The sequence below is a fragment of the Schistocerca serialis genome, chromosome 11, assembly GCF_023864345.2.
Source record: "Schistocerca serialis cubense isolate TAMUIC-IGC-003099 chromosome 11, iqSchSeri2.2, whole genome shotgun sequence".
NCBI lineage: Eukaryota > Metazoa > Arthropoda > Insecta > Orthoptera > Acrididae > Schistocerca > Schistocerca serialis.
Window position 1 is genome coordinate 21,750,995 of NC_064648.1, and position 144,179 is coordinate 21,895,173.

The window sequence follows — 144,179 nt, forward strand, 5'->3', positions numbered from 1 at the left end:
AGGAGAGGTTCAAATCATAGAAAGTTAGTGTGTCAGTCCTCTTGTACTTAAGTCGGCATTGTGCCTTTTATATTAAATTCGGATGCAATTTCTGTGTTTCATCGTCAATAAGAAGGTCCAAGGGATACAGTAAACCTGAAGTGAAGCATCGGAATCTAAAACTGGACCCACAGGAGATGTTCAAATCATAGAAAGTTAGAGTGTCAATCCTCTTGCACTTAAGTCGGCATTGTGCCTTTTGTATTAAATTCGGATGCAATGTCAGTGTTTCATTGTCAATAAGAAGGTCCAAGGGAAACAGTAAACCTGAAGTAAAGCATCGGAATCTAAAACTGGACTCACAGGAGAGGTTGAAATCATAGAAAGTTAGAGTGTCAGTCCCTTTGTACTTAAGTCGGCATTGTAACTTTTGTATTAAATTAGATGCAATTACTGTGTTTCATCGTCAATAAGAAGGTCCAAGCGATACAGTAAACCAGTAGTGAAGCATCGGAATCTGAAACTGGACTCACAGGATAGGTTCAAATCATAGAATGTTAGAGTGTCAGTCCTCTTGTACTTAAGTCGGCATTGGGCCTTTTGTATTAAATTCGGATACCATTTCTGTGTTTCATCGTCAATAGGAAGGTCCAAGGGATACAGTAAACCTGAAGTGAAGCATCGGAATCTAAAACTGGAATCACAGGAGATTTTCAATTCATTGAAAGTTGGAGAGTCTGTCCACTTGTACTTATGTCGGGAATGTGCCTTTTGTATTAAATTAGGATGCAATTTCTGTGTTTCATCGTCAATAAGAAGCTCCAAGGGATACAGTAAACCTGAAGTGAAGCATCGGAATCTAAAACAGGACTCACAGGAGAGGTTCAAATCAAAGAACCTTAGAATGTCAGTCCTCTTGTATTTAAGTCGGCATTGTGCCTTTTGTATTAAATTCGGATGCAATTTCTGTGTTTCATCGTCAATAAGAGGGTCCAAGGGATAGAGTAAACCTGACGTGGAGCATCGGAATCCAAAACTGGACTAACAGGAGAGGTTCAAATCATAGAAAGTTAGAGTGTCAGTCCTCTTGTACTTAAGTCGGCGTTGTGCCTTTTGTATTAAATTTGGATGCAATTCAGTGTTTCACAGTCAATAAGAAGGTCCAAGGGAAACAGTAAACCTGAAGTGAAGCATCGGAATCTAAAACTGGACTCACAGGAGAGGTTCAAATCATAGAAAGTTAGAGTGTCAGTCCTCTTGTGCTTAAGTCGGCATTGTGCCTTTTGTATTGAATTCGGGTGCTATTTCTGTGTTTCATCGTCAATAAGAAGGTCCAAGGGATACAGTAGACCTGAAGTGAAGCATCGGAATCTAAAACAGGACTCACAGGAGAGGTTCAAATCATAGAAAGTTAGAGTGTCATTCCTCTTGTACTTAAGCTGTCAGTGTGCCTTTTGTATTAAATTAGATTCAATTTCTGTGTTTCATCGTCACTAAGAAGGTCCAAGGGATACAGTAAACCAGTAGTGAAGCATCGGAATCTGAAACTGGACTCACAGGAGAGGTTCAAATCATAGAAAGTTAGAGTGTCAGTCCTCTTGTACTTAAGTCGGCATTGTGCCTTTTGTATTTAATTCGTATGCAATTTCTGTGTTTCATCGTCAATAAGAGGGTCCAAGGGATACAGTTAACCTGACGTGGAGCATCGGAATCTAAAACTGGACGAACAGGAGAGGTTCAAATCATAGAAAGTTAGAGTGCCAATCCTCTTGTACTTAAGTCGGCATTGTGCCTTTTGTATTAAATTCAGATGCAATGTCTGTGTTTCATTGTCAATAAGAAGGTCCAAGGGAAACAGTAAACCTGAAGTGAAGCATCGGAATCTAAAACTGGACTCACAGGAGAGGTTCAAATCATAGAAAGTTAGAGAGTCAGTCCTCTTGTGCTTAAGTCGGCATTGTGCCTTTTGTACTGAATTCGGGTGCAATTGCTGTGTTTCATCGTCAAGAAGAAGGTCCAAGGGATACAGTAAACCTGAAGTGAAGCATCGGAATATAAAACTGCACTCACAGGAGAGGTACAAATCATAGAAAGTTAGAGTGTCAGTCCTCTTGTACTTAAGTCGTCATTGTGCCTTTTGTATTAAACTCGATTCAATTTCTGAGTTTCATCGTCAATAAGAAGGTCCACGGGATACAGTAAATCTGAAGTGAAGTATCGGAAACTAAAACTGGACTCACAGGAGAGGTTCAAATCATAGAAAGTTAGAGTGTCAGTCCTCTTGTATTTAAGTCGGAATTGTGCCAATTTTATTAAATTCGGATCCAATTTCTGGGATTCATCGTCAATAAGACCGTCCAAGGGATACAGTAAATCTGAAGTGAAGTATCGGAAACTAAAACTGGACTCACAGGAGAGGTTCAAAGCATAGAAAGTTAGAGTGTCAGTCCTCTTGTACGTTAGTCGGCATTGTGCCTTTTCAATTAAATTCGCTGCAATTTCTGTGTTTCATCGTCAATAAGAAGGTCCAAGGGATACAGTAAACCTGAAGTAAAGCATCGGAATCTAAAACTGGACTCACAGGAGATTTTCAAATCATAGAAAGTTGGAGTGTCAGTCCTCTTGTACTTAAGTCGGCATTGTGCCTTTTGTATTAAATTCGGATGCAATTTCTGTGTTTCGTTGTCAGTTAGAAGGTCCAAGGGATACAGTAAACCTGAAGTGAACCATCGGAATCCAAAACTGGAGTCACAGAAGAGGTTCAAATCATAGAAAGTTAGAGTATCAGTCCTCTTGTACTTAAGTCGGCATTGTGCCCTTTGTATTAAATTTGGAAGCAATTTGTGTGCTTCATCGTTAATAAGAAGGTCCAAGGGATACAGTAAACCTGTAGTGAAGCATCGGAGTCTTAAACTAGACTCACACGAGAGGTTCAGATCACAGAAAGTTAGAGTGTCAGGTCTCTTGTACTTAAGTCGGCATTGGGCCTTTTGTATTATATTCGGATGCAATTTCTGCGTTTCTTCGTCAATAAGAAGGTCCAAGGGATACAGTAAACATGAAGTGAAGCATCGGAATATAAAACGGGACTCACGGTTAGGTTCAAATCATAGAAAGTTAGACTGTCAATCCTCTTATACTTAAGTCGTCATTGTGCCTTTTGTATTAAATTAGGATGCAATTTCTGTGTTTCATTGTCAATAAGAAGGTCCAAGGGATACAGTAAACCTGACGTGGAGCATCGGAATCTAAAACTGGACTAACAGGAGAGGTTCGAATCATAGAGAGTTAGAGTGTCAGTCCACTTGCACTTAAGTCAGCATTGTGAATTTTTATTAAATTCGGATGCAATTTCTGTGTTTCATCGACAATAAGAAGGTCTAAGGGATACAGTAAACCTGAAGTGAAGCATCGGAATCTAAAACAGGACTCACAGGGAAGGTCAAATCATAGAAAGTTAGAGTGTCAGTCCTCTTGTACTTAAGTCGGCATTGTGCCTTTTCTATTAAATTCGGATGTAATTTCTGTGTTTCATCGTCAATAAGAAGGTCCAAGGGAGACAGTAAACCTGAAGTGAAGTATCGGAATCTAAAACTGGATTCACAGGAGAGGTTCAAAGCATAGAAAGTTAGGGTGTCAGTCCTCTTGTACTTAAGTCGGGATTGTGCCTTTTGTATTAAATTCGGATGCAATTTCTGTGTTTCATCGTCAATAAGAAGGTCCAATGGATACAGTAAACATTAAGGGAAGCATCTGAATCTAAAACTGGACTCACAGGAGAGGTTCAAATCATAGAAAGTTAGAGTGTCAATCCTCTTGTACTTAAGACGGCATTGTGCCTTTTGTATTAAATTCGGATGCAATGTCTGTGTTTCATTGTCAATAAGAAGGTCCAAGGGAAACAGTAAACCTGAAATGAAGCATCGGAATGTAAAACTGGACTCACAGGGGAGGTTCAAATCATAGAAAGTTGGAGTGTCAGTCCTCTTGTGCTTAAGTCGGCATTGTGCCTTTTGAAATGAATTCGGGTACAATTTCTGTGTTTCATCGTCAATAAGAAGGTCCAAGGGACACAGTAAACTTGAAGTGAAGCATTGGAAGCTAAAACTGGACTCACAGGAGGGGTCAAATCATAGAAAGTTAGAGTGTCAGTCCTCTTGTACTGAAGTCGGCATTTTGCCTTTTGTATTAAATTCGGATTCAATCTCTGTGTTTCATCGTCAATAAGAAGGTCAAAGGGATACAGTAAACCTGAAGTGAGGCATCGGAATCTAGAACTGGACTCACAGGAGAGGTTAAAATCATAGAAACTTAGAGTGTCAGTCCTCTTGTACTTAAGTCGGCATTGTGCCTTTTGTATTAAATTCGGATGCAATTTCTGTGTTTCATCGTCAATAAGAGGGTCCAAGGGATACAGTAAACCAGTAGTCAAGCATCGGAATCTATACCTGGACTCACAGGAGAGGTTCAAATCGTAGAAAGTTAGAGTGTCAGTCCTCTTGTACTTAAGTCGGCATTGAGTCGTTTGTATTAAATTCGGATGCAATTTCTGTGTTTCATCGTCAATAAGAAGGTGCAAGGAATACAGTAAACCTGAAGTGAAGCATCGGAATCTAAAACTGGACTCACAGGAGAGGTTAAAATCATAGAATCTTAGGGTCTCAGTCCTCTTGTACTTAAGTCGGCATTGTGCCTTTTGTATTAAATTCGGATGCAACTTCTGTGTTTCATCGTCAATAAGAGGGTCCAAGGGATACAGTAAACCTGACGTGGAGCATCGGAATCTAAAACTGGACTAACTGAAGAGGTTCGAATCATAGAGAGTTAGAGTGTCAGTCCACTTGTACTTATGTCAGCATTGTGAATTTTTATTAAATTCGGATGCAATTTCTGTGTTTCATCGACAATAAGAAGGTCTAAGGGATACAGTAAACCTGAAGTGAAGCATCGGAATCTAAAACAGGACTCACAGGAGAGGCCAAATCATAGAAAGTTACAGTGTCAGTCCTCTTGTACTTATGTCGGAATTGTGCCTTTTGTATTAACTTCGGATGCAATTTCTGTGTTTCATCGTCAATTAGAAGGTCCAAGGTATACAGTAAACCTGAAGTGAAGCATCGGAATCTAAAACTGGACTCACAGGAGAGGTTCAAATCATAGAAAGTTAGAGTGTCAGTCCTCTTGTGCTTAAGTCGGCATTGTGCCTTTTGTATTGAATTCGGGTGCAATTGCTGTGTTTTATCGTCAAGAAGAAGGTCCAAGGGATACTGTAAACCTGAAGTGAAGCATCGGAATATAAAACTGGACTCACAGGAGAGGTTCAAATCATAGAAAGTTAGAGTGTCAGTCCTCTTGTACTTAAGTCGTCATTGTGCCTTTTTTTTAAACTCGATTCAATTTCTGAGTTTCATCGTCAATAAGAAGGTCCACGGGATACAGTAAATCTGAAGTGAAGTATCGGAAACTAAAACTGGACTCACAGGAGAGGTTCAAATCATAGAAAGTTAGAGTGTCAGTCCTCTTGTATTTAAGTCGGAATTGTGCCAATTTTATTAAATTCAGATCCAATTTCTGGGATTCATCGTCAATAAGACGGTTCAAGGGATACAGTAAACCTGAAGTGAAGCAACGGAATCTAAAGCAGGACTCACAGGAGAGGTTCAAATCATAGAAAGTTAGAGTGTTAGTCCTCTTGTACTTAAGTCGGCATTGTGCCCTTTGTATTAAATTCGGATGCAATATCTGTGCTTCATCGTTGATAAGAAGGTCCGAGGGATACAGTAAACCTGTAGTGAAGCATCGGAATCTAAATCTGGAGTCACAGGAGAGGTTCAAAGCATAGAAAGTTAGAGTGTCAGTCCTCTTGTACGTTAGTCGGCATTGTGCCTTTTCAATTAAATTCGCTGCAATTTCTGTGTTTCATCGTCAATAAGAAGGTCCAAGGGATACAGTAAACCTGAAGTGAAGCATCGGAATCCAAAACTGGAGTCACAGAAGAGGTTCAAATCATAGAAAGTTAGAGTATCAGTCCTCTTGTACTTAAGTCGGCATTGTGCCCTTTGTATTAAATTCGGATGCTATTTGTGTGCTTCATCGTTAATAAGAAGGTCCAAGGGATACAGTAAACCTGAAGTGAAGCATCGGAATCTAAAACTGGACTCGCAGGAGAGGTTCAAATCATAGAAAGTTAGAGTGTCAGTCCTCTTGTACTTATGTCGGCATTGTGCCTTTAGTATTATATTCGGATGTAATTGCTGTGTTCCACCGTCAATAAGAAGGTCCAAGGGAAACAGTAAACCTGAAGTGAAGCATCGGAATCTAAAACTGGACTCACAGGAGAGGTTCAAATCATAGAAAGTTAGAGTGTCAGTCTTCTTATACTTAAGTCGGCATTGTGCCTGTTGTATTAAATTCGGATGCAAATTCTGCGTTTCTTCGTCAATAAGAAGGTCCAAGGGATACAGTAAACATGAAGTGAAGCATCGGAATCTAAAACGGGACTCACAGGATAGGTTCAAATCATAGAAAGTTAGACTGTCAATCCTCTTATACTTAAGTCGGCATTGTGCCTTTTGTATTAAATTCGGATGCAATTTCTGTGTTTCATTGTCAATAAGAAGGTCCAAGGGATACAGTAAACCTGAAGTGAAGCATCGGAATCTAAAACTGGACTCGCAGGAGAGGTTCAAATCATAGAAAGTTAGAGTGTCAGTCCTCTTGTACTTATGTCGGCATTGTGCCTTTTGTATTATATACGGATGTAATTGCTGTGTTCCACCGTCAATAAGAAGGTCCAAGGGAAACAGTAAACCTGAAGTGAAGCATCGGAATCTAAAACTGGACTCACAGGAGAGGTTCAAATCATAGAAAGTTAGAGTGTCAGTCTTCTTATACTTAAGTCGGCATTGTGCCTGTTGTATTAAATTCGGATGCAATTTCTGTGTTTCATCGTCAATAAGAAGGTCCAAGGGATACAGTAAACCTGAAGTGAACCATCGTAATCCAAAACTGGACTCACAGGAGAGGTTCAAATCATAGAAAGTTAGAGTATCAGTCCTCTTGTACTTAAGTCGGCATTGTGCCCTTTGTATTAAATTCGGATGCAATTTGTGTGCTTCATCGTTAATAAGAAGGTCCAAGGGATGCAGTAAACCTGTAGTGAAGCATCGGAATCTAAAACTAGACTCACACGAGAGGTTCAATTCACAGAAAGTTAGAGTGTCAGTCCTCTTGTAATTAAGTCGGCATTGGGCCTTTTGTATTAAATTCGGATGCAATTTGTGTGTTTCATCGTCAATAAGAAGGTCCAAGGGATACAGTAAACCTGAAGTGAAGCACTGGAATCTAAAACTGAACTCACAGGAGATTTTCAAATCATAGAAAGTTGGAGTGTCAGTCCTCTTGTACTTAAGTCGGCATTGTGCCTTTTGTATTAAATCGGATGCAATTTCTGTGTTTCATTGTCAGTTAGAAGGTCCAAGGTATACTGTAAACCTGAAGTGAAATATCTGAATCTAAAACTGGACTCACAGGAGAGGTTCAAATAATAGATAATTAGAGTGTCAATCCTCTTGTACTTAAGTCGGCATTGTGCCTTTTGTATTAAATTCGGATGCAATGTCTGTGTTACATTGTCAATAAGAAGGTCCAAGGGAAACAGTAAACCTGAAGTGATGCATCGGAATCTAAATCTGGACTCACAGGAGTGGTTCAAATCATAGAAAGTTAGATTGTCAGTCCCCTTGTGTTTAAGTCGGCAACGTGCCTTTTGTATTGAATTCGGGTGCAATTGCTGTGTTTCATCGTCAAGAAGAAGGTCCAAGGGATACAGTAAACCTGAAGTGAAGCATCGGAATCTAGAACTGGACTCACAGGAGAGGTTCAAGTAATAGAAAATTAGAGTGTCAATCCACTAGTACTTAGGTCGGCATTGTGCCTTTTGTATTAAATTCGGATCCAATGTCTGAGTTTCATTGTCAATAAGAAGGTCCAAGGGAAACCGTAAACCTGAAGTGAAGAATCGGAATCTAAAACTGGACTCACAGGAGAGGTTCAAATCATAGAAAGTTATAGTGTCAGTCCTCTTGTACTTAAGTCGGCATTGTTCCTTTTGTACTAAATTCGGTTCCAATATCTGTGTATCATCGTCAATAAGCAGATCCAAGGGATACAGTAAACCTGAAGTGAAGCATCGAAATCTAAAACTGGACTCACAGGAGATGTTCAAATCATAGAAATTTAGAGTGTCTGTCCTCTTGCACTTAAGTCGTCATTGTGCCATTTGTATTAAATTCGGATGCAATTTCTGCGTTTCTTCGTCAATATGAAGGTCCAAGGGATACAGTAAACATGAAGTGAAGCATCGGAATCTAAAACGGGACTCACAGGATAGGTTCAAATCATGGAAAGTTAGAGTGTCAATCCTCTTATACTTAAGTCGTCATTGTGCCTTTTGTATTAAATTCGGATGCAATTTCTGTGTATCATTGTCAATAAGAAGGTCCAAGGGATACAGTAAACCTGAAGTGAAGCATCGGAATGTAAAACTGGACTCACAGGAGAGGTTCAAATCATAAAAAGTTAGAGTGTCAGTCCTCTTGTACTTAAGTCGGCATTGTGCATTTTCTATTATATTCGGATTCAATTTCTGTGTTTCATCGTAAATACGAAGGTCCAAGGGAGACAGTAAACCTGAAGTGAAGTTTCGGAATCTAAAACTGGACTCACAGGAGAGGTTCAAATCATAGAAACTTAGAGTGTCAGTCTTCTTGTACTTAAGTCGGCATTGTGCCTGTTGTATTAAATTCGGATGCAAATTCTGTGTTTCATCGTCAATAAGAAGGTCCAAGGGATACAGTAAACCTGAAGTGAAGCATCGGAATCTAAACTGAACTCACAGGAGGTTTTCAAATCATAGAAAGTTGGAGTGTCAGTCCTCTTGTACTTAAGTCGGCATTGGGCCTTTTGTATTAAATTCGGATGCAATTTCTGTGTTTCATCGTCAATAACAAGGTCCAAGGGATACAGTAAACCTGAAGTGAAGCATCGGAATCTAAAACTGAACTCACAGGAGATTTTCAAATCATAGAAAGTTAGAGTGTCAGTCCTCTTGTACTTAAGTCGGCATTCGGCATTTTGTATTAAATTCGGATGCAATTTCTGTGTTTCATCGACAATAAGAAGGTCTAAGGGATACAGTAAACCTGAAGTGAAGCATTGGAATCTAAAACAGGACTCACAGGAGAGGTCAAATCATAGAAAGTTACAGTGTCAGTCCTCTTGTACTAAAGTCGGCATTGTGCCTTTTGTATTAAATTCGGATGCAATTTCTGTGTTTCATCGTCAATAAGAAGGTCCAAGGGATACAGTAAACCTGAAGTGAAGCATCGGAATCTAGAACTGGACTCACCGGAGAGGTTCAAGTAATAGAAAATTAGAGTGTCAATCCACTAGTACTTAGGTCGGCATTGTGCCTTTTGTATTAAATTCGGATCCAATGTCGGAGTTTCATTGTCAATAAGAAGGTCCAAGGGAAACCGTAAACCTGAAGTGAAGAATCGGAATCTAAAACTGGACTCACAGGAGAGGTTCAAATCATAGAAAGTTAGAGTGTCAGTCCTCTTGTGCTTAAGTCGGCATTGTGCCTTTTGTATTGAATTCGGGTGCAATTTCTGTGTTTCATCGTCAATAAGAAGGTCCAAGGGATACAGAAAACCTGAAGTGAAGCATCGGAATATAAAACTAGACTCACAGGAGAGGTTTAAATCATAGAAAGTTAGAGTGGCAGTCCTCTTGTACATAAATCGTCATTGTGCCTTTTGTATTAAATTCGATTCAATTTCTGAGTTTCATCGTCAATAAGACGGTCCAATGGATGCAGTAAACCTGAAGTGAAGCATCGGAAACTAAAGCAGGACTCACAGGAGAGGTTCAAATCATAGAAAGTTAGAGTGTTAGTCCTCTTGTACTTAAGTCGTCATTGTGCCGTTGGTATTAAATTCGATGCAATTTCTGTGTTACATCGTCATTAAGAAGGTCCACGGGATACAGTAAACCTGAAGTGAAGTATCGGAAACTAAAACTGGTCTCACAGGAGAGGTTCAAATCATAGAAAGTTAGAGTGTTAGCCCTCTTGTACTTAAGTCGGCATTGTGCCAATTTTATTAAATTCGGATGCAATTTCTGGGTTTCATCGTCAATGAGACGGTCCAAGGGATACAGTAAACCTGAAGTGAAGCATCGGAATCTAAAACTGGACTCACAGGAGGGATTCAAATCATACAAAGTTAGAGTGTCAGTCCTCTTGTACTTAAGTCGGCATTGTTCCTTTTGTACTAAATTCGGTTGCAATATCTGTGTATCATCGTCAATAAGCAGGTCCAAGGGATACAGCAAACCTGAAGTGAAGCATCGGAATCTAAAGCTGGACTCACAGGAGATGTTCAAATCATAGTAATATAGAGTGTCTGTCCTCTTGCACTTAAGTCGTCATTGTGCCATTTGTATTAAATTCGGATGCAATTTCTGCGTTTCTTCGTCAATATGAAGGTCCAAGGGATACAGTAAACATGAAGTGAAGCATCGGAATCTAAAACGGGACTCACAGGATAGGTTCAAATCATAGAAAGTTAGAGTGTCAATCCTCTTATACTTAAGTCGGCATTGTGCCTGTTGTATTAAATTCGGATGCAATTTCTGTGTTTCATCGTCAATAAGAAGGTCCAAGGGATACAGTAAACCTGAAGTGAACCATCGGAATCCAAAACTTGACTCACAGGAGAGGTTCAAATCATAGAAAGTTAGAGTATCAGTCCTCTTTTACTTAAGTCGGCATTGTGCCCTTTGTATTAAATTCGGATGCAATTTGTGTGCTTCATCGTTAATAAGAAGGTCCAAGGGATACAGTAAAACTGAAGTGAAGCATCGGAATCTAAAACTGAACTCACAGGAGATTTTCAAATCATAGAAAGTTGGAGTGTCAGTCCTCTTGTACTTAAGTCGGCATTGTGCCTTTTGTATTAAATCGGATGCAATTTCTGTGTTGCATTGTCAGTTAGAAGGTCCAAGCTATACAGTAAACCTGAAGTGAAATATCTGAATCTAAAACTGGACTCACAGGAGAGGTTCAAATAATAGAAAATTAGAGTGTCAATCCTCTTGTACTTAAGTCGGCATTGTGCCTTTTGTATTAATTTCGGATGCAATGTCTGTGTTTCATTGTCAATAAGAAGGTCCAAGGGAAACAGTAAACCTGAAGTGAAGCATCGGAATCTAAAACTGGACTCACAGGAGAGGTTCAAATCATAGAAAGTTAGATTGTCAGTCCCCTTGTGTTTAAGTCGGCATTGTGCCTTTTGTATTGAATTCGGGTGCAATTGCTGTGTTTCATCGTCAAGAAGAAGGTCCAAGAGATACAGTAAACCTGAAGTGAAGCATCGGAATCTAAAACTGGACTCACAGGAGAGGTTCAAATCATAGAAAGTTAGAGTGTCAGTCCTCTTGTACTTAAGTCGTCATTGTGCCTTTGGTATTAAATTCGATGCAATTTCTGTGTTTCATCGTCAATAAGAAAGTCCACGGGATACAGTAAACCTGAAGTGAAGTATCGGAAACTAAAACTGGACTCACAGGAGAGGTGTAAATCATAGAAAGTTAGAATGTCAGCCCTCTTGTACTTAAGTCGGCATTGTGCCAATTTTATTAAATTCGGATGCAATTTCTGGGTTTCATCGTCAATGAGACGGTCCAAGGGATACAGTAAACCTGAAGTGAAGCATCGGAATCTAAAATTGGACTCACAGGAGGGATTCAAATCATACAAAGTTAGAGTGTCAGTCCTCTTGTACTTAAGTCGGCATTGTTCCTTTTGTACTAAATTCGGTTGCAATATCTGTGTATCATCGTCAATAAGCAGGTCCAAGGGATACAGTAAACCTGAAGTGAAGCATCGAAATCTAAAACTGGACTCCCAGGAGATGTTCAAATCATAGAAATTTAGAGTGTCTGTCCTCTTGCACTTAATTCGTCATTGTTCCATTTGTATTAAATTCGGATGCAATTTCTGCGTTTCTTCGTCAATATGAAGGTCCAAGGGATACAGTAAACATGAAGTGAAGCATCGGAATCTAAAACGGGACTCACAGGATAGGTTCAAATCATAGAAAGTTAGAGTGTCAATCATCTTATACTTAAGTCGGCATTGTGCATTTTCTATTAAATTCGGATTCAATTTCTGTGTTTCATCGTAAATACGAAGGTCCAAGGGAGACAGTAAACCTGAAGTGAAGTTTCGGAATCTAAAAGTGGACTCACAGAAGAGGTTCAAATCATAGAAACTTAGAGTGTCAGTCTTCTTATACTTAAGTCGGCATTGTGCCTGTTGTATTAAATTCGGATGTAATTGCTGTGTTCCACCGTCAATAAGAATGACCAAGGGAAACAGTAAACCTGAAGTGAAGCATCGGAATCTAAAACTAGACTCACCGGAAAGGTTCAAATCATAGTAAGTTAGAGTGTCAGTCTTCTTATACTAAAGTCGGCATTGTGCCTGTTGTATTAAATTCGGATGCAATTTGTGTGCTTCATCGTTAATACGAAGGTCCAAGGGATACAGTAAACCTGTAGTGAAGCTTCAGAAACTAAAACTAGACTTACACGAGAGGTTCAAATCACAGAAAGTTAGAGTGTCAGTCCTCTTGTACTTAAGTCGGCTTTGTGCCTGTTGTATTAAATTCGGATGCAAATTCTGTGTTTCATTGTCAATAAGAAGGTCCAAGGGATACAGTAAACCTGAAGTGAAGCATCGGAATCTAAACTGAACTCACAGGAGGTTTTCAAATCATAGAAGGTTGGAGTGTCAGTCCTCTTGTACTTAAGTCGGCATTGGGCCTTTTGTATTAAATTCGGATGCAATTTCTGTGTTTCATCGTCAATAACAAGGTCCAAGGGATACAGTAAACCTGAAGTGAAGCATCGGAATCTAAAACTGAACTCACAGGAGATTTTCAAATCATAGAAAGTTAGAGTGTCAGTCCTCTTGTACTTAAGTCGGCATTGGGCCTTTTGTATTAACTTCGGATGCAATTTCTGTGTTTCAGCGACAATAAGAAGGTCTAAGGGATACAGTAAACCTGAAGTGAAGCATCGGAATCTAAAACAGGACTCACAGGAGAGGTCAAATCATAGAAAGTTACAGTGTCAGTCCTCTTGTACTTAAGTCGGCATTGTGCCTTTTGTATTAAATTCGGATGCAATTTCTGTGTTTCATCGACAATAAGAAGGTCTAAGGCATACAGTAAACCTAAAGTGAAGCATCGGAATCTAAAACAGGACTCACAGGAGAGGTCAAATCTTAGAAAGTTACAGTGTCAGTCCTCTTGTACTTAAGTCGGCATTGTGCCTTTTCTATTAAATTCGAATGCAATTTCTGTGTTTCATCGTCAATAAGAAGGTCCAAGGGAGACAGTAAACCTGAAGTGAAGTATCGGAATCTAGAACTGGACTCACAGGAGAGGTTCAAATAATAGAAAATTAGAGTGTCAATCCACTAGTACTTAGGTCGGCATTGTGCCTTTTGTATTAAATTCGGATCCAATGTCTGAGTTTCATTGTCAATAAGAAGGTCCAAGGCAAACCGTAAACCTGAAGTGAAGCATCGGAATCTAAAACTGGACTCACAGGAGAGGTTCAAATCATAGAAAGTTAGAGTGTCAGTCCCCTTGTGCTTAAGTCGGCATTGTGCCTTTTGTATTGAATCCGGGTGCAAATTCTGTGTTTCATCGTCAATAAGAAGGTCCAAGGGATACAGTAAACCTGAAGTGAAGCATCGGAATCTAAAACTAGACTCACAGGAGAGGTTTAAATCATAGAAAGTTAGAGTGTCAGTCCTCTTGTACATAAATCGTCATTGTGCCTTTTGTATTAAATTCGATTCAATTTCTGAGTTTCATCGTCAATAAGAAGGTCCACGGGATACAGTAAACCTGAAGTGAAGTATCGGAAACTAAAACTGGACTCACCGGAGAGGTTCAAATCATAGAAAGTTAGAGTGTCCGCCGTCTTGTACTTAAGTCGGCATTGTGCCAATTTTATTAAATTCGGATGCAATTTCTGGGTTTCATCGTCAATAACACGGTCCACGGGATACAGTAAACCTGAAGTGCAGCATCGGAATCTAAAACTGCACTCACAGGAGGGGTTCAAATCATAGAAAGTTAGAGTGTCAGTCCTCTTATACTTAAGTCGTCTTTGTTCCTTTTGTACTAAATTCGGATGCAATATCTGTGTCTCATCGTCAATAAGCAGGTCCAAGGGATACAGTAAATCTGAAGTGAAGCATCGGAATCTAAAACAGGACTCACAGGAGAGGTTCAAACCATAGGAAGTTAGGGTGTCAGTCCTCTTGTACTTAAGTCGGCATTGGGCCTTTTGTATTAAATTCGGATGCAATTTCTGTGTTTCATCGACAATAAGAAGGTCTAAGGGATACAGTAAACCTAAAGTGAAGCATCGGAATCTAAAACAGGACTCACAGGAGAGGTCAAAACTTAGAAAGTTACAGTGTCAGTCCTCTTGTACTTAAGTCGACATTGTGCCTTTTCTATTAAATTCGAATGCAATTTCTGTGTTTCATCGTCAATAAGAAGGTCCAAGGGAGACAGTAAACCTGAAGTGAAGTATCGGAATCTAAAACTGGACTCACAGGAGAGGTTCAAACCATAGGAAGTTAGGGTTTCAGTCCTCTTGTACTTAAGTCGGCATTGTGCCTTTTGTATTAAATTCGGATGCAATTTCTGTGTTTCATCGTCAATAAGAAGGTCCAAGGGATACAGTAAACCTGAAGTGAAGCATCGGAATCTGGAACTGGACTCACAGGAGAGGTTCAAATAATAGAAAATTAGAGTGTCAATCCACTAGTACTTAGGTCGGCATTGTGCCTTTTGTATTAAATTCGGATCCAATGTCTGAGTTTCATTGTCAATAACAAGGTCCAAGGGAAACCGTAAACCTGAAGTGAAGCAACGGAATCTAAAACTGGACTCACAGGAGAGGTTCAAATCATAGAAAGTTAGAGTGTCAGTCCTCTTGTGCTTAAGTCGGCATTGTGCCTTTTGTATTGAATTCGGGTGCAAATTCTGTGTTTCATCGTCAATAAGAAGGTCCAAGGGATACAGTAAACCTGAAGTGAAGCATCGGAATCTAAAACTAGACTCACAGGAGAGGTTTAAATCATAGAAAGTTAGAGTGTCAGTCCTCTTGTACATAAATCGTCATTGTGCCTTTTGTATTAAATTCGATTCAATTTCTGAGTTTCATCGTCAATAAGACGGTCCAAGGGATACAGTAAACCTGAAGTGAAGCATCGGAAACTAAAGCAGGACTCACAGGAGAGGTTCAAATCATAGAAAAAGAGTGTTAGTCCTCTTGTACTTAAGTCGGCATTGTGCCCTTTGTATTAAATTCGGATGCAATATCGGTGCTTCATCGTTAATAAGAAGGTCCAAGGGATACAGTAAACCTGTAGTGAAGCATTGGAATCTAAATCTGGACTCACAGGAGAGGTTCAAAGCATAGAAAGTTAGAGTGTCAGTCCTCTTGCACTTATGTCAGCATTGGGTCTTTTGTATTAAATTCGGATGCAATTTCTGTGTTTCATCGTCAATAAGAAGGTCCGAGGGATACAGTAAACCTGAAGTGAAGCATCGGAAGCTAAAACTGGTCTCTCAGGAGATTTACAAATTATAGAAATTTGAAGTGTCTGTCCTCTTGTACTGAAGTCGGCATTGTGCCTTTTGTATTAAATTCGGATTCAATTTCTGTGTTTCATCGTCAATAAGAAGGTCAAAGGGATACAGTAAACCTGAGGTGAAGCATCGGAATCTAAAACTGGAGATGTTCAAATCATAGAATGTTAGAGCGTCAGTCCTCTTGTACGTTAGTCGGCATTGTGCCTTTTGAATTAAATTCGATGCAATTTCTGTGTTTCATCGTCAATAAGAAGCTCCAAGGGATACAGTAAACCTGAAGTGAAGTATTGGAATCTAAAACTGGACTCACAGTTGATTTTCAAATCATAGAAAATTGGAGTGTCTGTCCTCTTGTACTTAAGTCGGCATGTGCCTTTTGTATTAAATTAGGATGCAATTTCTGTGTTTCATCGTCAATAAAAAGCTCCAAGGGATACAGTAAACCTGAAGTGAGGCATCGGAATCTAAAACTGGACTCACAGGAGAGGTTTAAATCATAGAAAGTTAGAGTGTCAGTCCACTTGTACTTAAGTCGGCATTGTGCCTTTTGTATTAAATTCGGATGCAATTTCTGTGTTTCATCGACAATAAGAAGGCACAAGGGATACAGTAAACCTGAAGTGAAGCATCGGAATCTAAAACAGGACTCACAGGAGAGGTTCAAAACATAGAAAGTTACAGTGTCAGTCCTCTTGTACTTAAGTCGTCATTGTGCCTTTTGTATTAAATTCGGATGCAATTTCTGTGTTTCATCGTCAGTTAGAAGGTCCAAGGTTTACAGTAAACCTGAAGTGAAGCATCGGAATCTAAAACTGGACTCACAGGAGAGGTTCAAATCATAGAAAGTTAGAGTGTCAGTCCTCTTGTACTTAAGTCGGCATTGTGCATTTTCTATTAAATTCGGATGCAATTTCTGTGTATCATCGTCAATACGAAGGTCCAAGGGAGACAGTAAACCTGAAGTGAAGTATCGGAATCTAAAAGTGGACTCACAGGAGAGGTCAAACGTTAGACAGTTAAGGTGTCAGTCCTCTTGTACTTAAGTCGGCATTGTGCCCTTTGTATTAAATTCGGATGCAATTTCTGTGTTTCATCGTCAATAAGAAGGTCCAAGGGATACAGTAAACATGAAGTGAAGCATCGGAATCTAAAACTGGACTCACAGGAGAGGTTCAAATCATAAAAAGTTAGAGTGTCAATCATCTTGTACTTAAGTCGGCATTGTGCCTTTTGTATTAAATTCGGATGCAATGTCAGTGTTTCATTGTCAATAAGAAGGTCCAAGGGAAAAGGTAAACCTGAAGTGAAGCATCGGAATCTAAAACTGGACTCACAGGAGAGGTTCACATCATAGAAAGTTAGAATGCCAGTCCTCTTGTGCTTAAGTCGGCATTGTTCCTTTTTTATTGAATTCGGGTGCAATTTCTGTGTTTCATCGTCAATAAGACGGTCCAAGGGATACAGTAAACCTGCAGTGAAGCATCGGAAACTAAAGCAGGACTCACAGGAGAGGTTCAAATCATAGAAAATTAGAGTGTTAGTCCTCTTGTACTTAAGTCGGCATTGTGCCCTTTGTATTAAATTCGGATGCAATATCTGTGCTTCATCGTTAATAAGAAGGTCCAAGGGATACAGTAAACCTGTAGTGAAGCATTGGAATCTAAAACAGGACTCACAGGAGAGGTTCAAACAATAGGAAGTTAGGGTGTCAGTCCTCTTGTACTTAAGTCGGCATTGTGCCTTTTGTATTAAATTCGGATGCAATTTCTGTGTTTCATCGTCAATAAGAAGGTCCAAGGGATACAGTAAACCTGAAGTGAAGCATCGGAATCTGAAACAGGACTCACAGGAGAGGTCAAATCATAGAAAGTTAGAGTGTCAGTCCTCTTGTACTTAAGTCGGCATTGTGCCTGTTGTATTAAATTCGGATGCAATTTCTGTGTTTCATCGTCAATAAGAAGGTCCAAGTGATACAGTAAACCTGAAGTGAAGCATCGGAATATAACTGAACTCACAGGAGATTTTCAAATCATAGAAAGTTGGAGTGTCAGTCCTCTTGTACTTAATTCGGCATTGGGCCTTTTGTATTAAATTCGGATGCAATTTCTGTGTTTCATCGTCAATAACAAGGTCCAAGGGATACAGTAAACCTGAAGTGAAGCATCGGAATCTAAAACTGAAATCACAGGAGATTTTCAAATCATAGAAATTTAGAGTGTCAGTCCTCCTGTACTTAAGTCAGCATTGGGCCTTTTGTATTAAATTCGGATGCAATTTCTGTGTTTCATCGAAAATAAGAAGGTCTAAGGGATACAGTAAACCTGAAGTGAAGCATCGGAATCTAAAACAGGACTCACAGGAGAGGTCAAATCATAAAAAGTTACAGTGTCAGTCCTCTTGTACTTATGTCGGCATTGTGCCTTTTCTATTAAATTCGAATGCAATTTCTGTGTTTCATCGTCAATAAGAAGGTCCAAGAGAGACAGTAAACCTGAAGTGAAGTATCGGAATCTAAAACTGGACTCACAGGAGAGGTTCAAACCATAGGAAGTTAGGGTGTCAGTCCTCTTGTACTTAAGTCGGCATTGTGCCTGTTGTATTAAATTCGGATGCAATTTCTGTGTTTCATCGTCAATAAGAAGGTCCATGGGATACAGTAAACCGGAAGTGAAGCATCGGAATCCAAACTGAACTCACAGGAGATTTTCAAATCATAGAAAGTTGGAGTGTCAGTCCTCTTTTACTTAAGTCGGCATTGGGCCTTTTGTATTAAATTCGGATGCAATTTCTGTGTTTCATCGTCAATAACAAGGTCCAAGGGATACAGTAAACATGAAGTGAAGCATCTGAATCTAAAACGGGACTCACAGGATAGGTTCAAATCATAGAGAGTGAGAGTGTCAATCCTCTTATACTTAAGTCGGCATTGTGCCTGTTGTATTAAATTCGGATGCAATTTCTGTGTTTCATCGTCAATAAGAAGGTCCAAGGGATACAGTAAACCTGAAGTGAACCATCGGAATCCAAAACTTGACTCACAGGAGAGGTTCAAATCATAGAAAGTTAGAGTATCGGTCCTCTTGTACTTAAGTCGGCATTGTGCCCTTTGTATTAAATTCGGATGCAATTTGTGTGCTTCATCGTTAATAAGAAGGTCCAAGGGATACAGTAAAACTGAAGTGAAGCATCGGAATCTAAAACTGAACTCACAGGAGATTTTCAAATCATAGAAAGTTGGAGTGTCAGTCCTCTTGTACTTAAGTCGGCATTGTGCCTTTTGTATTAAATCGGATGCAATTTCTGTGTTGCATTGTCAGTTAGAAGGTCCAAGCTATACAGTAAACCTGAAGTGAAATATCTGAATCTAAAACTGGACTCACAGGAGAGGTTCAAATAATAGAAAATTAGAGTGTCAATCCTCTTGTACTTAAGTCGGCATTGTGCCTTTTGTATTAAATTCGGATGCAATGTCTGTGTTTCATTGTCAATAAGAAGGTCCAAGGGAAACAGTAAACCTGAAGTGAAGCATCGGAATCTAAAACTGGACTCACAGGAGAGGTTCAAATCATAGAAAGTTAGATTGTCAGTCCCCTTGTGTTTAAGTCGGCATTGTGCCTTTTGTATTGAATTCGGGTGCAATTGCTGTGTTTCATCGTCAAGAAGAAGGTCCAAGAGATACAGTAAACCTGAAGTGAAGCATCGGAATCTAAAACTGGACTAACAGGAGAGGTTCAAATCATAGAAAGTTAGAGTGTCAGTCCTCTTGTACTTAAGTCGTCATTGTGCCTTTGGTATTAAATTCGATGCAATTTCTGTGTTTCATCGTCAATAAGAAAGTCCACGGGATACAGTAAACCTGAAGTGAAGTATCGGAAACTAAAACTGGACTCACAGGAGAGGTGTAAATCATAGAAAGTTAGAATGTCAGCCCTCTTGTACTTAAGTCGGCATTGTGCCAATTTTATTAAATTCGGATGCAATTTCTGGGTTTCATCGTCAATGAGACGGTCCAAGGGATACAGTAAACCTGAAGTGAAGCATCGGAATCTAAAATTGGACTCACAGGAGGGATTCAAATCATACAAAGTTAGAGTGTCAGTCCTCTTGTACTTAAGTCGGCATTGTTCCTTTTGTACTAAATTCGGTTGCAATATCTGTGTATCATCGTCAATAAGCAGGTCCAAGGGATACAGTAAACCTGAAGTGAAGCATCGAAATCTAAAACTGGACTCACAGGAGATGTTCAAATCATAGAAATTTAGAGTGTCTGTCCTCTTGCACTTAATTCGTCATTGTTCCATTTGTATTAAATTCGGATGCAATTTCTGCGTTTCTTCGTCAATATGAAGGCCCAAGGGATACAGTAATCATGAAGTGAAGCATCGGAATCTAAAACGGGACTCACAGGATAGGTTCAAATCATAGAAAGTTAGAGTGTCAATCCTCTTATACTTAAGTCGGCATTGTGCATTTTCTATTTAATTCGGATTCAATTTCTGTGTTTCATCGTAAATACGAAGGTCCAAGGGAGACAGTAAACCTGAAGTGAAGTTTCGGAATCTAAAAGTGGACTCACAGAAGAGGTTCAAATCATAGAAACTTAGAGTGTCAGTCTTCTTATACTTAAGTCGGCATTGTGCCTGTTGTATTAAATTCGGATGTAATTGCTGTGTTCCACCGTCAATAAGAATGTCCAAGGGAAAGAGTAAACCTGAAGTGAAGCATCGGAATCTAAAACTGCATTCACAGGAAAGGTTCAAATCATAGAAAGTTAGAGTGTCAGTCTTCTTATACTTAAGTCGGCATTGTGCCTGTTGTATTAAATTCGGATGCAATTTCTGTGTTTCATCGTCAATAATAAGGTCCAAGGGATACAGTAAACCTGAAGTGAAGCATCGGAATCCAAAACTGGACTCACAGGAGAGGTTCAAAGCATAGAAAGTTAGAGTATCAGTCCTCTTGTACTTAAGTCGGCATTGTGCCCTTTGTATTAAATTCGGATGCAATTTGTGTGCTTCATCGTTAATAAGAAGGTCCAAGGGATACAGTAAACCTGTAGTGAAGCTTCGGAAACTAAAACTAGACTCACACGAGAGGTTCAAATCACAGAAAGTTAGAGTGTCAGTCCTCTTGTACTTAAGTCGGCATTGTGCCTGTTGTATTAAATTCGGATGCAAATTCTGTGTTTCATTGTCAATAAGAAGGTCCAAGGGATACAGTAAACCAGAAGTGAAGCATCGGAATCTAAACTGAACTCACAGGAGGTTTTCAAATCATAGAAGGTTGGAGTGTCAGTCCTCTTGTACTTAAGTCGGCATTGGGCCTTTTGTATTAAATTCGGATGCAATTTCTGTGTTTCATCGTCAATTACAAGGTCCAAGGGATACAGCAAACCTGAAGTGAAGCATCGGAATCTAAAACTGAACTCACAGGAGATTTTCAAATCATAGAAAGTTAGAGTGTCAGTCCTCTTGTACTTAAGTCGGCATTGGGCCTTTTGTATTAAATTCGGATGCAATTTCTGTGTTTCAGCGACAATAAGAAGGTCTAAGGGATACTGTAAACCTGAAGTGAAGCATCGGAATCTAAAACAGGACTCACAGGAGAGGTCAAATCATAGAAAGTTAGAGTGTCAGTCCTCTTGTACTTAAGTCGGCATTGGGCCTTTTGTATTAAATTCGGATGCAATTTCTGTGTTTCAGCGACAATAAGAAGGTCTAAGGGATACTGTAAACCTGAAGTGAAGCATCGGAATCTAAAACTGGACTCACAGGAGAGGTTCAAATCATAGAAAGTTAGAGTGTCAGTCACCTTGTGCTTAAGTCGGCATTGTGCCTTTTGTATTAATTCGGGTGCAAATTCTGTGTTTCATCGTCAATAAGAAGGTCCAAGGGATACAGTAAACCTGAAGTGAAGCATCGGAATCTAAAACTAGACTCACAGGAGAGGTTTAAATCATAGAAAGTTAGAGTGTCAGTCCTCTTGTACATAAATCGTCATTGTGCCTTTTGTATTAAATTCGATTCAATTTCTGAGTTTCATCGTCAATAAGACGGTCCACGGGATACAGTAAACCTGAAGAGAAGTATCGGAAACTAAAACTGGACTCAACGGAGAGGTCAAATCTTAGAAAGTTACAGTGTCAGTCCTCTTGTACTTAAGTCGACATTGTGCCTTTTCTATTAAATTCGAATGCAATTTCTGTGTTTCATCGTCAATAAGAAGGTCCAAGGGAGACAGTAAACCTGAAGTGAAGTATCGGAATCTAAAACTGGACTCACAGGAGAGGTTCAAACCATAGGAAGTTAGGGTGTCAGTCCTCTTGTACTTAAGTCGGCATTGTGCCTTTTGTATTAAATTCGGATGCAATTTCTGTGTTTCATCGTCAATAAGAAGGTCCAAGGGATACAGTAAACCTGAAGTGAAGCATCGGAATCTAAAACTAGACTCACAGGAGAGGTTTAAATCATAGAAAGTTAGAGTGTCAGTCCTCTTGTACATAAATCGTCTTTGTGCCTTTTGTATTAAATTCGATTCAATTTCTGAGTTTCATCGTCAATAAGACGGTCCAAGGGATACAGTAAACCTGAAGTGAAGCATCGGAAACTAAAGCAGGACTCACAGGAGAGGTTCAAATCATAGAAAAAGAGTGTTAGTCCTCTTGTATTTAAGTCGGCATTGTGCCCTTTGTATTAAATTCGGATGCAATATCGGTGCTTCATCGTTAATAAGAAGGTCCAAGGGATACAGTAAACCTGTAGTGAAGCATTGGAATCTAAATCTGGACTCACAGGAGAGGTTCAAAGCATAGAAAGTTAGAGTGTCAGTCCTCTTGCACTTATGTCAGCATTGGGCCTTTTGTATTAAATTCGGATGCAATTTCTGTGTTTCATCGTCAATAAGAAGGTCCGAGGGATACAGTAAACCTGAAGGGAAGCATCGGAAGCTAAAACTGGTCTCTCAGGAGATATACAAATTATAGAAATTTCAAGTGTCTGTCCTCTTGTACTGAAGTCGGCATTGTGCCTTTTGTATTAAATTCGGATTCAATTTCTGTGTTTCATCGTCAATAAGAAGGTCAAAGGGATACAGTAAACCTGAGGTGAAGCATCGGAATCTAAAACTGGAGATGTTCAAATCATAGAATGTTAGAGCGTCAGTCCTCTTGTACGTTAGTCGGCATTGTGCCTTTTGAATTAAATTCGATGCAATTTCTGTGTTTCATCGTCAATAAGAAGCTCCAAGGGATACAGTAAACCTGAAGTGAAGTATTGGATTCTAAAACTGGACTCACAGTTGATTTTCAAATCATAGAAAATTGGAGTGTCTGTCCTCTTGTACTTAAGTCGGTATGTGCCTTTTGTATTAAATTAGGATGCAATTTCTGTGTTTCATCGTCAATAAAAAGCTCCAAGGGATACAGTAAACCTGAAGTGAGGCATCGGAATCTAAAACTGGACTCACAGGAGAGGTTTAAATCATAGAAAGTTAGAGTGTCAGTCCACTTGTACTTAAGTCGGCATTGTGCCTTTTGTATTAAATTCGGATGCAATTTCTGTGTTTCATCGACAATAAGAAGGCACAAGGGATACAGTAAACCTGAAGTGAAGCATCGGAATCTAAAACAGGACTCACAGGAGAGGTTCAAAACATAGAAAGTTACAGTGTCAGTCCTCTTGTACTTAAGTCGTCATTGTGCCTTTTGTATTAAATTCGGATGCAATTTCTGTGTTTCATCGTCAGTTAGAAGGTCCAAGGTTTACAGTAAACCTGAAGTGAAGCATCGGAATCTAAAACTGGACTCACAGGAGAGGTTCAAATCATAGAAAGTTAGAGTGTCAGTCCTCTTGTACTTAAGTCGGCATTGTGCATTTTCTATTAAATTCGGATGCAATTTCTGTGTATCATCGTCAATACGAAGGTCCAAGGGAGACAGTAACCCTGAAGTGAAGTATCGGAATCTAAAAGTGGACTCACAGGAGAGGTTCAAACGTTAGAAAGTTAAGGTGTCAGTCCTCTTGTACTTAAGTCGGCATTGTGCCCTTTGTATTAAATTCGGATGCAATTTCTGTGTTTCATCGTCAATAAGAAGGTCCAAGGGATACAGTAAACATGAAGTGAAGCATCGGAATCTAAAACTGGACTCACAGGAGAGGTTCAAATCATAAAAAGTTAGAGTGTAAATCATCTTGTACTTAAGTCGGCATTGTGCCTTTTGTATTAAATTCGGATGCAATGTCAGTGTTTCATTGTCAATAAGAAGGTCCAAGGGAAAAGGTAAACCTGAAGTGAAGCATCGGAATCTAAAACTGGACTCACAGGAGAGGTTCACATCATAGAAAGTTAGAATGTCAGTCCTCTTGTGCTTAAGTCGGCATTGTTCCTTTTGTATTGAATTCGGGTGCAATTTCTGTGTTTCATCGTCAATAAGACGGTCCAAGGGATACAGTAAACCTGCAGTGAAGCATCGGAAACTAAAGCAGGACTCACAGGAGAGGTTCAAATCATAGAAAATTAGAGTGTTAGTCCTCTTGTACTTAAGTCGGCATTGTGCCCTTTGTATTAAATTCGGATGCAATATCTGTGCTTCATCGTTAATAAGAAGGTCCAAGGGATACAGTAAACCTGTAGTGAAGCATTGGAATCTAAAACAGGACTCACAGGAGAGGTTCAAACCATAGGAAGTTAGGGTGTCAGTCCTCTTGTACTTAAGTCGGCATTGGGCCTTTTGTATTAAATTCGGATGCAATTTCTGTGTTTCATCGTCAATAAGAAGGTCCAAGGGATACAGTAAACCTGAAGTGAAGCATCGGAATCTGAAACAGGACTCACAGGAGAGGTCAAATCATAGAAAGTTAGAGTGTCAGTCCTCTTGTACTTAAGTCGGCATTGTGCCTGTTGTATTAAATTCGGATGCAATTTCTGTGTTTCATCGTCAATAAGAAGGTCCAAGTGATACAGTAAACCTGAAGTGAAGCATCGGAATATAACTGAACTCACAGGAGATTTTTAAATCATAGAAAGTTGGAGTGTCAGTCCTCTTGTACTTAAGTCGGCATTGGGCCTTTTGTATTAAATTCGGATGCAATTTCTGTGTTTCATCGTCAATAACAAGGTCCAAGGGATACAGTAAACCTGAAGTGAAGCATCGGAATCTAAAACTGAACTCACAGGAGATTTTCAAATCATAGAAATTTAGAGTGTCAGTCCTCCTGTACTTAAGTCGGCATTGGGCCTTTTGTATTAAATTCGGATGCAATTTCTTTGTTTCATCGAAAATAAGAAGGTCTAAGGGATACAGTAAACCTGAAGTGAAGCATCGGAATCTAAAACAGGACTCACAGGAGAGGTCAAATCATAAAAAGTTACAGTGTCAGTCCTCTTGTACTTATGTCGGCATTGTGCCTTTTCTATTAAATTCGAATGCAATATCTGTGTTTCATCGTCAATAAGAAGGTCCAAGGGAGACAGTAAACCTGAAGTGAAGTATCGGAATCTAAAACTGGACTCACAGGAGAGGTTCAAACCATAGGAGGTTAGGGTGTCAGTCCTCTTGTACTTAAGTCGGCATTGTGCCTGTTGTATTAAATTCGAATGCAATTTCTGTGTTTCATCGTCAATAAGAAGGTCCATGGGATACAGTAAACCTGAAGTGAAGCATCGGAATCCAAACTGATCTCACAGGAGATTTTCAAATCATAGAAAGTTGGAGTGTCAGTCCTCTTGTACTTAAGTCGGCATTGGGCCTTTTGTATTAAATTCGGATGCAATTTCTGTGTTTCATCGTCAATAACAAGGTCCAAGGGATACAGTAAACCTGAAGGTAAGCATCGGAATCTAAAACTGAACTCACAGGAGATTTTCAAATCATAGAAATTTAGAGTGTCAGTCCTCTTGTACTTAAGTCGGCATTGGGCCTTTTGTATTAAATTCGGATGCAATTTCTGTGTTTCATCAACAATAAGAAGGTCTAAGGGATACAGTAAACTTGAAGTGAAGCATCGGAATCTAAAACAATACTCACAGGAGAGGTCAAATCTTAGAAAGTTACAGTGTCAGTCCTCTTGTACTTAAGTCGGCATTGTGCATTTTCCATTAAATTCGAATGCAATTTCTGTGTTTCATCGTCAATAAGAAGGTCCGAGGGATACAGTAAACCTGAAGTGAAGCATCGGAAGCTAAAACTGGTCTTTCAGGAGATTTACAAATTATAGAAATTTGAAGTGTCTGTCCTCTTGTACTGAAGTCGGCATTGTGCCTTTTGTATTAAATTCGGATTCAATTTCTGTGTTTCATCGTCAATAAGAAGGTCAAAGGGATACAGTAAACCTGAGGTGAAGCATCGGAATCTAAAACTGGAGATGTTCAAATCATAGAATGTTAGAGCGTCAGTCCTCTTGTACGTTAGTCGGCATTGTGCCTTTTGAATTAAATTCGATGCAATTTCTGTGTTTCATCGTCAATAAGAAGCTCCAAGGGATACAGTAAACCTGAAGTGAAGTATTGGATTCTAAAACTGGACTCACAGTTGATTTTCAAATCATAGAAAATTGGAGTGTCTGTCCTCTTGTACTTAAGTCGGCATGTGCCTTTTGTATTAAATTAGGATGCAATTTCTGTGTTTCATCGTCAATAAAAAGCTCCAAGGGATACAGTAAACCTGAAGTGAGGCATCGGAATCTAAAACTGGACTCACAGGAGAGGTTTAAATCATAGAAAGTTAGAGTGTCAGTCCACTTGTACTTAAGTCGGCATTGTGCCTTTTGTATTAAATTCGGATGCAATTTCTGTGTTTCATCGACAATAAGAAGGCACAAGGGATACAGTAAACCTGAAGTGAAGCATCGGAATCTAAAACAGGACTCACAGGAGAGGTTCAAACATAGAAAGTTACAGTGTCAGTCCTCTTGTACTTAAGTCGTCATTGTGCCTTTTGTATTAAATTCGGATGCAATTTCTGTGTTTCATCGTCAGTTAGAAGGTCCAAGGTTTACAGTAAACCTGAAGTGAAGCATCGGAATCTAAAACAGGACTCACAGGAGAGGTTCAAAACATAGAAAGTTACAGTGTCAATCATCTTGTACTTAAGTTGGCATTGTGCCTTTTGTATTAAATTCGGATGCAATGTCAGTGTTTCATTGTCAATAAGAAGGTCCAAGGGAAAAGGTAAACCTGAAGTGAAGCATCGGAATCTAAAACTGGACTCACAGGAGAGGTTCACATCATAGAAAGTTAGAATGTCAGTCCTCTTGTGCTGAAGTCGGCATTGTTCCTTTTGTATTGAATTCGGGTGCAATTTCTGTGTTTCATCGTCAATAAGAAGGTCCAAGGGATACAGTAAACCTGAAGTGAAGCATCGGAATCTGAAACAGGACTCACAGGAGAGGTCAAATCATAGAAAGTTAGAGTGTCAGTCCTCTTGTACTTAAGTCGGCATTGTGCCTGTTGTATTAAATTCGGATGCAATTTCTGCGTTTCATCGTCAATAAGAAGGTCCAAGTGATACAGTAAACCTGAAGTGAAGCATCGGAATATATCTGAACTCACAGGAGATTTTAAAATCATAGAAAGTTGGAGTGTCAGTCCTCTTGTACTTAATTCGGCATTGGGCCTTTTGTATTAAATTCGGATGCAATTTCTGTGTTTCATCGTCAATAACAAGGTCCAAGGGATACAGTAAACCTGAAGTGAAGCATCGGAATCTAAAACTGAACTCACAGGAGATTTTCAAATCATAGAAATTTAGAGTGTCAGTCCTCCTGTACTTAAGTCGGCATTTGGCCTTTTGTATTAAATTCGGATGCAATTTCTGTGTTTCATCGAAAATAAGAAGGTCTAAGGGATACAGTAAACCTGAAGTGAAGCATCGGAATCTAAAACAGGACTCACAGGAGAGGTCAAATAATAAAAAGTTACAGTGTCAGTCCTCTTGTACTTATGTCGGCATTGTGCCTTTTCTATTAAATTCGAATGCAATTTCTGTGTTTCATCGTCAATAAGAAGGTCCAAGGGAGACAGTAAACCTGAAGTGAAGTATCGGAATCTAAAACTGGACTCACAGGAGAGGTTCAAACCATAGGAAGTTAGGGTGTCAGTCCTCTTGTACTTAAGTCGGCATTGTGCCTGTTGTATTAAATTCGGATGCAATTTCTGTGTTTCATCGTCAATAAGAAGGTCCATGGGATACAGTAAACCTGAAGTGAAGCATCGGAATCCAAACTGAACTCACAGGAGATTTTCAAATCATAGAAAGTTGGAGTGTCAGTCCTCTTGTACTTAAGTCGGCATTGGGCCTTTTGTATTAAATTCGGATGCAATTTCTGTGTTTCATCGTCAATAACAAGGTCCAAGGGATACAGTAAACCTGAAGTGAAGCATCGGAATCTAAAACTGAACTCACAGGAGATTTTCAAATCATAGAAATTTAGAGTGTCAGTCCTCTTGTACTTAAGTCGGCATTGGGCCTTTTGTATTAAATTCGGATGCAATTTCTGTGTTTCATCAACAATAAGAAGGTCTAAGGGATACAGTAAACCTGAAGTGAAGCATCGGAATCTGAAACAGGACTCACAGGAGAGGTCAAATCTTAGAAAGTTACAGTGTCAGTCCTCTTGTACTTAAGTCGGCATAGTGCCTTTTCTATTAAATTCGAATGCAATTTCTGTGTTTCATCGTCAATAAGAAGGTCCAAGGGAGACAGTAAACCTGAAGTGATGTATCGGAATCTAAAAGTGGACTCACAGGAGAGGTTCAAACCATAGGAAGTTAGGGTGTCAGTCCTCTTGTACTTAAGTCGGCATTGTGCCTTTTGTATTAAATTCGGATTCAATTTCTGTGTTTCATCGTCAATAAGAAGGTCCAAGGGATACAGTAAACCTGAAGTGAAGCATCGGAATCTATAAGTGGACTCACAGGAAAGGTACAAATAATAGAAAATTAGAGTGTCAATCCACTGGTACTTAGGTCGGCATTGTGCCTTTTGTATTAAATTCGGATCCAATGTCTGAGTTTCATAGTCAATAAGAAGGTCCAAGGGAAACCGTAAACCTGAAGTGAAGCATCGGAATCTAAAACTGGACTCACAGGAGAGGTTCAAATCATAGAAAGGTAGAGTGTCAGTCCTCTTGTGCTTAAGTCGGCATTGTGCCTTTTGTATTGAATTCGGGTGCAATTTCTGTGTTTCATCGTCAATAAGAAGGTCCAAGGGATACAGTAAACCTGAAGTGAAGCATCGGAATCTAAAACTAGACTCACAGGAGAGGTTTAAATCATAGAAAGTTAGAGTGTCGGTCCTCTTGTACATAAACCGTCATTGTGCCTTTTGTATTAAATTCGATTAAATTTCTGAGTTTCATCGTCAATAAGACGGTCCAAGGGATACAGTAAACCTGCAGTGAAGCATCGGAAACTAAAGCAGGACTCACAGGAGAGGTTCAAATCATAGAAAATTAGAGTCTTAGTCCTCTTGTACTTAAGTCGGCATTGTGCCCTTTGTATTAAATTCGGATGCAATATCTGTGCTTCATCGTTAATAAGAAGGTCCAAGGGATACAGTAAACCTGAAGTGAAGCATCGGAATCTGAAACAGGACTCACAGGAGAGGTCAAATCATAGAAAGTTAGAGTGTCAGTCCTCTTGTACTTAAGTCGGCATTGTGCCTGTTGTATTAAATTCGGATGCAATTTCTGTGTTTCATCGTCAATAAGAAGGTCCAAGTGATACAGTAAACCTGAAGTGAAGCATCGGAATATAACTGAACTCACAGGAGATTTTTAAATCATAGAAAGTTGGAGTGTCAGTCCTCTTGTACTTAATTCGGCATTGGGCCTTTTGTATTAAATTCGGATGCAATTTCTGTGTTTCATCGTCAATAACAAGGTCCAAGGGATACAGTAAACCTGAAGTGAAACATCGGAATCTAAAACTGAACTCACAGGAGATTTTCAAATCATAGAAATTTGGAGTGTCAGTCCTCCTGTACTTAAGTCGGCATTGGGCCTTTTGTATTAAATTCGGATGCAATTTCTGTGTTTCATCGAAAATAAGAAGGTCTAAGGGATACAGTAAACCTGAAGTGAAGCATCGGAATCTAAAACAGGACTCACAGGAGAGGTCAAATCATAAAAAGTTACAGTGTCAGTCCTCTTGTACTTATGTCGGCATTGTGCCTTTTCTATTAAATTCGAATGCAATATCTGTGTTTCATCGTCAATAAGAAGGTCCAAGGGAGACAGTAAACCTGAAGTGAAGTATCGGAATCTAAAACTGGACTCACAGGAGAGGTTCAAACCATAGGAAGTTAGGGTGTCAGTCCTCTTGTACTTAAGTCGGCATTGTGCCTGTTGTATTAAATTCGGATGCAATTTCTGTGTTTCATCGTCAATAAGAAGGTCCATGGGATACAGTAAACCTGAAGTGAAGCATCGGAATCCAAACTGATCTCACAGGAGATTTTCAAATCATAGAAAGTTGGAGTGTCAGTCCTCTTGTACTTAAGTCGGCATTGGGCCTTTTGTATTAAATTCGGATGCAATTTCTGTGTTTCATCGTCAATAACAAGGTCCAAGGGATACAGTAAACCTGAAGGTAAGCACCGGAATCTAAAACTGAACTCACAGGAGATTTTCAAATCATAGAAATTTAGAGTGTCAGTCCTCTTGTACTTAAGTCGGCATTGGGCCTTTTGTATTAAATTCGGATGCAATTTCTGTGTTTCATCAACAATAAGAAGGTCTAAGGGATACAGTAAACTTGAAGTGAAGCATCGGAATCTAAAACAGGACTCACAGGAGAGGTCAAATCTTAGAAAGTTACAGTGTCAGTCCTCTTGTACTTAAGTCGGCATTGTGCATTTTCTATTAAATTCGAATGCAATTTCTGTGTTTCATCGTCAATAAGAAGGTACGAGGGATACAGTAAACCTGAAGTGAAGCATCGGAAGCTAAAACTGGTCTCTCAGGAGATTTACAAATTATAGAAATTTGAAGTGTCTGTCCTCTTGTACTGAAGTCGGCATTGTGCCTTTTGTATTAAATTCGGATTCAATTTCTGTGTTTCATCGTCAATAAGAAGGTCAAAGGGATACAGTAAACCTGAGGTGAAGCATCGGAATCTAAAACTGGAGATGTTCAAATCATAGAATGTTAGAGCGTCAGTCCTCTTGTACGTTAGTCGGCATTGTGCCTTTTGAATTAAATTCGATGCAATTTCTGTGTTTCATCGTCAATAAGAAGCTCCAAGGGATACAGTAAACCTGAAGTGAAGTATTGGATTCTAAAACTGGACTCACAGTTGATTTTCAAATCATAGAAAATTGGAGTGTCTGTCCTCTTGTACTTAAGTCGGCATGTGCCTTTTGTATTAAATTAGGATGCAATTTCTGTGTTTCATCGTCAATAAAAAGCTCCAAGGGATACAGTAAACCTGAAGTGAGGCATCGGAATCTAAAACTGGACTCACAGGAGAGGTTTAAATCATAGAAAGTTAGAGTGTCAGTCCACTTGTACTTAAGTCGGCATTGTGCCTTTTGTATTAAATTCGGATGCAATTTCTGTGTTTCATCGACAATAAGAAGGCACAAGGGATACAGTAAACCTGAAGTGAAGCATCGGAATCTAAAACAGGACTCACAGGAGAGGTTCAAAACATAGAAAGTTACAGTGTCAGTCCTCTTGTACTTAAGTCGTCATTGTGCCTTTTGTATTAAATTCGGATGCAATTTCTGTGTTTCATCGTCAGTTAGAAGGTCCAAGGTTTACAGTAAACCTGAAGTGAAGCATCGGAATCTAAAACAGGACTCACAGGAGAGGTTCAAAACATAGAAAGTTACAGTGTCAATCATCTTGTACTTAAGTTGGCATTGTGCCTTTTGTATTAAATTCGGATGCAATGTCAGTGTTTCATTGTCAATAAGAAGGTCCAAGGGAAAAGGTAAACCTGAAGTGAAGCATCGGAATCTAAAACTGGACTCACAGGAGAGGTTCACATCATAGAAAGTTAGAATGTCAGTCCTCTTGTGCTGAAGTCGGCATTGTTCCTTTTGTATTGAATTCGGGTGCAATTTCTGTGTTTCATCGTCAATAAGACGGTCCAAGGGATACAGTAAACCTGCAGTGAAGCATCGGAAACTAAAGCAGGACTCACAGGAGAGGTTCAAATCATAGAAAATTAGAGTGTTAGTCCTCTTGTACTTAAGTCGGCATTGTGCCCTTTGTATTAAATTCGGATGCAATATCTGTGCTTCATCGTTAATAAGAAGGTCCAAGGGATACAGTAAACCTGTAGTGAAGCATTGGAATCTAAAACAGGACTCACAGGAGAGGTTCAAACCATAGGAAGTTAGGGTGTCAGTCCTCTTGTACTTAAGTCGGCATTGTGCCTTTTGTATTAAATTCGGATGCAATTTCTGTGTTTCATCGTCAATAAGAAGGTCCAAGGGATACAGTAAACCTGAAGTGAAGCATCGGAATCTGAAACAGGACTCACAGGAGAGGTCAAATCATAGAAAGTTAGAGTGTCAGTCCTCTTGTACTTAAGTCGGCATTGTGCCTGTTGTATTAAATTCGGATGCAATTTCTGCGTTTCATCGTCAATAAGAAGGTCCAAGTGATACAGTAAACCTGAAGTGAAGCATCGGAATATATCTGAACTCACAGGAGATTTTAAAATCATAGAAAGTTGGAGTGTCAGTCCTCTTGTACTTAATTCGGCATTGGGCCTTTTGTATTAAATTCGGATGCAATTTCTGTGTTTCATCGTCAATAAGAAGGTCCGAGGGATACAGTAAACCTGAAGTGAAGCATCGGAATCTAAAACTGAACTCACAGGAGATTTTCAAATCATAGAAATTTTTGAGTGTCAGTCCTCCTGTACTTAAGTCGGCATTTGGCCTTTTGTATTAAATTCGGATGCAATTTCTGTGTTTCATCGAAAATAAGAAGGTCTAAGGGATACAGTAAACCTGAAGTGAAGCATCGGAATCTAAAACAGGACTCACAGGAGAGGTCAAATCATAAAAAGTTACAGTGTCAGTCCTCTTGTACTTATGTCGGCATTGTGCCTTTTCTATTAAATTCGAATGCAATTTCTGTGTTTCATCGTCAATAAGAAGGTCCAAGGGAGACAGTAAACCTGAAGTGAAGTATCGGAATCTAAAACTGGACTCACAGGAGAGGTTCAAACCATAGGAAGTTAGGGTGTCAGTCCTCTTGTACTTAAGTCGGCATTGTGCCTGTTGTATTAAATTCGGATGCAATTTCTGTGTTTCATCGTCAATAAGAAGGTCCATGGGATACAGTAAACCTGAAGTGAAGCATCGGAATCCAAACTGAACTCACAGGAGATTTTCAAATCATAGAAAGTTGGAGTGTCAGTCCTCTTGTACTTAAGTCGGCATTGGGCCTTTTGTATTAAATTCGGATGCAATTTCTGTGTTTCATCGTCAATAACAAGGTCCAAGGGATACAGTAAACCTGAAGTGAAGCATCGGAATCTAAAACTGAACTCACAGGAGATTTTCAAATCATAGAAATTTAGAGTGTCAGTCCTCTTGTACTTAAGTCGGCATTGGGCCTTTTGTATTAAATTCGGATGCAATTTCTGTGTTTCATCAACAATAAGAAGGTCTCAGGGATACAGTAAACCTGAAGTGAAGCATCGGATCCTGAAACAGGACTCACAGGAGAGGTCAAATCTTAGAAAGTTACAGTGTCAGTCCTCTTGTACTTAAGTCGGCATTGTGCCTTTTCTATTAAATTCGAATGCAATTTCTGTGTTTCATCGTCAATAAGAAGGTCCAAGGGAGACAGTAAACCTGAAGTGATGTATCGGAATCTAAAACTGGACTCACAGGAGAGGTTCAAACCATAGGAAGTTAGGGTGTCAGTCCTCTTGTACTTAAGTCGGCATTGTGCCTTTTGTATTAAATTCGGATGCAATTTCTGTGTTTCATCGTCAATAAGAAGGTCCAAGGGATACAGTAAACCTGAAGTGAAGCATCGGAATCTATAAGTGGACTCACAGGAAAGGTACAAATAATAGAAAATTAGAGTGTCAATCCACTGGTACTTAGGTCGGCATTGTGCCTTTTGTATTAAATTCGGATCCAATGTCTGAGTTTCATAGTCAATAAGAAGGTCCAAGGGAAACCGTAAACCTGAAGTGAAGCATCGGAATCTAAAACTGGACTCACAGGAGAGGTTCAAATCATAGAAAGGTAGAGTGTCAGTCCTCTTGTGCTTAAGTCGGCATTGTGCCTTTTGTATTGAATTCGGGTGCAATTTCTGTGTTTCATCGTCAATAAGAAGGTCCAAGGGATACAGTAAACCTGAAGTGAAGCATCGGAATCTAAAACTAGACTCACAGGAGAGGTTTAAATCATAGAAAGTTAGAGTGTCGGTCCTCTTGTACATAAACCGTCATTGTGCCTTTTGTATTAAATTCGATTAAATTTCTGAGTTTCATCGTCAATAAGACGGTCCAAGGGATACAGTAAACCTGCAGTGAAGCATCGGAAACTAAAGCAGGACTCACAGGAGAGGTTCAAATCATAGAAAATTAGAGTCTTAGTCCTCTTGTACTTAAGTCGGCATTGTGCCCTTTGTATTAAATTCGGATGCAATATCTGTGCTTCATCGTTAATAAGAAGGTCCAAGGGATACAGTAAACCTGTAGTGAAGCATTGGAATCTAAATCTGGACTCACAGGAGAGGTTCAAAGCATAGAAAGTTAGAGTGTCAGTCCTCTTGTACTTATGTCAGCATTGGGCCTTTTGTATTAAATTCGGATGCAATTTGTGTGTTTCATCGTCAATAAGAAGGTCCGAGGGATACAGTAAACCTGAAGTGAAGCATCAGAAGCTAAAACTGGTCTCTCAGGAGATTTACAAATTATAGAAATTTGGAGTGTCTGTCCTCTTGTACTGAAGTCGGCATTGTGCCTTTTGTATTAAATTCGGATTCGATTTCTGTGTTTCATCATCAATAAGAAGGTCAATGGAATACTGTAAACCTGAGGTGAAGCATCGGAATCTAAAACTGGTGAGGTTCAAATCATAGAATGTTAGAGCGTCAGTCCTCTTGTACGTTAGTCGTCATTGTGCTTTTTGAATTAAATTCGATGCAATTTCTGTGTTTCATCGTCAATAAGAAGCTCCGAGGGATACAGTAAACCTGATGTGAAGCATCGGAATCTAAAACTGGACTCTCAGTTGATTTTCAAATCATAGAAAATTGGAATGCCAGTCCTCTTGTACTTAAGTCGGCAATGTGATTTTGTAATAAATTAGGATGCAATTTCTGTGTTTCATCGTCAATAAGAAGCTCCAAGGGATACAGTAAACCCGAAGTGAGGCATCGGAATCTAAAACTGGACTCACAGGAGAGGTTTAAATCATAGAAGGTTAGAGTGTCAGTCCACTTGTACTTAAGTCGGCATTGTGCCTTTTGTATTAAATTCGGATGCAATTTCTGTGTTTCATCGACAATAAGAAGGCACAAGGGATACAGTAAACCTGAAGTGAAGCATCGGAATCTAAAACAGGACTCACAGGAGAGGTTCAAAACATAGAAAGTTACAGTGTCAGTCCTCTTGTACTTAAGTCGGCATTGTGCCATTTGTATTAAATTCGGATGCAATTTCTGTGTTTCATCGTCAGTTAGAAGGTCCGAGGTATACAGTAAACATGAAGTGAAGCATCGGAATCTAAAACTAGACTCACAGGAGAGGTTCAAATCATAGAAAGTTAGAGTGTCAGTCCTCTTGTACTTAAGTCGGCATTGTGCATTTTCTATTAAATTTGGATGCAATTTCTGTGTATCATCGTCAATACGAAGGTCCAAGGGAGACAGTAAATCTGAAGCGAAGTATCGGAATCTAAAACTGAACTCACAGGAGAGGTTCAAACGTTAGAAAGTTAGGGTGTCAGTCCTCTTGTACTTAAGTCGGCATTGTGCCTTTTGTATTAAATTCGGATGCAATTTCTGTGTTTCATCGTCAATAAGAAGGTCCATGGGATACAGTAAACCTGAAGTGAAGCATCGGAATCTAGAACTGGACTCACAGGAAAGGTTCAAATAATAGAAAATTAGAGTGTCAATCCACTAGTACTTAGGTCGGCATTGTCCCTTTTGTATTAAATTCGGATCCAATGTCTGAGTTTAATTGTCAATAAGAAGGTCCAAGGGAAACCGTAAACCTGAAGTGAAGCATCGGAATCTAAAACAGGACTCACAGGAGAGGTCAAATCATTGAAAGTTACAGTGTCAGTCCTCTTGTACTTAAGTCGGCATTGTGCCTTTTCTATTAAATTCGAATGCAATTTCTGTGTTTCATCGTCAATAAGAAGGCACAAGGGATACAGTAAACCTGAAGTGAAGCATCGGAATCTAAAACAGGACTCACAGGAGAGGTTCAAAACATAGAAAGTTACAGTGTCAGTCCTCTTGTACTTAAGTCGGCATTGTGCCTTTTGTATTAAATTCGGATGCAATTTCTGTGTTTCATCGTCAGTTAGAAGGTCCGAGGTATACAGTAAACATGAAGTGAAGCATCGGAATCTAAAACTAGACTCACAGGAGAGGTTCAAATCATAGAAAGTTAGAGTGTCAGTCCTCTTGTGCTTCAGTCGGCATTGTGCCTTTTGTATTGAATTCGGGTGCAAATTCTGTGTTTCAACGTCAATAACAAGGTCCAAGGGATACAGTAAACCTGAAGTGAAGTATCTGAATCTAAATCTGAACTCACAGGAGATTTTCAAATCATAGAAATTTAGAGTGTCAGTCCTCTTGTATTTAAGTCTGCATTGGGCCTTTTGTATTAAATTCGGATGCAATTTCTGTGTTTCATCGACAATAAGAAGGTCTAAGGGATACAGTAAACCTGAAGTGAAGCATCGGAATCTAAAACAGGACTCACAGGAGAGGTCAAATCATAGAAAGTTACAGTGTCAGTCCTCTTGTACTTAAGTCGGCATTGTGCCTTTTCTATTAAATTCGAATGCAATTTCTGTGTTTCATCGTCAATAAGAAGGCACAAGGGATACAGTAAACCTGAAGTGAAGCATCGGAATCTAAAACAGGACTCACAGGAGAGGTTCAAAACATAGAAAGTTAGAGTGTCAGTCCTCTTGTACTTAAGTCGGCATTGTGCCTTTTGTATTAAATTCGGATGCAATTTCTGTGTTTCATCGTCAGTTAGAAGGTCCGAGGTATACAGTAAACATGAAGTGAAGCATCGGAATCTAAAACTAGACTCACAGGAGAGGTTCAAATCATAGAAAGTTAGAGTGTCAGTCCTCTTGTACTTAAGTCGGCATTGTGCATTTTATATTAAATTTGGATGCAATTCCTGTGTATCATCGTCAATACGAAGGTCCAAGGGAGACAGTAAATCTGAAGCGAAGTATCGGAATCTAAAACTGGACTCACAGGAGAGGTTCAAACGTTAGAAAGTTAGGGTGTCAATCCTCTTGTACTTAAGTCGGCATTGTGCCCTTTGTATTAAATTCGGATGCAATTTCTGTGTTTCATCTTCAATAAGCAGGTCCAAGGGATACAGTAAACCTGAAGTGAAGCATCGGAATCTAAAACTGGCCTCACAGGAGAGGTTCAAATCATAAAAAGTTAGAGTGTCAATCTTCTTGTACTTAAGTCGGCATTGTGCCTTTTGTATTAAATTCGGATGCAATGTCAGTGTTTCATTGTCAATAAGAAGGTCCAAGGGAAACAGTAAACCTGAATTGAAGCATCGGAATCTAAAACTGGACTCACAGGAGAGGTTCAAATCATAGAAAGTTAGAGTGTCAGTCCTCTTGTGCTTAAGTCGGCATTGTTCCTTTTGTATTGAATTCGGGTGCTATTTCTGTGTATCATCGTCAATAAGAAGGTCCAAGGGATACAGTAAACCTGAAGTGAAGCATCGGAATCTAAAACAGGACTCACAGGAGAAGTTCAAATCATAGAAAGTTTGAGTGTCAGTCCTCTTGTACTTAAGTCGTCATTGTGCATTTTGTATTAAATTCGATGCAATTTCTGTGTTTCATCGTCAATAAGAAGGTCCACGGGATACAGTAAACCTGGAGGGAAGTATCGGAAACTAAAACTGGACTCACCGGAGAGGTTCAAATCATAGAAAGTTAGAGTGTCAGCCGTCTTGTACTTAAGTCGGCATTGTGCCAATTTTTTAAATTCGGTTGCAATTTCTGGGTTTCATCGTCAATAACACGGTCCAAGGGATACAGTAAACCTGAAGTGCAGCGTCGGAATCTAAAACTGGACTCACAGGAGGGGTTCAAATCATAGAAAGTTAGAGTGTCAGTCCTCTTATACTTAAGTCGTCTTTGTTCCTTTTGTACTAAATTCGGATGCAATATCTGTGTGTCATCGTCAATAAGCAGGTCCAAGGGATACAGTAAACCTGAAGTGAAGCATCTGAATCAAAAACTGGACTCACAGGAGAGGGTCAAACCATAGGAAGTTAGGGTGTCAGTCCTCTTGTACTTAAGTCGGCATTGGGCCTTTTGTATTAAATTCGGATGCAATTTCTGTGTTTCATCGACAATAAGAAGGTCTAAGGGATACAGTAAACCTAAAGTGAAGCATCGGAATCTAAAACAGGACTCACAGGAGAGGTCAAATCTTAGAAAGTTACAGTGTCAGTCCTCTTGTACTTAAGTCGGCATTGTGCCTTTTCTATTAAATTCGAATGCAATTTCTGTGTTTCATCGTCAATAAGAAGGTCCAAGGGAGACAGTATACCTGAAGTGAAATATCGGAATATAAAACTGGACTCACAGGAGAGGTTCAAACCATAGGAAGTTAGGTTGTCAGTCCTCTTGTACTTAAGTCGGCATTGTGCCTTTTGTATTAAATTCGGATGCAATTTCTGTGTTTCATCGTCAATAAGAAGGTCCATGGGATACAGTAAACCTGAAGTGAAGCATCGGAATCTAGAACTGGACTCACAGGAGAGGTTCAAATAATAGAAAATTAGAGTGTCAATCCACTAGTACTTAGGTCGGCATTGTCCCTTTTGTATTAAATTCGGATCCAAAGTCTGAGTTTCATTGTCAATAAGAAGGTCCAAGGGAAACCGTAAACCTGAAGTGAAGCATCGGAATCTAAAACTGGACTCACAGGAGAGGTTCAAATCATAGAGAGTTAGAGTGTCAGTCCTCTTGTGCTTCAGTCGGCATTGTGCCTTTTGTATTGAATTCGGGTGCAAATTCTGTGTTTCAACGTCAATAACAAGGTCCAAGGGATACAGTAAACCTGAAGTGAAGTATCTGAATCTAAATCTGAACTCACAGGAGATTTTCAAATCATAGAAATTTAGAGTGTCAGTCCTCTTGTACTTAAGTCTGCATTGGGCCTTTTGTTTTAAATTCGGATGCAATTTCTGTGTTTCATCGACAATAAGAAGGTCTAAGGGATACAGTAAACCTGAAGTGAAGCATCGGAATCTAAAACAGGACTCACAGGAGAGGTCAAATCATAGAAAGTTACAGTGTCAGTCCTCTTGTACTTAAGTCGGCATTGTGCCTTTTCTATTAAATTCGAATGCAATTTCTGTGTTTCATCGTCAATAAGAAGGCACAAGGGAAACAGTAAACCTGAAGTGAAGCATCGGAATCTAAAACAGGACTCACAGGAGAGGTTCAAAACATAGAAAGTTACAGTGTCAGTCCTCTTGTACTTAAGTCGGCATTGTGCCTTTTGTATTAAATTCGGATGCAATTTCTGTGTTTCATCGTCAGTTAGAAGGTCCGAGGTATACAGTAAACATGAAGTGAAGCATCGGAATCTAAAACTAGACTCACAGGAGAGGTTCAAATCATAGAAAGTTAGAGTGTCAGTCCTCTTGTACTTAAGTCGGCATTGTGCATTTTCTATTAAATTTGGATGCAATTTCTGTGTATCATCGTCAATACGAAGGTCCTAGGGAGACAGTAAATCTGAAGCGAAGTATCGGAATCTAAAACTGGACTCACAGGAGAGGTTCAAACGTTAGAAAGTTAGGGTGTCAGTCCTCTTGTACTTAAGTCGGCATTGTGCCCTTTGTATTAAATTCGGATGCAATTTCTGTGTTTCATCTTCAATTAGCAGGTCCAAGGGATACAGTAAACCTGAAGTGAAGCATCGGAATCTAAAACTGGACTCACAGGAGAGGTTCAAATCATAAAAAGTTAGAGTGTCAATCTTCTTGTACTTAAGTCGGCATTGTGCCTTTTGTATTAAATTCGGATGCAATGTCAGTGTTTCATCGTCAATAAGAAGGTCCAAGGGAAACAGTAAACCTGAATTGAAGCATCGGAATCTAAAACTGGACTCACAGGAGAGGTTCAAATCATAGAAAGTTAGAGTGTCAGTCCTCTTGTGCTTAAGTCGGCATTGTTCCTTTTGTATTGCATTCGGGTGCTATTTCTGTGTATCATCGTCAATAAGAAGGTCCAAGGGATACAGTAAACCTGAAGTGAAGCATCGGAATCCAAAACAGGACTCACAGGAGAAGTTCAAATCACAGAAAGGTTGAGTGTCAGTCCTCTTGTACTTAACTCGTCATTGTGCATTTTGTATTAAATTCGATGCAATTTCTGTGTTTCATCGTCAATAAGAAGGTCCACGGGATACTGTAAACCTGAAGGGAAGTATCTGAATCAAAAACTGGACTCACAGGAGAGGGTCAAACCATAGGAAGTTAGGGTGTCAGTCCTCTTGTACTTAAGTCGGCATTGGGCCTTTTGTATTAAATTCGGATGCAATTTCTGTGTTTCATCGACAGTAAGAAGGTCCAAGGGATACAGTAAACCTGAAGTGGCGCATCGGAATCTAAAACTAGACTCACAGGAAAGGTTTAAATCATAGAAAGTTAGAGTGTCGGTCCTCTTGTACATAAACCGTCATTGTGCCTTTTGTATTAAATTCGATTAAATTTCTGAGTTTCATCGTCAATAAGACGGTCCAAGGGATACAGTAAACCTGCAGTGAAGCATCGGAAACTAAAGCAGGACTCACAGGAGAGGTTCAAATCATAGAAAATTAGAGTGTTAGTCCTCTTGTACTTAAGTCGGCATTGTGCCCTTTGTATTATATTCGGATGCAATATCTGTGCTTCATCGTTAATAATAAGGTCCAAGGGATACAGTAAACCTGTAGTGAAGCATTGGAATCTAAATCTGGACTCACAGGAGAGGTTCAAAACATAGAAAGTTAGAGTGTCAGTCCTCTTGTACTTATGTCAGCATTGGGCCTTTTGTATTAAATTCGGATGCAATTTCTGTGTTTCATCGTCAATAAGAAGGTCCATGGGATACAGTAAACCTGAAGTGAAGCATCGGAATCTAGAACTGGACTCACAGGAGAGGTTCAAATAATAGAAAATTAGAGTGTCAATCCACTAGTACTTAGGTCGGCATTGTCCCTTTTGTATTAAATTCGGATCCAATGTCTGAGATTCATTGTCAATAAGAAGGTCCAAGGGAAACCGTAAACCTGAAGTGAAGCATCGGAATCTAAAACTGGACTCACTGGAGAGGTTCAAATCATAGAGAGTTAGAGTGTCAGTCCTCTTGTGCTTCAGTCGGCATTGTGCCTTTTGTATTGAATTCGGGTGCAATTTCTGTGTTTCATCGACAATAAGAAGGGCTAAGGGATACAGTAAACCTGAAGTGAAGCATCGGAATCTAAAACAGGACTCACAGGAGAGGTCAAATCATAGAAAGTTACAGTGTCAGTCCTCTTGTACTTAAGTCGGCATTGTGCCTTTTCTATTAAATTCGAATGCAATTTCTGTGTTTCATCGTCTATAAGAAGGCACAAGGGATACAGTAAACCTGAAGTGAAGCATCGGAATCTAAAACAGGACTCACAGGAGAGGTTCAAAACATAGAAAGTTACAGTGTCAGTCCTCTTGTACTTAAGTCGGCATTGTGCCTTTTGTATTAAATTCGGATGCAATTTCTGTGTTTCATCGTCAGTTAGAAGGTCCGAGGTATACAGTAAACATGAAGTGAAGCATCGGAATCTAAAGCTAGACTCACAGGAGAGGTTCAAATCATAGAAAGTTAGAGTGTCAGTCCTCTTGTACTTAAGTCGGCATTGTGCATTTTCTATTAAATTTGGATGCAATTTCTGTGTATCATCGTCAATACGAAGGTCCAAGGGAGACAGTAAATCTGAAGCGAAGTATCGGAATCTACAACTGGACTCACAGGAGAGGTTCAAACGTTAGAAAGTTAGGGTGTCAGTCCTCTTGTAATTAAGTCGGCATTGTGCCTTTTGTATTAAATTCGGATGCAATTTCTGTGTTTCATCTTCAATAAGCAGGTCCAAGGGATACAGTAAACCTGAAGTGAAGCATCGGAATCTAAAACTGGACTCACAGGAGAGGTTCAAATCATAAAAAGTTAGAGTGTCAATCTTCTTGTACTTAAGTCGGCATTGTGCCTTTTGTATTAAATTTGGATGCAATGTCAGTGTTTCATTGTCAATAAGAAGGTCCAAGGGAAACAGTAAACCTGAATTGAAGCATCGGAATCTAAAACTGGACTCACAGGAGAGGTTCAAATCATAGAAAGTTAGAGTGTCAGTCCTCTTGTGCTTAAGTCGGCATTGTTCCTTTTGTATTGAATTCGGGTGCTATTTCTGTGTATCATCGTCAATAAGAAGGTCCAATGGATACAGTAAACCTGAAGTGAAGCATCGGAATCTAAAACAGGACTCACAGGAGAAGTTCAAATCATAGAAAGTTTGAGTGTCAGTCCTCTTGTACTTAACTCGTCATTGTGCATTTTGTATTAAATTCGATGCAATTTCTGTGTTTCATCGTCAATAAGAAGGTCCACGGGATACAGTAAACCTGAAGGGAAGTATCGGAATCTAAAACTGGACTCACCGGAGAGGTTCAAATCATAGAAAGTTAGAGTGTCAGCCGTCTTGTACTTAAGTCGGCATTGTGCCAATTTTATTAAATTCGGATGCAATTTCTGGGTTTCATCGTCAATAACACGGTCCAAGGGATACAGTAAACCTGAAGTGCAGCGTCGGAATCTAAAACTGGACTCACAGGAGGGGTTCAAATCATAGAAAATTAGAGTGTCAGTCCTCTTATACTTAAATCGTCTTTGTTCCTTTTGTACTAAATTCGGATGCAATATCTGTGTATCATCGTCAATAAGCAGGTCCAAGGGATACAGTAAACCTGAAGTGAAGCATCTGAATCAAAAACTGGACTCACAGGAGAGGGTCAAACCATAGGAAGTTAGGTTGTCAGTCCTCTTGTACTTAAGTCGGCATTGTGCCTTTTCTATTAAATTCGAATGCAATTTCTGTGTTTCATCGTCAATAAGAAGGTCCAAGGGAGACAGTAAACCTGAAGTGATGTATCGGAATCTAAAACTGGACTCACAGGAGAGGTTCAAATCATAGAAAGTTAGAGTGTCAGTATTCTTGTGCTTAAGTCGGCATTGTGCCTTTTGTATTGAATTCGGGTGCAATTTCTGTGTTTCATCGTCAATAAGAAGGTCCAAGGGATACAGTAATCCTGAAGTGAAGCATCGGAATCTAAAACTAGACTCACAGGAGAGGTTTAAATCATAGAAAGTTAGAGAGTCGGTTCTCTTGTACATAAACCGTCATTGTGCCTTTTGTATTAAATTCGATTAAATTTCTGAGTTTCATCGTCAATAAGACGGTCCAAGGGATACAGTAAACCTGCAGTGAAGCATCGGAAACTAAAGCAGGACTCACAGGAGAGGTTCAAATCATAGAAAATTAGAGTGTTAGTCCTCTTGTACTTAAGTCGGCATTGTGCCCTTTGTATTATATTCGGATGCAATATCTGTGCTTCATCGTTAATAATAAGGTCCAAGGGATACAGTAAACCTGTAGTGAAGCATTGGAATCTAAATCTGGACTCGCAGGAGAGGTTCAAAACATAGAAAGTTAGAGTGTCAGTCCTCTTGTACTTATGTCAGCATTGGGCCTTTTGTATTAAATTCGGATGCAATTTCTATGTTTCATCGTCAATAAGAAGGTCCGAGGGATACAGTAAACCTGAAGTGAAGCATCGGAAGCTAAAACTGGTCTCTCAGGAGATTTACAAATTATAGAAATTTGAAGTGTCTGTCCTCTTGTACTGAAGTCGGCATTGTGCCTTTTGTATTAAATTCGGATTCAATTTCTGTGTTTCTTCGTCAATAAGAAGGTCAAAGGGATACTGTAAACCTGAGGTGAAGCATCGGAATCTAAAACTGGAGAGGTTCAAATCATAGAATGTTAGAGCGTCAGTCCTCTTGTACGGTAGTCGTCATTGTGCCTTTTGAATTAAATTCGATGCAATTTCTGTGTTTCATCGTCAATAAGAAGCTCCAAGGGATACAGTAAACCTGAAGTGAAGCATCGGAATCTAAAACTGGACTCACAGTTGATTTTCAAATCATAGAAAATTGGAGTGTCAGTCCTCTTGTACTTAAGTCGGCAATGTGATTTTGTAATAAATTAGGATGCAATTTCTGTGTTTCATCGTCAATAAGAAGCTCCAAGGGATACAGTAAACCTGAAGTGAGGCATCGTAATCTAAAACTGGACTCACAGGAGAGGTTTAAATCATAGAAAGTTAGAGTGTCAGTCTACTTGTACTTAAGTCGGCATTGTGCCTTTTGTATTAAATTCGGATGCAATTTCTGTGTTTCATCGACAGTAAGAAGGCACAAGGGATACAGTAAACCTGAAGTGAAGCATCGGAATCTAAAACAGGACTCACAGGAGAGGTTCAAAACATAGAAAGTTACAGTGTCAGTCCTCTTGTACTTAAGTCGGCATTGTGCCTTTTGTATTAAATTCGGATGCAATTTCTGTGTTTCATCGTCAGTTAGAAGGTCCGAGGTATACAGTAAACATGAAGTGAAGCATCGGAATCTAAAACTAGACTCACAGGAGAGGTTCAAATCATAGAAAGTTAGAGTGTCCGTCCTCTTGTACTTAAGTCGGCATTGTGCATTTTCTATTAAATTTGGATGCAATTTCTGTGTATCATCGTCAATACGAAGGTCCAAGGGAGACAGTAAATCTGAAGCGTAGTATCGGAATCTAAAAGTGGACTCACAGGAGAGGTTCAAACGTTAGAAAGTTAGGGTGTCAGTCCTCTTGTACTTAAGTCGGCATTGTGCCCTTTGTTTTAAATTCGGATGCAATTTCTGTGTTTCATCGTCAATAAGCAGGGCCAAGGGGTACAGTAAACCTGAAGTGAAGCATCGGAATCTAAAACTGGACTCACAGGAGAGGTTCAAATCATAAAAAGTTAGAGTGTCAATCTTCTTGTACTTAAGTAGGCATTGTGCCTTTTCTATTAAATTCGGATGCAATGTCAGTGTTTCATTGTCAATAAGAAGGTCCAAGGGAAACAGTAAACCTGAAGTGAAGCATCGGAATCTAAAACTAGACTCACAGGAGAGGTTCAAATCATAGAAAGTTAGAGTGTCAGTCCTCTTGTGCTTAAGTCGGCATTGTTCCTTTTGTATTGAATTCGGGTGCTATTTCTGTGTATCATCGTCAATAAGAAGGTCCAAGGGATACAGTAAACCTGAAGTGAAGCATCAGAATCTAAAACAGGACTCACAGGAGAGGTTCAAATCATAGAAAGTTAGAGTGTCAGTCCTCTTGTACTTAACTCGTCATTGTGCATTTTGTATTAAATTCGATTCAATTTCTGTGTTTCATCGTCAATAAGAAGGTCCACGGGATACAGTAAACCTGAAGTGAAGTATCGGAAACTAAAACTGGACTCACCGGAGAGGTTCAAATCATAGAAAGTTAGAGTGTCAGCCGTCTTGTACTTAAGTCGGCATTGTGCCCATTTTATTAAATTCGGATGCAATTTCTGGGTTTCATCGTCAATAACACGGTCCAAGGGATACAGTAAACCTTAAGTGCAGCATCGGAATCTAAAACTGGACTCACAGGAGGGGTTCAAATCATAGAAAGTTAGAGTGTCAGTCCTCTTGTACTTAAGTCGGCATTGTGCCTTTTCTATTAAATTCGAATGCAATTTCTGTGTTTCATCGTCAATAAGAAGGTACAAGGGAGACAGTAAACCTGAAGTGAAGTATCGGAATCTAAAACTGGACTCACAGGAGAGGTTCAAACCATAGGAAGTTAGGGTGTCAGTCCTCTTGTACTTAAGTCGGCATTGTGCCTTTTGTATTAAATTCGGATGCAATTTCTGTGTTTCATCGTCAATAAGAAGGTCCAAGGGATACAGTAAACCTGAAGTGAAGCATCGGAATCTAGAACTGGACTCACAGGAGAGGTTCAAATAATAGAAAATTAGAGTGTCAATCCACTAGTACTTAGGTCGGCATTGTGCCTTTTGTATTAAATTCGGATCCAATGTCTGAATTTCATTGTCAATAAGAAGGTCCAAGGGAAACCGTAAACCTGAAGTGAAGCATCGGAATCTAAAACTGGACTCACAGGAGAGGTTCAAATCATAGAAAGTTAGAGTGTCAGTCCTCTTGTGCTAAAGTCGGCTTTGTGCCTTTTGTATTGAATTCGGGTGCAAATTCTGTGTTTCATCGTCAATAAGAAGGTCCAAAGGATACAGTAAACCTGAAGTGAAAAATCGGAATCTAAAACTAGACTCACAGGAGAGGTTTAAATCATAGAAAGTTAGAGTGTCAGTCCTCTAGTACATAAATCGTCATTGTGCCTTTTGTATTAAATTCGATTCAATTTCTGAGTTTCATCGTCAATAAGACGGTCCACGGGATACAGTAAACCTGAAGTGAAGTATCGGAAACTAAAACTGGACTCACCGGAGAGGTTCAAATCATAGAAAGTTAGAGTGTCAGCCGTCTTGTACTTAAGTCGGCATTGTGCCAATTTTATTAAATTCGGATGCAATTTCTGGGTTTCATCGTCAATAACACGGTCCGAGGGATACAGTAAACCTGAAGTGCAGCATCGGAATCTAAAACTGGACTCACAGGAGGGGTTCAAATCATAGAAAGTTAGAGTGTCAGTCCCCTTATACTTAAGTCGTCTTTGTTCCTTTTGTACTAAATTCGGATGCAATATCTGTGTATCATCGTCAATAAGCAGGTCCAAGGGATACAGTAAACCTGAAGTGAAGCATCGGTATCAAAAACTGGACTCACAGGAGAGGTTCAAACCATAGGAAGTTAGTGTGTCAGTCCTCTTGTACTTAAGTCGGCATTGGGCCTTTTGTATTAAATTCGGATGCAATTTCTGTGTTTCATCGACAATAAGAAGGTCTAAGGGATACAGTAAACCTAAAGTGAAGCATCGGAATCTAAAACAGGACTCACAGGAGAGGTCAAATCTTAGAAAGTTACAGTGTCAGTCCTCTTGTACTTAAGTCGGCATTGTGCCTTTTCTATTAAATTCGAATGCAATTTCTGTGTTTCATCGTCAATAAGATGGTCCAAGGGAGACAGTAAACCTGAAGTGAAGTATCGGAATCTAAAACTGGACTCTCAGGAGAGGTTCAAACCATAGGAAGTTAGGGTGTCAGTCCTCTTGTACTTAAGTCGGCATTGTGCCTTTTGTATTAAATTCGGATGCAATTTCTGTGTTTCATCGTCAATAAGAAGGTCCAAGGGATACAGTAAACCTGAAGTGAAGCATCGGAATCTAGAACTGGACTCACAGGAGAGGTTTAAATCATAGAAAGTTAGAGTGTCAGTCCTCTTGTACATAAATCGTCATTGTGCCTTTTGTATTAAATTCGATTCAATTTCTGAGTTTCATCGTCAATAAGACGTTCCAAGGGATACAGTAAACCTGAAGTGAAGCATCGGAAACTAAAGCAGGACTCACAGGAGAGGTTGAAATCATAGAAAAAGAGTGTTAGTCCTCTTGTACTTAAGTCGGCATTGTGCCCTTTGTATTAAATTCGGATGCAATATCTGTGCTTCATCGTTAATAAGAAAGTCCAAGGGATACAGTAAACCTGTAGTGAAGCATTGGAATCTAAAACTGGACTCACAGGAGAGGTTCAAACCATAGGAAGTTAGGGTGTCAGTCCTCTTGTACTTATGTCAGCATTGGGCATTTTGTATTAAATTCGGATGCAATTTCTGTGTTTCATCGTCAATAAGAAGGACCGAGGGATACAGTAAACCTGAAGTGAAGCATCGGAAGCTAAAACTGGTCTCTCAGGAGATTTACAAATTATAGAAATTTGAAGTGTCTGTCCTCTTGTACTGAAGTCGGCATTGTGCCTTTGGTATTAAATTCGGATTCAATTTCTGTGTTTCATCGTCAATAAGAAGGTCAAAGGGATACAGTAAACCTGAGGTGAAGCATCGGAATCTAAAACTGGAGAGGTTCAAATCATAGAATGTTAGAGCGTCAGTCCTCTTGTACGTTAGTCGGCATTGTGCCTTTTGAATTAAATTCGATGCAATTTCTGTGTTTCATCGTCAATAAGAAGCTCCAAGGGATACAGTAAACCTGAAGTGAAGCATTGGAATCTAAAACTGGACTCACAGTTGATTTTCAAATCATAGAAAATTGGAGTGTCAGTCCTCTTGTACTTAAGTCGGCAATGTGCCTTTTGTATTAAATTAGGATGCAATTTCTGTATTTCATCGTCAATAAAAAGCTCCAAGGGGTACAGTAAACCTGAAGTGAAGCATCGGAATCTAAAACAGGACTAACAGGAGAGGTTCAAATCATAAAAAGTTAGAGTGTCAATCTTCTTGTACTTAAGTCGGCATTGTGCCTTTTGTATTAAATTCGGATGCAATTTCTGTGTATCATCGTCAATACGAAGGTCCAAGGGAGACAGTAAACCTGAAGTGAAGTATCGGAATCTAAAAGTGGACTCACAGGAGAGGTTCAAACGTTAGAAAGTTAAGGTGTCAGTCCTCTTGTACTTAAGTCGGCATTGTGCCCTTTGTATTAAATTCGGATGCAATTTCTGTGTTCCATCGTCAATAAGAAGGTCCAAGGGATACAGTAAACATGAAGTGAAGCATCGGAATCTAAAACTGGACTCACAGGAGAGGTTCAAATCATAAAAAGTTAGAGTGCCAATCTTCTTGTACTTAAGTCGGCATTGTGCCTTTTGTATTAAATTCGGATGCAATGTCAGTGTTTCATTGTCAATAAGAAGGTCCAAGGGAAACAGTAAACCTGAAGTGAATCATCGGAATCTAAAACTGGACACACAGGAGAGGTTCACATCATAGAAAGTTAGAATGTCAGTCCTCTTTCGCTTAAGTCGGCATTGTTCCTTTTGTATTGAATTCGGGTGCTATTTCTGTGTATCATCGTCAATAAGAAGGTCCAAGGGATACAATAAACCTGAAGTGAAGCATCGGACTCTAAAACAGGACTCACAGGAGAGGTTCAAATCATAGAATATTAGAGTGTCAGTCCTCTTGTACTTAACTCGTCATTGTGCATTTTGTATTAAATTCGATGCAATTTCTGTGTTTCATCGTCAATAAGAAGGTCCACGGGATACAGTAAACCTGAAGTGAAGTATCGGAAACTAAAACTGGACTCACAGGAGAGGTTCAAATCATAGAAAGTTAGAGTGTCAGCCGTCTTGTACTTAAGTCGGCATTGTGCCAATTTTATTAAATTCGGATGCAATTTCTGGGTTTCATCGTCAATAACACGGTCCAAGTGATACAGTAAACCTGAAGTGCAGCATCGGAATCTAAAACTGGACTCACAGGAGGGGTTCAAATCATAGAAAGTTAGAGTGTCAGTTCTCTTATACTTAAGTCGTCATTGTTCCTTTTGTACTAAATTCGGAGGCAATATCTGTGTATCATCGTCAATAAGCAGGTCCAAGGGATACAGTAAACCTGAAGTGAAGCATCGGAATCTAAAAATGGAGAGGTTCAAATCATAGAAAGTTAGAGTGTCAGTCCACTTGTACTTAAGTCGGCAATGTGCCTTTTGTATTAAATTCGGATGCAATTTCTGTCTTTCATCGACAATAAGAAGGCACAAGGGATACAGTAAACCTGAAGTGAAGTATCGGAATCAAAAACTGGTCTCTCAGGAGGTTTACAAATTATAGAAATTTGAAATGTCTGTCCTCTTGTACTGAAATCGGCATTGTGCCTTTTGTATTAAATTCGGATGCAATTTCTGTGTTTCATCGTCAATAATAAGGTCCAAGGGATACAGTAAACCTGAAGTGAAGCATCGGAATCAAGAACTGGACTCACAGGAGAGGTTCAAATCATAGAAAGTTAGAGTATCAGTCCTCTTGCACTTAAGTCGGCATTGTGCCCTTTGTATTAAATTCGGATGCAATTTGTGTGCTTCATCGTTAATAAGAAGGTCCAAGGGATACAGTAAACCTGTAGTGAAGCATCGGAATCTAAAACTAGACTCACACGAGAGGTTCAAATCACAGAAAGTTAGACTGTCAGTCCTCTTGTACTTAAGTCGGCATTGTGCCTGTTGTATTAAATTTGGATGCAATTTCTGTGTTTCATCGTCAATAAGAAGGTCCAAGGGATACAGTAAACCTGAAGTGAAGCATCGGAATCTAAAACTGAACTCACAGGAGTTTTTCAAATCATAGAAAGTTGGAGTGTCAGTCGTCTTGTACTTAAGTCGGAATTGGGCCTTTTGTTTTAAATTCGGATGCAATTTCTGTGTTTCATCGTCAATAAGAAGGTCCAAGGGATACAGTAAACATGAAGTGAAGCATCGGAATCTAAAACTGAACTCACAGGAGATTTTCAAATCATAGAAACTTAGAGTGTCAGTCCTCTTGTACTTAAGTCGGCATTGGGCCTTTTGTATTAAATTCGAATGCAATTTCTGTGTTTCATCGTCAATAAGAAGGTCCAAGGGAGACAGTAAACCTGAAGTGAAGTATCGGAATCTAAAACTGGACTCACAGGAGAGGTTCAAACCATAGGAAGTTTGGGTGTCAGTCCTCTTGTACTTAAGTCGGCATTGTGCCTTTTGTATTAAATTCGATGCAATTTGTGTGTTTCATCGTCAATAAGAAGGTGCACGGGATACAGTAAACCTGAAGTGAAGTATCGGTATCTAAAACTGGACTCACAGGAGAGGTTCAAACCATAGGAAGTTTGGGTGTCAGTCCTCTTGTACTTAAGTCGGCATTGTGCCTTTTGTATTAAATTCGATGCAATTTGTGTGTTTCATCGTCAATAAGAAGGTCCACGGGATACAGTAAACCTGAAGTGAAGTATCGGAAACTAAAACTGGACTCACAGGAGGGGTTCAAATCATAGAAAGTTAGAGTGTCAGTCCTCTTATACTTAAGTCGTCATTGTTCCTTTTGTACCAAATTCGGATGCAATATCTGTGTATCATCGTCAATAAGCAGGTCCAAGGGATCCAGTAAACCTGAAGTGAAGCATCGGAATCTAATACTGGACTCACAGGAGATGTTCAAATCATAGAAATTTAGAGTGTCTGTCCTCTTGCGCTTAAGTCGTCATTGTGCCATTTTTATTAAATTCGGATGCAATTTCTGCGTTTCTTCGTCAATAAGAAGGTCCTAGGGATATAGTAAACATGAAGTGAAGCATCGGAATCTAAAACTGGACTCACTGGAGTGGTTCAAACCATAGAAAGTTAGGGTGTCAGTCCTCTTGTACTTAAGTCGGCATTGTGCCTTTTGTATTAAATTCGGATGCAATTTCTGTGTTTCATCGTCAATAAGAAGGTCCAAGGGATACAGTAAACCTGAAGTGAGGCATCGGAATCTAAAACTGGACTCACAGGAGAGGTTTAAATCATAGAAAGTTAGAGTGTCAGCCCACTTGTACTTAAGTCGGCATTGTGCCTTTTGTATTAAATTCGGATGCAATTTCTGTGTTTCATCGACAATACGAAGGCACAAGGGATACAGTAAACCTGAAGTGAAGTATCGGAATCTAAAACTGGACTCACAGGAGAGGTTCAAATCAAAAAAAGTTAGAGTGTCAATCTTCTTGTACTTAAGTCGGCATTGTGCCTTTTCTATTAAATTCGAATTCAAATTCTGTGTTTCATCGTCAATAAGAAGGTCCAAGGGAGACAGTAAACCTGAAGTGAAGCATCGGAAGCAAAAACTGGTCTCTCAGGAGGTTTACAAATTATAGAAATTTGAAGTGTCTGTCCTCTTGTACTGAAGTCGGCATTGTGCCTTTTGTACTAAATTCGGATTCAATTTCTGTGTTTCATCGTCAATAAGAAGGTCAAAGGGATACGGTAAACCTGAGGTGAAGCATCGGAATCTAAAACTGGAGAGGTTCAAATCATAGAATGTTAGAGCGTCAGTCCTCTTGTACGTTAGTCGGCATTGTTCCTTTTGTATTAAATTCGGATGCAATTTCTGTGTTTCATCGTCAGTTAGAAGGTCCAAGGTATACAGTAAACCTGAAGTGAAGCATCGGAAACTAAAACTGGACTCACAGGAGAGGTTCAAATCATAGAAAGTTAGAGTGTCAGTCCTCTTGTACTTAAGTCGGCATTGTGCATTTTCTATTAAATTCGGATGCAATTTCTGTGTATCATCGTCAATACGAAGGTCCAAGGGACACAGTAAACCTGAAGTGAAGTATCGGAATCTAAAAGTGGACTCACAGGAGAGGTTCAAATCATAAAAAGTTAGAGTGTCAATCTTCTTGTACTTAAGTCGGCATTGTGCCTTTTCTATTAAATTCGAATGCAATTTCTGTGTTTCATCGTCAATAAGAAGGTCCAAGGGAGACAGTAAACCTGAAGTGAAGTATCGGAATCTAAAACTGGACTCACAGGAGAGGTTCAAATCATAGAAAGTTAGAGTGTCAGTCTTCTTATACTTAAGTCGGCATTGTGCCTGTTGTATTAAATTCGATGCAATTTGTGTGTTTCATCGTCAATAAGAAGGTCCACGGGATACAGTAAACCTGAAGTGAAGTATCGGAAACTAAAACTGGACTCACAGGAGGGGTTCAAATCATAGAAAGTTAGAGTGTCAGTCCTCTTATACTTAAGTCGTCATTGTTCCTTTTGTACCAAATTCGGATGCAATATCTGTGTATCATTGTCAATAAGCAGGTCCAAGGGATACAGTAAACCTGAAGTGAAGCATCGGAATCTATTACTGGACTCACAGGAGATGTTCAAATCATAGAAATTTAGAATGTCTGTCCTCTTGCACTTAAGTCGTCATTGTGCCATTTGTATTAAATTCGGATGCAATTTCTGCGTTTCTTCGTCAATAAGAAGGTCCAAGGGATACAGTAACCATGAAGTGAAGCATCGGAATCTAAAACTGGACTCACAGGAGTGGTTCAAACCATAGAAAGTTAGGGTGTCAGTCCTCTTGTACTTAAGTCGGCATTGTGAATTTTGTATTAAATTCGGATGCAATTTCTGTGTTTGATCGTCAATAAGAAGGTCCAAGGGATACAGTAAACCTGAAGTGAGGCATCGGAATCTAAAACTGGACTCACAGGAGAGGTTTAAATCATAGAAAGTTAGAGTGTCAGTCCACTTGTACTTAAGTCGGCATTGTGACTTTTGTATTAAATTCGGATGCAATTTCTGTGTTTCATCGACAATACGAAGGCACAAGGGATACAGTAAACCTGAAGTGAAGTATCGGAATCTAAAACTGGACTCACGGGAGAGGTTCAAATCAAAAAAAGTTAGAGTGTCAATCTTCTTGTACTTAAGTCGGCATTGTGCCTTTTCTATTAAATTCGAATGCAATTTCTGTGTTTCATGGTCAATAAGAAGGTCCAAGGGAGACAGTAAACCTGAAGTGAAGCATCGGAAGCAAAAACTGGTCTCTCAGGAGGTTTACAAATTATAGAAATTTGAAGTGTCTGTCCTCTTGTACTGAAGTCGGCATTGTGCCTTTTGTACTAAATTCGGATTCAATTTCTGTGTTTCATCGTCAATAAGAAGGTCAAAGGGATACAGTAAACCTGAGGTGAAGCATCGGAATCTAAATCTGGAGAGGTTCAAATCATAGAATGTTAGAGCGTCAGTCCTCTTGTACGTTAGTCGGCATTGTTCCTTTTGTATTAAATTCGGATGCAATTTCTGTGTTTCATCGTCAGTTAGAAGGTCCAAGGTATACAGTAAACCTGAAGTGAAGCATCGGAAACTAAAACTGGACTCACAGGAGAGGTTCAAATCATAGAAAGTTAGAGTGTCAGTCCTCTTGTACTTAAGTCGGCATTGTGCATTTTCTATTAAATTCGGATGCAATTTCTGTGTATCATCGTCAATACGAAGGTCCAAGGGAGACAGTAAACCTGAAGTGAGGTATCGGAATCTAAAAGTGGACTCACAGGAGAGGTTCAAATCATAAAAAGTTAGAGTGTCAATCTTCTTGTACTTAAGTCGGCATTGTGCCATTTCTATTAAATTCGAATGCAATTTCTGTGTTATATCGTCAATAAGAAGGTCCAAGGGAGACAGTAAACCTGAAGTGAAGTATCGGAATCTAAAACTGGACTCACAGGAGAGGTTCAAATCATAGATAGTTAGAGTGTCAGTCTTCTTATACTTAAGTCGGCAATGTGCCTGTTGTATTAAATTCGAAGCAATTTGTGTGTTTCATCGTCAATAAGAAGGTCCACGGGACACAGTAAACCTGAAGTGAAGTATCGGAAACTAAAACTGGACTCACAGGAGGGGTTCAAATCCTAGAAAGTTAGAGTGTCAGTCCTTATATACTTAAGTCGTCATTGTTCCTTTTGTACCAAATTCGGATGCAATATCTGTGTATCATCGTCAATAAGCAGGTCCAAGGGATACAGTAAACCTGAAGTGAAGCATCGGAATCTAATACTGGACTCACAGGAGATGTTCGAATCATAGAAATTTAGAGTGTCTGTCCTCTTGCACTTAAGTCGTCATTGTGCCATTTGTATTAAGTTCGGATGCAATTTCTGCGTTTCTTCGTCAATAAGAAGGTCCAAGGGATACAGTAAACATGAAGTGAAGCATCGGAATCTAAAACTGGACTCACAGGAGTGGTTCAAACCATAGAAAGTTAGGGTGTCAGTCCTCTTGTACTTAAGTCGGCATTGTGCCTTTTGTGTTAAATTCGGATGTAATTTCTGTGTTTCATCGTCAGTTAGAAGGTCCAAGGTATACAGTAAACCTGAAGTGAAGCATCGGAAACTAAAACTGGACTCACAGGAGAGGTTCAAATCATAGAAAGTTAGAGTATCAGTCCTCTTGTACTTAAGTCGGCATTGTGCATTTTCTATTAAATTCGGATGCAATTTCTGTGTATCATCGTCAATACGAAGGTCCAAGGGAGACAGTAAACCTGAAGTGAAGTATCGGAATCTAAAAGTGGACTCACAGGAGAGGTTCAAATCATAAAAAGTTAGAGTGTCAATCTTCTTGTACTTAAGTCGGCATTGTGCCTTTTCTATTAAATTCGAATGCAATTTCTGTGTTTCATCGTCAATAAGAAGGTCCAAGGGAGACAGTAAACCTGAAGTGAAGTATCGGAATCTAAAACTGGACTCACAGGAGAGGTTCAAATCATAGAAAGTTAGAGTATCAGTCCTCCTGTACTTAAGTCGGCATTGTGCCCTTTGTATTAAATTCGGATGCAATTTGTGTGCTTCATCGTTAATAAGAAGGTCCAAGGGATACAGTAAACCTGTAGTGAAGCATCGGAATCTAAAACTAGACTCACACGAGAGGTTCAAATCACAGAAAGTTAGACTGTCAGTCCTCTTGTACTTAAGTCGGCATTGTGCCTGTTGTATTAAATTTCGATGCAATTTCTGTGTTTCATCGTCAATAAGAAGGTCCAAGGGATACAGTAAACCTAAAGTGAAGCATCGGAATCTAAAACTGAACTCACAGGAGATTTTCAAATCATAGAAAGTTGGAGTGTCAGTCGTCTTGTACTTAAGTCGGCATTGGGCCTTTTGTTTTAGATTCGGATGCAATTTCTGTGTTTCATCGTCAATAAGAAGGTCCAAGGGATACAGTAAACATGAAGTGAAGCATCGGAATCTAAAACTGAACTCACAGGAGATGTTCAAATCATTGAAATTTAGAGTGTCTGTCCTCTTGCACTTAAGTCGTCATTGTGCCATTTGTATTAAATTCGGATGCAATTTCTGCGTTTCTTCGTCAATAAGAAGGTCCAAGGGATACAGTAAACATGAAGTGAAGCATCGGAATCTAAAACTGGACTCACAGGAGTGGTTCAAACCATAGAAAGTTAGGGTGTCAGTCCTCTTGTACTTAAGTCGGCATTGTGCATTTTGTATTAAATTCGGATGCAATTTCTGTGTTTCATCGTCATTAAGAAGGTCCAAGGGATACAGTAAACCTGAAGTGAGGCATCGGAATCTAAAACTGGACTCACAGGAGAGGTTTAAATCATAGAAAGTTAGAGTGTCAGTCCACTTCTACTTAAGTCGGCATTGTGACTTTTGTATTAAATTCGGATGCAATTTCTGTGTTTCATCGTCAATAAGAAGGTCCAAGGGAGACAGTAAACCTGAAGTGAAGCATCGGAAGCAAAAACTGGTCTCTCAGGAGGTTTACAAATTATAGAAATTTGAAGTGTCTGTCCTCTTGTACTGAAGTCGGCATTGTGCCTTTTGTACTAAATTCGGATTCAATTTCTGTGTATCATCGTCAATAAGAAGGTCAAAGGGATACAGTAAACCTGAGGTGAAGCATCGGAATCTAAAACTGGAGAGGTTCAAATCATAGAATGTTAGAGCGTCAGTCCTCTTGTACGTTAGTCGGCATTGTTCCTTTTGTATTAAATTCGGATGCAATTTCTGTGTTTCATCGTCAGTTAGAAGGTCCAAGGTATACAGTAAACCTGAAGTGAAGCGTCGGATACTAAAACTTGACTCACAGGAGAGGTTCAAATCATAGAAAGTTAGAGTGTCAGTCCTCTTGTACTTAAGTCGGCATTGTGCATTCTCTATTAAATTCGGATGCAATTTCTGTGTATCATCGTCAATACGAAGGTCCAAGGGAGACAGTAAACCTGAAGTGAAGTATCGGAATCTAAAAGTGGACTCACAGGAGAGGTTCAAATCATAGAAAGTTAGAGTGTCAGTCTTCTTATACTTAAGTCGGCATTGTGCCTGTTGTATTAAATTCGGATGCAATTTCTGTGTTTCATCGTCAATAATAAGGTCCAAGGGATACAGTAAACCTGAAGTGAAGCATCGGAATCCAAAACTGGACTCACAGGAGAGGTTCAAATCATAGAAAGTTAGAGTATCAGTCCTCTTGTACTTAAGTCGGCATTGTGCCCTTTGTATTAAATTCGGATGCAATTTGTGTGTTTCATCGTTAATAAGAAGGTCCAAGGGATACAGTAAACCTGTAGTGAAGCATCGGAAGCTAAAACTAGACTCACACGAGAGGTTCAAATCACAGAAAGTTAGAGTGTCAGTCCTCTTGTACTTAAGTCGGCATTGTGCTTGTTGTATTAAATTCGGATGCAATTTCTGTGTTTCATCGTCAATAAGAAGGTCCAAGGGATACAGTAAACCTGAAGTGAAGCATCGGAATCTAAAACTTAACTCACAGGAGAGGTTCAAATCATAAAAAGTTAGAGTGTCAATCTTCTTGTACTTAAGTCGGCATTGTGCCTTTTCTATTAAATTCGAATGCAATTTCTGTGTTTCATCGTCAATAAGAAGGTCCAAGGGAGACAGTAAACCTGAAGTGAAGCATCGGAAGCAAAAACTGTTCTCTCAGGAGGTTTACAAATTATAGAAATTTGAAGTGTCTGTCCTCTTGTACCTAAGTCGGCATTGTGCTTGTTGTATTAAATTCGGATGCAATTTCTGTGTTTCATCGTCAATAAGAAGGTCCAAGGGATACAGTAAACCTGAAGTGAAGTATCGGAATCTAAAAGTGGACTCGCAGGAGAGGTTCCAATCATAAAATGTTAGAGTGTCAATCTTCTTGTACTTAAGTCGGCATTGTGCCTTTTCTATTAAATTCGAATGCAATTTCTGTGTTTCATCGTCAACAAGAAGGTCCAAGGGAGACAGTAAACCTGAAGTGAAGTATCGGAATCTAAAACTGGACTCACAGGAGAGGTTCAAATCATAGAAAGTTAGAGTGTCAGTCTTCTTATACTTAAGTCGGCATTGTGCCTGTTGTATTAAATTCGGATGCAATTTCTGTGTTTCATCGTCAATAATAAGGTCCAAGGGATACAGTAAACCTGAAGTGAAGCATCGGAATCCAAAACTGGACTCACAGAAGAGGTTCAAATCATAGAAAGTTAGAGTGTCCGTCCTCTTGTGCTTAAGTCGGCATTGTGCCTTTTGTATTAAATTATGATGCAATTTCTGTGTTTCATCGTCAATAAGAAGGTCCGAGGGATACAGTAAACCTGAAGTGAAGCATCGGAAGCTAAAACTGGTCTCTCAGGAGATTTACAAATTATAGAAATTTGAAGTGTCTGTCCTCTTGTACTGAAGTCGGCATTGTGCCTTTTGTATTGAATTCGGATTCAATTTCTGTGTTTCATCGTCAATAAGAAGCTCCAAGGGATACTGTAAACCTGAAGTGAGGCATCGGAATCTAAAACTGGACTCACAGGAGAGGTTTAAATCAAAGAAAGTTAGAGAGTCAGTCCACTTGTACTTAAGTCGGCATTGTGCATTTTGTATTAAATTCGGATGCAATTTCTGTGTTTCATCGACAATAAGAAGGCACAAGGGATACAGTAAACCTGAAGTGAAGCATCGGAATCTAAAACAGGACTCACAGGAGAGGTTCAAATCATGGAAAGTTACAGTGTCAGTCCTCTTGTACTTAGGTCGGCATTGTGCCTTTTGTATTAAATTCGGATGCAATTTCTGTGTTTCATCGTCAGTTAGAAGGTCCAAGGTCTACAGTAAACCTGAAGTGAAGCATCGGAATCTAAAACTGGACTCACAGGAGAGGTTCAAATCATAGAAAGTTAGAGTGTCAGTTCTCTTGTACTTAAGTCGGCATTGTGCATTTTCTATTAAATTCGGATGCAATTTCTGTGTATCATCGTCAATACGAAGGTCCAAGGGAGACAGTAAACCTGAAGTGAAGTATTGGAATCTAAAAGTGGACTCACAGGAGAGGTTCAAACGTTAGAAAGTTAGAGTGTCAGTCCACTTGTACTTAAGTCGGCATTGTGCCTTTTGTATTAAATTCGGATGCAATTTCTGTGTTTCATCGACAATAAGAAGGCACAAGTGATACAGTAAACCTGAAGTGAAGCATCGGAATCTAAAACTGGACTCACAGGAGAGGTTCAAATCATAGAAAGTTAGAGTGTCAGTCCTCTTGTACTTAAGTCGTCATTGTGCCTTTTGTATTAAATTCGATGCAATTTCTGTGTTTCATCGTCAATAAGAAGGTCCACGGGATACAGTAAACCTGAAGTGAAGTATCGGTAACTAAAACTGGACTCACAGGAGAGGTTCAAATCATAGAAAGTTAGAGTGTCAGTCCTCTTGTACTTAAGTCGTCATTGTGCCTTATGTATTAAATTCGATGCAATTACTGGGTTTCATCGTCAATAAGACGGTACAAGGGATACAGTAAACCTGAAGTGAAGCATCTGAATCTAAAACTGGACTCACAGGAGGGGTTCAAATCATAGAAAGTTAGAGTCTCAGTCCTCTTGTACTTAAGTCGTCATTGTTTCTTTTGTACTAAACTCGGCTGCAATATCTGTGTATCATCGTCAATAAGCAGGTCCAAGGGATACAGTAAACATGAAGTGAAGCATCGGAACCTAAAACTGGACTCACAGGAGTGGTTCAAACCATAGAAATTTAGGGTGTCAGTCCTGTTGTACTTAAGTCGGCATTGTGCCTTTTGTATTAAATTCGGATGCAATTTCTGTGTTTCACTGTCATTAAGAAGGTCCAAGGGATACAGTAAACCTGAAGTGAAGCATCGTAATCTAAACTGGACTCACAGGAGATGTTCATATAATAGAAAATTAGAGTGTCAATCCTCTTGTACTTAAGTCTGCATTGGGCCTTTTGTATTAAATTCGGATGCAATGTCTGTGTCTCATTGTCAATAAGAAGGTCCAAGGGAAACAGTAAACCTGAAATGAAGCATCGGAATCTAAAACTGGACTCACAGGAGAGGTTCAAATCGTAGAAAGTCAGAGTGTCAGTCCTCTTGTGCTTAAGTCGGCATTGTGCCTTTTGTATTGAATTCGGGTGCAATTTCTGTGTTTCTTCGTCAATGAGAAGGTCCAAGGGATACAGTAAACCTGAAGTGAAGCATCGGAAGCTAAAACTGGACTCACAGGAGATTTACAAATCATAGAAATTTGGAGCGTCTGTCCTCTTGTACTGAAGTCGGCATTGTGCCTTTTGTATTAAATTCGTATTCAATTTCTGTGTTTCATCGTCAATAAGACGGTCCAAGGGATACAGTAAACCTGATGTGAAGCATCGGAATCTAAAACTGGACTCACAGCAGATTTTGAAATCATAGAAAGTTGGAGTGTCAGTCCTCTTGTACTTAAGTCGGCAACGTGCCTTTTCTATTAAATTCAGATGCAATTTCTGTGTATCATCGTCAATACGAAGGTCCAATTGAGACAGTAAACCTGAAGTGAAGTATCGGAATCTAAAAGTGGACTCACAGGAGAGGTTCAAACGTTAGAAAGTTAGGGTGTCAGTCCTCTTGTACTTAAGTCGGCATTGTGCCCTTTGTATTAAATTCGGATGCAATTTCTGTGTTTCATCGTCAATAAGAAGGTCCAAGGGATACAGTAAACCTGAAGTGAAGCATCGGAATCTGAAACTGGAATCACAGGAGAGGTTCAAATCATAAAAAGTTAGAGTGTCAATCTTCTTGTACTTAAGTCGGAATTGTGCCTTTTGTATTAAATTCGGATGCAATGACAGTGTTTCATTGTCAATAAGAAGGTCCAGGGAAAACAGTAAACCTGAAGTGAAGCATCGGAACCTAAAACTGGACTCACAGGAGAGGTTCAAATCATAGAAAGTTAGAGTGTCAGTCCTCTTGTGCTTAAGTCGGCATTGTTCCTTTTGTATTGAATTCGGGTGCTATTTCTGTGTTTCATTGTCAATAAGAAGGTCCAAGGGAAACAGTAAACCTGAAGTGAAGCATCGGAATCTAAAACTGGACTAACAGGAGATGTTCAAATCATAGAAATTTAGAGTGTCTGTCCTCTACACTTAAGTCGTCATTGTGCCATTTGTATTAAATTCGGATGCAATTTCTGCGTTTCTTCGTCAATATGAAGGTCCCAGGGATACATTAAGATGAAGTGAAGCATCGGAATCTAAAACTGAACTCACAGGAGTGGTTCAAACCATAGAAAGTTAGGGTGTCAGTCCTCTTGTACTTAAGTCGGCATTGTGCCTTTTGTATTAAATTCGGATGCAATTTCTGTGTTTCATCGTCAGTTAGAAGGTCCAAGGTATACAGTAAACCTGAAGTGAAGCATCGGAATCTAAAACTGAACTCACAGGAAAGGTTCAAATCATAGAAAGTTAGAGTGTCAGTCCTCTTGTACTTAAGTCGGCATTGTGCATTTTCTATTAAATTCGGATGCAATTTTTGTGTTTCATCGTCAATACGAAGGTCCAAGGGAGACAGTAAACCTGAAGTGAAGTATCGGAATCTAAAAGTGGACTCACAGGAGAGGTTCAAACCTTAGAAATTTAGGGTGTCAGTCCTCTTGTACTAATGTCGGCATTGTGCCTTTTGTATTAAATTCGGATGCTATTTCTGTGTTTCATCGTCAATAAGAAGGTCCAAGGGATACAGTAAACCCGAAGTGAAGAATCGGAATCTAAAACTGGACTCACAGGAGAGGTTCAAATCATAAAAAGTTAGAGTGTCAATCTTCTTGTACTTAAGTCGGCATTGTGCCTTTTGTATTAAATTCGGATGCAATGTCTGTGTTTCATTGTCAATAAGAAGGTCCAAGGGAAACAGTAAACCTGAAGTGAAGCATCAGAATCTAAAACTGGATTCACAGGAGAGGTTCAAATCATAGAAAGTTAGAGTGTCAGTCCTCTTGTACTTAAGTCGACATTGTGCCTTTTGTATTAAATTCGATGCAATTTCTGTGTTTCATCGTCAATAAGAAGGTCCACGGGATACAGTAAACCTGAAGTGAAGTATCGGAATCTAAAACTGGACTCACAGGAGATGTTCAAATCATAGAAAGTTAGAGTGTCAGCCCTCTTGTACTTAAGTCGGCATTGTGCATTTTCTATTAAATTCGGATGCTATTTTTGTGTTTCATCGTCAATACGAATGTCCAAGGGAGGCAATAAACCTGAAGTGAAGTATCGGAATCTAAAAGTGGACTCACAGGAGAGGTTCAAACCTTAGAAAGTTAGGGTGTCAGTCCTCTTGTACTTAAGTCGGCATTGTGCCTTTTGTATAAAATTCGGATGCAATTTCTGTGTTTCATCGTCAATAAGAAGGTCCAAGGGATACAGTAAACCTGAATTGAAGCATCGGAATCTAAAACTGGACACACAGGAGAGGTTCAAATCATAGAAAGTTTGAGTGTCAGTCCTCTTATGCTTAAGTCGGCATTGTGACTTTTGTATTGAATTCGGGTGCAATTTCTGTGTTTCATCGTCAATAAGAAGGTCCAAGGGATACAGTAAACCTGAAGTGAAGCATCGGAATCTAAAACTAGACTCACAGGAGAGGTTTAAATCATAGAAAGTATGGTGTCAGTCCTCTTGTACATAAATCGTCATTGTGCCTTTTGTATTAAATTCGATTCAATTTCTGAGTTTCATCGTCAATAAGACGGTCCTAGGGATACAGTAAACCTGAAGTGAAGCATCGGAAAGTAAATCAGGACTCACAGGAGAGGTTCAAATCATAGAAAATTAGAGTGTTAGTCCTCTTGTACTTAAGTCGGCATTGTGCCCTTTGTATTAAATTCAGATGCAATATCTGTGCTTCATCGTTAATAAGAAGGTCCAAGTGATACAGTAATCCTGAAGTGAAGCATCGGAATCTAAAACTGGACTCACAGGAGAGGTTCAAATCATAGAAAGTTAGAGTGTCAGTCCTCTTGTACTTAAGTCGGCATTGTGCATTTTCTATTAAATTCGGATGCAATTTCTGTGTATCATCGTCAATACGAAGGTCCAAGGGAGACAGTAAACATGAAGTGAAGTATTGGAATCTAAAAGTGGACTCACAGGAGAGGTTCAAACGTTAGAAAGTTAGGGTGTCAGTCCTCTTGTACTTAAGTCGGCATTGAGCCCTTTGTATTAAATTCGGCTGCAATTTCTGTGTTTCATCGTCAATAAGAAGGTCCGAGGGATACAGTAAACCTGAAGTGAAGCATAGGAAGCTAAAACTGGTCTCTCAGGAGATTTACAAATTATAGAGATTTGAAGTGTCTGTCCTCTTGTACTGAAGTCGGCATTGTGCCTTTTGTATTAAATTCGGATTCAATTTCTGTGTTTCATCGTCAATAAGAAGGTCAAAGGGATACAGTAAACCTGAGGTGAAGCATCGGAATCTAATACTGGAGAGGTTCAAATCATAGAATTTTAGAGCAGCAGTCCTCTTGTACGTTAGTCGGCATTGTGCCTTTTGAATTAAATTCGATGCAATTTCTGTGTTTCATCGTCAATAAGAAGCTCCAAGGGATACAGTAAACCTGAAGTGAAGCATCGGAATCTAAAACTGGACTCACAGTTGATTTTCATATCATAGAAAATTGGAGTGTCAGTCCTCTTGTACTTAAGTCGGCAATGTGCCTTTTGTATTAAATTAGGATGCAATTTCTGTGTTTCATCATCGATAAGAAGCTCCAAGGGATACAGTAAACCTGAAGTGAGGCATCGGAATCTAAAACTGGACTCACAGGAGAGGTTTATATCATAGAAAGTTAGAGTGTCAGTCCACTTGTACTTAAGTCGGCATTGTGCCTTTTGTATTAAATTCGGATGCAATTTCTGTGTTTCATCGACAATAAGAAGGCACAAGTGATACAGTAAACCTGAAGTGAAGCATCGGAATCTAAAACTGGACTCACAGGAGAGGTTCAAATCATAGAAAGTTAGAGTGTCAGTCCTCTTGTACTTAAGTCGTCATTGTGCCTTTTGTATTAAATTCGATGCAATATCTGTGTTTCATCGTCAATAAGAAGGTCCACTGGATACAGTAAACCTGAAGTGAAGTATCGGTAACTAAAACTGGACTCACAGGAGAGGTTTAAATCATAGAAAGTTAGAGTGTCAGTCCTCTTGTACTTAAGTCGTCATTGTGCCTTATGTATTAAATTCGATGCAATTTCTGGGTTTCATCGTCAATAAGACGGTACAAGGGATACAGTAAACCTGAAGTGAAGCATCTGAATCTAAAACTGGACTCACAGGAGGGGTTCAAATCATAGAAAGTTAGAGTGTCAGTCCTCTTGTACTTAAGTCGTCATTGTTTCTTTTGTACTAAACTCGGCTGCAATATCTGTGTATCATCGTCAATAAGCAGGTCCAAGGGATACAGTAAACCTGAAGTGAAGCATCGGAATCTAAAACTGGACTCACAGGAGATGTTCAAATCATAGCAATTTAGAGTGTCTGTCCTCTTGCACTTAAGTCGTCATTGTGCCATTTGTATTAAATTCGGATGCAATTTCTGCGTTTCTTAGTCAATATGAAGGTCCAAGGGATACAGTAAACATGAAGTGAAGCATCGGAATCTAAAACTGGACTCACAGGAGTGGTTGAAACCATAGAAAATTAGGGTGTCAGTCCTGTTGTACTTAAGTCGACATTGTGCCTTTTGTATTAAATTCGGATGCAATTTCTGTGTTTCATTGTCATTAAGAAGGTCCAAGGGATACAGTAAACCTGAAGTGAAGCATCGTAATCTAAACTGGACTCACAGGAGAGGTTCATATAATAGAAAATTAGAGTGTCAATCCTCTTGTACTTAAGTCGGCATTGTGCCTTTTGTATTAAATTCGGATGCAATATCTGTGTCTCATTGTCAATAAGAAGGTCCAAGGGAAACAGTAAACCTGAAATGAAGCATCGGAATCTAAAACAGGACTCACAGGAGAGGTTCAAATCGTAGAAAGTTAGAGTGTCAGTCCTCTTGTGCTTAAGTCGGCATTGTGCCTTTTGTATTGAATTCGGGTGCAATTTCTGTGTTTCATCGTCAATAAGAAGGTCCAAGGGATACAGTAAACCTGAAGTGAAGCATCGGAAGCTAAAACTGGACTCACAGGAGATTTACAAATCATAGAAATTTGGAGCGTTTGTCCTCTTGTACTGAAGTCGGCATTGTGCCTTTTGTATTAAATTCGTATTCAATTTCTGTGTTTCATCGTCAATAAGACGGTCCAAGGGATACAGTAAACCTGATGTGAAGCATCGGAATCTAAAACTGGACTCACAGCAGATTTTCAAATCATAGAAAGTTGGAGTGTCAGTCCTCTTGTACTTAAGTCGGCAACGTGCCTTTTCTATTAAATTCAGATGCAATTTCTGTGTATCATCGTCAATACGAAGGTCCAAGGGAGACAGTATACCTGAAGTGAAGTATCGGAATCTAAAAGTGGACTCACAGGAGAGGTTCAAACCTTAGAAAGTTAGGGTGTCAGTCCTCTTGTACTTAAGTCGGCATTGTGCCCTTTGTATTAAATTCGGATGCAATTTCTGTGTTTCATCGTCAATAAGAAGGTCCAAGGGATACAGTAAACCTGAAGTGAAGCATCGGAATCTGAAACTGGAATCACAGGAGAGGTTCAAATCATAAAAAGTTAGAGTGTCAATCTTCTTGTACTTAAGTCGGAATTGTGCCTTTTGTATTAAATTCGGATGCAATGACAGTGTTTCATTGTCAATAAGAAGGTCCAAGGGAAACAGTAAACCTGAAGTGAAGCATCGGAACCTAAAACTGGACTCACAGGAGAGGTTCAAATCATAGAAAGTTAGAGTGTCAGTCCTCTTGTGCTTAAGTCGGCATTGTTCCTTTTGTATTGAATTCGGGTGCTATTTCTGTGTTTCATTGTCAATAAGAAGGTCCAAGGGAAACAGTAAACCTGAAGTGAAGCATCGGAATCTAAAACTGGACTAACAGGAGATGTTCAAATCATAGAAATTTAGAGTGTCTGTCCTCTACACTTAAGTCGTCATTGTGCCATTTGTATTAAATTCGGATGCCATTTCTGCGTTTCTTCGTCAATATGAAGGTCCAAGGGATACATTAAGATGAAGTGAAGCATCGGAATCTAAAACTGAACTCACAGGAGTGGTTCAAACCATAGAAAGTTAGGGTGTCAGTCCTCTTGTACTTAAGTCGGCATTGTGCCTTTTGTATTAAATTCGGATGCAATTTCTGTGTTTCATCGTCAGTTAGAAGGTCCAAGGTATACAGTAAACCTGAAGTGAAGCATCGGAATCTAAAACTGAACTCACAGGAAAGGTTCAAATCATAGAAAGTTAGAGTGTCAGTCCTCTTGTACTTAAGTCGGCATTGTGCATTTTCTATTAAATTCGGATGCAATTTTTGTGTTTCATCGTCAATACGAAGGTCCAAGGGAGACAGTAAACCTGAAGTGAAGTATCGGAATCTAAAAGTGGACTCACAGGAGAGGTTCAAACCTTAGAAATTTAGGGTGTCAGTCCTCTTGTACTAAAGTCGGCATTGTGCCTTTTGTATTAAATTCGGATGCTATTTCTGTGTTTCATCGTCAATAAGAGGGTCCAAGGGATACAGTAAACCCGAAGTGAAGAATCGGAATCTAAAACTGGACTCACAGGAGAGGTTCAAATCATAAAAAGTTAGAGTGTCAATCTTCTTGTACTTAAGTCGGCATTGTGCCTTTTGTATTAAATTCGGATGCAATGTCTGTGTTTCATTGTCAATAAGAAGGTCCAAGGGAAACAGTAAACCTGAAGTGAAGCATCAGAATCTAAAACTGGATTCACAGGAGAGGTTCAAATCATAGAAAGTTAGAGTGTCAGTCCTCTTGTACTTAAGTCGTCATTGTGCCTTTTGTATTAAATTCGATGCAATTTCTGTGTTTCATCGTCAATAAGAAGGTCCAAGGGATACAGTAAACCTGAATTGAAGCATCGGAATCTAAAACTGGACTCACAGGAGAGGTTCAAATCATAGAAAGTTTGAGTGTCAGTCCTCTTGTGCTTAAGTCGGCATTGTGCCTTTTGTATTGAACTCGGGTGCAATTTCTGTGTTTCATCGTCAATATGAAGGTCCAAGGGATACATTAAGATGAAGTGAAGCATCGGAATCTAAAACTGAACTCACAGGAGAGGTTTAAATCATAGAAAGTTTGAGTGTCAGTCCTCTTGTACATAAATCGTCATTGTGCCTTTTGTATTAAATTCGATTCAATTTCTGAGTTTCATCGTCAATAAGACGGTCCTAGGGATACAGTAAACCTGAAGTGAAGCATCGGAAACTAAAGCAGGACTCACAGGAGAGGTTCAAATCATAGAAAATTAGAGTGTTAGTCCTCTTGTACTTAAGTCGGCATTGTGCCCTTTGTATTAAATTCAGATGCAATATCTGTGCTTCATCGTTAATAAGAAGGTCCAAGGGATACAGTAAACTTGTAGTGAAGCATTGGAATGTAAATCTGGACTCACAGGAGAGGTTCAAAGCATAGAAAGTTAGAGTGTCAGTCCTCTTGTACTTATGTCGGCATTATGCCTTTTGTATTAAATTCGGATGCAATTTCTGTGTTTCATCGTCAGTTAGAAGGTCCAAGGTCTACAGTAAACCTAAAGTGTAGCATCGGAATCTAAAACTGGACTCACAGGAGAGGTTCAAATCATAGAAAGTTAGAGTGTCAGTCCTCTTGTACTTAAGTCGTCATTGTGCCTTTTGTATTAAATTCGATGCAATTTCTGGGTTTCATCGTCAATAAGACGGTCCAAGGGATACAGTAAACTTGAAGCGAAGCATCTGAATCTAAAACTGGACTCACAGGAGGGGTTCAAATCATAGAAAGTTAGAGTGTCAGTCCTCTTGTACTTAAGTCGTCATTGTTTCTTTTGTACTAAACTCGGCTGCAATATCTGTGTATCATCGTCAATAAGCACGTCCAAGGGATACAGTAAACCTGAAGTGAAGCATCGGAATCTAAAACTGGACTCACAGGAGAGGTTCAAATCATAGAAAGTTAGAGTGTCAGTCCTCTTGTACTTAAGTCGTCATTGTGCCTTTTGTATTAAATTCGATGCAATTTCTGTGTTTCATCGTCAATAAGAAGGTCCACGGGATACAGTAAACCTGAAGTGAAGTATCGGTAACTAAAACTGGACTCGCAGGAGAGGTTCAAATCATAGAAAGTTAGAGTGTCAGTCCTCTTGTACTTAAGTCGTCATTGTGCCTTTTGTATTAAATTCGATGCATTTTCTGGGTTTCATCGTCAATAAGACGGTCCAAGGGATACAGTAAACCTGAAGCGAAGCATCTGAATCTAAAACTGGACTCACAGGAGGGGTTCAAATCATAGAAAGTTAGAGTGTCAGTCCTCTTGTACTTAAGTCGTCATTGTTTCTTTTGTACTAAACTCGGCTGCAATATCTGTGTATCATCGTCAATAAGCACGTCCAAGGGATACAGTAAACCTGAAGTGAAGCATCGGAATCTAAAACTGGACTCACAGGAGATGTTCAAATCATAGCAATTTAGAGTGTCTGTCCTCTTGCAATTAAGTCGTCATTGTGCCATTTGTATTAAATTCGCATGAAATTTCTGCGTTTCTTAGTCAATATGAAGGTCGAAGGGATACAGTAAACATGAAGTGAAGCATCGGAATCTAAAACTGGACTCACAGGAGTGGTTCAAAACATAGAAAGTTAGGGTGTCAGTCCTCTTGTACTTAAGTCGGCATTGTGCCTTTTGTATTAAATTCGGATGCAATTTCTGTGTTTCATTGTCCTTAAGAAGGTCCAAGGGATACAGTAAACCTGAAGTGAAGCATCGTAATCTAAACTGGACTCACAGGAGAGGTTCAAATAATAGAAAATTAGAGTGTCAATCCTCTTGTACTTAAGTCGGCATTGTGCCTTTTGTATTAAATTCGGATGCAATGTCTGTGTCTCATTGTCAATAAGAAGGTCCAAGGGAAACAGTAAACCTGAAGTGAAGCATCGGAATCTAAAACTGGACTCACAGGAGAGGTTCAAATCGTAGAAAGTTAGAGTGTCAGTCCTCTTGTGCTTAAGTCGGCATTGTGCCTTTTGTATTGAATTCGGGTGCAATTTCTGTGTTTCATCGTCAATAAGAAGGTCCAAGGGATACAGTAAACCTGAAGTGAAGCATCGTAATCTAAAACTGGAATCACAGGAGAGGTTCAAATCATAAAAAGTTAGAGTGTCAATCTTCTTGTACTTAAGTCGGAATTGTGCCTTTTGTATTAAATTCGGATGCAATGACAGTGTTTCATTGTCAATAAGAAGGTCCAAGGGAAACAGTAAACCTGAAGTGAAGCATCGGAACCTAAAACTGGACTCATAGGAGAGGATCAAATTATAGAAAGTTAGAGTGTCAGTCCTCTTGTGCTTAAGTCGGCATTGTTCCTTTTGTATTGAATTCGGGTGCTATTTCTGTGTATCATCGTCAATAAGAAGGTCCAAGGGATACAGTAAACCTGAAGTGAAGCATCGGAATCTAAAACAGGACTCACAGGAGAGGTTCAAATCATAGAAAGTTAGAGTGTCAGTCCTCTTGTACTTAACTCGTCATTGTGCATTTTGTATTAAATTCGATGTAATTTCTGTGTTTCATCGTCAATAAGAAGGTCCACGGGATACAGTAAACCTGAAGTGAAGTATCGGTAACTAAAACTGGACTCGCAGGAGAGGTTCAAATCATAGAAAGTTAGAGTGTCAGTCCTCTTGTACTTAAGTCGTCATTGTGCCTTTTGTATTAAATTCGATGCATTTTCTGGGTTTCATCGTCAATAAGACGGTCCAAGGGATACAGTAAACCTGAAGCGAAGCATCTGAATCTAAAACTGGACTCACAGGAGGGGTTCAAATCATAGAAAGTTAGAGTGTCAGTCCTCTTGTACTTAAGTCGTCATTGTTTCTTTTGTACTAAACTCGGCTGCAATATCTGTGTATCATCGTCAATAAGCACGTCCAAGGGATACAGTAAACCTGAAGTGAAGCATCGGAATCTAAAACTGGACTCACAGGAGATGTTCAAATCATAGCAATTTAGAGTGTCTGTCCTCTTGCAATTAAGTCGTCATTGTGCCATTTGTATTAAATTCGCATGAAATTTCTGCGTTTCTTAGTCAATATGAAGGTCGAAGGGATACAGTAAACATGAAGTGAAGCATCGGAATCTAAAACTGGACTCACAGGAGTGGTTCAAAACATAGAAAGTTAGGGTGTCAGTCCTCTTGTACTTAAGTCGGCATTGTGCCTTTTGTATTAAATTCGGATGCAATTTCTGTGTTTCATTGTCCTTAAGAAGGTCCAAGGGATACAGTAAACCTGAAGTGAAGCATCGTAATCTAAACTGGACTCACAGGAGAGGTTCAAATAATAGAAAATTAGAGTGTCAATCCTCTTGTACTTAAGTCGGCATTGTGCCTTTTGTATTAAATTCGGATGCAATGTCTGTGTCTCATTGTCAATAAGAAGGTCCAAGGGAAACAGTAAACCTGAAGTGAAGCATCGGAATCTAAAACTGGACTCACAGGAGAGGTTCAAATCGTAGAAAGTTAGAGTGTCAGTCCTCTTGTGCTTAAGTCGGCATTGTGCCTTTTGTATTGAATTCGGGTGCAATTTCTGTGTTTCATCGTCAATAAGAAGGTCCAAGGGATACAGTAAACCTGAAGTGAAGCATCGTAATCTAAAACTGGAATCACAGGAGAGGTTCAAATCATAAAAAGTTAGAGTGTCAATCTTCTTGTACTTAAGTCGGAATTGTGCCTTTTGTATTAAATTCGGATGCAATGACAGTGTTTCATTGTCAATAAGAAGGTCCAAGGGAAACAGTAAACCTGAAGTGAAGCATCGGAACCTAAAACTGGACTCATAGGAGAGGATCAAATTATAGAAAGTTAGAGTGTCAGTCCTCTTGTGCTTAAGTCGGCATTGTTCCTTTTGTATTGAATTCGGGTGCTATTTCTGTGTATCATCGTCAATAAGAAGGTCCAAGGGATACAGTAAACCTGAAGTGAAGCATCGGAATCTAAAACAGGACTCACAGGAGAGGTTCAAATCATAGAAAGTTAGAGTGTCAGTCCTCTTGTACTTAACTCGTCATTGTGCATTTTGTATTAAATTCGATGTAATTTCTGTGTTTCATCGTCAATAAGAAGGTCCACGGGATACAGTAAACCTGAAGTGAAGTATCAGAAACTAAAACTGGACTCACAGGAGAGGTTCAAATCATATAAAGTTAGAGTGTCAGCCGCCTTGTACTTAAGTCGGCATTGTGCCAATTTTATTAAATTCGGATGCAATTTCTGGGTTTCATCGTCAATAACACGGTCCAAGGGATATAGTAAACCTGAAGTGCAGCATCGGAATCCAAAACTGGACTCACAGGAGGGGTTCAAATCATAGAAAGTTAGAGTGTCAGTCCTCTTATACTTAAGTCGTCATTGTTCCTTTTGTACTAAATTCGTATGCAAAATCTGTGTATCATCGTCAATAAGCAGGTCCAAGGGATACAGTAAACCTGAAGTGAAGCATCGGAATCTAATACTGGACTCACAGGAGATGTTCAAATCATAGAAATTTAGAGTGTCTGTCCTCTTGCACTTAAGTCGTCATTGTGCCATTTGTATTAAATTCGGATGCTATTTCTGCGTTTCTTCGTCAATATGAAGGTCCAAGGGATACATTAAGATGAAGTGAAGCATCGTAATCTAAAACAGAACTCACAGGAGTGGTTCAAACCATAGAAAGTTAGGGTGTCAGTCCTCCTGTCCTTAAGTCGGCATTGTGCCTTTTGTATTAAATTCGGATGCAATTTCTGTGTTTCATCGTCAGTTAGAAGGTCCAAGGTATACAGTAAACCTGAAGTGAAGCATCGGAATCTAAAACTGAACTCACAGGAGAGGTTCAAATCATAGAAAGTTAGAGTGTCAGTCCTCTTGTACTTATGTCGGCATTGTGCATTTTCTATTAAATTCGGATGCAATTTTTGTGTTTCATCGTCAATACGAAGGTCCAAGGGAGACAGTAAACCTGAAGTGAAGTATCGGAATCTAAAAGTGGACTCACAGGAGAGGTTCAAATAATAGAAAATTAGAGTGTCAATCCTCTTGTACTTAAATCGGCATTGTGCCTTTTGTATTAAATTCGGATGCAATGTCTGTGTCTCATTGTCATTAAGAAGGTCCAAGGGAAACAGTAAACCTGAAGTGAAGCATCGGAATCTAAAACTGGACTCACAGGAGAGGTTCAAATCGTAGAAAGTTAGAGTGTCAGTCCTCTTGTGCTTAAGTCGGCATTGTGCCTTTTGTATTGAATTCGGGTGCAATTTCTGTGTTTCATCGTCAATAAGAAGGTCCAAGGGATACAGTAAACCTGAAGTGAAGCATCGGAATGTAAAACTGGAATCACAGGAGAGGTTCAAATCATAAAAAGTTAGAGTGTCAATCTTCTTGTACTTAAGTCGGAATTGTGCCTTTTGTATTAAATTCGGATGCAATGACAGTGTTTCATTGTCAATAAGAAGGTCCAAGGGAAACAGTAAACCTGAAGTGAAGCATCGGAACCTAAAACTGGACTCACAGGAGAGGTTCAAATCATAGAAAGTTAGAGTGTCAGTCCTCTTGTGCTTAAGTCGGCATTGTTCCTTTTGTATTGAATTCGGGTGCTATTTCTGTGTATCATCTCAAATAAGAAGGTCCAAGGGATACAGTAAACCTGAAGTGAAGCATCGGAATCTAAACCAGGACTCACAGGAGAGGTTCAAATCATAGAAAGTTAGAGTGTCAGTCCGCTTGTACTTAACTCGTCATTGTGCATTTTGTATTAAATTCGATGTAATTTCTGTGTTTCATCGTCAATAAGTAGGTCCACGGGATACAGTAAACCTGAAGTATCGGAAACTAAAACTGGACTCACAGGAGAGGTTCAAATCATAGAAAGTTAGAGTGTCAACCGTCTTGTACTTAAGTCGGCATTGTGCCAATTTTATTAAATTCGGATGCAATTACTGGGTTTCATCGTCAATAACACGGTCCAAGTGATATAGTAAACCTGAAGTGCAGCATCGGAATCTAAAACTGGACTCACAGGAGAGGTTCAAATCATAAAAAGTTAGAGTGTCAATCATCTTGTACTTAAGTCGGCATTGTGCCTTTTGTATTAAATTCGGATGCAATGTCTGTGTTTCATTGTCAATAAGAAGGTCCAAGGGAAACAGTAAACCTGAAGTGAAGCATCAGAATCTAAAACTGGATTCACAGGAGAGGTTCAAATCATTGAAAGTTAGAGTGTCAGTCCTCTTGTACTTAAGTCGTCATTGTGCCTTTTGTATTAAATTCGATGCAATTTCTGTGTATCATCGTCAATAAGCAGGTCCAAGGGATACAGTAAACCTGAAGTGAAGCATCGGAATCTAAAACTGGACTGACAGGAGATGTTCAAATCATAGCAAATTAGAGTGTCTGTCCTCTTGCACTTAAGTCGTCATTGTGCCATTTGTATTAAATTCAGATGCAATTTCTGCGTTTCTTCGTCAATATGAAGGTCCACGGGATACAGTAAACCTGAAGTGAAGTATCGCAAACTAAAACTGGACTCACAGGAGAGGTTCAAATCATAGAAAGTTAGAGTGTCAGTCCTCTTGTACCTAAGTCGGCATTGGGCCCTTTGTATTAAATTCGGATGCAATTTCTGTGTTTCATCGTCAATAAGAAGGTCCAAGGGATACAGTAAACCTGAAGTGAAGCATTGGAATCTAAAACTGGACTCACAGGAGAGGTTCAAATCATAAAAAGTTAGAGTGTCAATCTTCTTGTACTTAAGTCGGCATTGTGCCTTTTGTATTAAATTCGGATGCAATGACAGTGTTTCATTATCAATAAGAAGGTCCAAGGGAAACAGTAAACCTGAAGTGAAGCATCGGAACCTAAAACTGGACTCACAGGAGAGGTTCAAATCATAGAAAGTTAGAGTGTCAGTCCTCTTGTGCTTAAGTCGGCATTGTTCCTTTTGTATTGAATTCAGGTGCTATTTCTGTGTATCATCGTCAATAAGCAGGTCCAAGGGATACAGTAAACCTGAAGTGAAGCATCGGAATCTAAAACTGGACTGACAGGAGATGTTCAAATCATAGCAAATTAGAGTGTCAGTCCTCTTGTACTTACGTCGGCATTGTGCCCTTTGTATTAAATTCGGATGCAATTTCTGTGTTTCATCGTCAATAAGAAGGTCCAAGGGATACAGTAAACCTGAAGTGAAGCATCGGAATCTAAAACTGGACTCACAGGAGAGGTTCAAATCATAAAAAGTTAGAGTGTCAATCTTCTTGTACTTATGTCGGCATTGTGCCTTTTGTATTAATTCGGATGCAATGTCTGTGTTTCATTGTCAATAAGAAGGTCCAAGGGAAACAGTAAACCTGAAGTGAAGCATCGGAATCTAAAACTGGATTCTCAGGAGAGGTTCAAATCATAGAAAGTTAGAGTGTCAGTCCTCTTGTGCTTAAGTCGGCATTGGTCCATTTGTATTAAATTCGATGCAATTTCTGGGTTTCATCGTCAATAAGACGGTCCAAGGGATACAGTAAACCTGAAGTACAGCATCGGAATCTAAAACTGGACTCACAGGAGAGGTTCAAATCATAGAATGTTAGAGCGTCAGTCCTCTTGTACGTTAGTCGGCATTGTGCCTTTTGAATTAAATTCGATGCAATTTCTGTGTTTCATCGTCAATAAGAAGGTCCAAGGGATACTGTAAACCTGAAGTGAGGCATCGGAATCTAAAACTGGAATCACAGGAGAGGTTCAAATCATAGAAAGTTAGAGTGTCAGCCCTCTTGTGCTTAAGTCGGCATTGTGCCTTTTGTATTAAATTCGATGCAATTTCTGGGTTTCATCGTCAATAAGACGGTCCAAGGGATACAGTAAACCTGAACTGAAGCATCGGAATCTAAAACTGGACTCACAGGAGGGGTTCAAATCATAGAAAGTTAGAGTGTCAGTCCACTGGTACTTAAGTCGTCATTGTTCCTTTTGTACTAAACTCGGCTGCAATATCTGTGTATCATCGTCAATAAGCAGGTCCAAGGGATACAGTAAACCTGAAGTGAAGCATCGGAATCTAAAACTGGACTGACAGGAGATGTTCAAATCATAGCAATTTAGAGTGTCTGTCCTCTTGCACTTAAGTCGTCATTGTGCCATTTGTATTAAATTCGGATGCAATTTCTGCGTTTCTTCGTCAATATGAAGGTCCCAGGGATACAGTAAACATGAAGTGAAGCATCGGAATCTAAAACTGGACTCACAGGAGTGGTTCAAACCATAGAAAGTTAGGGTGTCAGTCCTCTTGTACTTAAGTCGGCATTGTGCATTTTGTATTAAATTCGGATGCAATGTCTGTGTCTCATTGTCAATACGAAGGTCCAAGGGAAACAGTAAACCTGAAGTGAAGCATCGGAATCTAAAACTGGACTCACAGGAGATGTTCAAATCATAGAAAGTTAGAGTGTCAGTCTTCTTGTACTTAAGTCGGCATTGTGCCTTTTGTATTGAATTCGGGTGCAATTTCTGTGTTTCATCATCAATAAGAAGGTCCAGGGGATACAGTAAACCTGAAGTGAAGCATCGGAAGCTAAAGCTGGACTCACAGGAGATTTACAAATCATAGAAATTTGGAGTGTTTGTCCTCTTGTACTGAAGTCGGCATTGTGCCTTTTGTATTAAATTCGTATTCATTTTCTGTGTTTCATCGTCAATAAGAAGGTCAAAGGGATACAGTAAACCTGAAGAGCAGCATCGGAATCTAAAACTGGACTCACAGGAGAGGTTCAAATCATAGAATGTTAGAGCGTCAGTCCTCTTGTACGTTAGTCGGCATTGTGCCTTTTGAATTAAATTCGATGCAATTTCTGTGTTTCATCGTCAATAAGAAGGTCCAAGGGATACAGTAAACCTGATGTGAAGCATCGGAATCTAAAACTGGACTCACAGCAGGTTTTCAAATCATAGAAAGTTGGAGTGTCAGTCCTCTTGTACTTAAGTCGGCAACGTGCCTTTTCTATTAAATTCAGATGCAATTTCTGTGTATCATCGTCAATACGAAGGTCCAATTGAGACAGTAAACCTGAAGTGAAGTATCGGAATCTGAAAGTGGACTCACAGGAGAGGTTCAAACGTTAGAAAGTTAGGGTGTCTGTCCTCTTGTACTTAAGTCGGCATTGTGCCCTTTGTATTAAATTCGGATGCAATTTCTGTGTTTCATCGTCAATAAGAAGGTCCAAGGGATACAGTAAACCTGAAGTGAAGCATCGGAATCTGAAACTGGAATCACAGGAGAGGTTCAAATCATAAAAAGTTAGAGTGTCAATCTTCTTGTACTTAAGTCGGAATTGTGCCTTTTGTATTAAATTCGGATGCAATGACAGTGTTTCATTGTCAATAAGAAGGTCCAAGGGAAACAGTAAACCTGAAGTGAAGCATCGGAACCTAAAACTGGACTCACAGGAGAGGTTCAAATCATAGAAAGTTAGAGTGTCAGTCCTCTTGTGCTTAAGTCGGCATTGTTCCTTTTGTATTGAATTCGGGTGCTATTTCTGTGTTTCATTGTCAATAAGAAGGTCCAAGGGAAACAGTAAACCTGAAGTGAAGCATCGGAATCTAAAACTGGACTAACAGGAGATGTTCAAATCATAGAGATTTAGAGTGTCTGTCCTCTACACTTAAGTCGTCATTGTGCCATTTGTATTAAATTCGGATGCAATTTCTGCGTTTCTTCGTCAATATGAAGGTCCAAGGGATACATTAAGATGAAGTGAAGCATCGGAATCTAAAACTGAACTCACAGGAGTGGTTCAAACCATAGAAAGTTAGGGTGTCAGTCCTCTTGTACTTAAGTCGGCATTGTGCCTTTTGTATTAAATTCGGATGCAATTTCTGTGTTTCATCGTCAGTTAGAAGGTCCAAGGTATACAGTAAACCTGAAGTGAAGCATCGGAATCTAAAACTGAACTCACAGGAAAGGTTCAAATCATAGAAAGTTAGAGTGTCAGTCCTCTTGTACTTAAGTCGGCATTGTGCATTTTCTATTAAATTCGGATGCAATTTTTGTGTTTCATCGTCAATACGAAGGTCCAAGGGAGACAGTAAACCTGAAGTGAAGTATCGGAATCTAAAAGTGGACTCACAGGAGAGGTTCAAACCTTAGAAGTTTAGGGTGTCAGTCCTCTTGTACTAAAGTCGGCATTGTGCCTTTTGTATTAAATTCGGATGCTATTTCTGTGTTTCATCGTCAATAAGAAGGTCCAAGGGATACAGTAAACCCGAAGTGAAGAATCGGAATCTAAAACTGGACTCACAGGAGAGGTTCAAATCATAAAAAGTTAGAGTGTCAATCTTCTTGTACTTAAGTCGGCATTGTGCCTTTTGTATTAAATTCGGATGCAATGTCTGTGTTTCATTGTCAATAAGAAGGTCGAAGGGAAACAGTAAACCTGAAGTGAAGCATCAGAATCTAAAACTGGATTCACAGGAGAGGTTCAAATCATAGAAAGTTAGAGTGTCAGTCCCCTTGTACTAAAGTCGGCATTGTGCCTTTTGTATTAAATTCGGATGCTATTTCTGTGTTTCATCGTCAATAAGAAGGTCCAAGGGATACAGTAAACCCGAAGTGAAGAATCGGAATCTAAAACTGGACTCACAGGAGAGGTTCAAATCATAAAAAGTTAGAGTGTCAATCTTCTTGTACTTAAGTCGGCATTGTGCCTTTTGTATTAAATTCGGATGCAATGTCTGTGTTTCATTGTCAATAAGAAGGTCCAAGGGAAACAGTAAACCTGAAGTGAAGCATCAGAATCTAAAACTGGATTCACAGGAGAGGTTCAAATCATAGAAAGTTAGAGTGTCAGCCCTCTTGTACTTAAGTCGGCATTGTGCATTTTCTATTAAATTCGGATGCTATTTTTGTGTTTCATCGTCAATACGAAGGTCCAAGGGAGACAATAAACCTGAAGTGAAGTATCGGAATCTAAAAGTGGACTCACAGGAGAGGTTCAAACCTTAGAAAGTTAGGGTGTCAGTCCTCTTGTACTTAAGTCGGCATTGTGCCTTTTGTATAAAATTCGGATGCAATTTCTGTGTTTCATCGTCAATAAGAAGGTCCAAGGGATACAGTAAACCTGAATTGAAGCATCGGAATCTAAAACTGGACACACAGGAGAGGTTCAAATCATAGAAAGTTTGAGTGTCAGTCCTCTTGTGCTTAAGTCGGCATTGTGCCTTTTGTATTGAATTCGGGTGCAATTTCTGTGTTTCATCGTCAATAAGAAGGTCCAAGGGATACAGTAAACCTGAAGTGAAGCATCGGAATCTGAAACTAGACTCACAGGAGAGGTTTAAATCATAGAAAGTTTGAGTGTCAGTAATCTTGTACATAAATCGTCATTGTGCCTTTGTATTAAATTCGATTCAATTTCTGAGTTTCATCGTCAATATGACGGTCCTAGGGATACAGTAAACCTGAAGTGAAGCATCGGAAACTAAAGCAGGACTCACAGGAGAGGTTCTAATCATAGAAAATTAGAGTGTCAGTTCTCTTGTACTTAAGTCGGCATTGTGCATTTTCTATTAAATTCGGATGCAATTTACGTGTTTCATCGTCAATACGAAGGTCCAAGGGAGACAGTAAACCTGAAGTGAAGTATCGGAATCTAAAAGTGGACTCACAGGAGAGGTTCAAACGTTAGAATGTTAGGGTGTCAGTCCTCTTGTACTTAAGTCGGCATTGTGCCCTTTGTATTAAATTCGGCTGCAATTTCTGTGATTCATCGTCAATAAGAAGGTCCAAGGGATACAGTAAACCTGAAGTGAAGCAGCGGAATCTAAAACTGGACTCACAGGAGAGGTTCAAATCATAAAAAGTTAGAGTGTCAATCTTCTTGCACTTAAGTCGGCATTGTGCCTTTTATATTAAATTCGGATGCAATTTCTGTGTTTCATCGTCAGTTAGAAGGTCCAAGGTATACAGTAAACCTGAAGTGAAGCATCGGAATCTAAAACGGGACTCACAGGAGAGGTTCATATCATAGAAAGTTAGAGTGTCAGTCCTCTTGTACTTAAGTCGGCATTGTGCATTTTCTATTAAATTCGGATGCAATTTTTGTGTTTCATCGTCAATACGAAGGTCCAAGGGAGACAGTAAACCTGAAGTGAAGTATCGGAATCTAAAAGTGGACTCACAGGAGAGGTTCAAACCTTAGAAAGTTAGGGTGTCAGTCCTCTTGTACTTAAGTCGGCATTGTGCCTTTTGTATAAAATTCGGATGCAATTTCTGTGTTTCATCGTCAATAAGAAGGTCCAAGGGATACAGTAAACCTGAAGTGAAGCATCGGAATCTAAAACTGGACTCACAGGAGAGGTTCAAATCATAGAAAGTTTGAGTGTCAGTCCTCTTGTGCTTAAGTCGGCATTGTGCCTCTTGTATTGAATTCGGGTGCAATTTCTGTGTTTCATCGTCAATAAGAAGGTCCAAGGGATACAGTAAACCTGAAGTGAAGCATCGGAATCTAAAACTAGACTCACAGGAGAGGTTTAAATCATAGAAAGTTTGGTGTCAGTCCTCTTGTACATATATCGTCATTGTGCCTTTTGTATTAAATTCGATTCAATTTCTGAGTTTCATCGTCAATAAGACGGTCCTAGGGATACAGTAAACCTGAAGTGAAGCATCGGAAAGTAAAGCAGGACTCACAGGAGAGGTTCAAATCATAGAAAATTAGAGTGTTAGTCCTCTTGTACTTAAGTCGGCATTGTGCCCTTTGTATTAAATTCAGATGCAATATCTGTGCTTCATCGTTAATAAGAAGGTCCAAGGGATACAGTAAACCTGTAGGGAAGCATTGGAATGTAAATCTGGACTCACAGGAGAGGTTCAAAGCATAGAAAGTTAGAGTGTCAGTCCTCTTGTACTTAAGTCGGCATTATGCCTTTTGTATTAAATTCGGATGCAATTTCTGTGTTTCATCGTCAGTTAGAAGGTCCAAGGTCTACAGTAATCCTGAAGTGAAGCATCGGAATCTAAAACTGGACTCACAGGAGAGGTTCAAATCATAGAAAGTTAGAGTGTCAGTCCTCTTGTACTTAAGTCGGCATTGTGCATTTTCTATTAAATTCGGATGCAATTTCTGTGTATCATCGTCAATACGAAGGTCCAAGGGAGACAGTAAACATGAAGTGAAGTATTGGAATCTAAAAGTGGACTCACAGGAGAGGTTCAAACGTTAGAAAGTTAGGGTGTCAGTCCTCTTGTACTTAAGTCGGCATTGTGCCCTTTGTATTAAATTCGGCTGCAATTTCTGTGTTTCATCGTCAATAAGGAGGTCCGAGGGATACAGTAAACCTGAAGTGAAGCATCGGAAGCTAAAACTGGTCTCTCAGGAGATTTACAAATTATAGAGATTTGAAGTGTCTGTCCTCTTGTACTGAAGTCGGCATTGTGCCTTTTGTATTAAATTCGGATTCAATTTCTGTGTTTCATCGTCAATAAGAAGGTCAAAGGGATACAGTAAACCTGAGGTGAAGCATCGGAATCTAATACTGGAGAGGTTCAAATCATAGAATTTTAGAGCATCAGTCCTCTTGTACGTTAGTCGGCATTGTGCCTTTTGAATTAAATTCGATGCAATTTCTGTGTTTCATCGTCAATAAGAAGCTCCAAGGCATACAGTAAACCTGAAGTGAAGCATCGGAATCTAAAACTGGACTCACAGTTGATTTTCATATCATAGAAAATTGGAGTGTCAGTCCTCTTGTACTTAAGTCGGCAATGTGCCTTTTGTATTAAATTAGGATGCAATTTCTGTGTTTCATCATCGATAAGAAGCTCCAAGGGATACAGTAAACCTGAAGTGAGGCATCGGAATCTAAAACTGGACTCACAGGAGAGGTTTATATCATAGAAAGTTAGAGTGTCAGTCCACTTGTACTTAAGTCGGCATTGTGCCTTTTGTATTAAATTCGGATGCAATTTCTGTGTTTCATCGACAATAAGAAGGCACAAGTGATACAGTAAACCTGAAGTGAAGCATCGGAATCTAAAACTGGACTCACAGGAGAGGTTCAAATCATAGAAAGTTAGAGTGTCAGTCCTCTTGTACTTAAGTCGTCATTGTGCCTTTTGTATTAAATTCGATGCAATTTCTGTGTTTCATCGTCAATAAGAAGGTCCACGGGATACAGTAAACCTGAAGTGAAGTATCGGTAACTAAAACTGGACTCACAGGAGAGGTTCAAATCATAGAAAGTTAGAGTGTCAGTCCTCTTGTACTTAAGTCGTCATTGTGCCTTATGTATTAAATTCGATGCAATTTCTGGGTTTCATCGTCAATAAGACGGTACAATGGATACAGTAAACCTGAAGTGAAGCATCTGAATCTAAAACTGGACTCACAGGAGGGGTTCAAATCATAGAAAGTTAGAGTGTCAGTCCTCTTGTACTTAAGTCGTCATTGTTTCTTTTGTACTAAACTCGGCTGCAATATCTGTGTATCATCGTCAATAAGCAGGTCCAAGGGATACAGTAAACCTGAAGTGAAGCATCGGAATCTAAAACTGGACTCACAGGAGATGTTCAAATCATAGCAATTTAGAGTGTCTGTCCTCTTGCACTTAAGTCGTCATTGTGCCATTTGTATTAAATTCGGATGCAATTTCTGCGTTTCTTAGTCAATATGAAGGTCCAAGGGATATAGTAAACATGAAGTGAAGCATCGGAATCTAAAACTGGACTCACAGGAGTGGTTCAAACCATAGAAAATTAGGGTGTCAGTCCTGTGGTACTTAAGTCGGCATTGTGCCTTTTGTATTAAATTCGGATGCAATTTCTGTGTTTCATTGTCATTAAGAAGGTCCAAGGGATACAGTAAACCTGAAGTGAAGCATCGTAATCTAAACTGGACTCACAGGAGAGGTTCATATAATAGAAAATTAGAGTGTCAATCCTCTTGTACTTAAGTCGGCATTGTGCCTTTTGTATTAAATTCGGATGCAATGTCTGTGTCTCATTGTCAATAAGAAGGTCCAAGGGAAACAGTAAACCTGAAATGAAGCATCGGAATCTAAAACTGGACTCACAGGAGAGGTTCAAATCGTAGAAAGTTAGAGTGTCAGTCCTCTTGTGCTTAAGTCGGCATTGTGCCTTTTGTATTGAATTCGGGTGCAATTTCTGTGTTTCATCGTCAATAAGAAGGTCCAAGGGATACAGTAAACCTGAAGTGAAGCATCGGAAGCTGAAACTGGACTCACAGGAGATTTACAAATCATAGAAATTTGGAGCGTCTGTCCCCTTGTACTGAAGTCGGCATTGTGCCTTTTGTATTAAATTCGTATTCAATTTCTGTGTTTCATCGTCAATAAGACGGTCCAAGGGATACAGTAAACCTGATGTGAAGCATCGGAATCTAAAACTGGACTCACAGCAGATTTTCAAATCATAGAAAGTTGGAGTGTCAGTCCTCTTGTACTTAAGTCGGCTACGTGCCTTTTCTATTAAATTCAGATGCAATTTCTGTGTATCATCGTCAATACGAAGGTCCAAGGGAGACAGTAAACCTGAAGTGAAGTATCGGAATCTAAAAGTGGACTCACAGGAGAGGTTCAAACGTTAGAAAGTTAGGGTGTCAGTCCTCTTGTACTTAAGTCGGCATTGTGCCCTTTGTATTAAATTCGGATGCAATTTCTGTGTTTCATCGTCAATAAGAAGGTCCAAGGGATACAGTAAACCTGAAGTGAAGCATCGGAATCTGAAACTGGAATCACAGGAGAGGTTCAAATCATAAAAAGTTAGAGTGTCAATCTTCTTGTACTTAAGTCGGAATTGTGCCTTTTGTATTAAATTCGGATGCAATGACAGTGTTTCATTGTCAATAAGAAGGTCCAAGGGAAACAGTAAACCTGAAGTGAAGCATCGGAACCTAAAACTGGACTCACAGGAGAGGTTAAAATCATAGAAAGTTAGAGTGTCAGTCCTCTTGTGCTTAAGTCGGCATTGTTCCTTTTGTATTGAATTCGGGTGCTATTTCTGTGTTTCATTGTCAATAAGAAGGTCCAAGGGAAACAGTAAACCTGAAGTGAAGCATCGGAATCTAAAACTGGACTAACAGGAGATGTTCAAATCATAGAAATTTAGAGTGTCTGTCCTCTACACTTAAGTCGTCATTGTGCCATTTGTATTAAATTCGGATGCAATTTCTGCGTTTCTTCGTCAATATGAAGGTCCAAGGGATACATTAAGATGAAGTGAAGCATCGGAATCTAAAACTGAACTCACAGGAGTGGTTCAAACCATAGAAAGTTAGGGTGTCAGTCCTCATGTACTTAAGTCGGCATTGTGCCTTTTGTATTAAATTCGGATGCAATTTCTGTGTTTCATCGTCAGTTAGAAGGTCCAAGGTATACAGTAAACCTGAAGTGAAGCATCGGAATCTAAAACTGAACTCACAGGAAAGGTTCAAATCATAGAAAGTTAGAGTGTCAGTCCTCTTGTACTTAAGTCGGCATTGTGCATTTTCTATTAAATTCGGATGCAATTTTTGTGTTTCATCGTCAATACGAAGGTCCAAGGGAGACAGTAAACCTGAAGTGAAGTATCGGAATCTAAAAGTGGACTCACAGGAGAGGTTCAAACCTTAGAAATTTAGGGTGTCAGTCCTCTTGTACTAAAGTCGGCATTGTGCCTTTTGTATTAAATTCGGATGCTATTTCTGTGTTTCATCGTCAATAAGAAGGTCCAAGGGATACAGTAAACCCGAAGTGAAGAATCGGAATCTAAAACTGGACTCACAGGAGAGGTTCAAATCATAAAAAGTTAGAGTGTCAATCTTCTTGTACATAAGTCGGCATTGTGCCTTTTGTATTAAATTCGGATGCAATGTCTGTGTTTCATTGTCAATAAGAAGGTCCAAGGGAAACAGTAAACCTGAAGTGAAGCATCAGAATCTAAAACTGGATTCACAGGAGAGGTTCAAATCATAGAAAGTTAGAGTGTCAGTCCTTTTGTACTTAAGTCGTCATTGTGCCTTTTGTATTAAATTCGATGCAATTTCTGTGTTTCATCGTCAATAAGAAGGTCCACGGGATACAGAAAACCTGAAGTGAAGTATCGGAATCTAAAACTGGACTCACAGGAGATGTTCAAATCATAGAAAGTTAGAGTGTCATCCCTCTTGTACTTAAGTCGGCATTGTGCATTTTCTATTAAATTCGGATGCTATTTTTGTGTTACATCGTCAATACGAAGGTCCAAGGGAGACAGTAAACCTGAAGTGAAGTATCGGAATCTAAAAGTGGACTCACAGGAGAGGTTCAAACCTTAGAAAGTTAGGGTGTCAGTCCTCTTGTACTTAAGTCGGCATTGTGCCTTTTGTATAAAATTCGGATGCAATTTCTGTGTTTCATCGTCAATAAGAAGGTCCAAGGGATACAGTAAACCTGAATTGAAGCATCGGAATCTAAAACTGGACTCACAGGAGAGGTTCAAATCATAGAAAGTTTGAGTGTCAGTCCTCTTGTGCTTAAGTCGGCATTGTGCCTTTTGTATTGAATTCGTGTGCAATTTCTGTGTTTCATCGTCAATAAGAAGGTCCAAGGGATACAGTAAACCTGAAGTGAAGCATCGGAATCTGAAACTAGACTCACAGGAGAGGTTTAAATCATAGAAAGTTTGAGTGTCAGTCCTCTTGTACATAAATCGTCATTGTGCCTTTTGTATTAAATTCGATTCAATTTCTGAGTTTCATCGTCAATAAGACGGTCCTAGGGATACAGTAAACCTGAAGTGAAGCATCGGAAACTAAAGCAGGACTCACAGGAGAGGTTCAAATCATAGAAAATTAGAGTGTTAGTCCTCTTGTACTTAAGTCGGCATTGTGCCCTTTGTATTAAATTCAGATGCAATATCTGTGTTTCATCGTCAATAAGAAGGTCCAAGGGATACAGTAAACCCGAAGTGAAGAATCGGAATCTAAAACTGGACTCACAGGAGAGGTTCAAACCTTAGAAAGTTAGAGTGTCAGTCCTCTTGTACTTAAGTCGTCATTGTGCCTTTTGTATTAAATTCGATGCAATTTCTGGGTTTCATCGTCAATAAGACGGTCCAAGGGATACAGTAAACCTGAAGCGAAGCATCTGAATCTAAAACTGGACTCACAGGAGGGGTTCAAATCATAGAAAGTTAGAGTGTCAGTCCGCTTGTACTTAAGTCGTCATTGTTTCTTTTGTACTAAACTCGGCTGCAATATCTGTGTATCATTGTCAATAAGCACGTCCAAGGGATACAGTAAACCTGAAGTGAAGCATCGGAATCTAAAACTGGACTCACAGGAGATGTTCAAATCATAGCAATTTAGAGTGTCTGTCCTCTTGCAATTAAGTCGTCATTGTGCCATTTGTATTAAATTCGCATGAAATTTCTGCGTTTCTTAGTCAATATGAAGGTCGAAGGGATACAGTAAACATGAAGTGAAGCATCGGAATCTAAAACTGGACTCACAGGAGTGGTTCAAACCATAGAAAGTTAGGGTGTCAGTCCTCTTGTACTTAAGTCGGCATTGTGCCTTTTGTATTAAATTCGGATGCAATTTCTGTGTTTCATTGTCATTAAGAAGGTCCAAGGGATACAGTAAACCTGAAGTGAAGCATCGTAATCTAAACTGGACTCACAGGAGAGGTTCAAATAATAGAAAATTAGAGTGTCAATCCTCTTGTACTTAAGTCGGCATTGTGCCTTTTGTATTAAATTCGGATGCAATGTCTGTGTCTCATTGTCAATAAGAAGGTCCAAGGGAAACAGTAAACCTGAAGTGAAGCATCGGAATCTAAAACTGGACTCACAGGAGAGGTTCAAATCGTAGAAAGTTAGAGTGTCAGTCCTCTTGTGCTTAAGTCGGCATCGTGCCTTTTGTATTGAATTCGGGTGCAATTTCTGTGTTTCATCGTCAATAAGAAGGTCCAAGGGATACAGTAAACCTGAAGTGAAGCATCGGAATCTAAAACTGGAATCACAGGAGAGGTTCAAATCATAAAAAGTTAGAGTGTCAATCTTCTTGTACTTAAGTCGGAATTGTGCCTTTTGTATTAAATTCGGATGCAATGACAGTGTTTCATTGTCAATAAGAAGGTCCAAGGGAAACAGTAAACCTGAAGTGAAGCATCGGAACCTAAAACTGGACACATAGGAGAGGATCAAATTATAGAAAGTTAGAGTGTCAGTCCTCTTGTGCTTAAGTCGGCATTGTTCCTTTTGTATTGAATTCGGGTGCTATTTCTGTGTATCATCGTCAATAAGAAGGTCCAAGGGATACAGTAAACCTGAAGTGAAGCATCGGAATCTAAAACAGGACTCACAGGAGAGGTTCAAATCATAGAAAGTTAGAGTGTCAGTCCTCTTGTACTTAACTCGTCATTGTGCATTTTGTATTAAATTCGATGTAATTTCTGTGTTTCATCGTCAATAAGAAGGTCCACGGGATACAGTAAACCTGAAGTGAAGTATCAGAAACTAAAACTGGACTCACAGGAGAGGTTCAAATCATATAAAGTTAGAGTGTCAGCCGTCTTGTACTTAAGTCGGCATTGTGCCAATTTTATTAAATTCGGATGCAATTTCTATGTTTCATCGTCAATAACACGGTCCAAGGGATATAGTAAACCTGAAGTGCAGCATCGGAATCTAAAACTGGACTCACAGGAGGGGTTCAAATCATAGAAAGTTAGAGTGTCAGTCCTCTTATACTTAAGTCGTCATTGATCCTTTTGTACTAAATTCGTATGCAAAATCTGTGTATCATCGTCAATAAGCAGGTCCAAGGGATACAGTAAACCTGAAGTGAAGCATCGGAATCTAATACTGGACTCACAGGAGATGTTCAAATCATAGAAATTTAGAGTGTCTGTCCTCTTGCACTTAAGTCGTCATTGTGCCATTTGTATTAAATTCGGATGCTATTTCTGCATTTCTTCGTCAATATGAAGGTCCAAGGGATACATTAAGATGAAGTGAAGCATCGGAATCTAAAACAGAACTCACAGGAGTGGTTCAAACCATAGAAAGTTAGGGTGTCAGTCCTCTTGTACTTAAGTCGGCATTGTGCCTTTTGTATTAAATTCGGATGCAATTTCTGTGTTTCATCGTCAGTTAGAAGGTCCAAGGTATACAGTAAACCTGAAGTGAAGCATCGGAATCTAAAACTGAACTCACAGGAGAGGTTCAAATCATAGAAAGTTAGAGTGTCAGTCCTCTTGTACTTATGTCGGCATTGTGCATTTTCTATTAAATTCGGATGCAATTTTTGTGTTTCATCGTCAATACGAAGGTCCAAGGGAGACAGTAAACCTGAAGTGAAGTATCGGAATCTAAAAGTGGACTCACAGGAGAGGTTCAAACCTTATAAATTTAGGGTGTCAGTCCTCTTGTACTTAAGTCGGCATTGTGCCTTTTGTATTAAATTCGGATGCAATTTCTGTGTTTCATCGTCAATAAGAAGGTCCAAGGGATACAGTAAACCCGAAGTGAAGTATCGGTAACTAAAACTGGACTCACAGGAGAGGTTCAAATCATAGAAAGTTAGAGTGTCAGTCCTCTTGTACTTAAGTCGTCATTGTGCCTTTTGTATTAAATTCGATGCAATTTCTGGGTTTCATCGTCAATAAGACGGTCCAAGGGATACAGTAAACCTGAAGTGAAGCATCTGAATCTAAAACTGGACTCACAGGAGGGGTTCAAATCATAGAAAGTTAGAGTGTCAGTCCTCTTGTACTTAAGTCGTCATTGTTTCTTTTGTACTAAACTCGGCTGCAATATCTGTGTATCATCGTCAATAAGCAGGTCCAAGGGATACAGTAAACCTGAAGTGAAGCATCGGAATCTAAAACTGGACTCACAGGAGATGTTCAAATCATAGCAATTTAGAGTGTCTGTCCACTTGCACTTAAGTCGTCATTGTGCCATTTGTATTAAATTTGGATGCAATTTCTGCGTTTCTTAGTCAATATGAAGGTCGAAGGGATACAGTAAACATGAAGTGAAGCATCGGAATCTAAAACTGGACTCACAGGAGTGGTTCAAACCATAGAAAGGTAGGGTGTCAGTCCTCTTGTACTTAAGTCGGCATTGTGCCTTTTGTATTAATTTCGGATGCAATTTCTGTGTTTCATTGTCATTAAGAAGGTCCAAGGGATACAGTAAACCTGAAGTGAAGCATCGTAATCTAAACTGGACTCACAGGAGAGGTTCAAATAATAGAAAATTAGAGTGTCAATCCTCTTGTACTTAAGTCGGCATTGTGCCTTTTGTATTAAATTCGGATGCAATGTCTGTGTCTCATTGTCAATAAGAAGGTCCAAGAGAAACAGTAAACCTGAAGTGAAGCATCGGAATCTAAAACTGGACTCACAGGAGAGGTTCAAATCGTAGAAAGTTAGAGTGTCAGTCCTCTTGTGCTTAAGTCGGCATCGTGCCTTTTGTATTGAATTCGGGTGCAATTTCTGTGTTTCATCGTCAATAAGAAGGTCCAAGGGATACAGTAAACCTGAAGTGAAGCATCGGAATCTAAAACTGGAATCACAGGAGAGGTTCAAATCATAAAAAGTTAGAGTGTCAATCTTCTTGTACTTAAGTCGGAATTGTGCCTTTTGTATTAAATTCGGATGCAATGACAGTGTTTCATTGTCAATAAGAAGGTCCAAGGGAAACAGTAAACCTGAAGTGAAGCATCGGAACCTAAAACTGGACACATAGGAGAGGATCAAATTATAGAAAGTTAGAGTGTCAGTCCTCTTGTGCTTAAGTCGGCATTGTTCCTTTTGTATTGAATTCGGGTGCTATTTCTGTGTATCATCGTCAATAAGAAGGTCCAAGGGATACAGTAAACCTGAAGTGAAGCATCGGAATCTAAAACAGGACTCACAGGAGAGGTTCAAATCATAGAAAGTTAGAGTGTCAGTCCTCTTGTACTTAACTCGTCATTGTGCATTTTGTATTAAATTCGATGTAATTTCTGTGTTTCATCGTCAATAAGAAGGTCCACGGGATACAGTAAACCTGAAGTGAAGTATCAGAAACTAAAACTGGACTCACAGGAGAGGTTCAAATCATATAAAGTTAGAGTGTCAGCCGTCTTGTACTTAAGTCGGCATTGTGCCAATTTTATTAAATTCGGATGCAATTTCTATGTTTCATCGTCAATAACACGGTCCAAGGGATATAGTAAACCTGAAGTGCAGCATCGGAATCTAAAACTGGACTCACAGGAGGGGTTCAAATCATAGAAAGTTAGAGTGTCAGTCCTCTTATACTTAAGTCGTCATTGATCCTTTTGTACTAAATTCGTATGCAAAATCTGTGTATCATCGTCAATAAGCAGGTCCAAGGGATACAGTAAACCTGAAGTGAAGCATCGGAATCTAATACTGGACTCACAGGAGATGTTCAAATCATAGAAATTTAGAGTGTCTGTCCTCTTGCACTTAAGTCGTCATTGTGCCATTTGTATTAAATTCGGATGCTATTTCTGCATTTCTTCGTCAATATGAAGGTCCAAGGGATACATTAAGATGAAGTGAAGCATCGGAATCTAAAACAGAACTCACAGGAGTGGTTCAAACCATAGAAAGTTAGGGTGTCAGTCCTCTTGTACTTAAGTCGGCATTGTGCCTTTTGTATTAAATTCGGATGCAATTTCTGTGTTTCATCGTCAGTTAGAAGGTCCAAGGTATACAGTAAACCTGAAGTGAAGCATCGGAATCTAAAACTGAACTCACAGGAGAGGTTCAAATCATAGAAAGTTAGAGTGTCAGTCCTCTTGTACTTATGTCGGCATTGTGCATTTTCTATTAAATTCGGATGCAATTTTTGTGTTTCATCGTCAATACGAAGGTCCAAGGGAGACAGTAAACCTGAAGTGAAGTATCGGAATCTAAAAGTGGACTCACAGGAGAGGTTCAAACCTTATAAATTTAGGGTGTCAGTCCTCTTGTACTTAAGTCGGCATTGTGCCTTTTGTATTAAATTCGGATGCAATTTCTGTGTTTCATCGTCAATAAGAAGGTCCAAGGGATACAGTAAACCCGAAGTGAAGTATCGGTAACTAAAACTGGACTCACAGGAGAGGTTCAAATCATAGAAAGTTAGAGTGTCAGTCCTCTTGTACTTAAGTCGTCATTGTGCCTTTTGTATTAAATTCGATGCAATTTCTGGGTTTCATCGTCAATAAGACGGTCCAAGGGATACAGTAAACCTGAAGTGAAGCATCTGAATCTAAAACTGGACTCACAGGAGGGGTTCAAATCATAGAAAGTTAGAGTGTCAGTCCTCTTGTACTTAAGTCGTCATTGTTTCTTTTGTACTAAACTCGGCTGCAATATCTGTGTATCATCGTCAATAAGCAGGTCCAAGGGATACAGTAAACCTGAAGTGAAGCATCGGAATCTAAAACTGGACTCACAGGAGATGTTCAAATCATAGCAATTTAGAGTGTCTGTCCACTTGCACTTAAGTCGTCATTGTGCCATTTGTATTAAATTTGGATGCAATTTCTGCGTTTCTTAGTCAATATGAAGGTCGAAGGGATACAGTAAACATGAAGTGAAGCATCGGAATCTAAAACTGGACTCACAGGAGTGGTTCAAACCATAGAAAGGTAGGGTGTCAGTCCTCTTGTACTTAAGTCGGCATTGTGCCTTTTGTATTAATTTCGGATGCAATTTCTGTGTTTCATTGTCATTAAGAAGGTCCAAGGGATACAGTAAACCTGAAGTGAAGCATCGTAATCTAAACTGGACTCACAGGAGAGGTTCAAATAATAGAAAATTAGAGTGTCAATCCTCTTGTACTTAAGTCGGCATTGTGCCTTTTGTATTAAATTCGGATGCAATGTCTGTGTCTTATTGTCATTAAGAAGGTCCAAGGGAAATAGTAAACCTGAAGTGAAGCATCGGAGTCTAAAACTGGACTCACAGGAGAGGTTCAAATCGTAGAAAGTTAGAGTGTCAGTCCTCTTGTGCTTAAGTCGGCATTGTGCCTTTTGTATTGAATTCGGGTGCAATTTCTGTGTTTCATCGTCAATAAGAAGGTCCAAGGGATACAGTAAACCTGAAGTGAAGCATCGGAATGTAAAACTGGAATCACAGGAGAGGTTCAAATCATAAAAAGTTAGAGTGTCAATCTTCTTGTACTTAAGTCGGAATTGTGCCTTTTGTATTAAATTCGGATGCAATGACAGTGTTTCATTGTCAATAAGAAGGTCCAAGGGAAACAGTAAACCTGAAGTGAAGCATCGGAACCTAAAACTGGACTCACAGGAGAGGTTCAAATCATAGAAAGTTAGAGTGTCAGTCCTCTTGTGCTTAAGTCGGCATTGTTCCTTTTGTATTGAATTCGGGTGCTATTTCTGTGTATCATCTCAAATAAGAAGGTCCAAGGGATACAGTAAACCTGAAGTGAAGCATCGGAATCTAAAACAGGACTCACAGGAGAGGTTCAAATCATAGAAAGTTAGAGTGTCAGTCCTCTTGTACTTAACTCGTCATTGTGCATTTTGTATTAAATTCGATGTAATTTCTGTGTTTCATCGTCAATAAGAAGGTCCAAGGGATACAGTAAACCTGAAGTGAAGTATCGGAAACTAAAACTGGACTCACAGGAGAGGTTCAAACCATAGAAAGTTAGAGTGTCAGCCGTCTTGTACTTAAGTCGGCATTGTGCCAATTTTATTAAATTCGGATGCAATTACTGGGTTTCATCGTCAATAACACGGTCCAAGGGATATAGTAAACCTGAAGTGCAGCATCGGAATCTAAAACTGGACTCACAGGAGAGGTTCAAATCATAAAAAGTTAGAGTGTCAATCATCTTGTACTTAAGTCGGCATTGTGCCTTTTGTATTAAATTCGGATGCAATGTCTGTGTTTCATTGTCAATAAGAAGGTATAAGGGAAACAGTAAACCTGAAGTGAAGCATCAGAATCTAAAACTGGATTCACAGGAGAGGTTCAAATCATAGAAAGTTAGAGTGTCAGTCCTCTTGTACTTAAGTCGTCATTGTGCCTTTTGTATTAAATTCGATGCAATTTCTGTGTATCATTGTCAATAAGCAGGTCCAAGGGATACAGTAAACCTGAAGTGAAGCATCGGAATCTAAAACTGGACTGACAGGAGATGTTCAAATCATAGCAAATCAGAGTGTCTGTCCTCTTGCACTTAAGTCGTCATTGTGCCATTTGTATTAAATTCAGATGCAATTTCTGCGTTTCTTCGTCAATATGAAGGTCCACGGGATACAGTAAACCTGAAGTGAAGTATCGGAAACTAAAACTGCACTCACAGGAGAGGTTCAAATCATAGAAAGTTAGAGTGTCAGTCCTCTTGTACTTAAGTCGGCAACGTGCCTTTTCTATTGAATTCAGATGCAATTTCTGTGTATCATCGTCAATACGAAGGTCCAAGGGAGACAGTAAACCTGAAGTGAAGTATCGGAATCTAAAAGTGGACTCACAGGAGAGGTTCAAACGTTAGAAAGTTAGGGTGTCAGTCCTCTTGTACCTAAGTCGGCATTGTGCCCTTTGTATTAAATTCGGATGCAATTTCTGTGTTTCATCGTCAATAAGAAGGTCCAAGGGATACAGTAAACCTGAAGTGAAGCATCGGAATCTAAAACTGGACTCACAGGAGAGGTTCAAATCATAAAAAGTTTGAGTGTCAATCTTCTTGTACTTAAGTCGGCATTGTGCCTTTTGTATTAAATTCGGATGCAATGACAGTGTTTCATTATCAATAAGAAGGTCCAAGGGAAACAGTAAACCTGAAGTGAAGCATCGGAACCTAAAACTGGACTCACAGGAGAGGTTCAAATCATAGAAAGTTAGAGTGTCAGTCCTCTTGTGCTTAAGTCGGCATTGTTCCTTTTGTATTGAATTCAGCTGCTATTTCTGTGGATCATCGTCAATAAGCAGGTCCAAGGGATACAGTAAACCTGAAGTGAAGCATCGGAATCTAAAACTGGACTGACAGGAGATGTTCAAATCATAGCAAATTAGAGTGTCAGTCCTCTTGTACTTACGTTGGCATTGTGCCTTTTGTATTAAATTCGGAAGCAATTTCTGTGTTTCATCGTCAATAAGAAGGTCCAAGGGATACAGTAAACCTGAAGTGAAGCATCGGAATCTAAAACTGGACTCACAGGAGAGGTTCAAATCATAAAAAGTTAGAGTGTCAATCTTCTTGTACTTATGTCGGCATTGTGCCTTTTGTATTAATTCGGATGCAATGTCTGTGTTTCATTGTCAATAAGAAGGTCCAAGGGAAACAGTAAACCTGAAGTGAAGCATCGGAATCTAAAACTGGATTCTCAGGAGAGGTTCAAATCATAGAAAGTTAGAGTGTCAGTCCTCTTGTGCTTAAGTCGGCATTGGTCCATTTGTATTAAATTCGATGCAATTTCTGGGTTTCATCGTCAATAAGACGGTCCAAGGGATACAGTAAACCTGAAGTACAGCATCGGAATCTAAAACAGGACTCACAGGAGAGGTTCAAATCATAGAATGTTAGAGCGTCAGTCCTCTTGTACGTTAGTCGGCATTGTGCCTTTTGAATTAAATTCGATGCAATTTCTGTGTTTCATCGTCAATAAGACGGTCCAAGGGATACAGTAAACCTGAACTGAAGCATCGGAATCTAAAACTGGACTCACAGGAGGGGTTCAAATCATAGAAAGTTAGAGTGTCAGTCCTCTGGTACTTAAGTCGTCATTGTTCCTTTTGTACTAAACTCGGCTGCAATATCTGTGTATCATCGTCAATAAGCAGGTCCAAGGGATACAGTAAACCTGAAGTGAAACATCGGAATCTAAAACTGGACTGACAGGAGATGTTCAAATCATAGCAATTTAGAGTGTCTGTCCTCTTGCACTTAAGTCGTCATTGTGCCATTTGTATTAAATTCGGATGCAATTTCTTCGTCAATATGAAGGTCCCAGGGATACAGTAAACATGAAGTGAAGCATCGGAATCTAAAACTGGACTCACAGGAGTGGTTCAAATCATAGAAAGTTAGGGTGTCAGTCCTCTTGTACTTAAGCCGGCATTGTGCCTTTTGTATTAAATTCGGATGCAATTTCTGTGTTTCATCGTCATTAAGAAGGTCCAAGGGATACAGTAAACCTGAAGTGATGCATCGTAATCTAAAACTGGACTCACAGGAGAGGTTCAAATAATAGAAAATTAGAGTGTCAATCCTCTTGTACTTAAGTCGGCATTGTGCATTTTGTATTAAATTCGGATGCAATGTCTGTGTCTCATTGTCAATACGAAGGTCCAAGGGAAACAGTAAACCTGAAGTGAAGCATCGGAATCTAAAACTGGACTCACAGGAGATGTTCAAATCATAGAAAGTTAGAGTGTCAGTCTTCTTGTACTTAAGTCGGCATTGTGCCTTTTGTATTGAATTCGGGTGCAATTTCTGTGTTTCATCGTCAATAAGAAGGTCCAGGGGATACAGTAAACCTGAAGTGAAGCATCGGAAGCTAAAACTGGACTCACAGGAGATTTACAAATCATAGAAATTTGGAGTGTTTGTCCTCTTGTACTGAAGTCGGCATTGTGCCTTTTGTATTAAATTCGTATTCATTTTCTGTGTTTCATCGTCAATAAGAAGGTCAAAGGGATACAGTAAACCTGAAGAGCAGCATCGGAATCTAAAACTGGACTCACAGGAGAGGTTCAAATCATAGAATGTTAGAGCGTCAGTCCTCTTGTACGTTAGTCGGCATTGTGCCTTTTGAATTAAATTCGATGCAATTTCTGTGTTTCATCGTCAATAAGAAGGTCCAAGGGATACAGTAAACCTGATGTGAAGCATCGGAATCTAAAACTGGACTCACAGCAGGTTTTCAAATCATAGAAAGTTGGAGTGTCAGTCCTCTTGTACTTAAGTCGGCAACGTGCCTTTTGTATTAAATTAGGATGAAATATCTGTGTTTCATCGTCAATAATAAGCTCCAAGGGATACTGTAAACCTGAAGTGAGGCATCGGAATCTAAAACTGGACTCACAGGAGAGGTTCAAATCATAGAAAGTTAGAGTGTCAGTCCACTTGTACTTAAGTCAGCATTGTGCCTTTTGTATTAAATTCGGATGCAATTTCTGTGTTTCATCGACAATAAGAAGGTCCAAGAGATACAGTAAACCTGAAGTGAAGCATCGGAATCTAAAATAGGACTCACAGGAGAGGTTCAAATCATAGAAAATTACAGTGTCAGTCCACTTGTACTTAAGTCGGCATTGTGCCATTTGTATTAATTTTGGATGCAATTTCTGTGTTTCATCGTCAATAAGAAGGTCCAAGGGATACAGTAAACCTGAAGTGAAGCATCGGAATCTAAAACTGGACTCACAGGAGAGGTTCAAATCATAAAAAGTTAGAGTGTCAATCCTCTTGTACTTAAGTCGGCATTGTGCCCTTTGTATTAAATTCGGATGCAATGTCTGTGTTTCATTGTCAATAAGAAGGTGCAAGGGAAACAGTAAACCTGAAGTGAAGCATCGGAATCTATAACTGGACTCACAGGAGAGGTTCAAATCATTGAAAGTTAGAGTGTCAGTCCCCTTGTACTTAAGTCGGCATTGTGCCTTTTAATTTTTATTCCGATGCAATTTCTGTGTTTCATCGTCAATAAGAAGGTCCAAGCAATACGGAAAACCTGAAGTGAAGCATCGGAATCTAAAACTGGTCTCACAGGAGAGGTTCAAATCATAGAAAGTTAGAGTGTCAGTCCTCTTGTACTTATGTCTTCATTGTGGCTTTTGAACTTAATTCCGATGCAATTTCTGTGTTTCATCGTCAAAAAGAAGGTCCAAGGGATACAGTAAACTTGAAGTGAAGCGTCGGAATCTAAAATTGGACTCACAGGAGAGGTTCAAATGATAGAAAGTGAGAGTGTCAGTCTTCTTTTACTTAATTCCGCATTGTACCTTTTGAATTTAGTTCCGATGCAATGTCTATGTTTCATCGTCAATAAGAAGGTCCAAGGGATACAGTAAACCTGATGTGAAGCATCGGAATCTAAAACTGGACTCACAGGAGTGGTTCAAATCATAGAAAATGAGATTGTCAGTCCGATTGTACTTTAGTCGGCATTGTGCCATTTGTATTAAATTCGGATACAATTTCTGTGTTTCATCGTCAATAAGATGGTCCAAGGGATACAGTAAACCTGAAGTGAAGCGTCGGAATCTAAAATTGGACTCACAGGAGAGGTTCAAATAATAGAAAGTGAGAGTGTCAGTCCTCTTTTACATAATTCGGCATTGTGCCTTTTGAATTTCGTTCCGATGCAATGTCTGTGTTTCATCGTCAATAAGAAGTTCCGAGGGATACAGTAACCCTGAAGTGAAGCATCGGAATCTAAAACTGGACTCACAGGAGAGGTTCAAATCATAGAAAGTTAGAGTGTCAGTCCTCTTTTACTTAAGTTGGCATTGTTCCTTTAGTATTAAATTCCGATGCAATTTTTGTGTTTCATCGTCAACAAGAAGGTGCAAGGTATACAGTAAACCCGAAGTGAAACATGGGAATCTAAAACTGAACTCACAGGAGAGGTTCAAATCACAGAAAGTGAGAGTGTCAGTCCTCTTGTACTTAAGTCGGCATTGTGCCATTTGTATTAAATTCGGATGCAATTTCTGTGTTTCATCGTCAATATGAAGGTCCAAGGGGTACAGTAAACCTGAAGTGAAGTATCGGAATCTAAAACTGGACTCACGGGACAGGTTCAAATCATAGAAAGTGAGAGTGTCAGTGCTCTTGTACTTAAGTCGGCATTGTGCCATTTGTATTAAATTCGGCTGCAATTTCTGTGTTTCATCTTCAATAAGAAGGTCCAAGGGATACAGTAAACCTGTAGTGAAGCATCGGAATCTAAAACTGGACTCACAGGAGAGGTTCAAATCATAGAAGGTGAGAGTGTCAGTCCGTTTGTACTTAAGTTGGCATTGTGCCATTTGTATTAAATTCGGATGCAATTTCTGTGTTTCATCGTCAATAAGAAGGTTCAAGTGATACAGTAAACCTGAAGTGAAGCATCGGAATCTAAAACTGAACTCACAGGAGAGGTTCAAATCACAGAAAGTGAGAGTGTAAGTCCTCTTGTACTTAAGTCGGCATTGTGCCATTTGTATTAAATTCGGATGCAATTTTTGTGTTTCATCGTCAATAAGAAGGTGCAGGGTATACAGTAAACCTGAAGTGAAGCCTGGGAATCTAAAACTGAACTCACAGGAGAGGTTCAAATAATAGAAAGTGAGAGTGTCACTCCTCTTGTACTTAAGTCGGCAATGTGCCATTTGTATTAAATTCGGATGCAATTTCTGTGTTTCATCGTCAATTAGAAGGAGCAAGGTATACAGTAAACCTGAAGTGAAGCATCGGAATCTAAAACTGGACTCACAGGAGACGTTCAAATCATAGAAAGTGAGAGTATCAGTCCTCTGGTACTTAAGTCGGCATTGTGCCTTTTGTATTAAATTCGATGCAATTTCTGTGTTTCATCGACAATAAGAAGGTCCACGGGATACAGTAAACCTGAACTGAAGTATCGGAAACTAAAACTGGACTCACAGGAGAGGTTCAAATCATAGAAAGTTAGAGTGTCAGCCCTCTTGTACTTAAGTCGGCATTGTGCCTTTTGTATTAAATTCGATGCAATTTCTGGGATTCATCGTCAATAAGACGGTCAAAGGGATACAGTAAACCTGAAGTGAAGCATCGGAATCTAAAACTGGACTCACAGGAGGGGTTCAAATCATAGAAAGTTAGAGTGTCAGTCCTCTGGTACTTAAGTCGTCATTGTTCCTTTTGTACTTAACTCGGCTGCAATATCTGTGTATCATCGTCAATAAGCAGGTCCAAGGGATACAGTAAACCTGAAGTGAAGCATCGGAATCTAAAACTGGACTGACAGGAGATGTTCAAATCATAGCAATTTAGAGTGTCTGTCCTCTTGCACTTAAGTCGTCATTGTGCCATTTGTATTAAATTCGGATGCAATTTCTGCGTTTCTTCGTCAATATGAAGGTCCCAGGGATACAGTAAACATGAAGTGAAGCATCGGTATCTAAAACTGGACTCACAGGAGTGGTTCAAACCATAGAAAGTTAGGGTGTCAATCCTCTTGTACTTAAGTCGGCATTGTGCCCTTTGTATTAAATTCGGATGCAATTTCTGTGTTTCATCGTCATTAAGAAGGTCCAAGGGATACAGTAAACCTGAAGTGAAGCATCGTAATCTAAAACTGGACTCACAGGAGAGGTTCAAATAATAGAAAATTAGAGTGTCAATCCTCTTGTACTTAAGTCGGCTTTGTGCCTTTTGTATTAAATTCGGATGCAATGTCTGTGTCTCATTGTCAATACGAAGGTCCAAGGGAAGCAGTAAACCTGAAGTGAAGCATCGGAATCTAAAACTGGACTCACAGGAGAGGTTCAAATCATAGAAAGTTAGAGTGTCAGTCCTCTTGTGCTTAAGTCGGCATTGTGCCTTTTGTATTGAATTCGGGTGCAATTTCTGTGTTTCATCGTCAATAAGAAGGTCCAAGGGATACAGTAAACCTGAAGTGAAGCATCGGAAGCTAAAACTGGACTCACAGGAGATTTACAAATCATAGAAATTTGGAGTGTCTGTCCTCTTGTACTGAAGTCGGCATTTTGCCTTTTGTATTAAATTCGTATTCAATTTCTGTGTTTCATCGTCAATAAGAAGGTCAAAGGGATACAGTAAACTTGAAGCGCAGGATCGGAATCTAAAACTTGACTCACAGGAGAGGTTCAAATCATAGAATGTTAGAGCGTCAGTCCTCTTGTACGTTAGTCGGCATTGTGCCTTTTGAAATAAATTCGATGCAATTTCTGTGTTTCATCGTCAATAAGAAGGTCCAAGGGATACAGTAAACCTGATGTGAAGCATCGGAATCTAAAACTGGACTCACAGCAGATTTTCAAATCATAGAAAGTTGGAGTGTCAGTCATCTTGTACTTAAGTCGGCAACGTGCCTTTTGTATTAAATTCGGATGCAATTTCTGTGTTTCATCGACAATAAGAAGGTCCAAGGGATACAGTAAACCTGAAGTGAAGCATCGGAATCTAAAATAGGACTCACAGGAGAGGTTCAAATCATAGAAAATTACAGTGTCAGTCCACTTGTACTTAAGTCGGCATTGTGCCATTTGTATTAAATTTGGATGCAATTTCTGTGTTTCATCGTCAATAAGAAGGTCCAAGGGATTCAGTAAACCTGAAGTGAAGCATCGGAATCTAAAACTGGACTCACAGGAGAGGTTCAAATCATAAAAAGTTAGAGTGTCAATCCTCTTGTACTTAAGTCGGCATTGTGCCCTTTGTATTAAATTCGGATGCAATGTCTGTGTTTCATTGTCAATAAGAAGGTGCAAGGGATACAGTAAACCTGAAGTGAAGCATCGGAATCTAAAACTGGACTCACAGGAGAGGTTCAAATCATAGAAAGTTAGAGTGTCAGTCCTCCGGTACTTAAGTCGGCATTGTGCCTTTTGTATTAAATTCGGATGCAATTTGAGTGCTTCATCGTCAATAAGAAGGTGCAAGGTATACGGTACACCTAAAGTGAAGCATCGGAATCTAAAACTGGTCTCAAAGGAGAGGTTCAAATCGTAGAAAGTGAGAGTGTCAGTCCTCTTGTACATATGGCGGCATTGTGCCTTTTGTATTAAATTCGGATGCAATTTCTGTGTTTCATCGTCAATAAGGAGGTCCAAGGGATACGGTAAACCTGAAGTGAATAATCGGAATCTATAACTGGACTCACAGGAGAGGTTCAAATCATTGAAAGTTAGAGTGTCAGTCCTCTTGTACTTAAGTCGGCACTGTACCTTTTAATTTTTATTCCGATGCAATTTCTGTGTTTCATCGTCAATAAGAAGGTCCAAGGAATACGGAAAACCTGAAGTGAAGCATCGGAATCTAAAACTGGTCTCACAGGAGAGGTTCAAATCATAGAAAGTTAGAGTGTCAGTCTTCTTGTACTTATGTCGGCATTGTGGCTTTTGAAGTTAATTCCGATGCAATTTCTGTGTTTCATCGTCAAAAAGAAGGTCCAAGGGATACAGTAAACTTGAAGTGAAGCGTCGGAATCTAAAATTGGACTCACAGGAGAGGTTCAAATAATAGAAAGTGAGAGTGTCAGTCCTCTTTTACTTAATTCGGAATTGTGCCTTTTGAATTTCGTTCCGATGCAATGTCTGTGTTTCATCGTCAATAAGAAGGTCCGAGGGATACAGTAACCCTGAAGTGAAGCATCGGAATCTAAAACTGGACTCACAGGAGAGGTTCAAATGATAGAAAGTTAGAGTGTCAGTCCTCTTTTACTTAAGTTGGCATTGTTCCTTTAGTATTAAATTCCGATGCAATTTTTGTGTTTCATCGTCAATAAGAAGGTGCAAGGTATACAGTAAACCCGAAGTGAAACATGGGAATCTAAAACTGAACTCACAGGAGAGGTTCAAATCACAGAAAGTGAGAGTGTCGGTCCTCTTGTACTTAAGTCGGCATTGTGCCATTTGTATTAAATTCGGATGCAATTTTTGTGTTTCATCGTCAATAAGAAGGTGCAGGGTATACAGTAAACCTGAAGTGAAGCCTGGGAATCTAAAACTGAACTCACAGGAGAGGTTCAAATAATAGAAAGTGAGAGTGTCACTCCTCTTGTACTTAAGTCTGCAATGTGCCATTTGTATTACATTCGGATTCAATTTCTGTGTTTCATCGTCAATTAGAAGGAGCAAGGTATACAGTAAACCTGAAGTGAAGCATCGGAATCTAAAACTGGACTCACAGGAGACGTTCAAATCATAGAAAGTGAGAGTATCAGTCCTCTGGTACTTAAGTCGGCATTGTGCCTTTTGTATTAAATTCGATGCAATTTCTGGGTTTCATCGTCAATAAGTCGGTCAAAGGGATACAGTAAACCTGAAGTGAAGCATCGGAATCTAAAACTGGACTCACAGGAGGGGTTCAAATCATAGAAAGTTAGAGTGTCAGTCCTCTGGTACTTAAGTCGTCATTGTTCCTTTTGTACTTAACTCGGCTGCAATATCTGTGTATCATCGTCAATAAGCAGGTCCAAGGGATACAGTAAACCTGAAGTGAAGCATCGGAATCTAAAACTGGACTGACAGGAGATGTTCAAATCATAGCAATTTAGAGTGTCTGTCCTCTTGCACTTAAGTCGTCATTGTGCCATTTGTATTAAATTCGGATGCAATTTCTGCGTTTCTTCGTCAATATGAAGGTCCCAGGGATACAGTAAACATGAAGTGAAGCATCGGAATCTAAAACTGGACTCACAGGTGTGGTTCAAACCATAGAAAGTTAGGGTGTCAGTCCTCTTGTACTTAAGTCGGCATTGTGCCTTTTGTATTAAATTCGGATGCAAGTTCTGTGTTTCATCGTCATTAAGAAGGTCCAAGGGATACAGTAAACCTGAAGTGAAGCATCGTAATCTAAAACTGGACTCACAGGAGAGGTTCAAATAATAGAAAATTAGAGTGTCAATCCTCTTGTACTTAAGTCGGCATTGTGCCTTTTGTATTAAATTCGGATGCAATGTCTGTGTCTCATTTACAATACGAAGGTCCAAGGGAAACAGTAAACCTGAAGTGAAGCATCGGAATCTAAAACTGGACTCACAGGAGAGGATCAAATCATAGAAAGTTAGAGTGTCAGTCCTCTTGTGCTTAAGTCGGCATTGTGCCTTTTGTATTGAATTCGGGTGCAATTTCTGTGTTTCATCGTCAATAAGAAGGTCCAAGGGATACAGTAAACCTGAAGTGAAGCATCGGAAGCTAAAACTGGACTCACAGGAGATTTACAAATCATAGAAATTTGGAGTGTCTGTCCTCTTGTACTGAAGTCGGCATTGTGCCTTTTGTATTAAATTCGTATTCAATTTCTGTGTTTCATCGTCAATAAGAAGGTCAAAGGGATACAGTAAACCTGAAGTGCAGCATCGGAATCTAAAACTGGACTCACAGGAGAGGTTCAAATCATAGAATGTTAGAGCGTCAGTCCTCTTGTACGTTAGTCGGCATTGTGCCTTTTGAATTAAATTCGATGCAATTTCTGTGTTTCATCGTCAATAAGAAGGTCCAAGGGATACTATAAACCTGAAGTGAGGCATCGGAATCTAAAACTGGACTCACAGGAGAGGTTCAAATCATAGAAAGTTAGAGTGTCAGCCCTCTTGTGCTTAAGTCGGCATTGTGCCTTTTGTATTAAATTCGATGCAATTTCTGGGTTTCATCGTCAATAAGACGGTCCAAGGGATACAGTAAACCTGAAGTGAAGCATCGGAATCTAAAACTGGACTCACAGGAGGGGTTCAAATCATAGAAAGTTAGAGTGTCAGTCCTCTGGTACTTAAGTCGTCATTGTTCCTTTTGTACTAATCTCGGCTGCAATATCTGTGTATCATCGTCAATAAGCAGGTCCAAGGGATACAGTAAACCTGAAGTGAAGCATCGGAATCTAAAACTTGACTGACAGGAGATGTTCAAATCATAGCAATTTAGAGTGTCTGTCCTCTTGCACTTAAGTCGTCATTGTGCCATTTGTATTAAATTCGGATGCAATTTCTGCTTTTCTTCGTCAATATGAAGGTCCCAGGGATACAGTAAACATGAAGTGAAGCATCGGAATCTAAAACTGGACTCACAGGAGTGGTTCAAACCATAGAAAGTTAGGGTGTCAGTCCTCTTGTACTTAAGCCGGCATTGTGCCTTTTGTATTAAATTCGGATGCAATTTCTGTGTTTCACCGTCATTAAGAAGGTCCAAGGGATACAGTAAACCTGAAGTGAAGCATCGTAATCTAAAACTGGACTCACAGGAGAGGTTCAAATAATAGAAAATTAGAGTGTCAATCCTCTTGTACTTAAGTCGGCTTTGTGCCTTTTGTATTAAATTCGGATGCAATGTCTGTGTCTCATTGTCAATACGAAGGTCCAAGGGAAACAGTAAACCTGAAGTGAAGCATCGGAATCTAAAACTGGACTCACAGGAGAGGTTCAAATCATAGAAAGTTAGAGTGTCAGTCCTCTTGTGCTTAAGTCGGCATTGTGCCTTTTGTATTGAATTCGGGTGCAATTTCTGTGTTTCATCGTCAATAAGAAGGTCCAAGGGATACAGTAAACCTGAAGTGAAGCATCGGAAGCTAAAACTGGACTCACAGGAGATTTACAAATCATAGAAATTTGGAGTGTCTGTCCTCTTGTACTGAAGTCGGCATTGTGCCTTTTGTATTAAATTCGTATTCAATTTCTGTGTTTCATCGTCAATAAGAAGGTCAAAGGGATACAGTAAACCTGAAGTGCAGCATCGGAATCTAAAACTTGACTCACAGGAGAGGTTCAAATCATAGAATGTTAGAGCGTCAGTCCTCTTGTACGTTAGTCGGCATTGTGCCTTTTGAATTAAATTCGATGCAATTTCTGTGTTTCATCGTCAATAAGAAGGTCCAAGGGATACAGTATACCTGATGTGAAGCATCGGAATCTAAAACTGGACTCACAGCAGATTTTCAAATCATAGAAAGTTGGAGTGTCAGTCCTCTTGTACTTAAGTCGGCAACGTGCCTTTTGTATTAATTTAGGATGCAATTTCTGTGTTTCATCGTCAATAAGAAGCTCCAATGGATACTGTAAACCTGAAGTGAAGCATCGGAATCTAAAACTGGACTCACAGGAGAGGTTCAAATCATAAAAAGTTAGAGTGTCAATCCTCTTGTACTTAAGTCGGCATTGTGCCCTTTGTATTAAATTCGGATCAATGGCTGTGTTTCATTGTCAATAATAAGCTCCAAGGGATACTGTAAACCTGAAGTGAAGCATCGGAATCTAAAATAGGACTCACAGGAGAGGTTCAAATCATTGAAAGTTAGAGTGTCAGTCCTCTTGTACTTAAGTCGCCCTTGTGCCTTTTGTATTACATTCGGATACAATTTCTGTGTTTAAACGTCAATAAGAAGGTCCAAGGGATACAGTAAGCCTGAAGTGAAGCATCGAAATTTGAAACTGGACTCACAGGAGATGTTCAAATCATAGAAAGTTATAGTGTCAGCCCTCTTGTACTTAAGTCGGCATTGTGCATTTTGTATTAAATTCGGATGCAAACTCTGTGTTTCATCGTCAATAAGAAGGTCCAAGGGATACAGTAAACCTGAAGTGAAGCTTCGGAATCTAAAACTGGACTCACAGGAGAGGTTCAAATCATAGAAAGTTAGAGTGTCAGTCCTCTTGTACTTATGTCGGCATTGTGGCTTTTGAAGTTAATTCCGATGCAATTTCTGTGTTTCATCGTCAAAAAGAAGGTCCAAGGGATACAGTAAACTTGAAGTGAAGCGTCGGAATCTCAAATTGGACTCACAGGAGAGGTTCAAATGATAGAAAGTGAGAGTGTCAGTCCTCTTTTACTTAATTCCGCATTGTACCTTTTGAATTTAGTTCCGATGCAATGTCTGTGTTTCATCGTCAATAAGAAGGTCCAAGGGATACAGTAAACTTGATGTGAAGCATCGGAATCTAAAACTGGACTCACAGGAGAGGTTCAAATCATAGAAAATGAGAGTGTCAGTCTGCTTGTACTTTAGTCGGCATTGTGCCATTTGTATTAAATTCGGATACAATTTCTGTGTTTCATCGTCAATAAGAAGGTCCAAGGGATACAGTAAACCTGAAGTGAAGCGTCGGAATCTAAAATTGGACTCACAGGAGAGGTTCAAATAATAGAAAGTGAGAGTGACAGACCTCTTTTACTTAATTCGGCATTGTGCCTTTTGAATTTAGTTCCGATGCAATGTCTGTGTTTCATCGTCAATATGAAGGTCCAAGGGGTACAGTAAACCTGAAGTGAAGTATCGGAATCTAAAACTGGACTCACAGGACAGGTTCAAATCATAGAAAGTGAGAGTGTCAGTCCGTTTGTACTTAAGTCGGCATTGTGCCATTTGTATTAAATTCGGATGCAATTTCTGTGTTTCATCGTCAATAAGAAGGTTCAAGTGATACAGTAAACCTGAAGTGAAGCATCGGAATCTAAAACTGAACTCACAGGAGAGGTTCAAATCACAGAAAGTGAGAGTGTCAGTCCTCTTGTACTTAAGTCGGCATTGTGCCATTTGTATTAAATTCGGATGAAATTTTTGTGTTTCATCGTCAATAAGAAGGTGCAGGGTATACAGTAAACCTGAAGTGAAGCCTGTGAATCTAAAACTGAACTCACAGGAGAGGTTCAAATAATAGAAAGTGAGAGTGTCACTCCTCTTGTACTTAAGTCGGCAATGTGCCATTTGTATTAAATTCGGATGCAATTTCTGTGTTTCATCGTCAATTAGAAGGAGCAAGGTATACAGTAAACCTGAAGTGAAGCATCGGAATCTAAAACTGGACTCACAGGAGACGTTCAAATCATAGAAAGTGAGAGTATCAGTCCTCTGGTACTTAAGTCGGCATTGTGCCTTTTGTATTAAATTCGGATGCAATTTCTGTGTTTCATCGTCAATAAGAAAGTCCAAAGGTTACAGTAAACCTGAAGTGAAGCATCGGAATCCAAAACTGGACTCACAGGAGAGGTTCAAATCATAGAAAGTTAGATTGTCAGTCCTCTTGTCGTTAAGTCGGCATTGTGCCTTTTGTATTAAATTCGGATGCAATTTCACTGTTTCATGGTCAATAAGAAGGACAAAGGGATACAGTAAACCTGAAGTGAAGCATCGGAACTAAAAACTGGACTCACAGGAGAGGTTCAAATCATGGAAAGTGAGAGTATCAGTCCTCTTGTACTTAAGTCGGCATTGTGCTTTTGTATTAAATTCGGATGCAATTTCTGTGTTTCATCGTCAATAAGAAGGTCCAAGGGATACTGTAAAAATGAAGTGAAGCATCGGAATCTAAACTCGACTCAGAGTAGAGGTTCAAATCATAGAAAGTGAGAGTATCAGTCCTCTTGTACCTAAGTCGGCATTGTGCCTTTTGTATTAAATTCCGATGCAATTTTTGTGTTTCATCTTCAATAAGAAGGTTCAAGATATACAGTATACCTGAAGTGAAGCATCGGAATCTGAAGTAGGACTCCCAGGAGACGTTCAAATCATAGAAAGTGAGAGTGTCAGTCTTCTTGTACTTAAGTCGGCATTGTGCCATTTGTATTAAATACGGATGCAATTTCTGTGTTTCATCGTCAATATGAAGGTCTAAGGGATACAGTTAACCTGAAGTGAAGCATCGGAATCTAAAACTGGACTCACAGGAGAGGTTCAAATCATAGAATGTGAGAGTGTCAGTCCTCTTGTACGTAAGTCGGCATTGTGTCATTTGTATTAAATTCGGATTAAACTTCTGTGTTTCATCGTCAATAAGAAGGTCCAAGGGATACAGTAAACCTGAAGTGAAGCATCGGAATCTAAAACTGGACTCACAGAAAAGGTTCAAATCATTGAAAGTGAGAGTGTCAGTCCTCTTGTACTTAAGCCGGCATTGTGCCTTTTGTATTAAATTCGGATGCAATTTCTGTGTTTCGTCATCAATAAGATGGTCCAAGGGATACAGTAAACCTTAAGTGAAACGTCGGAATCTAAAATTGGACTCACAGGAGAGGTTCAAATGATAGAAAGTGAGAGTGTCAGTCCTCTTTTACTTAATTCGGCATTGTGCCTTTTGAATTTAGTTGCCATGCAATGTCTGTGTTTCATCGTCAATAAGAAGGTCCAAGGGATACAGTAAACCTGAAGTGAAGCATCGGAATCTAAAACTGGACTCACAGGAGAGGTTCAAATCATAGAAAGTTAGAGTGTCAGTCCTCTTTTACTTAAGTCGGCATTGTTCCTTTTGTATTAAATTCCGATGCAATTTTTGTGTTTCATCGTCAATAAGAAGGTGCAAGGTATACAGTAAACCTGATGTGAAGCATGGGAATCTAAAACTGAACTCTCAGGAGAGGTTGAAATCATAGAAAAGGAGAGTGTCAGTCCTCTTGTACTTAAGTCGTCATTGTGCCTTTTGTATTAAATTCGAATGCAAGCTCTGTGTTTTATCGTCAATAAGAAGGTCCAAGGGAGACACTAAACCTCAAATGAAGCATCGGAATCTAAAACTGAACTCACAGGAGAGGTTCAAATCATAGAAAATTTGAGTGTCAGTCCTCTTGTACTTAAGTCGGCATTGAGCCTTTTGAATTTAATTCCGATGAAATTTCTGTGTTTCATCGTCAATAAGAAGGTCCAAGGGATACAGTAAACCTGAAGTGAAGCATCGGAATCTAAAACTGGACTCACAGAAGAGGTTCAAATCATTGAAAGTTAGAGTGTCAGTCCTCTTGTACTTAAGTCGGCATTGTGCCTTTTAATTTTAATTCCGATGCAATTTCTCTGTTTCATCTTCAATAAGAAGGTGCAATGTATACAGTAAACCTTAAGTGACGCATCGGAATCTAAAACTGGTCTCACAGGAGAGGTTCAAATCATAGAAAGTGAGAGTGTCAGTCCTCTTTACTTTAGTCGCCATTGTGCCTTTTGTATTAAATTCGGATGCAATTTCTGTGTTTCATCGTCAATAAGAAGGTCCAAGGGATACAGTAAACCTGAAGTGAAGCTTCGGAATTTAAAACTGGACTCACAGGAGAGGTTCAAATCATAGAAAGTTAGAGTGTCAGTCGTCTTGTACTTAAGTCGGCATTGTGCCTTTTATACTAATTCGGATGCAAACTCTGTGGTTCATCGTCAATATGAAGGATTCAAGGGATACAGTAAACCTGAAGTGAAGCATCGGAATCTAAAACTGGACTCACAGGAGTGGTTCAAATCATAGGAATTTAGAGTGTCAGTCCTCTTTTACTTCAGTCGGCATTGTGCCTTTTGTATTAAATTCCGATGCAATTTTTTGTGTTTCATCGTCAATAAGAAGGTGCAAGATATACAGTAAACCTGAAGTGAAGCATCGGAATATGAAACTGGACTCCCAGGAGAGGTTCAAATCATAGTTAGTGAGAGTGTCAGTCCTCTTGTACTTAAGTCGGCATTGTGCCATTTTTATTAAATTCGGATGCGATTCCTGTGTTTCATCGTCAATAAGAAAATCCAAGGGATACAATAAACCTGAAGTGAAACATCGGAATCTAAAACTGGACCCACAGAAGAGGTTCAAATCATAGAAAGTTCGAGTGTCACTCCTCTTGTACTTAAGTCGGCATTGTGCCATTTGTATTCAATTCGGATGCGATTCCTGTGTTTCATCGTCAATAAGAAAATCCAAGGGATACAATAAACCTGAAGTGAAACATCGGAATCTATAACTGGACCCAGAGGAGAGGTTCAAATCATAGAAAGTTAGAGTGTCACTCCTATTGTACTTAAGTCGGCATTGTGCCATTAGTATTAAAATCGGATGCAATTTCTGTGTTTCATTGTCAATACGAAGGTCCAAGGGATACAGTAAACCTGAAGTGAAGCATCAGAATCTAAAACTGGACTCACAGGAGAGGTTCAAATCGTAGACAGTTAGAGTGTCACTCCTCTTGTACTTAAGTCGGTATTGTGTCATTTGTATTCAATTCGGATGCAATTTCTGTGTTTCATCGTCATCAAGAAGGTCCAAGGGATACAGTAAACCTGAAGTGATGCATCGGAATCTAAAACTGGACTCACAGGAGAGGTTCAAATCATAGAATGTGAGAGTGTCAGTCCTCTTGTACTTAAGTCGGCATTGTGCCATTTGTATTAAATTCGGATGCAATTTCTGTGTTTCATCGTCAATAAGAAGGTCCAAGGGATACAGTAAACCTGAAGTGAAGCATCGGAATGTAAAACTGGACTCACAGGAGAGGTTCAAACCATAGAAAGTTAGAGTGTCAGTCCTCTTGTACTTAAGTCGTCATTGTGCCATTTGTATTAAATTCGGATGCAATTTCTGTGTTTCATCGTCAATTAGAAGGTGCAAGTAATACAATAAACCTGAAGTGAAACATCGGAATCTAAAACTGGACTCACAGGAGAGGTACAAATCGTAGGCAGTTAGAGTCTCACTCCTCTTGTACTTAAGTCGGTATTGTGTCATTTGTATTCAATTCGGATGCAATTTCTGTGTTTCATCGTCAATAAGAAGGTCCATGGAATACAGTAAACCTGAAGTGAAGCATCGAAATCTAAAAGTGGACTCACAGGAGAGGTTCAAATCATTGAAAGTTTGAGTGTCAGTCCTCTTGTACTTAAGTCGGCATTGTGCCTTTTAATTTTAATTCCGATGCAATTTCTGTGTTTCATCGTCTATAAGGAGGTGCAAGGTATACGGTAAGCCTGAAGTGAAGCATCGGGGTCTAAAACTGGTCTCACAGGAGAGGTTCAAATCATAGAAAGTGAGAGTGACATTCCTCTCTACTTAAGTCGCCATTGTGCCTTTTGTATTAAATTCGGATACAATTTCTGTGTTTCATCGTCAATAAGAAGGTCCAAGAGATACAGCATGCCTGAAGTGAAGCATCGGAATTTAAAACTGGACCCACAGGAGAGGTTCAAATCATTGAAAGTTACAGTGTCAGTCCTGATGTACTTAAGTCGGCATTGTGCCTTTTGTATTAAATTCGGATGCAAACTCTGTGTTTCATCTTCAATAAGAAGGTCCAAGGGATACAGTAAATCTGAAGTGAAGCATCGGAATCTAAAACTGGACTCACAGGAGAGGTTCAAACCAGAGAAAGTTAGAGTGTCAGTCCTCTAGTACTTAAGTCGGAATTTTTCCTTTTGAAGTCAATTCCGACGCCATTTCTGTGTTTCATCGTCAATAAGAAGGTGCAAGGTATACAGTAAACCTGAGGTGAAGCATCGGAATCTAAAACTGGACTCACAGGAGAGGTTCAAATCGTTGAAAGTGGGAGTGTCAGTCCTCTTGTACTTAAGTCGGCATTGTGCCTTTTGTATTAAATTCGGATGCAATTTCTGTGTTTCATCGTCAATAAGAAGGTCAATGTATACAGTAAACCTGACGTGAAGCATCGGAATCTAAAACTGCACTCACAGGAGACGTTCAAATCATAGAAAGTGAGAGTGTCAGTCCGCTTGTACTTAAGTCGGCATTGTGCCATTTGTATTAAATTCGGATGCAATTTCTGTGTTTCATCGTCAAAAAGATGGTCCAAGGGATACAGTAAACCTGAAGTGAAACGTCGGAATCTAAAATTGGACTCACAGGAGAGGTTCAAATGATAGAAAGTGAGAGTGTCAATCCTCTTTTACTTAATTCGGCATTGTGCCTTTTGAATTTAGTTCCCATGCAATGTCTGTGTTTCATCGTCAATAAGAAGGTCCATGGGATACAGTAAACCTGAAGTGAAGCATCGAAATCTAAAAGTGGACTCACAGGAGAGGTTCAAATCATTGAAAGTTTGAGTGTCAGTCCTCTTGTACTTAAGTCGGCATTGTGCCTTTTAATTTTAATTCCGATGCAATTTCTGTGTTTCATCGTCAATAAGGAGGTGCAAGGTATACGGTAAGCCTGAAGTGAAGCATCGGGGTCTAAAACTGGTCTCACAGGAGAGGTTCAAATCATAGAAAGTGAGAGTGACATTCCTCTCTACTTAAGTCGCGATTGTGCCTTTTGTATTAAATTCGGAAACATTTTCTGTGTTTCATCGTCAATAAGAAGGTCCAAGAGATACAGCATGCCTGAAGTGAAGCATCGGAATTTAAAACTGGACCCACAGGAGAGGTTCAAATCATAGAAAGTTACAGTGTCAGTCCTGATGTACTTAAGTCGGCATTGTGCCTTTTGTATTAAATTCGGATGCAAACTCTGTGTTTCATCTTCAATAAGAAGGTCCAAGGGATACAGTAAATCTGAAGTGAAGCATCGGAATCTAAAACTGGACTCACAGGAGAGGTTCAAACCAGAGAAAGTTAGAGTGTCAGTCCTCTAGTACTTAAGTCGGAATTTTTCCTTTTGAAGTCAATTCCGACGCAATTTCTGTGTTTCATCGTCAATAAGAAGGTGCAAGGTATACAGTAAACCTGAGGTGAAGCATCGGAATCTAAAACTGGACTCACAGGAGAGGTTCAAATCGTTGAAAGTGGGAGTGTCAGTCCTCTTGTACTTAAGTCGGCATTGTGCCTTTTGTATTAAATTCGGATGCAATTTTTGTGTTTCATCGTCAATAAGAAGGTCAATGTATACAGTAAACCTGACGTGAAGCATCGGAATCTAAAACTGCACTCACAGGAGACGTTCAAATCATAGAAAGTGAGAGTGTCAGTCCGCTTGTACTTAAGTCGGCATTGTGCCATTTGTATTAAATTCGGATGCAATTTCTGTGTTTCATCGTCAAAAAGATGGTCCAAGGGATACAGTAAACCTGAAGTGAAACGTCGGAATCTAAAATTGGACTCACAGGAGAGGTTCAAATGATAGAAAGTGAGAGTGTCAATCCTCTTTTACTTAATTCGGCATTGTGCCTTTTGAATTTAGTTCCCATGCAATGTCTGTGTTTCATCGTCAATAAGAAGGTCCAAGGGATACAGTAAAACTAAAGTGAAGCATGGGATCTGAAACTGAACTCACAGGAGAGGTTCAAATCATAGAAAGTGAGAGTGTCAGTCCGCTTGTACTTAAGTCGCCTTTGTGCCTTTTGTATAAAATTCGAATGCAAGCTCTGTGTTTTATCGTCAATAAGAAGGTCCATGGGAGACAGTAAACCTCAATTGAAGCATCGGAATCTAAAACTGAACTCACAGGAGAGGTTCAAACATAGAAAGTCTGAGTGTCAGTCCTCTTGTACTTAAGTCGGCATTGAGCTTTTTGAATTTAATTCCGATGAAATTTCTGTGTTTCATCGTCAATAAGAAGGTCCAAGGGATACAGGAAACCTGAAGTGAAGCATGGGAAACTAAAACTGGACTCACAGGAGAGGTTCCAATCATAGAAAGTTAGAGTGTCAGTCCTCCTGTACTTATGTCGGCATTGTGCCTTTTGAATTTAATTCCGATGCAATTTCTGTGTTTAATCGTCAACAAAAAGGTGCAAGGTATACAGTAAACCTGAAGTGAAGCATCGGAATCTAAAACTGGACTCACCGGAGAGTTTCAAATCATAGAAAGTGAGAGTGTCAGTCCTCTTGTTCTTAAGTTGCCTTTGTGCCCTTTGTATTAATTTCGGATGCAATTTCTGTGTTTCATCGTCAATAAGAAGGTCCACGGGATACTGTAAACCTGAAGTTAAGCATCGGAATCTAAAAGTGGACTCACAGGAGAGGTTCAAATCATTGAAAGTTAGAGTGTCTGTCCTCTTGTACTTAAGTCGGCATTGTGCCTTTTAATTTTAATTCCGATGCAATTTCTGTGTTTCATCGTCAATAAGAAGGTGCAAGGTATACAGTAAACCTGAAGTGAAGCGTCGGAATCCAAAATTGGACTCACAGGAGAGGTTCAAATCATAGCAAGCGAGAGTGTCAGTCCTCTTTTACTTAAGTCGGCATTGTGCCTTTTGAATTTAGTTCCGATGCAATGTCTGTGTTTCATCGTCAATAAGAAGGTCCAAGGGATACTGTAAAACTGAAGTGAAGCGTCAGAATCTAAAATTGGACTCACATGAGAGGTTCAAATCATAGAAAGTGAGAGTGTCAGTCTTCTTTTACTTGAGTCGGCATTGTGCCTTTTGAATTTATTTCATATTCAATGTCTGTGTTTCATCGTCAATAAGAAGGTCCAAGGTATACAGTAAACCTGAAGTGAAGCATGGGAATCTAAAACTGGACTCACAGGAGACGTTCAAATCATAGAAAGTGAGAGTGTCAGTAAGCTTATACTTAAGTCGGCATTGTGCCTTTTGTGTTAAATTCCAATGCAATTTTTGTGTTTCATCGTCTATAAGAAGGTGCAAGATATACAGTAAACCTGAAGTGAAGCATCGGAATATGAAACTGGACTCCCAGGAGAGGTTCAAATCATAGTTAGTGAGAGTGTCAGTCCTCTTGTACTTAAGTCGGCATTGTGCCATTTGTATTAAATTCGGATGCGATTCCTGTGTTTCATCGTCAATAAGAAAATCCAAGGGATACAATAAACATGAAGTGAAACATCGGAATCTAAAACAGGACCCACAGGAGAGGTTCAAATCATAGAAAGTTAGAGTGTCACTCCTCTTGTACTTAAGTCGGTATTGTGCCCTTTGTATTAAATTCGGATGCAATTTCTGTGTTTCATCGTGAATAAGAAGGTCCAAGGGATACAGTAAACCTAAACGGAAGCATCGGAATCTAAAACTGAACTCACAATAGAGGTTCAAATCATAGAAAGTGAGAGTGTCAGTCTTCTTATACTCAAGTCGGCATTGTGCCATTTGTATTAAATTCGGATGCAATTTCTGTGTTTCATCGTCAATATGAAGGTCTAAGGGATACAGTTAACCTGAAGTGAAGCTTCGGAATCTAAAACTGGACTCACAGGAGAGGTTAAAATCATAGAATGTCAGAGTGTCAGTCCTCTTGTACTTAAGTCGGCATTGTGCCATTTGTATTAAATTCGGATGCATTTTCTGTGTTTCATCCTCAATAAGAAGGTCCAAGGGATACAGTAAACCTGAAGAGAAGCATCGGAATCTAAAACTGGACTCACAGAAAAGGTTCAAATCATTGAAAGTGAGAGTGTCAGTCCTCTTGTACTTAAGCCGGCATTGTGCATTTTGTATTAAATTCGGATGCAATTTCTGTGTTTCATCGTCAATAAGAAGGTCCAAGGGATACAGTAAACCTGAAGTGAAGCATCAGAATCTAAAACTGGACTCACAGGAGAGGTTCAAATCGTAGACAGTTAGAGTGTCACTCCTCTTGTACTTAAGTCGGTATTGTGTCATTTGTATTCAATTCGGATGCAATTTCTGTGTTTCATCGTCATCAAGAAGGTCCAAGGGATACAGTAAACCTGAGGTGAAGCATCGGAGTCTAAAACTAGACTCACAGGAGAGGTTCAAATCATAGAATGTGAGAGTGTCAGTCCCCTTGTACTTTAGTCGGCATTGTGCCATTTGTATTAAATTCGGATGCAATTTCTGTGTTTCATCGTCAATAAGAAGGTCCAAGGGATACAGTAAACCTGAAGTGAAGCATCGGAATCTAAAACTGGACTCACAGAAAAGGTTCAAATCATTGAAAGTGAGAGTGTCAGTCCTCTTGTACTTAAGCCGGCATTGTGCCTTTTGTATTACATACGGATGCAATTTCTGTGTTTCATCATCAATATGATGGTCCAAGGGATACAGTAAACCTGAAGTGAAACGTCGGAACCTAAAATTGGACTCAAACGGGAGGTTCAAATGATAGAAAGTGAGAGTGTCAGTCCTCTTTTACTTAATTCGGCATTGTGCCTTTTGAATTTATTTGCCATGCAAAGTCTGTGTTTCATCGTCAATAAGAAGGTCCAAGGGATACAGTAAACCTGAAGTGAAGCATCGGAATCTAAAACTGGACTCACAGGAGAGGTTCAAATTATAGAAAGTTAGAGTGTCAGTCCTCTTTTACTTAAGTCGGCATTGTTCCTTTTGTATTAAATTCCGATGCAATTTTTGTGTTTCATCGTCAATAAGAAGGTGCAAGGTATACAGTAAACCTGAAGTGAAGCATCGGAATCTAAAACTGGAGTCACAGGAGAGGTTCAAATCATAGAAAGTGAAAGTGTCAGTCCGATTGTACTTAAGTCGGCATTGTGCCTTTTGTATTAAATTCGGATGCAATTTCTGTGTTTCATCGTCAATTAGAAGGTGCAAGTTATACAGTAAACCTGAAGTGAAGCATCGAAATCTAAAACTGGACTCACAGGAGTGGTCCAAATCATTGAAAGTGAGAGTGTCAGTCCTCTTGTACTTAAGTCGGCATTGTGCCCATTGTATTAAATTCGGATGCAATTTCTGTGTTTCATCGTCAATAAGAAGGTCCAAGGGATACAGTAAACCTGAACGGAAGCATCGGAATCTAAAACTGAACTCACAGGAGAGGTTCAAATCATAGAAAGTGAGAGTGTCAGTCTTCTTATACTTAAGTCGGCATTGTGCCATTTGTATTAAATTCGGATGCGATTCCTGTGTTTCATCGTCAATAAGAAAATCCAAGGGATACAATAAACCTGAAGTGAAACATCGGAATCTAAAACTGGACCCTCAGGAGAGGTTCAAAGCATAGAAAGTTAGAGTGTCACTCCTCTTGTACTTAAGTCGGTATTGTGCCCTTTGTATTAAATTCGGATGCAATTTCTGTGTTTCATCGTCAATAACAAGGTCCAAGGGATACAGTAAACTTGAAGTGAAGCATCGGAATCAAAAACTGGACTCACAGAAAAGGTTCAACCATTGAAAGTGAGAGTGTCAGTCCTCCTGTACTTAAGTCGGCATTGTGCCTTTTAATTTTAATTCCGATGCAATTTCTGTGTTTCATCGTCAATAAGAAGGTGCAAGGTATACGGTAAGCCTGAAGTGAAGCATCGGATTCTAAAACTGGATTCACAGGAGAGGTTCAAATCATAGAAAGTTAGAGTGTCAGTCCTGATGTACTTAAGTCGGCATTGTGCCTTTTGTATTAAATTCGGATGCAAACTCTGTGTTTCATCGTCAATAAGAAGGTCCAAGGGATACAGTAAACCTGAAGTGAAGCATCGGAATCAAAAACTGGACTCACAGGAGAGGTTCAAACCAGAGAAAGTTAGGGTGTCAGTCCTCTTGTAACTAAGTCGGAATTTTTCCTTTTGAAGTTAATTCCGACGCAATTTCTGTGTTTCATCGTCAATAAGAAGGTGCAAGGTATACAGTAAACCTGAGGTGAAGCATCGGAATCTAAAACTGGACTCACAGGAGAGGTTCAAATCGTTGAAAGTGAGAGTGTCAGTCCTCTTGTACTTTAGTTGGCATTGTGCCTTTTGTATTAAATTCGGATGCAATTTCTGTGTTTCATCGTCAATAAGAAGGTCAATGTATACAGTATACCTGAAGTGAAGCATCGGAATCTTAAACTGGACTCACAGGGGACGTTCAAATCATAGAAAGTGAGAGAGTCAGTCCGCTTGTACTTAAGTCGGCGTTGTGCCATTTGTATTAAATTCGGATGCAATTTCTGTGTTTCATCGTCAAAAAGATGTTCCAAGGGATACAGTAAACCTGAAGTGAAACGTCGGAATCTAAAATTGGACTCACAGGTGAGGTTCAAATGATAGAAAGTGAGAGTGTCAATCCTCTTTTACTTAATTCGGCATTGTGCCTTTTGAATTTAGTTCCCATGCAATGTCCGTGTTTCATCGTCAATAAGAAGGTCCAAGGGATACAGTATACCTGAAGTGAAGCACTGGAATCTAAAACTGGAGTCACAGTAGAGGTTCAAATCATAGAAAGTTAAAGTGCCAGTCCTCTTTTACTTAAGTCGGCATTGTTCCGTTTGTATTAAATTCCGATGCAATTTTTGTGTTTCATCGTCAATAAGAAGGTGCAAGGTATACAGTAAACCTGAAGTGAAGCATGGGATCTGAAACTGAACTCACAGGAGAGGTTCAAATCATAGAAAGTGAGAGTGTCAGTCCTCTTGTACTTAAGTCGCCTTTGTGCCTTTTGTATTAGATTCGGATGCAATTTCTGTGTTTCATCGTCAACAAGAAGGTCCAAGGAATAAAGTAAACCTGAAGAGAAGCATCGGAATCCAAAACTGGACTCACAGGAGAGGTTCAAACCATAGAAAGTAGGAGTGTCAGTCCTCTTGTACTTAAGTCGTCATTGTGTCTTTTGTATTAAATTCGAATGCAAGCTCTGTGTTTTATCGTCAATAAGAAGGTCCAAGAGACAGTAAACCTCAATTGAAGCATCGGAATCTAAAACTGAACTCACAGGAGAGGTTCAAACATAGAAAGTTTGAGTGTCAGTCCTCTTGTACTTAAGTCGTCATTGTGTCTTTTGTATTAAATTCGAATGCAAGCTCTGTGTTTTATCGTCAATAAGAAGGTCCAAGAGACAGTAAACCTCAATTGAAGCATCGGAATCTAAAACTGAACTCACAGGAGAGGTTCAAACATAGAAAGTTTGAGTGTCAGTCCTCTTGTTCTTATGTCGGCATTGAGCCTTTAGAATTTAATTCCGATGAAATTTCTGTGTTTCATCGTCAATAAGAAGGTCCAAGGGATACAGGAAACCTGAAGTAAAGCATCGGAATCTAAAACTGGACTCACAGAAGAGGTTCAAATCATTGAAAGTTAGAGTGTCAGTCCTCTTGTACTTAAGCCGGCATTGTGCCTTTTAATTTTAATTCCGATGAAATTTCTCTGGTTCATCGTCAATAAGAAGGTGCAATGTATACAGTAAAACTGAAGTGAAGCATCGGAATGTAAAACTGGAGTCACAAGAGAGGTTCAAATCATAGAAAGTGAGAGTGTCAGTCCGATTGTACTTAAGTCGGTATTGTACCTTTTGTATTAAATTCGGATGCAATTTCTGTGTTTCATCGTCCATAAGAAGGTCCAAGGTATACAGTAAACCTGAAGTGAAGCGTCGGAATCTAAAACTGGACTCACAGGAGAGCTTCAAATCATAGAAAGTTAGAGCGTCAGTCCTCTTTTACTTGAGTCGGCATTTTGCCTTTTGTATTACATTCCGATGCAATTTCTGTGTTTCATCGTCAATAAGAAGGTGCAAGGTATACAGTAAACCTGAAGTGAGGCATGGGAATCTAAAACTGAACTCACCGGCGAGGTTCAAATCATAGAAAGTGAGAGTGTCAGTCCTCTTGTACTTAAGTCGGCATTGTGATATTTGTATTAAATTCGGATGCAATTTCTGTGTTTCATCGTCAATAAGAAGGTCCAAGGGATACAGTAAACCTGAAGTGAAGTATCGGAATCTAAAACTGGACTCACAGGAGAGTTTCAAATCATAGAAAGTGAGAGTGTCAGTCCACTTGTACTTAAGTCGGCATTGTGCCACTTGTATTAAATTCGGATGCAATTTCTGTGTTTCATCGTCAATAAGAAGGTCCAAGGGATACAGTAAATCTGTAGTGAAGCATCGGAATCTAAAACTGGACTCAGAGAAAAGGTTCCAATCATAGAAAGTTAGAGTGTCAGTCCTCTTGTACTTATGTCGGCATTGTGCATTTTGAATTTAATTCCGATGCAATTTCTGTGTTTCATCGTCAACAAAAACGTGCAAGGTATACAGTAAACCTGAAGTGAAGCATCGGAATCTAAAACTGGACTCACCAGAGACGTTCAAATCAAGGAAAGTGAGAGTATCAGTCCTCTTGTTCTTAAGTCGCCTTTGTGCCCTTTGTATTGATTTCGGATGCAATTTCTGTGTTTCATCGTCAACAAGAAGGTCCAAGGGATACAGTAAACCTGAAGTGAAGCATCGGAATCTAAAACTGGACTCACAGGAGAGGTTCAAATAATAGAGAGTTAGAGTGTCTATCCTCTTGTACTTAAGCCGGTATTGTGCCATTTGTATTCAATTCGGATGGAATTTCTGTGTTTCATCGTCAATAAGAAGGTCCACGGGATAGAGTAAACCTGAAGTTAAGCATCGGAATCTAAAAGTGGACTCACAGGTGAGGTTCAAATCATTGAAAGTTAGAGTGTCTGTCCTCTTGTACTTAAGTCGGCATTGTGCCTTTTAATTTTAATTCCGATGCAATTTCTGTGTTTCATCGTCAATAAGAAGGTGCAAGGTATACAGTAAACCTGACGTGAAGCGTCGGAATCCAAAATTTGACTCACAGGAGAGGTTCAAATCATAGAAAGTGAGAGTGTCAGTCCTCTTTTACTTAAGTCGGCATTGTGCCTTTTGAATTTAGTTCCGATGCAATGTCTGTGTTTCATCGTCAATAAGAAGGTCCAAGGGATACAGTAAACCTGAAGTGAAGCGTCGGAATCCAAAATTGGACTCACAGGAGAGGTTCAAATCATAGATAGTGAGAGTGTCAGTACTCTTTTAGTTAAGTCGGCATTGTGCCTTTTGAATTTATTTCCGATGCAATGTCTGTGTTTCATCGTCAATAAGAAGGTCCAAGGTATACAGTAAACCTGAAGTGAAGCATGGGAATCTGAAACTGAACTCACAGGAGAGGTTCAAATCATAGAAAATGAGAGTGTCAGTCCTCTTGTACTTAAGTCGCCTTTGTGCCTTTTGTATTAGATTCGGATGCAATTTCTGTGTTTCATCGTCAACCAGAAGGTCCAAGGGATACAGTAAACCTGAAGTGAAGCATCGGAATCTAAAACTGGACTCAAAGGAGAGGTTCAAATCATAGAAAGTTAGAGTGTCAGTCCTCATTTACTTCAGTCGGCATTTTGCTTTTTTTATTAAATTCCGATGCAATTTCTGTGTTTCATCGTCAATAAGATGGTGCAAGGTATACAGTAAACCTGAAGTGAAGCATGGGAATCTAAAACTGAACTCACCGGAGAGTTTCAAATTATAGAAAGTGAGAGTGTCAGTCCTCTTGTACTTAAGTTGGCATTGTGCCATTTGTATTAAATACGGATGCAATTTCTGTGTTTCATCGTCAATAAGTAGGTCCAAGGGATACAGTAAATCTGAAGTGAAGTATCGGAATCTAAAACTGGACTCACAGGAGAGGTTCAAATCATAGAAAGTGAGAGTGTCAGTCCACTTGTACTTAAGTCGGCATTGTGCCACTTGTATTAAATTCGGATGCAATTTCTGTGTTTCATCGTCAATAAGAAGGTCCAAGGGATACAGTAAATCTGTAGTGAAGTATCGGAATCTAAAACTGGACTCACAGAAGAGGTTCCAATCATAGAAAGTTAGAGTGTCAGTCCTCTTGTACTTAGGTCGGCATTGTGCCTTTTGAATTTAATTCCGATGCAATTTCTGTGTTTCATCGTCAATAAAAAGGTGCAAGGTATACAGTAAACCTGAAGTGAAGCATCGGAATCTAGAACTCTACTCACAGGAGAGGTTCAAATCATAGAAAGTGAGAGTGTCAGTCCTCTTGTTCTTAAGTCGCCTTTGTGCCCTTTGTATTAATTTCGGAAGCAATTTCTGTGTTTCATCGTCAACAACAAGGTCCTAGGGATACAGTAAAACTGAAGTGAAGCATCGGAATCTAAAACTGGACTCACAGAAGAGGTTCCAATCATAGAAAGTTAGAGTGTCACTCCTCTTGTACTTAAGTCGGTATTGTGCCATTTGTATTCAATTCGGATGGAATTTCTGTGTTTCATCGTCAATAAGAAGTTCCACGGGATACAGTAAACCTGAAGTTAAGCATCGGAATATAAAAGTGGACTCACAGCAGAGGTTCAAATCATTGAAAGTTAGAGTGTCTGTTCTCTTGTACTTAAGTCGGCATTGTGCCTTTTAATTTTAATTCCGATGCAATTTCTTGTTTCATCGTCAATAAGAAGGTGCAAGGTATACAGTAAACCTGAAGTGAAGCGTCGGAATCCAAAATTGGACTCACAGGATAGATAGAATGTTAGAGTGTCAGTCCTCTTTTACTTAAGTCGGCATTGTGCCTTTTGTATTAATTTCGAATGCAAACTCTGTGTTTCATCGTCAATAAGAAGGTCCAAAGGATACAGTAAACCTGAAGTGTAGCATCGAAATCTAAAACTGGACTCACAGGAGAGGTTCAAATCATAGAAAGTTAGAGTGTCACTCCGCTTGTACTTAAGTCGGTATTGTGCCTTTTGTATTAAAATCGGATACAATTTCTGTGTTTCATCGTCAATAAGAAGGTCCAGGGGATACAGTAAACCTTCAGTGAAGCATCGGTATCTAAAACTGGACTCACGGGATAGATAGAATGTTAGAGTGTCAACCCTCTTTTACTTAAGTCGGCATTGTGCATTTTGTATTAAATTCGGAAGCAATTTCTGCGTTTCATCGTCAATAAGAAGGTCCAAGGGATACAGTTAACCTGAAGTGAAGCATCGGAATCTAAAACTGTACTCACAGGAGAGGTTCAAATCATAGAAAGTGAGAGTGTCCGTTATCTTGTAATTAAGTCGGCATTATGCCATTTGTATTAAATTCGGATGCAATTTCTGTGTTTCATCGTCAAGAAGAAGGTCCAAGGGATACAGTAAACCTGAAGTGAAGCATCGGAATCAAAAACTGGACTCACAATAAAGGTTCAAATCATAGAAAGTGAGAGTGTCAGTCCTCTTGTACTTGAGTCGGCATTGTGCCTTTTAATTTTAATTCCGATGCAATTTCTGTGTTTCATCGTCAATAAGAAGGTGCAAGGTATACGGTAAGCCTGAAGTGAAGCATCGGATTCTAAAACTGGACTCACAGGAGAGGTTCAAATCATAGAAAGTTAGAGTGTCAGTCCTGATGTACTTAAGTCGGCATTGTGCCTTTTGTATTAAATTCGGATGCAAACTCTGTGTTTCATCGTCAATAAGAAGGTCCAAGGGATACAGTAAACCTGAAGTGAAGCATCGGAATCAAAAACTGGACTCACAGGAGAGGTTCAAACCAGAGAAAGTTAGAGTGTCAGTCCTCTTGTAATTAAGTCGGAATTTTTCCTTTTGAAGTTAATTCCGACGCAATTTCTGTGTTTCATCGTCAATAAGAAGGTGCAAGGTATACAGTAAACCTGAGGTGAAGCATCGGAATTTAAAACTGGACTCACAGGAGAGGTTCAAATCGTTGAAAGTGAGAGTGTCAGTCCTCTTGTACTTTAGTTGGCATTGTGCCTTTTGTATTAAATTCGGATGCAATTTCTGTGTTTCATCGTCAATAAGAAGGTCAATGTATACAGTAAACCTGAAGTGAAGCATCGGAATCTAAAACTGGACTCACAGGGGACGTTCAAATCATAGAAAGTGAGAGAGTCAGTCCGCTTGTACTTAAGTCGGCGTTGTGACATTTGTATTAAATTCGGATGCAATTTCTGTGTTTCATCGTCAAAAAGATGTTCCAAGGGATACAGTAAACCTGAAGTGAAACGTCGGAATCTAAAATTGGACTCACAGGAGAGGTTCAAATGATAGAAAGTGAGAGTGTCAATCCTCTTTTACTTAATTCGGCATTGTGCCTTTTGAATTTAGTTCCCATGCAATGTCCGAGTTTCATCGTCAATAAGAAGGTCCAAGGGATACAGTATACCTGAAGTGAAGCATCGGAATCGAAAACTGGAGTCACAGGAGAGGTTCAAAACATAGAAAGTTAAAGTGCCAGTCCTCTTTTACTTAAGTCGGCATTGTTCCGTTTGTATTAAATTCCGATGCAATTTTTGTGTTTCATCGTCAATAAGAAGGTGCAAGGTATACAGTAAACCTGAAGTGAAGCATGGGATCTGAAACTGAACTCACAGGAGAGGTTCAAATCATAGAAAGTGAGAGTGTCAGTCCTCTTGTACTTAAGTCGCCTTTGTGCCTTTTGTATTAGATTCGGATGCAATTTCTGTGTTTCATCGTCAACAAGAAGGTCCAAGGAATAAAGTAAACCTGAAGAGAAGCATCGGAATCTAAAACTGTTCTCACAGGAGAGGTTCAAATCAAAGAAAGTGAGAGTGTCAGTCCTCTTTACTTAAGTCGCCATTGTGCCTTTTGTATTAAATTCGGATGCAATTTCTGTGTTTTATCGTCAATAAGAAGGTTCAAGGGATACAGTAAACCTGAAGTGAAGCATCGAAATTTAAAACTGCACTCACAGGAGAGGTTCAAATCATTGAAAGTTAGAGTGTCAGTCCTCTTGTACTTAAGTCGGCATTGTGCCTTTTGTATTAAATTCGGATGCAAACTCTGTGTTTCATCGTCAATAAGAAGGTCCAAGGGATACAGTAAACCTGAAGTGAAGCATCGGAATCTAAAACTGGACTCACTGGAGTGGTTCAAATCATAGAAAGTTAGAGTGTCAGTCCTCTTGTACTTAAGTCGGCATTGTGCTTTTTGAATTTAATTCCGATGCAATTTCTGTGTTTCATCGTCAATAAGAAGGTCCATGGGATACAGTAAACCTTAAGTGAAGCATCGGTATCTAAAACTGGACTCACAGGATAGATAGAATGCTAGAGTGTCAGTCCTCTTTTACTTAAGTCGGCATTGTGCATTTTGTATTAAATGCGGAAGCAATTTCTGTGTTTCATCGTCAATAAGAAGGTCCATGGGATACAGTAAACCTGAAGTGAAGCGTCGGAATCCAAAATTGGACTCACAGGAGAGGTTCAAATCATAGAAAGTGAGAGTGTCAGTCCTCTTTTACTTAAGTCGGCATTGTGCCTTTTGAATTTAGTTCCGATGCAATGTCTGTGTTTCATCGTCAATAAGAAGGTCCAAGGGATACAGTAAACCTGAAATGAAGCATCGAAATCTAAAACTGGACTCACAGGAGAGGTTCAAATCATATAAAGTGAGAGTGTCAGTCCGCTTGTACTTAAGTCGGTATTGTGCCATTTGTATTAAATTCGGATTCAATGTCTGTGTTTCATCGTCTATAAGAAGGTCCAAGGGATACAGTTAATCTGTAGTGAAGCATCGGAATCTAAAACTGGACTCACAGGAGAGATTCAAATCATAGATAGTTAGAGTGTCAGTTCGCTTGTACTTAAGTCGCCATTGTGCCTTTTGTATTAAATTAGGATGCAATTTCTGTGTTTCATCGTCAACAAGAGGGTCCAAGGGATGCAGTAAACCTGAAGTGAAGCATCGGAATCTAAAACTGGACTCGCAGGAGAGGTTCAAATCATAGCAAGTTAGAGTGTCAGTCCTCTTTTACTTAAGTCGGCATTGTGCCTTTTGTATTAATTTCGAATGCAAACTCTGTGTTTAATCGTCAATAAGAAGGTCTAAGCGGTACAGTAAACCTGAAGTAAAGCATCGAAATCTAAAACTGGACTCACAGGAGAGGTTCAAATCATAGAAAGTTAGAGTGTCACTCCGCTTGTACTTAAGTCGGTATTGTGCCTTTTGTATTAAAATCGGATACAATTTCTGTGTTTCATCGTCAATAAGAAGGTCCAAGGGATACAGTAAACCTTAAGTGAAGCATCGGTATCTAAAACTGGACTCACAGGATAGATAGAATGTTAGAGTGTGAGTCCTCTTTTACTTAAGTCGGCATTGTGCATTTTGTATTAAATTCGGAAGCAATATCTGGGTTTCATCGTCAATAAGAAGGTCCAAGGGATACAGTTAACCTGAAGTGAAGCATCGGAATCTAAAACTGTACTCACAGGAGAGGTAAAAATCATAGAAAGTGAGAGTGTCAGTCATCTTGTAATTAAGTCGGCATTAAGCCATTTGTATTTAATTCGGATGCAATTTCTGTGTTTCATCGTCAAGAACAAGGTCTAAGGGATACAGTAAACCTGAAGTGAAGCATCGGAATCTAAAACTGGACTCACAATAAAGGTTCAAATCATAGAAAGTGAGAGTGACAGTCCTCTTGTACTTAAATCGCCATTGTGCCATTTGTATTACATTCGGATGCAATTTCTGTGTTTCATCGCTAATAAGAAGGTCCAAGGGATACAGTAAACCTGACGTGAAGCATCGGAATCTAAAACTGGACTCACAGGAGAGGTTCAAATCATAGAGACTTAGAGTGTCACTCCTCTTGTACTAAAGTCGGTATTGTGCCTTTTGTATTAAATTCGGATGCAATTTCTGTGTTTCATCGTCAATAAAAAGGTCCAAGGGATACAGTAAACCTGTAGTGAAGCATCGGAATCTAAATCTGGACTCACAGGAGAGGTTGAAATCATAGAAAGTTAGAGTGTCAGTCCTCTTGTACTTAAGTCGGCATTGTGGTTTTTGAATTTAATTCCGATGCAATTTCTGTGTTTCATCGTCAATAAGAAGGTGCAAGGTATACAGTAAACCTGAAGTGAAGCATTGGAATCTAAAACTGGACTCACAGGAGAGGTTCAAATCATAGAATGTGAGAGTGTCAGTCCACTTGTACTTAAGTCGCCATTGTGCCTTTTGTATTAAATTCGGATGCAAACTCTGTGTTTCATCGTCAATAAGAATGTCCAAGGGATACAGTTAACCTGAAGTGAAGCATCGGAATCTAAAAATTTTCTCACAGGAGAGGTTCAAATCATAAAAAGTGAGAGTGTCAGTCCTCTTTACTTAAGTCGCCATTGTGCCTTTTGTATTAAATTCGGATGCAATTTCTGTGTTTTATCGTCAATAAGAAGGTCCAAGGGATACAGTAAACCTGAAGTGAAGCATCGAAATTTAAAACTGCACTCACAGGAGAGGTTCAAATCATTGAAAGTTAGAGTGTCAGTCCTCTTGTACTTAAGTCGGTATTGTGCCTTTTGTATTAAATTCGGATGCAAACGATGTGTTTCATCGTCAATAAGACGGTCCAAGGGATACAGTAAACCTGAAAAGAAGCATCGGAATTTAAACTGGACTCATTGGAGAGGTTCAAATCATAGAAATTGAGAGTGTCAGTCCTCTTTTCCTTAAGGCGGCATTGTGCCTTTTGAATTTAGTTCCGATGCAATGTCTGTGTTTCATCGTCAATAAGAAGGTCCAAGGGATACAGTAAACCTGAAATGAAGCATCGGAATCTAAAACTGGACTCACAGGAGAGGTTCAAATCATAGAAAGTGAGAGTGTCAGTCCGCTTGTACTTAAGTCGGTATTGTGCCATTTGTATTAAATTCGGATGCAATGTCTGTGTTTCATCGTCTATAAGAAGGTCCAAGGGATACAGTAAATCTGTAGTGAAGCATCGGAATCTAAAACTGGACACACAGGAGAGATTCAAATCATAGATAGTTAGAGTGTCAGTCCTCTTGTACTTAAGTCGCCATTGTGCCTTTTGTATTAAATTAGGATGCAATTTCTGTGTTTCATCGTCAACAAGAAGGTCCAAGGGATACAGTAAACCTGAAGTGAAGCATCGGAATCTAAAACTGGACTCGCAGGAGAGGTTCAAATCATAGCAAGTTAGAGTGTCAGTCCTCTTTTACTTAAGTCGGCTTTGTGCCTTTTGTATTAATTTCGAATGAAAAAACTCTGTGTTTCATCGTCAATAGGAAGGTCCAAGGGATACAGTAAACCTGAAGTAAAGCATCGAAAACTAAAACTGGACTCACAGGAGAGGTTCAAATCATAGAGAGTTAGAGTGTCACTCCGCTTGTACTTAAGTCGGTATTGTGCATTTGTATTAAAATCGGATACAATTTCTGTGTTTCATCGTCAATAAGATGGTCCTAGGGATACAGTAAACGTTAAGTGAAGCATCGATATCTAAAACTGGACTCACAGGATAGATAGAATGTTAGAGTGTCAGTCCTCCTTTACTTAAGTCGGCATTGTGCATTTTGCATTAAATTCGGAAGCAATTTCTGTGTTTCATCGTCAATAAGAAGGTCCAAGGGATACAGTTAACCTGAAGTGAAGCATCGTAATCTAAAACTGTACTCACAGGAGAGGTTCAAATCATAGAAAGTGAGAGTGTCGGTCATCTTGTAATTAAGTCGGCATTAAGCCATTTGTATTAAATTCGGATGCAATTTCTGTGTTTCATCGTCAAGAAGAAGGTCCAAGGGATACAGTAAACCTGAAGTGAAGCATCGGAATCTAAAACTGGACTCACAATAAAGATTCAAATCATAGAAAGTGAGAGTGTCAGTCCTCTTGTACTTACGTTGGCATTGTGACATTTGAATTAAATTCGGATGCAATTTCTGTGTTTCATCGCCAATAAGAAGGTCCAAGGGATACAGTAAACCTGAAGTGAAGCATCGGAATCTAAAACTGGACTCACAGGAGAGGTTCAAATCATAGAGAGAGAGAGTGTCACTCCTCTTGTACTTAAGTCGGTATTGTGCCTTTTGTATTAAATTCGGATGCAATTTCTGTGATTCATCGTCAAGAAAAAGGTCCAAGGGATAAAGTAAACCTCTAGTGAAGCAACGGAATCTAAATCTGGACTCACAGGAGAGGTTCCAATCATAGAAAGTTAGAGTGTCAATCCTCTTGTACTTAAGTCTGCATTGTGCCTTTTGAATTTAATTCCGATGCAATTTCTGTGTTTCATCGTCAATAAGAAGGTGCAAGGTATACAGTAAACCTGAAGTGAAGCATCGGAATCTAAAACTGGACTCACCGGAGAGGTTCAAATCATAGAATGTGAGAGTGTCAGTCCACTTGTACTTAAGTCGCCATTGTGCCTTTTGTATTAAATTCGGGTGCAATTTCTGTCTTTCATCGTCAACAAGAAGGTCCAAGGGGTACAGTAAACCTGAAGTGAAGCATCGGAATCTAAAACTGTACTCGCAGGAGAGGTCAAATCATAGAAAGTTAGAGCGTCGGTCCTCTTTTACTTAAGTCGGCATTGTGCCTTTTGTATTAATTTCGAATGCAAACTCTGTGTTTCATCGTCAATAAGAAGGTCCAAGGTATACAGTTAACCTGAAGTGAAGCATCGGAATCTAAAACTGTTCTCACAGGAGAGGTTCAAATCATAGAAAGTGAGAGTGTCAGTCCTCTTTACTTAAGTCGCCATTGTGCGTTTTGTATTAATTTCGAATGCAAACTCTGTGTTTCATCGTCAATAAGAAAGTCCAAGGGATACAGTAAGCCTGAAGTAAAGCATCGAAATCTAAAACTGGACTCACAGGAGAGGTTCAAATCATAGAAAGTAAGAGTGTCACTCCGATTGTACTTAAGTCGGTATTGTGCCTTTTGTATAAATTCGGATGCAATTTCTGTCTTTCATCGTCAACAAGAAGGTCGAAGGGATACAGTAAACCTTAAGTGAAGCATCGGAATCTAAAACTGTACTCACAGGAGAGGTTCAAATCATAGAAAGTGAGAGTGTCAGTCATCTTGTAATTAAGTCGGCATTAAGCCATTTGTATTAAATTCGGATGCAATATCTGTGTTTCATCGTCAAGAAGAAGGTCCAAGGGAAACAGTAAACCTGAAGTGAAGCATCGGAATCCAAAACTGGACTCACAATAAAGGTTCAAATCATAGAATGTAAGTGTCAGTCCTCTTGTACTTAAGTCGGCATTGTGCCATTTGTATTAAATTCGGATGCAATTTCTTTGTTTCATCGCCAATAAGAAGGTCCTAGGGATACACTAAACCTAAAGTGAAGCATCGGAATCTAAAACTGGACTCACAGGAGAGGTTCAAATCATAGAGAGTTAGAGTGTCACTCCTCTTGTACTTAAGTCGGTATTGTGCCTTTTGTATAAATTCGGATGCAATTTCTGTCTTTCATCGTCAACAAGAAGGTCGAAGGGATACAGTAAACCTGAAGTGAAGCATCGGAATCTAAAACTGTACTCGCAGGAGAGGTTCAAGTCATAGAAAGTTAGAGTGTCAGTCTTATTTTACTTATGTCGGCATTGTGCCTTTTGTATTAATTTTGAATGCAAACTCTGTGTTTCATCGTCAATAAGAAGGTCCAAGGGATACAGTTAACCTGAAGTGAAGCATCGGAATCGAAGACTGTTCTCACAGGAGAGGTTCAAATCATAGAAAGTGAGAGTGTCAGTCCTCTTTACTTAAGTCGCCATTGTGCCTTTTGTATTAAATTCGGATGCAATTTCTGTGTTTTATCGTCAATAAGAAGGTCCAAGGGATACAGTAAACCTGAAGTGAAGCATCGAAATTTAAAACTGCACTCACAGGACAGGTTCAAATCATTGAAAATTACAGTGTCAGTCCTCTTGTACTTAAGTCGGCATTGTGCCATTTGTATTAAATTCAGATGCAAACTCTGTGTTTCATCGTCAATAAGAAGGTCCAAGGGATACAGTAAACTTGAAGTGAAGCATCGGAATCTAAAACTGGACTCACTGGAGAGGTTCAAATCATAGAAAGTTAGAGTGTCAGTCCACTTGTACTTAAGTCGGCATTGTGCCTTTTGAATTTAATTCCGATGCAATTTCTGTGATTCATCGTCAATAAGAAGGTCCAAGGGATACAGTAAACCTGAAGTGAAGCGTCGGAATCCAAAATTGGACTCACAGGAGAGGTTCAAATCATAGAAAGTGAGAGTGTCAGACCTCTTTTACTTAAGTAGGCATTTTGCATTTTGAATTTAGTTCCGATGCAATGTCTGTGTTTCATCGTCAATAAGAAGGTCCAAGGGATACAGTAAAATTCAAATGAAGCATCGGAATCTAAAACTGGACTCACAGGAGAGGTTCAAATCATAGAAAGTGAGTGTGTCAGTCCGCTTGTACTTAAGTCGGAATTGTGCAATTTGTATTAAATTCGGATGCAATGTCTGTGTTTCATCGTCTATAAGAAGGTCCAAGGGATACAGTAAATCTGTAGTGAAGCATCGGAATCTAAAACTGGACTCAAGGGTGAGATTCAAATCACAGATAGTTAGAGTGTCAGTCCTCTTGTACTTAAGTCGCCATTGTGCCTTTTGTATTAAATTAGGATGCAATTTCTGTGTTTCATCGTCAACAAGAAGGTCCAAGGGATACAGTAAACCTGAAGTGAAGCATCGGAATCAAAAACTGGACTCGCAGGAGAGGATCAAATCATAGCAAGTTAGAGTGTCGGTCCTGTTTTACTTAAGTCGGCATTGTGCCTTTTGTATTAATTTCGAGTGCAAACTCTGTGTTTCATCGTCAATAAGAAGGTCCAAGGGATACAGTAAACCTGAAGTAAAGCATTGAAATCTAAAACTGGACTCACAGGAGAGGTTCAAATCATAGAAAGTTAGAGTGGACTGCACTTGTACTTAAGTCGGTATTGTGCCTTTTGTATTAAAATCGGATACAATTTCTGTGTTTCATCGTCAATAAGAATATCCAAAGGGATACAGTAAACCTTAAGTGGAGCATCGGTCTAAAACTGGACTAACAGGTTGGTTCAAATCATAGAATGTTAGAGTGTCAGTCCTCTTTTACTTAAGTCAGCATTGTGCATTTTGTATTAAATTCGGAAGCAATTTCTGTGTTTCATCGTCAATAAGAAGGTCCAGGGGATACAGTTAACCTAAAGTGAAGCATCGGAATCTAAAACTGTACTCACAGGAGAGGTTCAAATCATAGATAGTGAGAGTGTCAGTCATCTTGTAATTAAGTCGGCATTAAGCCATTTGTATTAAATTCGGATGCAATTTCTGTGTTTCATCGTCAAGAAGAAGGTCCAAGGGATACAGTAAACCTAAAGTGAAGCATCGGAATCTAAAACTGGACTCACAATAAAGGTACAAATCATAGAAAGTGTGAGTGTCAGTCCTCTTGTACTTAAGTCGGAATTGTGCCATTTGTATTAAATTCGGATGCAATTTCTGTGTTTCATCGCCAATAAGAAGGTCCAAGGGATACACTAAACCTGAAGTGAAGCATCAGAATCTAAAACTGGACTCACACGAGAGGTTCAAATCATAGAGAGTTAGAGTGTCACTCCTCTTGTACTTAAGTTGGTATTGTGCCTTTTGTATAAATTCGGATGCAATTTCAGTCTTTCATCGTCAACAAGAAGGTCGAAGGGATACAGTAAACCTGAAGTGAAGCATCGGAATCTAAAACTGTACTCGCAGGAGAGGTACAAATCATAGAAAGTTAGTGTGTCAGTCCTATTTTACTTAAGTCGGCATTGTGCCTTTTGTATTAATTTCGAATGCAAACTCTGTGTTTCATCGTCAATAAGAAGGTCCAAGGGATACAGTTAACCTGAAGTGAAGCATCGGAATCTAAGACTGTTCTTACTGGAGAGGTTCAAATCATAGAAAGTGAGAGTGTCAGTCCTCTTTACTTAAGTCGCCATTGTGCCTTTTGTATTAAATTCGGATGCAATTTCTGTGTTTTATCGTCAATAAGAAGGTCCAAGGGATACAGTAAACCTGAAGTGAAGCATCGAAATTTTTAAACTGCACTCACAGGAGAGGTTCAAATCATTGAAAATTAGAGTGTCAGTCCTCTTGTACTTAAGTCGGCATTGTGCCTTTTGTATTAAATTCGGATGCAAACTCTGTGTTTCATCGTCAATAAGAAGGTCCAAGGGATACAGTAAACCTGAAGTGAAGCATCGGAATCTAAAACTGGACTGACTGGAGAGGTTAAAATCATAGAAAGTTAGAGTGTCAGTCCTCTTGTACTTAAGTCGGCATTGTGCCTTTTGAATTTAATTCCGATGCAATTTCTGTGTTTCATCGTCAATAAGAAGGTCCAAGGGATACAGTAAACCTGAAGTGAAGCGTCGGAATCCAAAATTGGACTCACAGGAGAGGTTCAAATCATAGAAAGTGAGAGTGTCAGTCCTCTTTTACTTAAGTAGGCATTGTGCATTTTGAATTTAGTTACGATGCAATGTCTGTGTTTCATCGTCAATAAGAAAGTCCAAGGGATACAGTAAAATTGAAATGAAGCATCGGAATCTAAAACTGGACTCACAGGAGAGGTTCAAATCATAGAAAGTGAGAGTGTCAGTCCGCTTGTACTTAAGTCGGTATTGTACGATTTGTATTAAATTCGGATGCAATGTCTGTGTTTCATCGTCTATAAGAAGGTCCAAGGGATACAGTAAATCTGTAGTGAAACATCGGAATCTAAAACTGGACTCACAGAAGAGATTCAAATCACAGATAGTTAGAGTGTCAGTCCTCTTGTACTTAAGTCGCCTTTTGTATTAAATTAGGATGCAATTTCTGTGTTTCATCATCACCAAGAAGGTCCAAGGGATACAGTAAACCTGAAGTGAAGCATCGGAATCAAAAACTGGACTCGCAGGAGAGGATCAAATCATAGCAAGTTAGAGTGTCGGTCCTGTTTTACTTAAGTCGGCATTGTGCCTTTTGTATTAATTTCGAATGCAAACTCTGTGTTTCATCGTCAATAAGAAGGTCCAAGGGATACAGTAAACCTGAAGTAAAGCATCGAAATCTAAAACTGGACTCACAGGAGAGGTTCAAATCATAGAAAGTTAGAGTGTCACTGCGCTTGTACTTAAGTCGGTATTGTGCCATTTGTATTAAATTCGGATGCAATTTCTGTGTTTCATCGCCAATAAGAAGGTCCAAGGGATACAGTAAATCCTGAAGTGAAGCATCGGAATCTAAAACTGCACTCACAGGAGAGGTTCAAATCATAGATACTGAGAGTGTCAGTCATCTTGTAATTAAGTCGGCATTGCGCCTTTTGAATTTAATTCCGATGCAATTTCTGTGTTTCATCATCAATAAGAGGATGCAAGGTATACAGTAAACCTGAAATGAAGCATCGAAATCTAAAACTGGACCCACAGGAGATGTTCAAATTATAGAAAGTGAGAGTGTCAGTCCTCTTGTACTTAAGTCGGCATTGTGCCTTTTGTATTAAATTCGGATGCAATTTCTGTGTTTCATCGTCAATAACAAGGGCCAAGAGATACAGTAAACCTGTAGTAAAGCATCGGAATCAAAATCTGGACTCACAGGAGAGGTTCCAATCATAGAAAGTTAGAGTGTCAGTCCTCTTGTACTTAAGTCGGCATTGTGCCTTTTGAATTTCATTCCGATGCAATGTCTGTGTTTCATCGTCAATAAGAAGGTGCAAGGTATACAGTAAACCTGAAGTGAAGCATCGGAATTTAAAACTGGACTCACAGGAGAGGTTCAAATCATAGAAAGTGAGAGTGTCAGTCCGCTTGTACTTAAGTCGGTATTGTGCAATTTGTATTAATTCGGGTGCAATGTCTGTGTTTCATCGTCTATAAGAAGGTCCAAGGGATACAGTAAATCTGTAGTGAAGCATCGGAATCTAAAACTGGACTCACAGGAGAGATTCAAATCATTGATAGTTAGAGTGTCAGTCCTCTTGAACTTAAGTCGCCATTGTGCCTTTTGTATTAAATTAGGATGCAATTTCTGTGTTTCATCGTCAACAACAAGGTCCAAGGGATACAGTAAACCTGAAGTGAAGCATCGGAATCAAAAACTGGACTCGCAGGAGAGGATCAAATCATAGCAAGTTAGAGTGTCTGTCCTGTTTTACTTAAGTCGGCATTGTGCCTTTTGTATTAATTTCGAGTGCAAACTCTGTGTTTCATCGTCAATAAGAAGGTCCAAGGGATACAGTAAACCTGAAGTAAAGCATCGAAATCTAAAACTGGACTCACAGGAGAGGTTCAAATCATAGAAAGTGTGAGTGTCAGTCCTCTTGTACTTAAGTTTGCATTGTGCCATTTGTATTAAATTCGGATGCAATTCCTGTTTTTCATCGTCAATAAGAAGTTCCAAGGGATACAGTAAACCTGAAGTGAAGCATCGAAATCGAAAACTGGACTCATAGGAGAGGTCAAATCATAGAAAGTTAGGGTGTCACTCCTCTTGTACTTGAGTCGGTATTGTGCCTTTTGTATTAAATTCTTATACAAACTCTGTGTTTCATCGTCAATAAGAAGGTCCAAGGGATGCAGTAAACCTGAAGTGAAGCATCGGAATCTAAAACTGGGCTCACAGGAGAGGTTCAAATCATAGAAAGTTAGAATGTCCGTCCTCTTGTACTTAAGTCGGCATTGTGCCTTTTGTATTAAATTCGGATGCAATTTCTGTGTTTCATCGTCAATAAGAAGGTGCAAGGTATACAGTAAACCTGAAGAATCGGAATCTAAAACTGGACTCACAGGAAAGGTTCATATCATAGAAAGTGAGAGTGTCAGTCCTCTTGTACTTAAGTCGGCATTGTGCCATTTGTATGAAATTCGGATGCAATTTCTGTGTTTCATCGTCAATAAGAAGGTCCAAGGGATACAGTAAACCTGAAGTGAAGCATCGGAATCTAAAACTGGACTCACAGGAAAGGTCAAATCATAGAAAGTTAGAGTGGCATTCCTTTTGTACTTAAGTCGGTATTGTGTATTTTTTAATAAATTCGGATGCAATTTCTGCGTTTCATCGTCTATAAAAGGTCCAAGAGATACAGTAAACATGAAGTGAAGCATCGGAATCTAAAACTGGCCTCACAGGAGAGGTTCAGATCATAGAAAGTTAGATTGTCAGTCATCTTGTACTTAAGTCGGCATTGTGCCTTTTGAATTTAATTCCGGTGCAATTTCTGTGTTTCATCGTCAATAAGAAGGTGCAAGGTATACAGTAAACCTGAAATGAAGCATCGGAATCTAAAACTGGACTCACAGGAGATGTTCAAATTATAGAAAGAGAGAGTGTCAGTCCTCTTGTACTTAAGTCGGCATTGTGCCTTTTGTATTAAATTCGGAAGCAATTTCTGTGTTTCATCGTCAATAAGAAGGTCCAAGGGATACAGTAAACCTGTAGTGAAGCATCGGAATCAAAATCTGGACTCACAGGAGAGGTTCCAATCATAGAAAGTTAGAGTGTCAGTCCTCTTGTACTTAAGGCGGCATTGTGCCTTTTAAATTTAATTCCGATGCAATGTCTGTGTTTCATCGTCAATAAGAAGGTGCAAGGTATACAGTAAACCTGAAGTGAAGCATCGGAATTTAAAACTGGACTCACAGGAGAGGTACAAAACATAGAATGTGAGAGTGTCAGTCCACTTGTACTTAAGTCGCCATTGTGCCTTTTGTATTAAATTCGGATGCAGATTGTGTCTTTCATCGTCATGAAGAAGGACCAAGCGATACAGTAAACCTGAAGTGAAGCATTGGAATCTAAAACTGGACTCACAGGAGAGGCTCAAATCATAGAAAGTTAGAGTGTCACTCCGCTTGTACTTAAGTCGGTATTGTGCATTTTGTATTAAATTCGGATGCAATTTCTGTGTTTCATCGTCAATAACAAGGTCCAAAGGATACAGTATACTTTAAGTTAAACATCGGAATCTAAAACTGGACTCACAGGATAGGTTCAAATCATAGAAAGTGAGAATGTCAGTCATCTTGTAATTAAGTCGGCATTATGCCATTTGTATTAAATTCGGATGCAATATCTGTGTTTTATCGTCAATAAGAAGGTCCAAGAGATACAGTAAACCTGAAGTGAAGCATCTGAATCTAAAACTGGACTCACAGGATAGGATCAAATCATAGAAATTGTGAGTGTCAGTCCTCTTGTGCTTAAGTCGGCATTGTGCCTTTTGTATTGAATTCGGGTGCAATTTCTGTGTTTCATCGTCAATAAGAAGGTCCAAGGGATACAGTAAACCTGAAGTGAAGCATCGGAAGCTAAAACTGGACTCACAGGAGATTTACAAATCATAGAAATTTGGAGTGTCTGTCCTCTTGTACTGAAGTCGGCATTGTGCCTTTTGTATTAAATTCGTATTCAACTTCTGTGTTTCATCGTCAATAAGAAGGTCAAAGGGATACAGTAAACCTGAAGTGCAGCATCGGAATCTAAAACTTGACTCACAGGAGAGGTTCAAATCAGAGAATGTTAGAGCGTCAGTCCTCTTGTACGTTAGTCGGCATTGTGCCTTTTGAATTAAATTCGATGCAATTTCTGTGTTTCATCGTCAATAAGAAGGTCCAAGGGATACAGTAAACCTGATGTGAAGCATCGGAATCTAAAACTGGACTCACAGTAGATTTTCAAATCATAGAAAGTTGGAGTGTCAGTCCTCTTGTACTTAAGTCGGCAACGTGTCTTTTGTATTAATTTAGGATGCAATTTCTGTGTTTCATCGTCAATAAGAAGCACCAAGGGATACTGTAAACCTGAAGTGAAGCATCGGAATCTAAAATAGGACTCACAGGAGAGGTTCAAATCATAGAAAATTACAGTGTCAGTCCACTTGTACTTAAGTCGGCATTGTGCCATTTGTATTAAATTTGGATGCAATTTCTGTGTTTCATCGTCAATAAGAAGGTCCAAGGGATACAGTAAACCTGAAGTGAAGCATCGGAATCTAAAACTGGACTCACAGGAGAGGTTCAAATCATAAAAAGTTAGAGTGTCAATCCTCTTGTACTTAAGTCGGCATTGTGCCCTTTGTATTAAATTCGGATGCAATGTCTGTGTTTCATTGTCAATAAGAAGGTGCAAGGGAAACAGTAAACCTGAAGTGAAGCATCGGAATCTAAAACTGGACTCACAGGAGAGGTTAAAATCATAGAAAGTTAGAGTGTCAGTCCTCTGGTACATAAGTCGGCATTGTGCCTTTTGTATTAAATTCGGATGCAATTTGTGTGCTTCATCGTCAATAAGAACGTGCAAGGTATACGGTACACCTAAAGCGAAGCATCGGAATCTGAAACTGGTCTCAAAGGAGAGGTTCAAATCGTAGAAAGTGAGAGTGTCAGTCCTCTTGTACATATGGCGGCATTGTGCCTTTTGTATTAAATTCGGATGCAATTTCTGTGTTTCATCGTCAATAAGAAGGTCTAAGGGATACGGTAAACCTGAAGTGAAGCATCGGAATCTATAACTGGACTCACAGGAGAGGTTCAAATCATTGAAAGTTAGAGTGTCAGTCCTCTTGTACTTAAGTCGGCATTGTGCCTTTTAATTTTTATTCCGATGCAATTTCTGTGTTTCATCGTCAATAAGAAGGTGCAAGGAATACGGAAAACCTGAAGTGAAGCATCGGAATCTAAAACTGGTCTCACAGGAGAGGTTCAAATCATAGAAAGTGAGACTGTCAGTCCTCTTTACTTAAGTCGCCCTTGTGCCTTTTGTATTACATTCGGATACAATTTCTGTGTTTTATCGTCAATAAGAAGGTCCAAGGGATACAGTAAGCCTGAAGTGAAGCATCGAAATTTGAAACTGGACTCACAGGAGATGTTCAAATCATAGAAAGTTATAGTGTCAGCCCTCTTGTACTTAAGTCGGCATTGTGCATTTTGTATTAAATTCGGATGCAAACTCTGTGTTTCATCGTCAATAAGAAGGTCCAAGGGATACAGTAAACCTGAAGTGAAGCATCGGAATCTAAAACTGGACTCACAGGAGAGGTTCAAATCATAGAAAGTTAGAGTGTCAGTCCTCTTGTACTTATGTCGGCATTGTGGCTTTTGAAGTTAATTCCGATGCAATTTCTGTGTTTCATCGTCAAAAAGAAGGTCCAAGGGATACAGTAAACTTGAAGTGAAGCGTCGGAATCTAAAATTGGACTCACAGGACAGGTTCAAATGATAGAAAGTGAGAGTGTCAGTCCTCTTTTACTTAATTCCGCATTGTACCTTTTGAATTTAGTTCCGATGCAATGTCTGTGTTTCATCGTCAATAAGAAGGTCCAAGGGATACAGTAAACCTGATGTGAAGCATCGGAATCTAAAACTGGACTCACAGGAGAGGTTCAAATCAAAGAAAATGAGAGTGTCAGTCCGCTTGTACTTTAGTCTGCATTGTGCCATTTGTATTATATTCGGATACAATTTCTGTGTTTCATCGTCAATAAGAAGGGAAAAGGGATACAGTAAACCTGAAGTGAAGCGTCGGAATCTAAAATTGGACTCACAGGAGAGGTTCAAATAATAGAAAGTGAGAGTGTCAGTCCTCTTTTACTTAATTCGGCATTGTGCCTTTTGAATTTAGTTCCGATGCAATGTCTGTGTTTCATCGTCAATAAGGAGGTCCGAGGGATACAGTAAACCTGAAGTGAAGCATCGGAATCTAAAACTGGACTCACAGGAGAGGTTCAAATCATAGAAAGTTAGAGTGTCAGTCCTCTTTTACTTAAGTTTGCATTGTTCCTTTAGTATTAAATTCCGATGCAATTTCTGTGTTTCATCGTCAATAAGAAGGTGCAAGGTATACAGTAAACCTGAAGTGAAGCATGGAAATCTAAAACTGAACTCACAGGAGAGGTTCAAATCACAGAAAGTGAGAGTGTGAGTACTCTTGTACTTAATTCGGCATTGTGCCATTTGTATTAAATTCGGATGCAATTTCTGTGTTTCATCGTCAATATGAAGGTCCAAGGGGTACAGTAAACCAGAAGTGAAGTATCGGAATCTAAAACTGGACTCACAGGACAGGTTCAAATCATAGAAAGTGAGAGTGTCAGTGCTCTTGTACTTAAGTCGGCATTGTGCCATTTGTATTAAATTAGGCTGCAATTTCTGTGTTTCATCTTCAATAAGAAGGTCCAAGAGATACAGTAAACCTGTAGTGAAGCATCGGAATCTAAAACTGAACACACAGGAGAGGTTCCAATCACAGAAAGTGAGAGTGTCAGTCCGTTTGTACTTAAGTCGGCATTGTGCCATTTGTTTTAAATTCGGATGCAATTTCTGTGTTTCATCGTCAATAAGAAGGTTCAAGTGATACAGTAAACCTGAAGTGAAGCATCGGAATCTAAAACTGAACTCACAGGAGAGGTTCAAATCACAGAAAGTGAGAGTGTCAGTCCTCTTGTACTTAAGTCGGCATTGTGCCATTTGTATTAAATTCGGATGAAATTTTTGTGTTTCATCGTCAATAAGAAGGTGCAGGGTATACAGTAAACCTGAAGTGAAGCCTGGGAATCTAAAACTGAACTCACAGGAGAGGTTCAAATAATAGAAAGTGAGAGTGTCACTCCTCTTGTACTTAAGTCGGCAATGTGCCATTTGTATTAAATTCGGATGCAATTTCTGTGTTTCATCGTCAATTAGAAGGAGCAAGGTATACAGTAAACCTGAAGTGAAGCATCGGAATCTAAAACTGGACTCACAGGAGACGTTCAAATCATAGAAATTGAGAGTATCTGTCCTCTGGTACTTAAGTCGGCATTGTGCCTTTTGTATTAAATTCGGATGCAATTTCTGTGTTTCATCGTCAATAAGAAAGTCCAAAGGTTACAGTAAACCTGAAGTGAAGCATCGGAATCCAAAACTGGAGTCACAGGAGAGGTTCAAATCATAGAAAGTTAGATTGTCAGTCCTCTTGTCCTTAAGTCGGCATTGTGCCTTTTGTATTAAATTCGGATGCAATTTCAGTGTTTCATCGTCAATAAGAAGGACAAAGGGATACAGTAAACCTGAAGTGAAGCATCGGAACTAAAAACTGGACTCACAGGAGAGGTTCAAATCATGGAAAGTGAGAGTATCAGTCCTCTTGTACTTAAGTCGGCATTGTGCTTTTGTATTAAATTCGGATGCAATTTCTGTGTTTCATCGTCAATAAGAAGGTCCAAGGGATACAGTTAAAATGAAGTGAAGCATCGGAATCTAAACTCGACTCAGAGTAGAGGTTCAAATCAAAGAAAGTGAGAGTATCAGTCCTCTTGTACCTAAGTCGACATTGCCTTTTGTATTAAATTCCGATGCAATTTTTGTGTTTCATCTTCAATAAGAAGGTGCAAGATATACAGTATACCTGAAGTGAAGCATCGGAATCTGAAGTAGGACTCCCAGGAGAGGTTCAAATCATAGAAAGTGAGAGTGTCAGTCTTCTTGTACTTAAGTCGGCATTGTGCCATTTGTATTAAATACGGATGCAATTTCTGTGTTTCATCGTCAATATGAAGGTCTAAGGGATACAGTTAACCTGAAGTGAAGCATCGGAATCTAAAACTGGACTCACAGGAGAGGTTCAAATCATAGAATGTGAGAGTGTCAGTCCTCTTGTACGTAAGTCGGCATTGTGTCATTTGTATTAAATTCGGATGCAACTTCTGTGTTTCATCGTCAATAAGAAGGTCCAAGGGATACAGTAAACCTGAAGTGAAGCATCGGAATCTAAAACTGGACTCACAGAAAAGGTTCAAATCATTGAAAGTGAGAGTGTCAGTCCTCTTGTACTTAAGCCGGCATTGTGCCTTTTGTATTAAATTCGGATGCAATTTCTGTGTTTCATCATCAATAAGATGGTCCAAGGGATACAGTAAACCTGAAGTGAAGCTTCGGAATCTAAAACTGGACTCACAGGAAAGGTTCAAACAATAGAATGTTAGAGTGTCAGTCCTCTTGTACTTAAGTCGTCATTGTGCCTTTTGTATTAAATTCGAATGCAAGCTCTGTGTTTTATCGTCAATAAGAAGGTCCAAGGGAGACAGTAAACCTCAAATGAAGCATCGGAATCTAAAACTGAACTCACAGGAGAGGTTCAAATCATAGAAAGTTAGAGTGTCAGTCCTCTTTTACTTAAGTCGGCATTGTTCCTTTTGTATTAAATTCCGATGCAATTTTTGTGTTTCATCGTCAATAAGAAGGTGCAATGTATACAGTAAACCTGATGTGAAGCATGGGAATCTAAAACTGAACTCACAGGAGAGGTTCAAATCATAGAAAAGGAGAGTGTCAGTCCTCTTGTACTTAAGTCGCCTTTGTGACTTTTGTATTAGATTCGGATGCAATTTCTGTGTTTCATCGTCAACAAGAAGGTCCAAGGGATACAGTAAACCTGAAGTGAAGCATCGGAATCTAAAACTTTACTCACAGGAAAGGTTCAAACAATAGAATGTTAGAGTGTCAGTCCTCTTGTACTTAAGTCGTCATTGTGCCTTTTGTATTAAATTCGAATGCAAGCTCTGTGTTTTATCGTCAATAAGAAGGTCCAAGGGAGACAGTAAACCTCAAATGAAGCATCGGAATCTAAAACTGAACTCACAGGAGAGGTTCAAATCATAGAAAGTTTGAGTGTCACTCCTTTTGTACTTAAGTCAGTATTGTGCCTTTTGGATTAAATTCGGATGCGATTTAAATAAGAAGGTCCAAGGGATACAGTAAACCTGAAGTGAAACATCGGAATTTAAAACTGGACTCACAGGAGAGGTTCAAATCATAGAAAGTTAGAGTGTCAGTCGTCTTGTACTTAAGTCGGCATTGTGCCTTTTATACTAATTCGGATGCAAACTCTGTGGTTCATCGTCTATATGAAGGTCCAAGGGATACAGTAAACCTGAAGTGAAGCATCGGAATCTAAAACTGGACTCACAGGAGTGGTTCAAATCATAGGAATTTAGAGTGTCAGTCCTCTTTTACTTCAGTCGGCATTGTGCCTTTTGTATTAAATTCCGATGCAATTTTTTGTGTTTCATCGTCAATAAGAAAGTGCAAGATATACAGTAAACCTGAAGTGAAGCATCGGAATATGAAACTGGACTCCCAGGAGAGGTTCAAATCATAGTTAGTGAGAGTGTCAGTCCTCTTGTACTTAAGTCGGCATTGTGCCATTTTTATTAAATTCGGATGCGATTCCTGTGTTTCATCGTCAATAAGAAAATCCAAGGGATACAATAAACCTGAAGTGAAACATCGGAATCTAAAACTGGACCCACAGGAGAGGTTCAAATCATAGAAAGTTCGAGTGTCACTCCTCTTGTACTTAAGTCGGCATTGTGCCATTTGTATTAAATTCGGATGCGATTCCTGTGTTTCATCATCAATAAGAAAATCCAAGGGATACAATAAACCTGAAGTGAAACATCGGAATCTATAACTGGACCCACAGGAGAGGTTCATATCATAGAAAGTTAGAGTGTCACTCCTATTGTACTTAAGTCGGCATTGTGCCATTTGTATTAAAATCGGATGCAATTTCTGTGTTTCATCGTCAATATGAAGGTCTAAGGGATACAGTTAACCTGAAGTGAAGCATCGGAATCTAAAACTGGACTCACAGGTGAGGTTCAAATCATAGAATGTCAGAGTGTCAGTCCTCTTGTACTTAAGTCGGCATTGTGCCATTTGCATTAAATTCGGATGCAATTTCTGTGTTTCATCGTCAATAAGAAGGTCCAAGGGATACAGTAAACCTGAAGTGAAGCATCGGAATCTAAAACTGGACTCACAGAAAAGGTTCAAATCTTTGAAAGTGAGAGTGTCAGTCCTCTTGTACTTAAGCCAGCATTGTGCATTTGTATTAAATTCGGATGCAATTTCTGTGATTCATCGTCAATAAGAAGGTCCAAGGAATACAGTAAACCTGAAGTGAAGCATCAGAATCTAAAACTGGACTCACAGGAGAGGCACAAATTGTAGGCAGTTAGAGTCTCACTCCTCTTGTACTTAAGTCGGTATTGTGTCATTTGTATTCAATTCGGATGCAATTTCTGTGTTTCATCGTCAATAAGAAGGTCCATGGGATACAGTAAACCTGAAGTGAAGCATCGAAATCTAAAAGTGGACTCACAGGAGAGGTTCAAATCATTGAAAGTTTGAGTGTCAGTCCTCTTGTACTTAAGTCGGCATTGTGCCTTTTAATTTTAATTCCGATGCAATTTCTGTGTTTCATCGTCAATAAGGAGGTGCAAGGTATACGGTAAGCCTGAAGTGAAGCATCGGAATCTAAAACTGGTCTCACAGGAGAGGTTCAAATCATAGAAAGTGAGAGTGACATTCCTCTCTACTTAAGTCACCATTGTGCCTTTTGTATTAAATTCGGATACAATTTCTGTGTTTCATCGTCAATAAGAAGGTCCAAGGGATACAGCAAGCCTGAAGTGAAGCATCGGAATTTAAAACTGGACCCACAGGAGAGGTTCAAATCATAGAAAGTTAGAGTGTCAGTCCTGATGTACTTAAGTCGGCATTGTGCCTTTTGTATTAAATTCGGATGCAAACTCTGTGTTTCATCTTCAATAAGAAGGTCCAAGGGATACAGTAAATCTGAAGTGAAGCATCGGAATCTAAAACTGGACTCACAGGAGAGGTTCAAACCAGAGAAAGTTAGAGTGTCAGTCCTCTAGTACTTAAGTCGGAATTTTTCCTTTTGAAGTCAATTCAGACGCAATTTCTGTGTTTCATCGTCAATAAGAAGGTGCAAGGTATACAGTAAACCTGAGGTGAAGCATCGGAATCTAAAACTGCACTCACAGGAGACGTTCAAATCATAGAAAGTGAGAGTGTCAGTCCGCTTGTACTTAAGTCGGCATTGTGCCATTTGTATTAAATTCGGATGTAATTTCTGTGTTTCATCGTCAAAAAGATGGTCCAAGGGATACAGTAAACCTGAAGTGAAACGTCGGAATCTAAAATTGGACTCACAGGAGAGGTTCAAATGATAGAAAGTGAGAGTGTCAATCCTGTTTTACTTAATTCGGCATTGTGCCTTTTGAATTTAGTTCCCATGCAATGTCTGTGTTTCATCGTCAATAAGAAGGTCCAAGGGATACAGTAAACCTGAAGTGAAGCATCGGAATCTAAAACTGGACTCACAGGAGAGGTTCAAATCATAGAAAGTTAAAGTGCCACTCCTCTTTTACTTAAGTCGGCATTGTTCCGTTTGTATTAAATATCGATGCAAAATTTGTGTTTCATCGTCAATAAGAAGGTGCAAGGTATACAGTAAAACTGAAGTGAAGCATGGGATCTGAAACTGAACTCACAGGAGAGGTTCAAATCATAGAAAGTGAGAGTGTCAGTCCGCTTGTACTTAAGTCGCCTTTGTGCCTTTGTATTAAATTCGAATGCAAGCTCTGTGTTTTATCGTCAATAAGAAGGTCCATGGGAGACAGTAAACCTCAATTGAAGCATCGGAATCTAAAACTGAACTCACGGGAGAGGTTCAAACATAGAAAGTTTGAGTGTCAGTCGTCTTGTACTTAAGTCGGCATTGAGCTTTTTGAATTTAATTCCGATGAAATTTCTGTGTTTCATCGTCAATAAGAAGGTCCAAGGGATACAGGAAACCTGAAGTGAAACATCGGAATCTAAAACTGGACTCACAGAAAAGGTTCAAATCATTGAAAGTTAGAGTGTCAGTCCTCTTGTACTTAAGTCGGCATTGTGCATTTTATACTAATTCGGATGCAAACTCTGTGGTTCATCGTCAAAATGAAGGTCCAAGGGATACAGTTAACCTGAAGTGAAGCATCGGAATCTAAAACTGGACTCACAGGAGTGGTTCAAATCATAGGAATTTAGAGTGTCAGTCCTCTTTTACTTCAGTCGGCATTGTGCCTTTTGTATTAAATTCCGATGCAATTTTTTGTGTTTCATCGTCAATAAGAAGGTGCAAGATATACAGTAAACCTGAAGTGAAGCATCGGAATATGAAACTGGACTCCCAGGAGAGGTTCAAATCATAGTTAGTGAGAGTGTTAGTCCTCTTGTACTTAAGTCGGCATTGTGCCATTTTTATTAAATTCGGATGCGATTCCTGTGTTTCATCGTCAATAAGAAAATCCAAGGGATACAATAAACCTGAAGTGAAACATCGGAATCTAAAACTGGACCCACAGGAGAGGTTCAAATCATAGAAAGTTCGAGTGTCACTCCTCTTGTACTTAAGTCGGCATTGTGCCATTTGTATTAAATTCGGATGCGATTCCTGTGTTTCATCGTCAATAAGAAAATCCAAGGGATACAATAAACCTGAAGTGAAACATCGGAATATATAACTGGACCCACAGGAGAGGTTCAAATCATAGAAAGTTAGAGTGTCACTCCTATTGTACTTAAGTCGGCATTGTGCCATTTGTATTAAAATCGGATGCAATTTCTGTGTTTCATCGTCAATA